Raw genomic sequence first — 142,331 nt, 5'->3', positions numbered from 1 at the left:
GCTGCTTTCCATGTCTGCCCAGAGCCGTGTGTCTGATTTTCCATCTCTTCCGCCCTTGGGAATGCAGCCATTTATCCTCCTGCTGCAGGAGGCTCCACAGCCCTTCCCTCCTGGGGAAGGAGCCCTACAGGCAGCCCCAGCCCCACAGATTCCCCTGGCCCCACACCACAGTTCCCCCCTCATCTCTCTTCCCCTCCCTTCAGCTCTGCTCCCCTTTCATCTCCCATTTCTCCTCCCTCCCGGGCTACCTTTGATTTTCAAACGCTCATATTCCAGTCCCTCCTTCTCTGGTGGAAACTTTAACAAATGCACCAACATCTGCTACAGTTAGTCATCACACTTAATGTACAGGATATTCCAGCTGGCTTCGCTCTCCTTTTATTATGTATTGGAAAGAGGTTTCATCTGTGCTCCTCTGGCTTGGCCAGACACACACCCAGACTCACCTCCACGTGGTGTGGACACAGCTGGGCTACCATGGGGTGTCCCTTGGCCACCTGCCCACGGTATCCCCCAGTCCAGCACCCCACCCGCTCTGCTGTCACCCACAGTGGGGTTGTGAGGTCCTTTTTTTGAGGAGATGTGATGTCCCATGGAGGCAGCCAGAGTTTGAGCAGCTGGTAGAGAGAGATTCCCACTTCTCAAGCAATTCCTGATGGCTGGAGATGGCACCAGGCTGTGTGGCAAGAGCTCCTGGCTTGTGATGGGTATGATGCCTGCAGGATTCCCAGACAAATCATTTAAAAGCTCACATTAACAAGAAATCAGTCTCCTTTCAAACCTGAGGGCAGAACAGCCACCCTCCACACCTGACCCAGGGAGAGTGTTCAATATCTTCATTAACGGCACCTGAAATGGTAGAAACTCCAGAGCAAAGCCCTCATTTAATGGAAAACATGAGCCAGGATGACCTCAGGCACCATCACAGGGACTTCATCCCCAGCAAACTGAGAATACAAAAGCTGCACAACTGCATTGTTGGGAGCTGGGGTTGCCTGGAGCATCAGCCGGGTAGGAGAACAAATAAATATCTTCAATTAAAAAAGAAAATAATAAAGAATTTATTAAAAATCTGGTGTTTGGGGTGAAAAACCCACATGCTCCCCTTTTCCTTCCAAGCAAGTGTTCACCAGTTTTCTCCCAGCACTGTGGTTAAGCAACAGCAGCCATGGAATGCTGTGTGAATTTAGTTCAGAAAAACACATTACAAAAGCAAGTTGCCCCGAGATAACAGCAGAAAGCAAAAACTAAAACACGAGAAGGGACTGAGGATTTAAAGACTTCAAGGTGCACATCCTGATGTGGAGGCCTGGCTGGGGAACAGGCGACTGCAGAGCTTTGAATGACGTTGGTCCCATCAGGTGTGCACTGAAGAAAAACACAACAGCAACACACCAAGGCCATGAACACCCAGAAATGGGGCTTGCAGCTGACTTCACACATGATTCCTGTCCTCAGGAGTTTCCAGCTAATTCCCTTTGCAAGACGAGAGGTTTATTTGCTTTCCTAGATAAATATGGACCCACGTCATGCACTTGTTCCCCCGACAACACTTTACAAAAGGAGCATTTTTCTCGAGTGTTTGATCGTCCTCAGAAAAGAAATAGCAGATGGTTAACACAGTCGTCGGCTTTCTCTAATTGTAGGTGAAATTCCTGGGTCAGGAGGATTTCCAGCTGCTAATGGATTTTCCTCATTTTGGTGTGAAATCCGTAAGTGTAGAAACTGTGCTGCCAAACTCCACTCCGTGCCTTGGTTTGGGGTCTCTAGATGTTATTCTGAGTAAATAAAAGCTGTGTTTTTCAGTAGATTTGGTGGCAAAACTGTACCTTCCTGCTAAAAAACTTGTTTCAGTTGTATTTCCTTTCATTGCCCAAGAATTTCCCATCTCCTTCAGAGGTTGGGAGGTTACATATTATTGATTGGGAGGCTCTGGCACAGGGTGCCCAGAGATGCTGTGGCTGCCCCTGGATCCCTGGAAGTGTCCAAGGCCAGGTTGGACAGGGCTTGGAGCAACCTGGAACAGTGGAAGGTGTCCCTGCCCATTGCAGGAGGTAGAACAAGATGGGCTTTAAAGTCCCTCCCAACCCAAACCATCCTGGGATTCCATGACATTAAAAGTCAAAGACAAAGGTGATCTAAAAGCAGCATCTTTAGTTATCAGATACAACTAAACCTGTTGAAAATGAGCAGACAAAAGACAAAATCATAGAATTGTTAAGGTTGGAAAAGGCTTTTAAGATAATCAAGTGCAGCCATCAGCGCAGCACCAACCCCACATTCACAATTAATCCATGTCCTCAAGTGCCACATCCACATGTGTTTTGAACACTTCCAGGGATGGGGACTCCAACACTGCCCAGTCTGTTTCAATGTTTTACCACTCTTTCCATTACATTTTTTTCCCTAATATCCAATCTAAACCTCCCCTGGCACAGCTTGAGGCTGTTTCCCCTTGTCCTGTCCCTGTTCCCAGGGAACACAGCCTGACTCCATACCTGGCTGTCCCCTCCTGTCAGGAGTTGTGCAGAGCCACAAGGTCCCCTTGAGCCTCCTTTTCTCCAGGTTAAAATGTGAGGTTGGGTCCCTGTGAGGTCTGGGCTTGACTCCTGGATCCATGCTGGAATTTGGGGTGCAATGCAGAGGTACAAAGGAGGAGTTTCTTGGCTGAGCTCCAGGTGAGATGTGCAGAATAAAACTGGAAGAAATCCCATTTCTTTATTCCAGAAGACTGAGACTGTGGGATAACAAAATGATGGAGCTTATCTATGTGATCGATGGGAGAGAAATCCAAGTGGAATCCATTTAAGGTTGAGCTTGGTGCTTCCCATTTGAAATATTGACAATAAGTGGAGGAGTCATTCCATTTAGAGGGAGTGACATCATCACAAATGGAGCTTGGGATGTGCTCCATAAATTTCCCTGGTTGCTGCAGGTGACAGACATTGTCTTCTAGGAAATGGAGGTTGTTCAGGGAAGCCATAAATAACTCCTGCACTGCTATAACCACAAAGTTTGACATGACAAAATATAAAAGAATCCAGAGAAAAATTGCTGGGAAATGGCTGGTTTACCCATGAAGAATTCTAGATACTCCTTCAAAAGAACAGAAAGTATTTGAAACACATCATGGCAAAGCAGATCTTCCAACACATTCCTGGAAATTCAAAAGTGAGAATCCATGTGGCTAAAAAGATATGGGAAAATAAAGATAATTCCACCAGACAAAAGATTCATCTTCTCCCAAACTCATCTGTACTATGAACACTGTCAGACACTTGAAATTTGGTAAATGTTTGCCAATCATCCAGTTTATTTTGGAAAATTCAGGATATTATTTATTCAGGTGTGCTATAGTAGTTCATCAGGTATCTTGATGTGCTTCACTTCATTTCCTGCTTTAATTTGGTGCTGAAATATGCAAATACATGCAAGGAGAGTTTTATTTTTACTTCATTGCACATTTTAAAATAGGTTGCTGACTAAATACTGTGTAACCTAAGTGGAAGTATTCTTTAAAAATAATTTTAATATGCTTAGTCTATATCACTACCTAAAGTCTGGCACGTGGTAGAGCAAATCACAAGTATATGAAGGTTTTCAATTTCTTTAAAAAATAAGGAGTTGATAAAATGCATGATAAGTGTTGATGTGAATCTGCCACTGCACAGGTTGATTTTAGCCTTGCTCCTCTCCAAAAAGAAACACTAAATCTTACATACAAGGAAACTGTGCTTATTTAAAAATTAAAATAAAAAGACTGCAAAACTTAGCACTGTATCATGACTTTCTTCTTTTAGTAAAAACAACCCAGCAAGGCCTGGAAGAGTGACAAACCCACATGGGTTTGGACCAGATGACCTCTGAAATGCCTCCCAGCCCAAACCATTCTATTCCAGGTTTGGAGGGGCAGCAGCTGAAATGGGCTCAGTCATTTGCTGGTGTAAATCAGCTGCTGATCTGCACCAGCTCCTGCCTCCTGCACTGCCATTGTCTGCATGGACACGCTGTAATTTAAGCCAGCGTGTAACTGTAATTAAAAAAATACACAAATGACAGAATCGGACTCAGACCCCACCATCCTTCATGGTTTACATTTCCTACAGAGGGAGTTAACTGGTAAGATGTACATGTTTATTGGTTTCCTTCTTTGTGCTTTTACAAGTATTTTTCTCTTTGATGATCTAAACCATATGTCGAGGTACTTTGGAGGATTATTTTATCAGTTTCTCTGCAGTATGAGAGAAATACCAGGGCAGAGCCCATAGGTTTGCACACATCCAGGCCACTAAATCATCCCTCGTTCCCGAGCAGCCCAGCTGCCATATTGATAAATAGTCCATGTCACATTAATTTAATTCTGAATCACTCTGAGACATCGTTTTGTTACAAATATAAATTTTGTGGTGTAATGGAATGTGTTAAGCCTTTAACAAATGAACATTTAATGGCCGCTCATGAAATAACATAAATAATCAGGAATAAAATTAGCAGGGTTGGTAATGAGAGGATGGAGCAGCTTGCCTGGCCCTGGGAGCAGGGACAGGTGGGAGCAGCATCCGTGTTTGCTCCTTCCCCTTGGAGGCTTTGACAGGGATATAAATGCCTAAACTTGACATACAAAGTTCTTTTAACAAACTAAAATGTAAAAGATAATCTGTCATGCCATTTTTGGTAATAACTGAAAATACCTGTCCTTCCCTTGATTCCTCTCTGCCTTTATTACGCTGTATATGTTATTCTATTCTATATTATTATGCATTATTATAATACTTTCCAATAGATGATATTATGTTATTGTATTGTTATTATATTATTACTTAGGGACATGGTTTAGTGGTGGGCTTGGCCATGCTGGGTTAATGGTTGGACTTAATGATCTGAGAGGGCTTTTCCAACTTAGATGATTCTATGATTCTACAATTCCATGTTGCCTTTCAATTATTCCCTTCCACTGAACCCCACCAATGTCTCTTACTCAGAAAGAAATTAACTTTCTCATATTATATATATAAACACATATAGAGGCATTTGCTCTTTTTTCACTGAGCAACCTATATCAATTTTTTTAATTGAGTAATTATTATTTTTTATTGAATTCCTGCAGCCAGTACTTGTTAGAGGCAGCAGCTTTCCAGGCTGCTCCAGCCTTCCTGGACTTATCCACACACCGTTTTTTGGGGAAGCCACAACCTCAGCAGGCAGGAATGGGGATCCATTGGTCCCTGGGTCAACTCGAGGGCAAGATGTTAAGCACAAAGGTGTTGCCTGATTAGTGGCAGTCACTGGAAAGAAGTTTTAGCATCTGTGACTGTAGGCAGTGTGTGGAATTCAGCCAAAAGGCTCTCTTTAAATATCAAAAAAGTATCCCTAAAATTGCAAGCCTTTGGAGACCACGGCGCTGCACAAACTGCCAAGAAAAACAACACGTAGTGCATAAATCTGGAACAATCACTTGCTCCAGCCAGGAAGGGACCCAACGACAAAACACTTACCTAAATGCTTTTTATTTGCATTAACATTTATTCAGGAATGATCCAAAAGCCTCAGTCACTTTGCCTTTATGTGTGTGAATGTTCAGGGTTCCTGCATGGCTCCTGGGTGGGGATTCCCATCTCTGGGATGGGAATTGGTCACACTTATGAGGACAGGAAAAAGGGGACAAAAAAGGGGACATTAAACCACCCCTTAGTTTCTCTGCTACTTCTCTTTCCTTCCCACCAGGGCTGGCAATTTTCGTGCGGCTAAAGCAATTTCTGGCCTCAAACCTAAACATCTGAATGGAGAAGGGACCCTTCCTGGTTTTTAATTTATAAAGATTAAAATTCACATGGGTTTGAGTTGGAAATCACCCTGGTTCTTATTCCAGCCTCTGTTTGCATGGTACCATCTTCCTCTGCATTGACCTGGCCAGAAAGCTGGTCCTGGTCCTGGTCCTGATCCTGATCCTGATCCTGATCCTGGTTCTGGTCCTGATCCTGGTCCTGGTCCTGGTCCTGGTCCTGGTCCTGGTCCTGGTCCTGGTGAATACCCCCAGCTCCTGCTCAGTTTTCCTTACTGGAAGCACAGGATGGCAATATGTTCTCAAGCTCCACTGTAAATCATCAAATCTCTCTCCCAAGGATTTGCTCACGATTTGAAAATCTGACTTGAAACAATCCCCTTTCCCCCAGGGCACCATATGCAACTTCAATATATTGGTGGCGAAGGAAAATATGCTGCGCTTGGCGTTTACAATTCCCACTCTAATTTACCAGACAGGTGTTTCTGAGGAACAGCTCATCTGGCAAGGAGAAGGAGGGTCACTGGGTTGGGGATTTTTTCCCTCCCTCTTATTTTCATTAAGGGGGAAGGCTTGCAAACAGCTGGTGGAAGGAATTGCTCTGGGGAATGCTGTCCCCCCACATGAATTGAATGGAGGGTCAGGAGAAGATGGCAGAGCTTGCTCAGAAAGGGTGTAGCCAAAATTCCTGATTTTGTATGAAACAGCTCCCTCATTATCAAAGGTGGACAGTGAACCAGGCTGGCTCTGCTGAGCACCAGGATCTTGCCCTTCCCCAAAAAACAGCCATTTCTTGAGAATTTCTCCAGGATGAGCAACAACTTGACTGGTCCTGAAACTTGTGACTTGCATTCCCTGTCAGCCTGCCAGCAATTTCTTCCTCAGAGAGAAAAAAAAACCCAGAAGAAAATAAGAAGAAGAACAAAAAATTCAGCTAAACTAAATGAATCCTGTTCTGAGAGCTAAATATGGTCAGGACATCTGTGACCTCCCCCGACTTCACCCTGGCTGAGCGAGGACAATAGCTGCCATGTGCCACCCTTTGTTGTTGAGCCTGGAAAAAGATTCCTAATCCCAGAATAACACACGCGTGCACCCATGCACGTAGGCACACACACAAACACTGCTCAAACTCGGATTTCTCATCCACCAGGGAAGAGCTGGCAGCAGGGCAGCGCTGGCGGGATGAAAGAGCCCCCCTTTTTCTCCATAAAACCCGTGTGTACACCAGGGGTTTCCTTTCGTCTACAGATGTCCATTCCTAGTGTTACAAGGTGCAAATTCCGAGGTTGGGCAGGCGCTGGGAGCTGTGTTCTCGTGTTGAAATGCCGGTATGTGGTCCGCGTGCCTCTGATCTCCAGAGTTTCCTAGCATGACATCTTTCATCATCATCATCAAGCCGGAGGACTCGGATACATGTGGCCACCAGATTCCCTTCCAGAGGGAAGACAGGCTGCGTCCTTCACCTCCCTTCTTTCCCCTATCCTTTCAAGCTGCTCTTTCCCGACTTTGCGGGATACCTGGGCTCGCAGCACTGAGCCAAAAACTCCTCTGTTGAGAGCTGAAAGGAGGTGTTTGGGGCCAGCACAGCTCTAACCTCTCCCTGCTCCTTTGAAGGGTGAGGGTCATCCCGCCATCCCCTGCTGCTCGGCTCGTCTTGTCTTGCCCCATGTCAGGAAACAGTGGCCTTTTCCTTGGTTTTTTTGGAAGGAAGTGGTTAACTCTTCCTTCACCGCCCCACGATGGGATTCATTTGCAAGTGCCCTCTTCAATCAAGAGCAAGGAGACCGCAGAGATGGTTTGTGTGGGAGGGAACCAGGCTCGCTGGGATGCCTGCGGAGAGCGGCCGTGACCTCCCGCAGTGAGGACCCCCTACCATGGGCACTCCCTGCTGAAGCCATCTCGGCCACCCCACTGCTCCTGGTCCCACAGGTGCAGGGCTCCCTGGGTGGGAGATCTCCCTCCAGGGCTATCACTTGCGTTCAGGGGATGTTTCTGATTCACATCAAAGTGAAAGCTGCAGCAAGCGTGCGTCAAGTCAGCTTTGGCAGGACTCGTGGCCCTCCCTTTTTTTTTTCCCCTTCCTTTTTCTTGTTGCTGCTCAGCCCTGCAGAATGTAATTAGAAAATGAGCCATTTATAAAACAAATGTTTCCGGGAGAAACTCCCCTGAACACCCGTGTAATAAAATCATTGAACACAGCGTCTGAGGCCGTTCAGGATCCAAAATTTCCTCGGGGCTCACCCTTATCCATTATTCTGTCACTGCTTCAGCTGGGCGGTGACATTTTACTGGCGGCACCCTGTTCCCCTCCAAAAGAATTTGGTCTTTTGGCTGTTCTGTTCAACCCTTGGTGTCCTCCTCCATCTGCTAAAACCATGGTGAGGATGCAGTGAGCCTGGGACCACCTGGTTTATCTCTCACTCCCCTCCCCAGCACATCCAAAGGGACACAGGGGGATGATGTCCCCCCTCGCCCCATACACTGGTGGCATTTTCAGGGCTGAGCAAAGCAGTGTGACTTTCCCAGCTGGGATGTCCTCTCCTTTTAAAAATGCTCATAGCTTTTGCTCAAGGTAAACACTTTGGGCTGGAACATCCCGTGTTTCACCCTCCTCCGGGACTGGTTTTGCCCAACGCCTCAGTTCCCACTGGAGCACCATATAACTCGCCAGACTTTCCAACACATTCTACAAAGTGCTTTGAGATCCCTGCCAGCTCCCTCTCTGGTCCTCTGGCGCAGTCCAAGAGGCAGATATTAATCTTAACAGCTATATGCTGGCCGGGCCCTGGTTGCCTAAGAGATTCTCCCTGAATTTATTTATTTGGATTTATTCAAAAGAGCATAAAAAGGAACACTCCTCCCAGACTCCAGGCTCACCAGCCATAAATTACAAAAACAACTACAATGAAACCACCCACAGCACCTCCTGCCCCTGACACGACTGTTTTCCTCCAACACCCAGCTCTGCAGCTTCCCTGCAAGCCTCAGCATTCCTGTCTGGAGATGTTGACTGCAGGTGGCACAAGGATTGGTGCTTTGGGAAGCCCTGTTCTCATACCTTCTTCAGAGCTGTTGGGGTAGCACTTCAGTCAGAAGTGGAAGAAGATGTTGATGTGATTTGCAGTGGATAGGATGATTGCCCGGCACTTTTAGAAGTCCCCATGGACAAAGCAAGAAGGAATTCACATGGGACAGAGAGAATCCAAGAGGTCTAATCCCTGCAGGTCTTCTCATCCACTAGTCTGTCCAGACAGATGGCTAAATAACTTGTTCTTGAAAACCTCCGGTGATGGAGTTTCCACCTCCTCCCACACCAGGAATCCTGTTTCTCGCCCTTGGAAAATGTTTCCCAAAGTCTGACCTTGGTCACCCTTGCCCTTAGCCTAATCACTTTATCTGCTAGCCCCAGCAGACACAGAGGAACTGCTTCCTATCTCCTATCCAGTGGGGAAATCCAAAATACTTGAAGGCTGTTATCATATTTTCCCTCCGTTTTCTCCTCTCTAGACTAAACAACCCCAAATTTCTCAGAGTCTCCTTGCAGGTCATGTTTTCTAGAGCTCTGTTCCTCTTTGTTCTTCCCCTCTGGATCTTCTCCAAGGACTCCGCATCTTTTCTCAAGTGTGGTGCCAAAAGCTGGATTCAATATCCAGCCGAGGTCTTCCTGGAGCTGTGTGGAGCAGATGGATAACTTTGCATCCTGCAAGCCTGATGTGTGTTTTGCTCACAAAAGGCAGAGCCCTGCTGGCTCCTCTTCAGCCCACGATACCCTCTGCCCTCTTCCAGTGCACCCCAGCCCGAGACAGGGTCTGTTCTTATCAGCAGGGTCCTCTCTGATTGAAGGGTTTTTGGCTCTTTTTGCTGCTTGTGCTGAGCTTTGGCACTTTCAGCAATGTGGGAGCAATCCCTGGAGGTTTGAGTGTCCCAGGGCAATGCTCCTACTGAGAGAAGGAAGACAGAAGCATAATGTCATGAATTCCCATCACACATTCCTTGGAGCAACCTGGTCTAGTGGAAGGTAAAACAAGGTGGTCTTCAGGTCCCTTCCCACCCAAACCATTCAAGGATTCTCTTTTGCTTCAAAACACAAACTTCAAAACTTCTTGACCCAAGAGGGTAAGAATTCTGCCAGGCCTTGTTTCCTTCCCTGGTGCAGCTGTACTCAAATCCCACAGAAATGCTATGCTGACATGATTTTTGAGGCCGTGCTCATCCAGTCCATGTTTTCCATGCCATGCCAACACATCTTAAGGGTTACCTTCAGCCCTGGGATGTGAAGCCCTTTGGATTCTGTCTGTTCTTCCCTGCAGGCCTGTCCTTGCCTTGGACAGCTGTGAATGAGGAGTGATGGGATGGCCACCAATGGATGGGAATCCTGATCTCCAGATGCCCAGGGAAGTTCCCAGCTGGGACCAGAGCACAAGATGAAGTTCATGCACTTGCTGTGCTGGACTCCACCACATTTAGGGATTGAGCTGAAGGTGTCACACAGTGCATCAACTGTAGGTGGCCACGTGGTCTGGAAAATTATGGAACCATGAAGTCTTTTAGGTTGGAAAATACATCTAAGCTCATCGAGTCCAACGTATTATCTGACAAAAACAAGTCTGCTTGGGCTGAAAGGAGCATCATCTGACCTCTGAGCTCAACCCAGACCTTTATCCACTCAGTCTCAAAAATTTCCAAGGATGGAGACTGCACAATCTCCTTGGGTCTCTTGCTCCGATGGCTGACTCTCCTCATCATGAGGAAAGTTTTCCTACATATCAAGAAATTATACTCATGGATCACAATGTATTATTCTCTGCGTGATTTATCCAGTCCTAAAACCTAGACAGTGACCTAAATCAATCCTAAGGTCTCAGTTACAGCTTTACTGACCTTTCTGCTGCCACTTTTTTCCAGAGGATAGGGACAAAGCGGGATTCAGTGACAGGTGGGGATGTGCATGATGCAGCAGGATCCAAGACACTGGGATAGAAAAAGGATGGAGCAAAGAGAAGGCACTGAAGGGAGCAGGTGAATCCCAGCTAATGCATGGCATTATCCCCAAATCCATCCACATGCCTTTGGAGCTGGAGATACCTCACTGAAAGGTGTTGGTTCCCATTCTTGCACAGCAGGGTCTGGTCCTGGAGGGGGTTTTTGGATTCTGGGGCCTCCCTAAGCAACTTGATCTAGTGGGTGGCACCCCTGAACATGGTGGGGGGATTGGAATGAGATGATCTTTATGGTCCCTTCCAAGCCAAACTGTTCTGTGATTCCATGATTTTGCTGCAATTTTGAAAACTTAAGCAGTCTCAAGCAGAGGTTCAGGCTGAAGTGGAAGCTGCAGGTGGAGTTACACCATTACAGAGACGTTGGACCCATCCCAAGCCCCAGGAGCTAGGGTCAGAAAAATCAGAATTAAATTGCAATGGGAAAGAAATCCAAACCAGTCCAGGGTGTGTTCATTCAGGATATTCTTTCTTTAACTCTGCCCTACAGTCAAGAAATAATGACGCAGTTATAATTCGAGCATGGTTGTGTTTGTAGCCCTTGATTAGATTCAACTAATTAGATTGAACAAAGATTTTTCTTTCTCTCTTCTGTTTTCCTTTATGCTCTTCTAAGTTACAGTGTCATTTTGGGTGGATGAAGGCTGCCAAGCAGTTAACAAACCAACCAGCAAATTCTCATAAAGATTGGTTTGTTCTGCCATGTGCTGCTCCCAGAGCTCTGGGGAGGTGGAGCAGGAACAACCTCCACCTTGCTGACAGCATTGTCTAAATCCCCAGGATTGTGTCTGGGCTTCATTATGGACCCAGAAAGTAAAATGGGGTTTTTTTGCTGCTTTGTGATGTTATGATCAATTTTTGGTACCAGAGTCCAAGGAGCTTAGGGCTTGAAATCCCAGCCCTGCTGGATTCAAATGCAAAAATCACCAGATTCTGTCAGATCAAGGTCTCACCTTGGTGAAATTAAAAGGCAAAACGTTGTCCATAAGGCAGGAAGGAAGGTGGTAGTGTCTCAAGAAAGCCTCTTAAACAAGCGTGGCTGTACTCTGTATTCAAGAGAAAAGCAAAGTTCAGGAGAAAATAAAAACACCTCAGTGTTTTTCATGGCTGATCAAAGACATCTGGAAGATTTAGAAGAAAACCCAGCAAGCTGCTGCAATTGATAAAAAAAGATTAGTGCAGAGCAATTTTCTTGGAGATAGCCAGGAAACAGCAGAATACCAGAGAGCAGAGAAAGGGATCCACCCTGAGGTGTCCTGTCCATATCTATGACTGACTCCAACAATTTGAGAATATCCTGGGCTGGAAGGAACTCACAAGGATCATGAGTCTGACTCATGGCCCTGCACAGGACATCTCACCATGTGCCTGAGAGCCTTGGCCAAACACTCCTTGAATTCCATCATCCATGACCATTCTTTGGGGAAACTGTTCCTGTGTCCAACACCCTCTGGGCTAAATCTGATTGCAAACTGCACCAGGAGAGATCTGGAACCCAAACACTAAGGAAAGTCAGGAGACCCCTTGGGGTTCAGAGGGTTGCTTAACACAATGAATGTCACAGCAATAAATCCGTGATTCAGCATGGATGGTCATCAGTGCAAGATAAACTAATTATGGGAGTCAGAAATAAGTTAAAGTGATGTAAATTGAGTTTTTTGATCTCACTGAAAGGTGCAACAGCCACAGGGTTTCAACTGAGGGCTCACAGGAAGAAATGTTAGATTTCCTGAAAGGCCAGTTTAGGTTTGGGAGAATGGAGCAGAGCAAGACCTCCAGAAGCAGGAGAGGGGCTGAAAGGATGAAGTCAGCAGGGACAAAACGGGAGAAAAAACAGACTTGCCAAGGAAGTTCCAGGAGCAGTGATTGTGACAGCAGCACTGGCTGCAGCTTCCTCAGCTACTTCTTTAAGTTGGGAAAGGAAGAAAAGGGAGGGAAGATATCCACAGAAGAAGGGAAGGCTTGGGGTTGTGGACTCCTCACCTGAAACTCCCTGAAACTGTGACACTCACTCAAACCCCAATATTTTTAAAAGCCTGTTTTCTGGTTTTGATTTCTTTTGAGTTTTGAAAGTGATCTCAGGTTTCACACCTTATTTGCGAAAATTTTTTAAACACACATTGAAATTCTCACTCAGTCACATGACTCCAAGAACTGGGATATAAGGGCAGGCATTGAGAACTCCTTGATTCCCCTGGATCATAGTACATCTTGTGATCAGATTAATAAATGGGAAAAGGATTTAGGTGTTGGCTTGAGACCAAAATTCATCAATGTTTGTGGATGTACATGTTGTGGCTGCCCCATCCCTGGAAATGTTCAACACCAGGCTGGATGGGCTTGGAGCAAGCTGGTCTAGTGGAAGGTGTCCCTGCTCATGGCAGGGGTATGGAATTAGATGGGCTTTAAGGTCTTTCCAACCTGCACCATTCTGGGATTCTACGATTCCATTAATATGTCCACACCCAGCCTTACCCCAAACCTGGCAAGCTGGGACAGGGGGTTGGCAGTCCCCAAAATACAGTGGGCAGGAGCAGATGAAACTGGCACTGATTAACTGAGCTCCTTTTCCCAGAAAGAGCAGCGAGGGGGATTCTCAGCCAGGAGCAGCCCCAGGGGGACACAGGGTCCTCCCTGGATGAGGGGTGAATGCAAACAAGAAGCGTCACACATTCCTCTGTGCATCCCTCACCTACAGCTGGGCCCGAGGAGGTGGCCAGCTCGCCGCAGAAGGGAAGGGTGTGTTTGTGCAGCATCCCAGCTTCCATGTGGGCCATCCCAGAGCCAAACTACCGTTTGATTAATCAATCCTTCGATCCAGCTCCCTGCCTCCCTCCGCGTGCAAGGAGCACGATGCGAACAGCACGCACTGCCGGCCTTCAAGGGCTGGCTGAGGCAGCTCCTGATAGCGCTGTTTATACAGCTTCCCGATGGAAACAATGTGGATTTTATTAAATGATCCCATTAGTGTTTCTCCATGCTGTCATTGCAGACTTCAAACGATGATTTATGTTGGCTCGTAGGTCTTTGTCCTCGCACCGCGAGCAGCATCCAAGGACAAAGTGTTCCGGGACGGGGCGGTGGGAGTCCTGCTGCTCTGGCTGCAGGGCTGTGCTGGGGTCTGAGCCCCCTGTGCCACACACCAGGGAACAAAGGGGACCGCTGGCCAGCCAAGGACAGTGACACGAGGCACATGGACACCTGGGACTGTCCTTTGTGGTGTCACTCTCCTGTATGGATGGGTTGGAGGGAGGGAGGCACAGCCCATGGAGACCCAACCACAGGCAAGTATTTGTCCTATTTGAAGTGGGACAGCTCCTTTTATCCCAGAAAAATTGCACTCGTTTGTCACCTGCTGATTTGTAGCCCTAATAATTACATTTATACAGCCAGGCTGGTTTTCCCTCTGTTTTTGCCATTTTTTCACCCCATCATTCCCTGGCTGATTTTATCCCCCAGACCAATTTTGCCCATCTTGCATGTATACTGATTTTCACCTCAGAAGTGAAGCAAATAATCCACTCAGCGGAGAAAACACAGCTATGGACTGGTGGATTGTTCCCTTTGGGACATACAAGCCACAGACTTCCACACTTGGATAAAGCAAGATGTGGCAATGCCAGGAGTGACTGAACAGTATGGATGGAGCCAGGAGTTTATTCCCCAGGGAATTCTATACATGAGCTTTGAGAGGTGTCAAAAATGCAAGGCCCACTCTTTTCAAAGCACTCTCCTGTGTGGCTCTGGTGTGTACTCAGTTTGTGCTGAGCTTGTGGGAATGAGACAATCCGAAAATGTGTCTTCCCATACTGAAAAATCCAAGTTTTTGCAGGCTAGCACCACTTCTGTTTGTGTCCAAGGGCTTTGCTCTCAAAGCTCACCCTGAAGATCCACCAGATGACTTGGTCACTTGGTCTCTCTGCCAAGTGGGCAGAGGGCTCAGGGCCATCATGCTCATCACCCCTGGGTGGGAGGGTCACAGAAACACATCCAGCAGCTCCATGGCCCCAGCTGCTGGAAAATCAGGCCAGAAGGTCTGAAGCTGCTTTTCATGCACGTGGGATGGCTGAGTGAGCCTGCTCCTCACCCTCCTGTTTAAACACAACCTCTGCCCTCGGCTGCAGGGAGAGTATTTCACCCACAGGGAGTCTCCCAGGGAAGACCTTGCTCTTTGGGGACCTGCAGATGGAGTGGATATTGTGAAGAGGTTCAAACCTCCTCTCTCTCACACATGGAAGGTCACTGTAACCACTGTAAAACAGAGCTTTCAAGTTTTTGGAGCCTAGCCTGTGACGTTCCCACTGTTTTCGTCAGCACCTGCACACACCAAATGTTTCTGTGCCCAGAACAGCACTACTGAGAGCTGCAGAGTGATGTTGTAGAGAGAATTTGGGGAGAGTGTCTGCAGAATAGCAAAAGTGCAGCTCAGTTTCTAGCATATTTAAAATTATTTATTTTGAAAATCATCACACGCTGAAAGCAAAAGTCAGAATTAAACCAAACAAAAATGCATCTTGTTATCATCCACAGGTAAACCTGAGTTCCTGCAGCATCAAAAAGCTTTTCTTGCCCAGCTTTGGAAAGATCACATCTCTGGGCTAAAAACCCTTCTTGTGCTTCTTATTTCTTCCCTTTATTTCTTTATTTCTTTTTTTAAACTCTCCTCACTTCTACCTTCCACTATCCCAGGTTGCTCCAAGCCCTGTCCAGCCTGGCCTTGGACACTTCCAGGGATCCAGGGCAGCTTTTCTAGGCACACTGTGCCAAGGACTGTATCCAAAAATGTCACAGAGGTGTCCACACACTTTTGCAGGTGAATCCCTCACTTGGGCAAGGAGATGAGCTCTTCCCCGTGGGGTTTTGCACGGAAATGTTTCCCCAAGGACAGCCTAAAGACCGCCTATATTACAACAGGTTAGACAAACCCCAAAAATAGTAAAAAACAGCTGAAGGGAAGAATATATTGGGAAGGGAATCATATGGCTGGCTGGGAAATGCAGGGCTTTGAAAGGGGATGGGGCGGGACAGGAAGAACATTCCTTTCTCACTACAAACGCCTCGAGCCGCTTGGGAAACATCCGCCGGGGCTGCTCGCTCTGAGCCCGGGGCGGCAGCGCTGCTCCTGCCGCAGCTCATCCCGGACCACCACCATGGATGGAGAGGGATGAGGTGCCCGGAAAGAGGCAGCCTGAGCCCCAGATGCTGCGGCTGGAGACCGCCGGGTGCAGGTGGCTGCAGGCAGCAGGGTCGCCTTGCCCGTGGCCACCGCTCGGAAGAGGAGGGAGGGAGGGATGTGCTCTGCCAGGGGTGTGTTTTGGAATTCCGTGCGGCGCTCACTTCCTTCTGCCCTCGGAAAATGGGGAGAGCTGCAGTTGCTATGTGCTTTCAGCTCAAACAGCCCCTTCCCCACCTTGCTGAGGGGCACAGGATTGGCACCAGCCTCAGGGTAGAGCTCCTTGCCACCACCCTGTTCCTCCTGTCCCTACATCTGCTCTGCCATGCTGTTTAATTGTCGAAATTACTGTCAAAATTGCTGAATTACTGTCAAAAGCAGGGTTTGTGGATACATGAAAGCGAAGAATTAAACCCCTCCTCTGCATCTCCAGGCTGACAAAGCCATCATTTGGGGTGTCAAGGCAAACCCAAATGACCAGATGGGAATAAGAGCTGCTGAACCAACCCCTGGCTCCCCCTTAAGCAGCACAACTCCCTACACTGACTTTTGCAGACACCCACAAGAGAATGCCACCAGATCTGGCATCAGGATAGAACCCATCCTGCAGTGGGCTGGTTTTTCTTATTATTTACAAAGAGCTGGCTCTTCCTTTTGATAATTATCAGCCACCCTTTGAAGTCGTTTGCCTCCACAGATGTTTGCTGCTGCCTGGAGACACATTACTGTCCCAAATTGCTGAGGACACCCATGAAGAGTCACGGTAGGGAATCAAACCCACTGCCTCCTCCCTGGCACAAAACCACATGGGAGAGGTCTCTGCTCCTTCCTAAACTGGGATTAAATTCCCAAGTGCCAACAGTTTGTCTCCTGCAAGTACAATATTGAACGAGCTCTTCTTGTAGAGAAACTATTAATGTCCTGAGCCCCGGGAGACCCTGAGGGGGAAAAGAGCCTGATTGCAGCATGGATGGGAGCAGGGTTTCATGGATCAACACCACCTGGGGTCCAGCATCCCCAGAGCTCAGCCTTTCCCACATCTGGAAAAAGGCACTGCAGAAGATGCAGCAGCTGCCAGTGGGGATGCAGGCAGAGCACATCTCACCCTTGGCAGGCAACAGGTAGGGAGCAGAATTTCCCCTTTTATTTTCTCATCCTGACCAGAAAGGAAGATTTTTGGAGCTGGTGGGAGAGGCGTGATAGTTTAAAACAGTTTGCTGTTAGCACTGCAGAAGCCTGCTCTGCACATTACCTGGTAAACAAACCATGCTCTGAGAAAGAAAGGCCTGTTTATAAAAGCTCCTCTTGACATTTGCCTCCTCAAACATAGCAAAACATGTGCTAGGAATAGATGCATGAATGATCGAGTCTGTTTTGAGTCTCCTCTCTTCAACAACCAAGGAAATCCCTATGTACAAACATTTAAACTGGAACATCTGGAGCACAGTAATTTTATCTTGAAGATCCACATCAAACAAACCTGCAGCTCAGCCTGAGAAGATCTACAAATACTTCCCCGAGGAGACCCCAGTCTTACAGCCCGGGTACCAGGAGACCTCTGATTTAAAAGAAAGATAATTCAGCATCTGTTTATCTACACCTGACAAGTATTCCTTAAGAGGGCATTAGCATGAAATTATCGCTCCTAGTCAAACCCGAAGTAAAAGAGATTTGTCCCAATTATTTGATGCAGGCCTTGAAATACCTGTTTCTAAATTTACAACCCAGAAAACCCTATGCATCAACTGCAGGCAGAGCTTTACCCGAGAAATCTCACTTTTTCTGTGCAGCTGAACTGCTAAAATAAGCACCCAGCCATATATAGCACAGTACGTTGGCACTCACAGCGGTGGGGAACGACTGGATTCAATTTTCCATGGAAGATGACAATTAAAATTGCTTTATTTGGTATATCCCATCCTTTCTGTTGTTTTTTCTGTTCCCTCCAAGCGCAGAGTAAATTTAGGACTCCGAGCTCCTTTTCCTTCAAAATCTCACTTCCAGTTTCCATCTTATTAAAGACATGACTTAACTTTAATGTGTGTAACATAAACGGTATCGTAAAGAGGAAGAATTAAAACAGCATGGGAACATTGGTAGTTTCAAGAGGGGGGAAATGGCACAGCTTATTTCCTTTTTGGGTTGTTGTTGTTTATCCAGTGGATAAACCTCGGCGTTCCCTCTCCTACCGAATACTTCGCCTCGCCTTGCAATAATTGGAAATTCCACGTTTTTGCAAAAGTTGTTACATTATATCCACAAATAATCCATCTTGTCAAGTCCATCTCGTCCGTCGAAGATAAAGTTGGAGCTGAGTCACTGCAGACATCTGGAGAAGGTTCATTACTTGTAATTGCGAGCCCCTCTGTTAATGCACCCCATGAGAAAGGAGCTGACAGGCTGCATATTTCTGCAAACTGTTCCCAGAAAGAACCAATTTCCTGACTTCCATGTGGTGTCAATAATATAGGCATGAGATGGAGCAGTGCTTATGAAATATTAAATCTGCTTACAGGACGCAGCTATAAGCAAATTCAGACCACCTGGGAGATGGAGGTTTGCACTGGGTATGTAGAGTTTGGCACTCACCTGGTACATGAGGTGGGCTCGGATCTACACATTTTGGCTTTTTTAACACAAAACTTCCTGACAGTAGTGCTGGGGGGAGGGAGGAAAAAAGGTGGAGGGTTGGAGGGGGTAAAACACATTTCTTCACGTTTAGGACTCAAACCTTTCAAATCACTGACATTATTAAATTTACTATCACATGCAGCCAGAGATCTTATTATTCATCGGCAAAAAAAAAAAAAAAGGGCTGATATTTCATGGCTTTTGAGTTAGATCATTTTGGTTCATGCCAATGAAAACAAAGCATTAGTGTTTTGATGTTTTAATATAATGATTTAATTCTCTCATTGATATTAGAATCCAGAAACACAACAAACACGAAGACCCCTTCAAGATCCTTGAGTCAGGGCAAAGGCTCTTAAATCACTTTAGCACTCCGACCTCCTGTTTCACAGAGTGTATTTTATGCCAGGGACTTGGGAAAGAAGGGGTCCTTCCCAAATATGGAGCATGACAGTGCTAACCTGCCTTCAGCGAGCTCTCCTGTGTAAATTGAAAAACATCTGGGCTCTTTTTGCTAGCAGAAGCGGCAGGTCCTTGACCTCAGAGCAGAGCCATCAACTTGAGCTGCAAACTGAGCATTTTCAACAATTCACCCCCAGTTTTCCACCCTCTGGGCACGACTACCCAGGAGAAAACCCAGCACCCCTTGGCTGGGAGCAGACGTGCAGATGTGGGCATGGGGAGAAAGAAATTTTAATGGCATTAGTCCACCACCTATGTTTTATTCCCCAGTGTTCAGGGATGGGGATGAAAAGTGGTCTCCATTTCCTCTAGCAGGAAATAAAAGATGGTTTTCCTCCAAGGAAGATGAAGGGAAGAAGCAGGGTAGAAATAGGGTTTCAGCAGAGCAACAGGAAGATGCCAGCAAGCCTAATGGGGATATTTTGCTGTGTGTGGCATAGAAAATCATAAAATCTTAAAATCATATTCACAGAATGATTATGGGCATGTCCCATGGTTATGTCCCCTGGGCAGGGACAGCTTCCACTAGACCAGGTTGCTGCAAGCCCCATCCAATCTGGCTTTGAACACTTCCAGGGATCCAGGGGCAGCCACAGCTTCTCTGGGCGGCTTGTGCCAGGGCATTACCACCCTCACAGGGAAGAATTTCTTCCCAAAATCTAATCTAATCCTGCCCTCTGCCAGCGTGCAGCCAAAAACACAGGTAAAACATCACATGGGACTTACTAGAAACACCTTCCAGGAGGAGAAGCTGTCTGAGATGATGGGGAAAGCCCCCAGAGCTGGTGGAAGATGGGAGATGCACGTGGTGCTGCGGGCCAAGAGCTGGGACACAGTGTGGAGATGCAGGATCAGGTCAGGCTGGCACATCCACCCCATTCCTGGGAGGCCATTGGGAGCACCTCCTTCCTGATGCTGAACTCCTCTGCTGGGGCACAGCACAGGACGTGGAGATGTGGGTGCACCCCATGGATTCATTTCATGTGCAGAAAGAGGCTATTTTTGGGTTTAGCCTCTTTGCTGCAGCCAGGATCTGTCAGCGGGACGTGACGTACAGCACCGTGGGACAGCTCTGCTCCCTGTGCTCCCCTCACACAGCAGGAATGTCTCTTGTTTTCTCTCCTCCAGACCATGTCAGAGCTGAGAGCATCCAGCCGGGATGGCTCAAGGCACAAGGAAATCAGGCAGCTGCTCAAAGCAGCCAGGGCCTCCCTGCCTGTGCCTGGAACACCGAGGGAGGGCTGGGAATGACCATCCACCTTTTCCTGAACCAGCAGCCATGAGGACAACACACAGAGATCTTCTCCCTCTCCTCCTGAGGACCAACAGGTACAGGTTGAGAAGCTCTGAGCTGGATTTGTCCCTTGCCACACTGCTTAGACCTAAAGGTCTGATGCTGCAAGGTGTTTTATTTGGTTTTTCTCGTGTGTCCATGTCCTGCATCCTCCATCCATAGATCATTTCTGGATGCAAAGCATGGAGTGTGCTTGTGATGATCAAGGCTAAAATCTCTGCCACATCACACAGGCTGAGCCTGGGGTTGAACCCTGTTCTTGACCTGTACAGCTGGGTCAGACTGAGCTGTAAGGCTGAGGTGATGAAGGACCTTGTCCAGCCCCTGCTCTGGCTGTGCACAGGGACAGGCACAGGTGAGGCTTTGCTGGGGCATTCTGGTCCCAAGGTGATACTGGAGTGAGCACCTGCAGCTTTGTAGTCACTGGGGTGCTCCTCTTGCCTCATCCCTGGGTTTCCCTGGACACTCAGTGCTGGCACCATCCAAGACCTGCAGAGAATGGCACTTGCCAGGGTTTACCTATTGAAGTCTCCAGTTTTTCCATATTGACATTTCAATCCAGATGACCGAAGAATTGCCCAAAACCGGATTTCTTTCCATACTTGCCTTCAGCCTCTTGTCACCACATTCTCCCTGCTGGAAACAGGTGATTCTCCCAGCCCTGCCTCCAGCCCTTGGCTGCCCAGCAGGGCTGTCTCTGCCCAGTCCCTCAAAACCAAACACTTCTGTTCCAAATTGCATCTGAGGAGGCAATACCTCCTGCAAAGCAGAGTTCTATCTGCTGAGGACCAGCATCAGTGCCTGAAGTCTGGAATGGGTGCAACAAAATCATGGAAACAGTCTGTCCCAGCCTGCATCAAGCTAAATATAAAACCGTGGAAGCAGGTTTTTGTCTGCTTTTGTGTTTTTAAAATCAAAGAGCAGAGTTGCTTTTACCTGGCAGGAAACTCTGGCCGTGATGTCTGTCACCTTCTGTGCCTGTACAATGCCTGTCTCCCATCTCCTGCTGGTCACTGAAGGACCTGAGCCTCTGACTTGCACATCTCCAAAAGCAGATTCAGCATTTATATCTCATTGCAAGTGCCACACTGTGGTAACACCTAACATTTCATGCTTCTCTTGTAATGGGTGTCCTGCACTACCCAAACAAGATGAATTTAAAATGCAAATAAAAAGGTCCTTTGTGTTTCTCAAAATAATAATAATAATAAAAAAACAGATTCTGTTTTAATGAAGGGTGGACTCTGTTGCTCCTTAGAGCAAAGATTCACAGTGGGAATAAGGAGTATTCAGCCCAGCTGTTTCTACTGTGAGGCCATATTTCATGCCCCTTGAAGGTCCTTCATGTCCACATTTCCACAGACAACTGTCCATGCACAGCCCAATAAATTCCATCAGCTCAGCTGGCTCAACAAACACCACAGTCAGGTGGGATCTGACCAGTGTCCAGCACACCAGTCAGCCTCAAGAGCTTCATTTTACACATCCTCTTTTCCCAGTGAATACCCAATACCACCATAACCATGGATCATCGGCCTGGCCAGCCAAAAGCTAATTTTTGCATGAGCAAGGAAGAGCTGCTCTGCCTGGCTGTCCATCTCAGCCTCAGCACTGCGACCCCAAATCCCTCCATTCTGGCCCAATCCTTCCTGGTGCTGAGAATAAAAAATTGTGCAGACAAGACCAGGCATGGAATCTCGCCAGCCATTTATCACCTCAGCAACAAGAGCTCGGTTAACAGGCTGTTATCTTTAGCAGAAAGCAGCAGCAGAAAGGAGACACCAGCTCACCAGCCCCAGGTCATGCCCCTGGCTGGTTTCCTTACCAGTTATCAGTGTCTGCAGCTCTGCAGGAGCTCAGGGAACAGGGATACTCCTCACCACCTGCGGATCATTTTACCCCTCCACCCAAACCCAGTCAGCCCTGTGCTCCTGCCCACTAGCACTTGCTGAGGCACAGGGTGGCATTCTTGGTGGGGGAATCCTGAGCAGGGCCAGGAGTTGGACGTGATGATCATAGTGGATTCCTTCCAGCCCAGGGTATTCTGTGATTTTAAGGCTTTGTCCAGCCTGGGTTTGAGCCACCTCCCTGATCCATGCTGATTTATCCCAAAACAGGCCTTCCCTCTGTCTACCCTCCCAGTGCAAGGAACATGTTGCATCAAGCCCAGTCCCCCTGCTTGTGTCTGATGGATCATGGTGACATTTTCAGCATAATTCCTGGAGTATTATAAAGCAGTATCTGAGAAAATAAAAACAAAGCAGCTCAAACGAAAGCAATTTGGGTAATGATGGCCTTTTGTTCCAGTTTATCCTGCACCATACTCCATAGATGGCAACTCTGAACATTTCCCAGACCTTCACAGTAGACCTTGGAACTGTCTCTCTGATTTATCGGTTGTTTCATGACACATGCATTTCTCCTATATAATCCCAGTGTTTTGCTTATAAACCATATTATAGCTGTGAATCAATCTTCTTTATTTGAACATTTAGGACAGATTCACACATCATTTCACCATTAACTAGGATAGATTCAGCCTTGCGAATCTTTCAGGTTTCAAGCTTGGCTGTGTTGTTTCAGTTCTTTGCTGCTGCCTGTGTTTTGTGGAAGAAAAAAAAAAGAAAAAAAAAAAAAGCAAGAGGAAAAAAATCAAAGGAAAAAAAAAAGCCAGACTTTGGGGCTTTCTGTTGCGGCTTGAAGAAGAACACAGGTTGTTTCATCACTGGTTGTGAGACATGTGTTACCCGGCTCATTAATTCACAACAGTTCTTGTTTTCTCTGCCTTTTTCATGCTGATGTGATACATTTGTGAAGTCCAGGGTTGTACTGCAAGTGATTAATGCTGTAGTGAAGTCTAATAAACTGAGATTCCAACAAAAAAGTGTGAAAAATGTAATCTCTAAAGTTCTGAAAGCTCACATATGACAAAACCCATAAATCACCCCAGAAGCAGTCATTATGGTGAGTTACTAACTAGATTATACAGCTGCATTTGTCATAATTTCCCATTACGTAGAGAATAAACCTATCAGGCTGATTTATGGCAGAGAGCTCTACAATATGGGAACTGGGACCTGTGCTGTTCTGTGGAAAACGATGAGAAATGTTGTGTCTACTCAAGTGCCGAATGGAAAAGGAAGGAGGGAAGATAACTGTCATTTGAAGGCACTGATTCAGGGACAAAGACTTCACAGAGGGGTCAGGCTTAGACCTATGGGATGGCAGGAAGAATATCCACCAACCTGTCCCAGCAACAGCAGCAGCACCAAAATGCACCCTCTATGGGTGGGGGGACGAAAGGAGATAGGAGGTCTTTGTGGGGAGCAAAGCCAGTCATGGGGAAATCATAGAATCCCATAATGGTTTGGGTCGGAAAGAATCATGAAATTCCAGCTAGTTCCAACCCCTGCCATGGACAGGGAAAAGCTGGAGAGCTGAATGCCTGACTTCTCAGGGGAGACTCAAGGGTTTGGATTGTGTGACTGTGGATCTACCTTGGAGCAGCTGGGTCTGTTGGGAGCAGATGGCATTCATCTGACCTCAGACCACAGGCAAAAAGATAGGCAGATGTGGGACTCAGCAAGGCAAGGGACATCCCTGCACAGCAGTACTCTGACAAGAGCAGCAGTGTCCTTCTTTCAATGGCCTCCCTGGTGCAGCAGCCACTGAAGACCACGATGGCTACACCAATGCTTTTTGCCCTGCAATCCCTTCACACTCAAAGGCCAAGCTGGGCATTTCACCTGGGCTGTGAAACCCCCTGAAAAGCTCTGGCTGGGCAGGGAACAGGCAAGGAGCATTGCTGTTGTGGTCTCCATGTGTTCACTGTTCATCCCAGACACATCCCAGGGCTCTGCAAAACTGAACTTGTTAGACACGCAGGAGACTCTGTTGGCAATAGGAGTTGCCTACTGGGAAATTCCCACCTGCAGCTGCTCATCACCCCTAGGAAATGTCTCTTTGGAATCAATGGGATAGGAAAAATGGGGACAAGGCAGGAAGCTCTCTTCGGGGAAAACCAGATATCCCCAGGGGCCCTGACAGAACGCAGAGGCTGAGGCTCTGCAAGAGGGACCCAAGGAGGAGGAGGATGCTGAGCTTACATCAGCCCACACATCTGCCACCCTCACCCACCCCACTTCTAGAAAAACCAGCGCCATCGCAAAGGCATCTCTGGTGCTTTCATAGTGGATATTATTGATTATAATTGACAGAATTGATTATATTTGTTTCTCTTTTGCAAGAGGTCAGAATAGGGTGGGTGGCCTTCTGCCTGCTTTGTGAAGGGAGCCCCTGGGGTTCATTCCCTCCCAGAAGGGCTGCACTTGCTGGCTGCCTGGGCTTTCATTGCTGGGCCCACTCGGAGTCGCTCAGCTGGGGTCCTGGGGACGAAGGGCGGGGCTGGCCTGGCTGTGATGCCCGTGGCACAGGTGACACCAGGGGGGACATGTCACAATGGGGGCAGCTATAAAAGGCCCCCGCAGGCAGCGCTGCCCCAGCAGAGCCTCGGCAAGAAACGGTGAGTGTGCAGGTGGTGGGGCTGGGCTGGGCCAGGGCCAGGGCAGAGGTGTCACACCCTGCATTGTCCCCCTTGCCGCCTCCAGGGCCAGCCCCTGGTGCCAGCGCCTTGGGCAGGGCACGGGGCTGCTGCTGCTGCTGCTGCTGCTGCTGCTGGGCCACTGGGACAGGCCTTGCTGCCTGCCAGGTCTCTGGGGCCCTGTGCTTCCTGCCCTCCCTGCCTGCGCCTCCTGTGCTCACTGCAGCCACCACAAGCTCCCACCACAAGTAGCCCCACTGAAACCCTTGTCTCTCTCCTCCTGCAGACCATGCTGACCAAATCGGTCGTGGCTCTGTTTCTGCTGCTCCTCTTCTGCTTCCCACAGCCCGCCGTGAACAGCTTTGACGAGGAGGCATGGCGGCAGCACGTGGGGGAGCTGGAGGAGGCGACGCCGGAGCCGAGTGACCCTGGCTGGGGAACCCTGCTCTGGGCCGCCGTGCTGCAGCAGTGGCCCTTCTGGGTGGCTGCTCATGTGCTGCTCCTGCCTTTGTGTCTCTGCCTTTGGCGCAGAAGAGCAGCCAGGATGCAGAGAGCAAAGGCCAGGAGAGCTCGAGCAGAGGCTGTGAGGCGCAGGTTGGAAATCGAGCAACGAAGGCTTCGCTTGCAGCAGGGATTCAGGGAGATCAAGCAGATGTGGAGGACCATGAAAGTGGCAAAGAACAAAGTGTCCCTATGGATTCAAATCTATAATAGGAAGAAAAGGATGAGGGAGGTGAGCTGGGCAGCTTTTAGGCTGTGTGAAGCAAAGCTTGCTGCTGGAGATGCTCTCTGGGCTGGCCAAGGCGAGCTGCACATCTCTGTGAGCAGCCAGCACAGAGCTCCACTTGCTGCCGAGCACAGAGCTGCGCCGTGGCAGAGGCTCAGGGCTCCTGCCAGACCCTGCACCTCTTCCCTGTACCTCTTCATTGGATTGACATTAACTGTATCTATTAACAGTTGTCCCTGCGGAAGCCTTCCATTCGCTCGAGGATGGTGCCTCTTGGAGGAGGATTGGGCCACACAGATGCAGATTGATTTAAATTCTTGAATATTTTAGGAATAATTTAAATATTCTAATTATTCTATTTAAACAAAACCAACTTTTACTAATACTATTGTACAATATAATAATAATTCTAAGAAAAACAAATAGTAATTCTATTACAACAAAAATTATATATTGTATTGTATAATAGAATTATCATTAATAGTAATAATTATTTCAAATTATATTAAGGGACCCCACTAGAAGTAGGTTGTATTTTTATCATAACCAAATAGTTTTACCTACTCCTCTATAGAAAAATAAACATTGTCCTTTTAATAATAGATAATATAAAATATTATAGAAAGGAACTGGAAATGTAGGAATTACTATAACTATAATTTGTTCATTGAAAATTTTAAAATTTGGTATTGTTTTTTCATAATGACACTGACTGCCCTCCTGCCTTGACAGAGTCTGTTCCCTCTGGGAGCTGCAGTCAGTGCCAAGTTGCAATAAAGATGGTACTTGAACAAATGCTGTGTCTGTCAGTGTCCACAACGACCTCCAACACCATCCAGTTCTTCCCCGGTGCCATGGGCTGGGACAGCTCTGGCTAGGCCAGGTTGCTCCAAGGCCCATCCAGCGTGGACTGCAACACTTGCAGGGATCCAGGGATGGCCAGAGCTGCTCTGGGCAACCCATGCCAGGGCCTCACACCCCTCACAGCCAAAACTTCCTTGCCAATAGCCCATCTAAGCCTGCCCTCTGGCAGTGAAAAGCCATTGTCCCTGGTGCTGTCCCTCCAGGCCCTTGAAAACAGCTGTTCTGCAGGTGTCTGGTGGGCCTTGTGCAGGGCCTGGAAGGCTGCAGGAAGATGTCCCCAGAGAAGCCCTTGGAGAGCACTGGGACCAGGATTGCCACCATGAAGGCAGCAAGCAGGGCCTGGCTTGTTCGTCAGAGCAGGAGGGCACAGGGTGGGTGTTGAGGCCCTGCAGGGAGCTCTGGTGTGTGGCCAGCAGAGAGCCATGGGCTCTGCAGCTCTGCATCCCACTCAGCTGAGGCAGCTGCCCATGCACAGCCAGCTGGGGACACACAGCCACCCAGGGCCAACCACAGTGGGGACCCTGCTCTGGGGCCAGGCCAGACTTCAGCAGGGAGCACTCCACGGGGCTGTGCCTGGGGAGGGAATGGCTCTGCCCAGGGACAAGGCTCTGGGAGCAGGATGGCAGGCCAGCAGGGCCAGGGGCACACAGGACTGGAATCACAGCCGGGCTGCCCTGGGACAGGCCCGACAGGCAGGCAGGATGCAGGGCAGGCAGGAGTCCCCATCCATCCTCTCTGCACCCACCTGAACACAGGGACTGAAGGGGGAATGGGGACAAGGCAGGAAACTCTCCTCTGGGAATATCCCACCTCCCCAGGGGCCATGACAGAATGCAGGGGCTGAGGCTCTGCAAGGGGAACCCAAGGAGGAGGAGGACACCAAGGTTACATTGGCCCACACTCTGCATCCAAACTGCTTCATGGAGGAGAAAACCAGAGGGCTCTTTGCCATCAAGATCCCTTCTGATGGAAAGGTGTTTAGTCCTGCACACGTGTGTCCCATGCAACATGGAGCACCTGGATGCAGATTGACAGGACGTTCTTACCCCTTGCTCAAGCGTTCTGGTACAACACGAGTAGCCAAGCCCTGCTAACACACAGGTACTACTGTTGTGCAAAGCAGCTCAAAGTCTCTGCTGGAACCACCCATGTGCTGAATATTGATCTAAAGGAGCCTGGAGGATATCTGGGTACCATTGTTATCTATGATGTCCAATAATGGGTGGTTTTCAGGGAGGTCTTAGATGGGCAGAATCGCGAATAATCAAGCAGGAAAAACTGATCCACCCTCACCCACTCCACTCATAGAAAAACCAGCGCCATGGGGAAAGCAACACAGGCACTTCCATAGTTGATACCACGTATCATGTTACAATTTATATAACATATTTGTTTCTCTTTTGCAAGAGGTCAGAAGGGAGGGCCTTCTGCCTGCTTTGTGAAGGGAGCCCCTGGGGTTCATTCCCTCCCAGAAGGGCTGCACTTGGTGGCTGCCTGGGCTTTCATTGCTGGGCCCACTCAGAGTCGCTCAGCTGGGTTCCCGGGGACGAAGGGCAGGGCTGGCCTGGCTGTGATGCCCGTGGCACAGGTGACACCAGGGGGGACATGTCACAATGGGGGCAGCTATAAAAGGCCCCTGCAGGCAGCGCTGCCCCAGCAGAGCCTCGGCAAGAAGCGGTGAGTGTGCAGGTGGTGGGGCTGGGCTGGGCCAGGGCCGGGGCAGAGGTGTCACACCTGGGGCTGCATTGTCCCCCTTGCTGCCTCCAGGGCCAGCCCCTGGTGCCAGCACCTTGGGCAGGGCACGGGGCTGCTGCTGCTGCTGCTGCTGCTGCTGCTGCTGGGCCACTGGGACAGGCCTTGCTGCCTGCCAGGTGTCTGGGGCCCTGTGCTTCCTGCCCTCCCTGCCTGCGCCTCCTGTGCTCACTGCAGCCACCACAAGCTCCCACCACAAGTAGCCCCACTGAAACCCTTGTCTCTCTCCTCCTGCAGACCATGGTGACCAAATCGGTCGTGGCTCTGTTTCTGCTGCTCCTCTTCTGCTTCCCACAGCCCGCCGTGAACGGCTTTGACGAGGAGGCATGGCGGCAGCACGTGGGGGAGCTGGAGGAGGCGACGCCGGAGCCGAGTGACCCTGGCTGGGGAACCCTGCTCTGGGCCGCCGTGCTGCAGCAGTTGCCCTTCTGGGTGGCTGCTCATGTGCTGCTCCTGCCTTTGTGTCTCTGCCTTTGGCGCAGAAGAGCAGCCAGGATGCAGAGAGCAAAGGCCAGGAGAGCTCGAGCAGAGGCTGTGAGGCGCAGGTTGGAAATCGAGCAACGAAGGCTTCGCTTACAGCAGGGATTCAGGGAGATCAAGCAGATGTGGAGGACCATGAAAGTGGCAAAGAACAAAGTGTCCTTATGGATTCAAATCTATAATAGGAAGAAAAGGATGAGGGAGGTGAGCTGGGCAGCTTTTAGGCTGTGTGAAGCAAAGCTTGCTGCTGGAGATGCTCTCTGGGCTGGCCAAGGCGAGCTGCACATCTCTGTGAGCAGCCAGCACAGAGCTCCACTTGCTGCCGAGCACAGAGCTGCGCCGTGGCAGAGGCTCAGGGCTTCTGCCAGACCCTGCACCTCTTCACTCTACCTCTTCATTGGATGGATATTAACTGTATCTATTAACAGTTGTCCCTGCAGAGGCCTTCCATTCGCTCGAGGATGGTGCCAGTTGGAGGAGGATCGGGCCACACAGATGCAGCTTGATTTAAATTCTCCATTAGTTTAGGAATAATTTAAATATTCTAATTATTCTATTTGAAAATCACTTTCTTATACAGTATTATTCAAAATTGAATAACTTTAATGTAAAATAATCCTCTTGTGTAATATCATTGCAGTTATAATGATAGCATGAAATAATTATATTACAAGTATACTATATGCTATATAAAAATTATCATTCATGGTAGATAAAATGAATTACATTAAGAAACCTCAATTTAAAAGTTATATTTTTTAATAACTGATGCATTTTATATATTCTCCATGATTAACATAACGTTTATTAATGTATTAATAGGGCCTCTATAGCAGTACATATGAGTTGGTATTATAAGAATGATGATAATTATAATGTTATATTTCAAATGTGTAAATTCCTTGATTGTTATTTGAAAATGACACTGACTGCCCTCCTGTCTCAGGAGAGTCCATTCCCTCTGGGAGCTGCAGTCAGTGCCAAGTTCCAATAAAGGTGGTGTTTGCACAAACGCTGTGTCTCTGAGTGTCCCTGGTGTGTCACTTGGTGGGGATGGCAGGCAGAGGGTGAGGCTGCACAGCTGCTGCTGCTGCTGCAGAGCTGAGGAGAATTTGGCAGCAGAACTGATGCTCTGCTGGGCTCTGCTTTCTGCAGTGCTGCAGCTGAGGCTCCCCAGCGTGGCTGTGCTCCTGCCTTGGGGCAAGTGGAGAAGCTGGTCATGCCCAGAACTGTGCACAAGTCATGGGGAATCATCTTGGAGACAACATGGAGCAGAGAGCAGCCCAAAACCACTCTGCATCCAAACTGCTCCATGGAGGAGAAAACCAGAGGGCTCCTTGTCACCGAGATCCTTTCTGATGGAAAGCTGTTCTTTAGTCCTGCACACACATTTCCATTCTGCACTGCTACTGAAGTGCTGCTCCTGCTCTCTGGGCCGTGAAATATCTACCCAACAGAAGCCTTGAGCCAGTGAGCAGAGGCCAGGAGAGCTCAAGTGGATTCCAGATTTGAAACACAGGACATGAGGAGTCAAGAAGAGGCTTACAAGAGGTGGTGTGAAAAAGTTGCAGGAGGGATATTACTAAATAATAAGTAACTAAACAGGTTATAAGTGTGCAGGTATAGGCCAAAAATTAGGCAGAAGGCAGCGATGTTGAGGCAAATGATCAAGAAGAAGGCCACAAACAAGACGCAAATCAGCTTTACTGTTCTTTCAATAAAATGTGCTCTTCCAGATTGTAGATTGTGCAAGTTCTTCTTGAACTCAGCCAGACCCACAGTGCTGAATTGGTTCTGATCTGAAATTAAGCCAATTTGCACCCAGCTCTTCTGCTCCCTGAAGAGCTGAAAAATAATTGGGCAAAGGGAGGTGGAAGTGAGACCATGCTGCCACCCTCCTGAAAACTAGGAGAAGGTCTTTGAAGAGCAATCCCTGAAATGATCACACGCTGTTTGTGCTCACTCTAGTGACAGCAAGACCAGCGACAGGCAAGTGTAACCTGAGCAAAGCACCTTATCTCTGTGACACCTGGAAGGCGACTTGCGATACGTTATCTCTGAGCAATACTTTGATCTAGCAGGTGGGAGCAAAATGAAGTGATGCCACTTGTTTCTCAGGAGACTTCTTCACTCCAAGCTCTCCTACGTGAGCCCACCTGCAACATCCAGCTTTGTCTCAGATTCCCTCCCGAGCAAAGCAGCTACGGAGCTGAAAGCTACCTTGAAATACAACTGAAAAAAATCAAGCAGAAGGAGAAACTTTCTTTTGTGGCAGACAGAGAGGTTTGGCCAGACAGCAGAGCCCTCTTCAGTCCAGTGATGGGTAGTGAAGAGCTGCTTGAACCAACGTGACCTCTCAGGCACTGGCAGGCTCCCAGTTGGGCCAAACTGGGATTTATCTGGTGCTTGGGTATAGCATAAATGCACCAGTCGTTGCAGCTCTCACTGTAATGACTGAAAATCAGACAAAACCAGAGGGTGGGAAATGCATCATGTCATTACAGATAACAATTCTTGGAAGAAGGATTTTTTGCATGGAGAAATCTTGGGGTGGAGAAGGAAAAAAGAGGGAGGAACGGGAGGGAACTCACACTCTAAACCTAATAAATAAAAAATTTTTAAAAGTGATTTGGAAAAACATGTCATCATGTGACAAGGTAGTTTTTCTTGCAAACAGGTGCACCGCAGTTTTAGAAATATTAAATCTTAAGAGGTTTGCATTGCACAATAGATGGCAGCCAGAAAGCATGTTGATGTTTTTTGGCAGTGTTTCAGATGTCATGGTATTTTTTTTTTTTTCTTTAAAGCTTCCATCAGCGGGAGGGAAAGCTGTGCCAAGGAAAAGGAATCAAATCTGGATGCAGCAAGTCTCACATTCAGACACAGGCTCCCTGCCAGATGCTGAGGGGCCAAATCGGAAACAACCACACTGAGTTCATTATGAAAACTGCATAATCAAAAGCCTGCAAAAAGGCAAAAAAAAAAAAATTAATCTATTTAATACTTAGCTAAATTCTCAACTGTTGAAATAGATTTGAAGAAAAATTCATCATAATCCCCTCTTCCTTTTGAGGAATTCCTCCCTGTTCATGAGATGTCCATGAGGTGGCAGGAGTGCTCTGTGCTCCAGAGGTCGAAGGATCATCACAATGGTGACTTTTTCACACTCTGGCTATGGGCACTGCAGACAGAACACTGATTTATCTTCCTATTTATTGCTCATGGAAAGAGATAAGAAAGTGGCATAAAAGGGCATATCTTCAGAGAAAAAATCAACTGGTCTGGTTTCCCAAGAGGGGAAATGACTCTGTTTCACAGAAAGCTTTGGATATTAGAAGGGACTTTAAAGTTAACCTCATTCCAAATGGAAGGGACACCTTCCACCAGCCCAGGTTGCTCCAAGCCCCATCCAGCCCGGCCTTTTACTCCTCTTGCTTTCAGCAGCCTCTTGCTTTGCTTGACAGAGCCCTGCTCACTGCAGACCCTGGATCTACAAACTCATCCCATGCCATGCACAGGAATTTGTGACCAGGCACCCCAAAACTGAAAGAGTGCAATGAGAAAAACAACCAGACATCTACCAGAAAGAAATCTGGAGAATGGGGTTTATAAATTACAGCTCTTGTTTTTATGGCTGGGGATGACTATGGAAACAAACCCTCAGGGTGTCCCAGTTTTCAGCTCATTTTATGATCCCGAGTTCTCCACACAACTGGGGCACAGCTGTGAGCCTGTCCCTGGTCTGACAGGATCCATGGCAGCCCAAGTTCCATGCACTGGGCCAAGGGATGGGCTGGCAAGTTGTGCAAGTGCTTCCCTGAGCCAGGCTGCATTAGCAACATCCCAACAAGATGGATGTTTGTGTCTGAAGAGAACTCAGCTGCCTCAACAGCTGCAAGAGAGCAGGTTTCATGAAGGAGCCACTCATGGCATGCTCCTGGTCTTGAAACAGGGAGATCTTCCACGTTTTTGTCCACTGGTCTGGCAAATCCATGCTGCCAGGATGGGAAAGCAAAAAGAATCATAGAATGGTTTGGGTTGGAAGGGATGTTAAAGATCACCTAGTTCTAGCCCTGCTTCCCTGAAGAACTCCAGCAGTCTCTCACTGGATCTTCTCTAGCAGAGGTTGTATTTGGGGTGTTACAGCCCACAGATCCTCTCACTGCATCTGCCCTGGTGGAGCAGAACTGGAACAGTTTTGCAGTGCTGGGAGCTTGCTGTGGACCTGTGAGCTCAAACCTACAGGCACTGCTGTGATGGAACAGGTCTGCCTGGTAGCTGCTGAGGGAGACCTGACAGTGTCAGAAAATCTGTCTGTTTTAGCAGAGCAAAGGCCCATTCCCTTTCCAGTGTCCCATCCCACAGCAAGCTGGACATTCCCTGGGCAGTTAACTTGATGGTTATGGACAATGCACCGAAAACAGTGGGACTGGAACAAGGTGAATCCATCAGAGTGAGACCTGATTAGGAAAAAATTCTTCCCTGTGATGGTGCTGAGGCCCTGGCACAGGTCATCCAGAGAAGCTGTGGCTGCCCTGTCCCTGGAAGTGTTCAAGGCCAGGTGGGAGGAGCCTGGGATAGTGGAAGGTGTCCCTGCACATGGCAGAGAGTTGGAATGAGAACATCTTCAAGGTCCCTTCCAACTCAAACCATCCCATGATTCTGTGATCTGGCTCCTGAGAGTCCACAGAGCCCCGGGGACAGCAAGGGGAAGTCATTGGGATACAAAAGCTTTGAAGATAAGGTGAGAATGAGGTGAGAATTGTCCCTTAATTGTGCCTTCCTCATGAGGACTGTACCCTTCCCAAGGTTAGTGCCCCATTTCTAAACAACACACAAACCCACAAGCCTTGGCACTCTTCTTGAGCTCTGATCTTGAACTTTCACCCTGACTTGGATCACTGCTGCTCTCTCCGGTGTTTAAATAAATTATTAGAAAACCTCTCCCAAATGCATAAATCCCACCCTAATGCCCCCCTGATGTCAGAGGGAAGGTGCCTGGTAATGTTGCTGGTCCTTGGATCAAGCCTCAGAAAAGCAGCTGCAAAATATTAACCCACAGGCTCCAAAATTCATCTTTGCTTTAACTTGGTCTAAACTTTTGTAAATGGCTCAGGGAAAAGAGAAGTGAACAGCTCTGATCTGGCTGTGTTCTCCCATCCTATAAAATCAGCTTAGGTCCTTTGGAAAGAGGAAACCTCACTAAAATTCACCCAGAGCAGTGACCTCTGCCATCCCACAAACCAAACTGCCTAAGAAGTGCAGAAATCATTGTGATGTTTCTTCACCTTTTTCCATGGCCCATAACAATCTCCTCCATGTTCTGCTCAGCATTCCCACTGCAACTCCTTCCTAGCACCTCCCAATTGCCAAGAAATCCCTCCTGCTGCTGTGAGAAATGTGAGAGTTCCTAGGAAATGTTTCATGGCATGAGAAAGCAAGGTGGGAGAGGAGCAGGGGTGTTTTCTTCTAGCAGGAGATATCATGGGCAACGTGGTCATCTTGGGGTGTACCAGGGTTTAGGGGTTGGGTCTGTCCTAGCCTGGGATGTGGGTGAATCATTCCATCCTCCTCTAGCTCCAGTTGTGTCAACCAGCACAATAACAGGAATTACAAAGTGAATGCTATTTTCCTTTGTTCTTCAAAGTGGTTCTGAAGTGGCAGGTGCTGTTACCTGGCTCAGCTGAGAAATTTCTCAGCTTCTGTCGTGGTTACCAACTCCTCAGGTGGGAGAAAATAGCTCAGCATGGAATTCCAGAGCTGGAAGGGAGTGAAGATGGGCAGCGATGGCTGAACACCACGTGAAGATCTCCCACAGGCAGAAATATGGAAATTTTAGCATGCTTTCCATTATGCAAAGGGCAGGATTCCTGTGCAGCATTGGCATATGCAGAACAGCTGGGGAAGGTGGGGATGGAGTGTACCAAGCTGTCACTTCTGGGCAAAGCAGCCAAGTGCATTGACATTTCTCATGTAGGCTGGCTCCAAACCAAATGGCTTCACAGCAGGACTTCCAATTTACTACTTTGACCACTGCATGTGCTTCTTCCACAGTCTTAAAATCCATCTATGTAAGCGATCATTCCTTCCTTCTTCCAGGATAATTAATTTCTGCCCTAAGGCACCACTTTGCAGTCCACATTTCTCTGGTCCCTGAGAGGATCTCAACAAGGCTGAGAAAACTCAGGCCTCACACTGCCTTCATCAAGGTGTTGTTCAACTTCTTGTGAATGCTCTCCCAAATCTTGGTGGGGGCATCTCCTCATGCCAGAGCTTTGCAGAACCCAGAGATCAACCAAATTGCATTGCAGGGATGAAGGGCATCCAGGGGCCTGCTTAAACTGCTGCTGAAATGTGGTCTGCTCTGCAGTGAAGCACAATCATTGATGAACAGCACACATAATCAGCCATTTAAAGCCCAGCTCCAGAAGAAATTGCAGACAGGAGTGGTGGTGGCATGAGGTGGGCAGAGAGTCTGGCTCCAGGTCTCTGTTGAACTAGGTGTTGGAGCAGCCTGGATCCTAACAGTGCTGTTAGACCAGATGCACTGCTGTTTTCCTATCAACAGGGATTACGTTGCTTAAAACCATTTATTTGATACTGACTAATGGAGGAATGCTCAGAGGAGCTGGGAAATGAAAGGAGTAATCAGATATTCCGGAGCTGGGAGAGCACAGGCAAAATGTTCAAAGCCAACCCGGTGCAGGTGCATATTCCCAACTGTGGATTGGGTTGGCAAATGACTCTGTTTTCCAAAGGAGCTACTGTGGCTGCAGAGAACTTCCCAGGCTCCAACTGCCATCTCGTGGCCATACAAGACATCTGCCCTATTTAATTTTTTTTCCCCCTCTGATTACCACCATTCATGGCTCAAGCAGTACTTTTCCAAGATTGGTAACGTTCAAAAATTTCTGGGAAATGTTTTCCCCAGGAATGCTCTGGTCGGAAGCATTATACTCCCAAATGGCAGTGGATTTGACCTTTTCACCACACATTAGAGACAATACTTTCTTTTTCATCGTGTGGGAAATAGTGACACTTGGAAAAGGTGGACTTCAAGCTGGGGGTGGTGTTAACATCCCTCATCATCCTAGAAATCTCCAGGGAATTTCAAGCAGTGCTCAGCAACACTCTCAGGTTTGAACTTCGCTGCTGTCTTCCCCTGCTTCCTGGTGGATCTTGCCCACACTCCAGGCAGGGAGGCTCTGGAGGGATGCAGGATCTGCAAAGCCAGTGGACAGCCACAGAAATCCCTCCGAGCTGGAGTGGCTGTTTTTTGGCTCCTTCCTCGAGCACTTGCTCCAGCCCTGCTCCAGCAACAGATCCCAGAGCCATCTGCAGCCCCAGGAAAACCAGCAGAGCTTTGAGGAAGATCAGAGATGCATCTGCATGGAGCAGTTTGCTGTACAGAGTCCCAGGGTAACATCCTGGCTCTGGGGAAGATGATGGGAGTTTGGCTGGGTTTGCAGAAGAATCAAGGATTTTTTTTTCCCAGCCTTGGTCAGTGTGACTCAGAGTGTCAGCAGGACCTGCAGCTGCTCTGGGCATAAAATAATGCATGTTCCCAGAGCTGCTCTGGTCCAGCTATTACCTGGTGTGAGTAAACACCATGTGATACTCTGCTCCCTTTTCACAGAATCCCAGAATGGCTTGGATTGGAAGGAACCTTTAAAGCTCATCCAGTTCCACCTCTGCCATGGGCAGGGACACCTCCCACTAGCCCAGGCTGCTCCAAGCCCCATCCAACCTGGCCTGGAACACTTCCAGGGATGCAGGGGCAGCCACAGCTTCTCTGGGCACCCTGTGCCAGAGCCTCCCAGGGAAGAATTCCTTCTCAAAAGCCAAGCCAGGATCATGTCCTGGCAGGACCCCTGGACCAGCTGTTTTTACAAAATATTCACTGCTTGTTGTGCAAGGTCCTTGGACTAGAAAAGGCCACTTTCTTTTTCTACAGTGTTCTTGTTTAGAGTAGATTTTGGGTCAAATCTTCACAGCATATGATAACAATAAAATCCAAACATTTTCCCCTGTAAAACTGGGATCTGGAAACAATAAGATTAATGGGACCTAACTGGCTGAAATAGGGCAGTAAATGTTGTAAGGATAGAAGAGGTCACTTCAACTGACTTCTAATGTCCCAGAGAGCTGGACTGGGTCACATGTCTTCAGAATTGGGTCAGATTTCTTCACACAGAGGGTGGTTGGGCCCTGAACAGCTCCCCAGTGAATGGTCAGAGCCCTGAGGCTGCCAGAGCTCCAGGAAGATTTGGACACTGCTCTCACTGGGATTGTTGAGCTGTTCTGTGCAGGGCCAGGAGTTGGACTCAATGATCCTCGTGTGTCACTTCCATCACAGGACATTCTGTAGTTCTAGGAAATTTCATTGTGCAGCTCCTGGGGGCTGGAGTAGGTGAGCTAATGTAAAAATTTACATATCATCAGGCCTACTCTGTAGATCCACATTGATTCCATGGAGAACCACCAAAAAAATACCTGCTTTTTGCTGCAGGAGCAGGATCCCCTCAGCTGATCAGACCAGCCCAGGGTGAGCATGTATGAGCAGAAAACACATGGCAGTACCTGGGTGAATGCTGGAGGAAGGATGGGCAGGGATCTGTGCCAAAGTTCATAAACACTTTTGGGAGTTTTGGAGTATTTTTTGTTTGATTTTATTTTGGTAATTTGTGTATAAAGAAACTATGCATCAAAAAAAAAAAATTGCCAGAGGTTTAGTCCCATCAAAATGCACATCAGGTGCACCAAATATTCTGGGAGTGACCCCTGATCATTGCTTCTCACAGGCTCCATCAGCCACCTCATTGTTTGTGCAGGACTGATGCAAATTTGCTGTAATCCCCTTCACATCTCACACTGGCCAACCAGTTCCTTCTTATCTCTTCTTATCCTTCTTCCCTTCTTCCCCAGCAGATGAAAGCATATTTCATGGGCTTTGCTCAACTCAGAGATAAGAATCACCAGTCAGAAAGGAGGTCAGGTGCCAGGTAAGCAAGGTTTGCTGCAGAAATGGCTGAAGAAATCCTCATGACAAAGCCAGTGAATTTGGCTTCAGGAAAATACCTGAAGGGATGAACTTCAAAAATATCAGCAAAAAGGTTTTGCAGGGTATTTCTGCCCTTTGGTTTTTCTGTTCTGCTGTTGGTCTTGGCCATGAGACCTCATCATCTTCTGGTGATTTCCATCCACTAGAACAGCTCCAGCAATTCCTGAGCTACCCTCCAGCAGAGCTGAGGGGCTGGTGAGCTGTGAGGGATCTCTAGCAAGATAGAATCATGGAATTACCAAGGTTGGAAAGGCCTTCTAAGATCATCAAGTCCAACCATCCCCCAGCAATGCCAAGGCCACCACTGACCCATGTCCCCAGGTGACCCACATGGCTTTTAAATCCCTCCAGGGATGGGGACTACAACACTGCCCTGTGTCAGCAGCAGTGTCAGGGCTAGACAACCATTATCATGAGGAAATTTTCCCTGATATCCAATCTAAACCTCCCCTTGGGCAATTTGGGGCCGTTTTCCCTTGTCCTGTCCCTGTTCCCTTGGAGCACAGCCTAACCCCATCCCTGGCTGTCCCCTCCTGTCAGGAGTTGTACAGAGCCACAAGGTTCCCCCTGAGCCTACTTTGCTCCAAGCTGAGCTCCTTTCCCAGCTCTCTCAGCCATTCTTGGTGCTCCAGTCCCTTCCCTGGACACACTCCAGCCCCTCAGTGTCTTGTCATGAGGAGCCCAAAACTCCCCCCAACACTGGAGGTCCCTGAGTAGTGCCAGTACAGGGGGAATATATGGGTGCACATCTCATCAGCATGTTTGGCTTTGTTTATCTTGACTTTGCAGCTTAAACAGGTGGCAGAGGGAAAATCTGCCTTTTTCCATCCTCTGTCCAGACTTGGAGTGAAGGTTTAACCAAGTTCAATCCTCTTGCAGCTTTCTCCAAGTCAGTGCCAAGCCTGGGCACTGGCTCAGAGCTGCTGGGAGCCTCTGCCTGTTTCCCAGCAGGATTGTGCAACAAAGCTGATGTTTTTCAGCACCACTGGTGAGGAATCTCCTCCTTTCCCCGGGCAAAATCGACTTTACTGACACATGCCCCAAGATTTTATTGTAAAACCATGGAAGAGTGAGCCATGTGATCGGGGCTGTATGAATGAAATTCCAGCCTGTAAATATCTGGGCTGCACACTCCCCATCCTGCTTTATGAGCTTACCTACACCGTGATCCCTCTGCCGGCTCGTGCTGGCTGAGTTTACCACCCCAAGCCCTGGAATGCAAATCCCATCCTTTCCAAAGAGGTTTTTACAGCAAGCTGGGTCCTGCCAGGTGCCACACACTCCCAGTTCCCATGCATTGCAGAGGGAGCTCTTGGCAGCCTGCAGGGCTTGGCTCATGCCGTATGAAGGAATGTTTCAGCATCTGTGGCACTTGGATTAACAAGTGCCAAGCAGAGCCAAAGCCAGCTCCTCACACCTTTGATTAGACCAGCCTCCATCTGATTCATGTTGCCTAATGAAATGATTTCTACCTGTGGTCACTGACCTTCAAGAAATTCTGATTTTTGCGCTGGAATTAAGATGTGTGCCATTTGCAGTGTAAGGATTCAGGTGTAATTCCAATTCATCAGGACTACAATGTATTTCTCATTATTTTATGCTGCACATGATGTCTTTAGGCCGTGGATTGTTTTAGGAAGAAAACACTCCACAAAAAGAAGGGTTCTAATTTCTTGTGTATTTCTTTCCTTTCATTTAGAATCAGACCCCTGCAGAGACAAAAAACACATCTAAAAAGCACTGATTTTGTGTGTGAGGCCCTGATAAGTGGCAATTTTTTATAATTAGCCCTACTACTACCTTTTCTATAAGGATTTCTAAAGGCTGTAATATTTCCTGTTTCATAGAAGCCTCACAGCATGAAAAAAATCAGCATTTTACCAACAGTGATGCAGGACTGTCTTTCCATGGGCAGTTCTTTCTGCCAAAGGGTAAATCTGGAAATGAAAACGTGGAGATTGGATAGGAAAAATGCAATGTCTCATCATCACAGGATAAGTTTGAAAAGTCTGCTTTTAATGACTCTTGTAAGGAGCCACAGGGGAGAGGAAGTTTAAATCTCTGACCTCTCCATCAAGTCCTTTTGGACAATGTTGGATGTGCAGTCCTTGCAGATAGATTCCAAATGCTTGGGATGGTCTTGCTGCAGAAAAACTAGCAAACTCCAATACAAAAAAAAAAAAAAAAATACAACAAACCACAAACAAACCTCCTTTGGCAGTTATTTAAACAGTTGGCAGCTTTTTATCGATCAGTATTTATCTCCCATGGAAGTGCAGCCAGCTCAGCTGTACTGCCACACGTCTGAGCTTGCTTTTTGTGCAGCATGGACACAATTCCAACCAAAACCAACCAAACTTCCAGCCTGAGCTGCTTGGAAGGTCTGTGCATCGATCTGCTCTCTCCCCAGCATGAATGTTCTCCTCCTGCCAAGAGGGGAGAGGACAGGGCAGGAGCAGAGCTGCAGGAGACATGAGTTCTTTCCCTCAGCTTTTTCTTGTAGTGGTGTTTTCATCACGGTGATTTTTCCCTAATCCTTCTCTAAGAGGGGCCCTGAAGATGTGAGAGAGGGAGGAGCTGTTGTTTGGCTTGGGGATACCTCTGATGTGGATTGACATCCAGACTCTGCCAGAGCCCCCTGTGCCCTCCCACAGCCCATGGGATCATTCAGTGTTTCACTTCACTCTCTGCCAATATGGTTAAACACTTCCTTTTGCTTGATTTTTCAGTTTCTCCTTGGAGTTTGCACGTTTTGGGGAGCGAACATGGTTTCACAGCTGTTTTTGGCACCACACCCAGGCCAGTGATCTCCTATCTTGGTTAAGACCTTTAAATTACACATAATCATATTTATTGAGAGCTATTAAAGCCTCCTGAACATTCTAGATATGTTATCATTTGAGCAGGTATTTCTGGATCACCAGCTATGTAGTTGCCAAAAAGGGGGAAAGAATGATCTGAAATAAACAAACATCATCTGTGCAAATCAAATTGGGACACAAAAGCCATTTCAGATGTTAAAGTACAGCTAATCCAGGCTGAAATCAAACCCAGGAGGAAGTTTAATTTCCAAAATTTACTTCCTTGAGACGTCTTTCTAACACTCCACTGTAGCTGTGGTGTGTAGCTGTGATGTGTTGCTGTGGGGCTAAGGAGGAGCAGGCTGTATGGAGATGGTTCTGCTCAGCTGTGCTGCTCTGCAGCATCACAGGGTTCATTTTCATGGTGGATTTGTTTGTTCTTTGCATTTCCCTGTCCAGCTGCTCCCTGGCTCCAAGGACCAGGGGATCACCTCTCTCCTTCCTGCAGGAGTGGAGGCAGGGAGAGGGCTGGGTGCTTGTGGGGCAATCCTTCCTCCCCCAGTTTCATGCCTCCAGGGCACTGGATGGGCGATGGCTGCAAAGGGGCAGCTCTGATTTTGGCTGTGGGGGTGAAGGAAAACCCACAGCAAGGTTGAGAGAAAAGACCTCATGTCATCTTCCCATCCCTGGAAGTGTTCCAGGCCAGGTTGGACAGGGTTTGGAGCAACCTGGGATAGTGGGAGGTGTCCTTGTCCATGGTAGGGGGTTGGAATGAGATGGTTTTTAAGGTCCCTTCAAACCCAAACCATTCTGTGGTTCTGTAATTTTGTAATTCTAGGATTCTGTAATTCCAGGATTCTGTGATTCTCTCTTTAGCTGCCAGAGGTGCCTCAGGTACCAGCAGCTGAGGCAAATAACATAAAACAAGAGCCCACAGAAGCTCCTGGAGAGGCTTCCTTGACTGAATCAAACCCTCAGAGAAGCTCATTAATGAATTCACCTCAAGCCAAAGGATTTTCCACTCGAGTGCTGTGGACTGATTTGTAACAGGCACAGGTGATAACAAGGAGCTTCTCCTGTCTGCTGTGAGCAAAATGTTTTCAAACTGAGCTGGTGGAGTGATCCCACAGAGGGGATGAGCTTCCTGAGGCCACCCCCAAAAACCAGGAGCAGTAGAGCAGTGTGGGGAGCATTTTGGTGATGCTGACAATGGACACAGAGATGGATTTTGCTCACCAGCACATCCATGAGCTGGAGCATCCACAAGCCATAGAAAGAGGAAAAGCTGGATGTGAGGGAAAAGGGAGGCAGCACAGCCCTTGGAGAAAGTCACAAGGCAGAAGGATGTTTTCCCTAAGCATATTGTTTAATTTGGATGGAATAAATGAGTCCAAATAAGTGCTTGAGCAGATCAAGAAAATGAAGAAAAATTGCTAGACAAAGGCCTTTTGCACCAGTGTTTTCCATGAAGTGGCCAATAAAGGAGGAGGGATGATGTGTCTGCAGCATCTCTGTTTCCTTTTTAACTGACAGAGCATCCATGGAAAAAAGCCCAGATCCCTGCCTTTCCCCAGGCAGTGCTTGCAATAGGCTCTTCCTTTCTTTCTACAGAAAAAGATTTGGTGAAAGCAAGGCAAAGTATAGAGAAAAGATGAATAAAAATAGAAATCACTGCTTGATTTTAACTGTCATTTATTATTTGGCTTCCAGGGAAACAGATACTTTCCCCATCTTATCAGGAGTCCTGAAACCTGACACATTTTTGCTAGCTTTGGCCTCTTTCCTCGGGCATCCAAAACACTTACAAAAGTTACAACCATTACAAAATGTGGATTCTTGGCTGCTTTGCCCAGGCATTGAGAAAGGAGAGAAGGGAAGCATATGGAATTGATGGAGAGCTAAAAAAATCTCACAAGCCTAGTAGCAATCATAGAATTTAAGAATGGTTTGGGCTGGAAGGGACCTTAAAGCCTGGGCAGGGACACCTTCCACTGTCCCAGGTTGCTCCAAGCCCTGTCCAGCCTGGCCTTGGACGCTTCCAGGGATCCAGGGGCAGACACAGCTTCTCTGGGCACTCTGTGCCAGAGCCTCACCACCCTCACAGGGAAGAATTTCATCCCAATATCCCATCTCTCCCTGCCCTCTGGCACTGGGAAGCCATTCCCTGTCTCCTGTCCCTCCATCCCTTGTCCCCAGTCCCTCTCCAGCTCTCCTGGAGCCCCTTTAGGCCCTGGCAGGAGCTCTGAGCTCTCCCTGGAGCTTCTCTTCTCCAGGCTGAACAATCCCAATTCTCTCAGCCTTTCCTTGGAGACTTCATCCCTTTGATCCTCCTTGGTGGATTTGCTCCAGCAGCTCCATGTCCTTCCAGAGCTCCAGGTGAGGAGTGGAGGAATTCTCTGGCAGCAAGAGGGGAAGTTGTGCATCTCATTTTGAGCCATGTTCAGGTCCCAGGAAAGGCAGCAGAAAGGACAGAACCTTTTGCTGGGTGAGATTTATTGGGGACTGTCTCATGTATGAGGCAGTCCAATCTTCTCCCCATTTTCTTGAGGAGCTGAACAGAAAGTGTTTGACAAACAGACCCTCAGCTTGGGGATTTCTCTGCCCAGAGGGGTCTAACTGCAGCATATCCACCTTGTCTGACTGTGCTTTGCTTCTCCAGTCCACAAACTGGGATTCTGGCTGCCCAGTCAGGCTGGGAGGGGTGGGAATACAACATGGTTCTGGTTTTATTCTCCCCCCATCAGGAGATGGCTGGCTGGCTTAAAATCAGTGTGAAAAGAGAATGAGGCAAAGAACACCATGGCCTGGATAGTGATCTTCACTCCACTAAGCTGTCATTGCCCGTGCTGCTCAGCAGGCTGGTGGCAGTGCTGACACCAGCTCTGCATGTGGCACTGTGTCACCAGAACCTCCCTGGTGAAACACAAATCCCAGGTAACAAACAAACCCTCCGATCAGGGCGTGAGATCAGCCGCAGTGACAGTGACACCAAACACGTGCTCCTCCCTCACCCACCTGAAATTCCACGCCTGTTCTGAGCCAATCTGAGAGGGCAGGTGCCTGTTTTCCAGAGCCAGCACCTCTCTGGGGAGCGGGGAAATGATCATTAAAGACACCGCCAGTTTGCAGATCCACCCTGCTCTACAAACGTGAAAGCTGAAAGCTTCTAGCTCACACATTGCCCCTGGGGGGAGAGGGTACTGTGACCTGGGGCTTAAATGAACAACCAGCATTTCCCTAGGAAGCCTTTGGATCCTTTGGGGGATGATTCAACCCACTAAAAAAGGGAAAATACTCTGAAATGTTTTGTTTTCTGCATTTATGGCAGGCCAGGGACAAAAGCAGGAGGAATCAAGTCCCCTGAGCATCCACACATCCCAGTCCCTGGCACTCAGACAGGACGAGTTGGAAACTCTCTTACATGTCACTATTCACTATATAAATGGGAAATTTTGGGGCTGTACATGGATGGAAGTACAAACATCAGCAAACGGATGGGAAACAAAAGGCTTGTTTCATGGTTAGTCTGCCTCTGCAGAGAAACAGGGAGGAAATTTCCTCAAGTGGCCTTTTCTATAATCCAAGTCCTTGGAAGACTTCCACTGCAGTCATGTTTCCTACCAGAGTCAGATTTTCTACCACAGGAGGATTTTCCACATCAGATGCTTGTTCTTTCTCTCTCTCTTTTTTTTTTTTTTACTTCTTTTTTTGATCCCTCTGCACCATATGAGCACAGACTGCCTCAATTCAGCCCCAGGATCTTGGAAAATGTGGAAGTTAAATAAGTTTAACTGGAGGAGCTCGCCTCTCCTGACTTTCCTTGCCAGGCTCTTCACTACTTGCTAAAATAGAGCTTCCTCTATAAATAGAAAGGAGATCTCCTGCCTGCCCCACTGGCCTGGCTGAAGGCACAGTTGGCTCTCAGTCCCTCTCCATTCTACAGCTCAATCCATCTTCCAGCTATGACATAAAAGAGGAGACCTTTTAACAGTGAAGGAGAAGCAAATAAATTGGCACTGGAGGCAGAACAAAGCAGGTGGAATATCCATCAGAGAGCAAAACTGGAGTGTCCTGTAGGAGTTGGAGGCTTTTGATGGAAGCTCTTCCATGTAACGAGTGAAATGTGGTGTATTTATAGCTGGAGTGTAGTCCCAGGTGGCACCTGACTGTCCAGCAGCCCTGGACAAATGACAGCACAGTGGCTTTGGCTGCCCAACCCTCCTGCAGAGTGACACTGCAGCCCCAAGCAGCAAAGATCCCCCTTTACCCACTGCAGTCACGAGGCCATTCCCTCGGGGCAGTGTGACAGTGTGACAGTGTCAGATGACCCACGGGCACTCACCTGCTATCAGGTGACACCTCACACACACTGTAATGTCTTCAGCTCTGCAGATTCCTGCAGGCTGAAAGGGCTTCTCAATCAGGGATTGTTTCAGTCGGTATTTAAGTCATACCTGGCTCTCCCAGTGCTGGGCTCGTGCTGGGAGATTGTGGTGTTAAACACAGAATTTCCATCATGGTACGGCAAAGACACTTTATTGCAAAAATCAAAAATCCAGGGTTTTTAGACTGTTAGCTTGTTATGAGTTTACATACTTGTGAGGCACAACAAATGTGCTTAACTAACCACCACAGACCATGATAGGAACAGCATCAGGTGTAACCTGTTGCTATTTCCAGATGGGTATGACAGGCAAAAAGCAGAGCTCCAGGCCAGGAAAAAGGCAGAAGAGCCATTTATTGCTACAAAGTCTCTTCTATACAATTTTCTAACATTTGTGCCATATGGCCATTGGCTCTGACTTGTTTTCTACACAATTCTATTGCTCAGTTTATTCATAGAACACAATTTATGAGTAAAACAGCCTCCCCACTGCAGGTGTGAATTCCTCAGTGTTTTTCTATTTTGTTGACAACGCTTTGTTTTGCCTCTTACTTCTGTCCACTCTAAGGTTCTCAGGGGTATGAAATTGCTGTTCACATCTTGGTTTTGCTTCTTGCTTCTGTTCTTGCTAGGATTCTCACAGATATGGTCAGTGTCTGTGAGCTTAAGACAGGTCTGCTGTCAATTCCCACAGCAACCAACCTCAAGCCCCACAGTGTGAGCACTTATTGGCTCTAAGAATTGTTTTGCAATAATGCAACTTGGTTTTCACCTCTGGTTTAGCTGAGTCACTCCCAGAATGCTTTTCTAGTTAGCCAAAGTAACAGAAGTGAGCAAGGATTTTACAAGGGCAGCAAGGCACTCATTTTGCAAGTCCTTTCTGCTCCACAACCAGGAGATATTTCCCTCAGTGCTTCCATCAAGGATGGGATGATGAGCATTGCTGCCATGCTTTCCCAGAACAGAGTGTACCACGAGGGCTGGGGAATACATTTAATATCTCTCATGATTCATTGTGCATAACAGTCGTGGCAGGTTGGAGCCAGAAATACACCCAGTGGATTGGGATCAATTGACAATAATACATGTTTGGGAGGGGAAAGGATGAACCCCAGAGAAGAGGTGAATTTTTAACCCTGCTGGAATCAATGGCAATTCTCACACCAGGGTCAGCAAAGCCAGGATTTCACACATGATCACACTGACAGTGACCTCAAAGGCACTTTTAATGCCAAGTGTCCCCAGAGCCCTGCAACTCCAGCACTGCTTTTGGGTGTTACTTTGAGACAAAACACTTGTGTGTAACCCTCCAGGCCTTGTGACTGTGACCTTGAGGGCATTAAAATGTCATTTTTCCTCACCTGACCCCACTCTCGAGATCCTCAGCTGTGAACCTTGGCACAGCCCCACACTTCTACAAAACCCTCCTCACCCTGGCCCTGAGTATTCCAACCCTCTCCCAAGGGAATGAGGGAGTAATTTGAGTTTGTTCCTTTTAAATCTCGGCGTGCAGGACCTTTCCACAGCTTGTAACCACGTCTTGTTCTTGGCTTCTCAGCCCCTCGCCAGGCAGAGGGTTTTGTGCAGAATAAAAGGGGTTTTATTTTCCCTTGTGGTGCTTCCAGCTCTTGCTGTGTGTGTTGTGTCCTTTCAGATGCCTGACAAGCAACGTGTGTGGGAGAGGCAGTGACCTCTTACTCTTCACTTTGGCAGCTACAGAACAGAGCCAGCTTCCCATTTTCCCAAAATTCTGTGGTGGTTTGCTCTGGAGGGTCTCGGTGCTTTGTCTCCTGGCTTAGTGGTTGGCCCAGTGAGAATACAGAGTCCTTGTTTCCAGCCTTGATCCCCTCAAGTCCACGGGCAGCACTGTCCAGAACGTTACACAACACCTCTCCCTTTGTCCCTAAAAAATATCTGTGTCAACTTCACGTATTGTTCTTGGACCTACAAAACTAATTATTTGCTCCCTTTGTGCCCACACTCTCAGTATTCTCTGTGGAAATTAAAAAAAAACAAAAACAAAGAAAACAAAAAAACCCAACAAACCCAAAAAACCCCACCATTACAAAAAATCCCACAAAAAAACAAAACAAAACAAAAAAAAAACCTCCACCTTTGCAAATGAATAAGTTTACTCTCAGATTATATTTTAAGGGCTTTGGCTAAATGAAAGACCAGAAGAAAGTGAAGCTTTGAGGAATTTCTGCACACTCTTTCAACTGGTTGAAAACACCAGAACCACCTTTTCTCCATTATTTTCATTCATCCATTCACCATCTCTAGCAAGGCAAATAAACCAGTGATAACAACCCCTCTGACACTGGCAACTGCCCCAATCCCAAGAGCCAAGTGACAAAGCTCCCTTGGAAAAGCAATTTGGAAGGAATTGAGGAATTTCAATTCCTCAGGAATTGAAGCAGAGAAGTTCCTGGGTTTGGAGGATTTTAAGGAGCTGAAGGAGGGGAACAGAGATGGACCAGGCTCTTCTCAGAGGTGCTGAACAACAGGACAAGAGGCAACAGGCAGAGAATGGAACACAGGAAATTCAACCTGAATATGGGGAAGAATTTAATTGTGCAGTGGAGTGTCCCCCACTGGAGATATCCAAGAACCACCTGGACACAATCCTGAGTAAGAGGCATGGAGGGTTGGAGCAGGTGATCTCCCATGGCTCCTCCCAGCCTAAACCATTCTGGGATTCTGTGATTCCATGGTGCAGGACATGCCTCTGGCTGGCAATCACATTTATGGGAGAGGTGTTTTAAACACCAGCCTACCCTGCAAGTAACTTTCACACTGCTCAGAAGAATGCTGAAGGGGTCTTGGCTGGAGGATTGAGTGCAGCCCCCACATTTGATGCTTTTATACCTTTCCCATCTTTGCCCCTTTTTTTCCAGGGGGACAGTGCAGGGCCACTTTTTTAGAAAAAGATGGAGCAATAATTCATGTCCCACATCTCACTGACAATATTATTTTCCAGGCTCATGGTCAGAAACCCTTCCTTAACCCCATCAACTTTGTCATGTTGACCAGGTTACTCTGTTCTCATTCACCACTCCAAGGACAAAATCCACAGCCCTGGAGATACAGAATGAGACAAAGAGTAACCCAGAGTGCTGGCTGAGTCCACACCAGCAGCACAGCCCCATTTCCTTTGCCAGGAATCTCCCTGTGCCTGCATTTCCATGAGCTTCACCTGCACAAAGGTGAGCACTTAACGCCAGGACTTCAGCAGATCAAAGCCTGAAAGGGTAAATATTTCTGTCAGGGATCATTGCTTTCTTCCTTTGTTTGCCCTGGAACAATGTGGGGGGAAAAAAGAAGGGAGAAAAAGCCTCTACAGTTTAACAATGCTGCATTGTGAGAGAGAGGATCTGATATCCCAGGAATATCCTCTCCTTGTCCCCTAATCTGTGTCTGAAGAGTGAGGAGGATATTCTGCTGCTGCTTGCAGCAGGGTAAAGGAATGTGGATCTGTGGCTTTGGAAGAACATTTTAGATGTAGTGAAAGGCACTTTGACCTTGGCACAAGAGCTGTGCCAATAGGGCTGGTGTTCAAGGAAAAGAAAAACATAAACAAACAGACAAGCCTCACATGTCTGACAGCAGGGAAAACACTTACAAAGGGGATTTTTAAACCAGTTGACCAACATCCCTGCTAAACCAGCCACACAGTTAATGCTCCCTGTGCAGAAATTACCACATTGTATGCAAAGACTTTTTGGAACCCTGCTTAATTTGGTGAACAATATTTTAGCAGAGTCCAACTACCAATACTCTGTGTGTACCCAAATGTATTTGGATAGCTGTGAAACAAAATAAAACAAAACAAAAAAAAAAAAAGCAGAAGTGTTTGATAAACATTTCCTGCCTGAATTTGGGACAAAGTTGAATGCCATTTCCACGTTATATAATGGTGATGAAATGCTTCCTACCCAAGCAACCTACAAAAGAACATCAAAAGCACAACTAACATTTGAAAGCCGGTGAGTCTGGAGGACATGTGTGTCATCATCTGCAGAGCTGGCTCTTCAGATGGCTGTTCTCAGAGCAGGTGGGGATGGGAGAGTTTATAAACATCCCAGGAGACCATTTCCAAGAAGAAAAACAGCAGTGTGTCAATATTTGAAGAGTGTGACTAAGGTAAATCTACAAAGTTTCAGGCTGGCTCATCCAGCATTGCTCCTGACCCTGGGATGGTGAAGTGGTTTGTAGCAGTTAAGAAGGAGATGCAGAGTGGGGATAGAATGGAACAGCAATCAGCAGCTTTCCTGTCACAGAACAAACTTCATCCTGTTCTTTAATAAAATCACAAGTACAGTTGTTATCAGGGATGGTGTTGGCTCAGTGCTGTGCAATACCCAGATTTGAGGAAAAAAGCAAAACAAAATCAATGTGAGTGCATAACGAATGGTTTAAAAATAGCTAATGGAAAGATCTTAAAGTGGCTTGGAAATAAAGGATTCATCAATGAATAAAGGCTGTTTCTAATGGACTCTTGCAAGCACTTGTGCTTTTCATTGTGCTTCTTGTAGGAACTGCAAGAAAATAAAAGATGATCACATCACAAGAGAGTTTCCACGCTGTAAATAGTCTCACTGCTTAAAATTGCAGTGATGGGAGCAGTGTATTTGTAAACAAAATGCTGGGATGAGGAAAAACTAGAAGAATGTGGTAAAATGAGTTCAGAATCATGGAATCATTAAGATTGGAAAAGCCCTCTGGGATCAGTGTCCAACCATTCCCCCAGCACTGCCAAGGCCACCACTGACCCATGTCCCCAAGTGCCACATCCACATGGCTTTTAAACCCCTCCAGGGAGGATTTCATTTCTTGTAAACATTTTTTTTTAAGTAACATTAAAAACTGGTGGATATTGATATTCAGAAATTATTTGCAGTGCATTATTCTTTCAGTTAAAAGCATTCTTACTACTTTTCCTCTTGGACAAAGGGAGATCCTTAGGAGCTCCTTATGGATCTCCTTACCTCTTTCCCAGGAAATTCCCAAGTGTATTAATGCTACAGAAAGAAAACATGGTTACAGATAGAGATAGAGATATATAGATATAGATAGATATAGATAGATAGATAGATATAGATATAGATATAGATATAGATATAGATATAGATAGACAGATATAGATATAGATATAGATATAGATGATATAGATATAGATATAGATATAGATATAGATATAGATATAGATATAGATATAGATATATGATAGATAGATAGATGATAGATAGATAGATAGATAGATAGATTAGATAGATAGATAGATAGATAGATAGATAGCTATGGAAGTCTTCTGTGAAGGTCTCATGATAGAAGGATCACAGTATCTACCACTCTTAATCATTGGATAAAATATCCTGAGTTGGGAGAGACCTTTATGGAAATTCACAGTGCTCTATACAAATAACATTTCAAAATGAAGGTAACTTGGCTTAAAACTTTTGCATTTTTTTCCACTGTAAGGAAACTTTCCTCCTCTGATGGCAAATGAAGTTTATACTTTTGAACTTATTTTTTATTTCAGATAACTCTGTGCTGATGGAACTTGAGTCCCATGTTATGCCAGAAACTTTCAAGCTCCTCCACATCTGTGAGCTCAGAGCTGCCAACAGTAAAAATGGGGAAATAGTCCATTTTTGGGCTGAAATGAGAGAAAGCTCTCAACATCATTCATACCAGCCCACCTCAGCAGAGACCTCACAAAATGAAAGTGAAGTTGGAAATCCTTCAGGAGTGGCTCCAGGCTCTGGAGTTCCCTTCATTTTGCCTTTCATAAACTGGATTATTTGAGGCCATGTGTCTCTGTAGGTCTCCAAGCAAGAACAGTCACATCACAACTCTCCGTGCTGTGGTTCAGCTTGGTGATTGATGATGATGATGATGATGATGATGAACCACTAGTGCTCAGTTAAGTCTCAGGGTGTTCAGCCTGGAGAAGAGAAGGCTCCAGGGAGAGCTCAGAGCTCCTGCCAGGGCCTAAAGGGACTCCAGGAGAGCTGGAGAGGGACTGGGGACAAGGGATGGAGGGACAGGACACAGGGAATGGCTTCCCACTGCCAGAGGGCAGGGAGAGATGGGATATTGGGATGAAATCCTTCCCTATGAGGGAGGTGAGACCCTGGCACAGGGTGTCCAGAGAAGCTGTGGCTGCCCCTGGATCCCTGGAATTGTCCAAGGCCAGGTTGGACAGAGCTTGGAGCAACCTGGAATAGTGGAAGGTGCCCCTGCCCATGGCAGGGGTGGAAAAAGCTGATCTTCGGGGTTCTTTCCACCCCAAACCATTCTATGATCTGAAAGAACACATAAGATAGGTAAAGAACATTTGGAGTTCCCCTTGCACATTTGGAAAATCTTCCCTTGATCTCAGGCAAGGAGGAAAAGGAGGGAGAATTTGAGTAGGATGACATGAAGGGTGAAACACTTGTCAAAGGAGAAAAGATGGTGGAGTCACCCTGGCATTGATGGAAATGGGGATAAAAAGTGAGAATCCTACAATCTGTGTCTATAAATCAATCTGCAACTTAACAAACATTCCCTTCTTCTCTTCTCCCACTGTGGAGAAAAATCTGGGACAAGGTTTCAGGGTGAGGTTACCTTGTGCAGCTCATTAGGAATGCAAAAGATAAGTTAAACAAACAGCTCATGGCCCTGTTGCTAAAACAATGGGGCCAAACACCCTGGCACAGCCTCCTCCCCTGGCTTCTTGCTTGTTCCTTGTTTGTCTCCTCTCTTCCCTCTCTTTCTCCGTTTGAAAAGGTAGAACAAGCATGCACAAAGCTCCTTCGGTTGAATTCACAATGTTCTTGGAGCTTTCAGGACTGAAAAGCGCCGCTGATGCATCCAAGGATCCATGTGCAGCACTTCGGCAGGATTTTAATGACTCAGGGAAACACCACGCCAGCAGTGAACATTTTTAAAAGCTTCACCTCCCCTTCCAGCCTGAACTCAATCTGGCCTCTCTCTGGGTTTTAACACACTCCATTAACAGGATTCCCCGGCTGAAAGTGAATGTAGGAGGTGGAGCACGAGCCTATTTTTGGACATCCAACACCATGCAATGCACAGAAGTCCCCTTGTCACTGCAGACTGTGGGATGGAGATGAGCAGGATGTGTGGGAGAAGGGGGAATTAGGGAACACATGCTCTGTACCCTGGTTTTTTTCCCCCACAGTGGGGCTGTGAGAGGGGTTTTGCTGTAAATCCAAAAGGAAAATGTCACACACAGACTTTTAGAGGTGAGGGCACAGGGATGTGTATGGCACTCACACACACAGCAGTGCCAGCACAGGGTAAGTGTTGGGGTAGAAGATACCACCTCAGGAACTGCTGAGGAGCTGAGGGGTTCCAACACAGCAGCAGAGGCCAACGACCTCCCCGAGGCAGAGATGCCTCGAGGGCGAAGGCCTCACATGCTCAGCACATGTGGAGCATAAACACACGTGGAGCATAGACCCTCCTCGCCTCCTTTATCACCGCCGGTTGTGGAAACAGACGAACCAGAGCTAGCTTTATGGCTCCCCGGCCGGTGAGAGCGCAGTGTCCAGCCCTGGGACAGAGGGTTTGGAGCACTGAGGCGCTAAACCAAGCTGGGTAGAGAAGCTCTAGGGTAAAATCTGCTGCACCATCCTTCAAACCGCAACAGGTAAGTCCCAGGCAGGGGTGACATCCAGCCATCCCCTCTGCCCTGTTCTGACCCAGACAAGGTGTGCAGGGCTGTGTGAAGGTGAGGCTGGGGGCACAGTGAGCACACAGTTACAGCCCCTGCCAGGCTGTGGGTCACAACAACCCCATGGAGCTCTCCAGGCTGGGCAGAGCAGCTGGAAAACCACCCTGTGGGAAAGGATTGGGAGTGCTGGTTGAACATGAGCCAGCAGGTGCCCAGGTGGGCAAGAAGGCCAAGGGCAGCTGGCTTGGAGCAGCCACAGTGTGGCCACAGGAGCAGGGCAGTGACTGTCCCCTGTGCTGGCACTGCTGAGGCACCTCCAGTGCTGGGGACAGTTTTGGTTCCTCAGAATAAAACACTGAGGGGCTGGAGTGTGTCCAGAGCTGGGAATGGAGCTGGGAAGGGTCTGGAGCACCAGGAGAGGCTGAGGGAGCTGGAAAGGAGCTCAGCCTGGAGCAAAGGAGGCTCAGGGGACCTTGTGGCTCTGCACAGCTGCTGACAGGAGGGGACAGCCAGGGGATCAGGCTGTGCTCCAGGGAACAGGGACAGGACAAGGGGAAATGGCCACAAGCTGTGCCAGGGGAAGGTCAGGCTGGACATCAGGAACACTGTCTTCATTGAAAGGGTTGTCAGACATTGGAAGGAGCTGTCCAGGGAGGTGGTGGAGTTCTCATCCCTGGAGGATGAGAAGGAAGGAAGGCCTGGATGTGGCACTCAGTGCTCTGGGCTGGTGACAAGGTGGGGATGTGTGACAGGTTGGACTCAATGACCTTGGAGGTCTTTTCCAACCTACATAATTCCATAATTCTGTCAGGTGTATGTGGCTCGTGGACTCAGAGCAGCACCCTGGCCTGGCCTGGGATGTGTGTGGGGACATTGCACACACAGAGGGGACATTGCACACACAGAGGTGACACCGCAGCAGGGATCAGCTCCCTGCCCATCCAGATGTCCCTGGGACAGCAGTATCACTCTGCCCTCCTCCCTCCTGGCCTGTTGCAAAAGGTGGGGGAGTCTCATAAACAGCCGACCCCACCCCAGTAAGCCAGGGTGTGTTCCTGGGAGTCTCCTTCCCACACCAACCTCATCCCATGGGAAAGGGCGCTGGGGGGAAACTGGAACCCTGGAAGTGATCCACGGCTGCCCCTGGTCGGCTGTGGGGTGTGTGTTGGGACGGGAATTGTCCCACACAGCTGTAAATCCCAGGCACCCTCCCTCCTCCTCTGGGGCTGCCAGGTCCTTTATCACACAGATAAGGATTTCAACACCTCCTCCTGCTGATTACCAGGTGTGCACTGGGGCTGGAAGCAACTTTCACACACAAACAAGAACAGGGGAACCCCACCTTCTCAGTTGTGGGGGGCAGAGGAGTGGGGTTTTTCTCACTCAAGGGTGACTGCAGGTTGTTGACCCTCTGTTCGTGGGCAGAGTGACAGCAGGATGGGTGTTGGGGTGCCAGGAACCCCCTTGGCATCAGGAGGAGTGCTGGGGATGTTTGGTATCCCCACAAGGCAGAGGGTGAGCACTGGGGGTGTCAGGTAACCCCATAAGGCAGCAGGATGGGTTTTGGGGTGTCTCACACACCCCAGTCCCCTGTGGGGCTGCAGGATGTGGTCCCTTACACACACACAGGGGCACAACGTGTGCTCTAAGAGCATCTGTCACCCTCATGGGGGCACCCCTGTGTCCTGGGGTTGTTGGCCACATCGCAGAGGGTTGTGCCAGCAGCCATAAACACCCCAATCCCCTAGTGGGTTGTGTTTTAGGGTGCCCATCACACACACACTGGGCTGCAGGGTGTGTGCCAGGGGGTCTGGCCTGCCTGTGAGGGTCCTGGGGTGTGTGACACACTCAGGGCCTCAGGCTGTCCTCAGTGTGTCACCCACACAGGGTTTGGGGCCATCAGCACAGCCAGGAGGCAGTGGGGTGGGATTTAGGGGTGTCACACACACACACAGGGTCACAGGCTGTGGCTCAGTGTGTGTCACACAGATTAACACCATCTGAGCATGTCCCGCTGTCACACTGAGCATATTAAAGAGTTTCTGAGTGTGTCACACAGTTGACAGTCTGACTGTGTCACACACTCAGTGTCACTCTCTGAGGATTTCACACTCAGTGTCACACATTGTGTTACACACTGTCAGTGTCACATGCTGTCTGTCACAGACTCAGAGTCGCCGTGTCACTCTCAGTGTCACACTGTGTCTGAGCATGTCGCACACTCACAATGTCACATGCTATGTCACACACTTGCAGTGTTACACTGTCACACATCGTGTCACACGCTGTCTATGTAACAGTGTCACATGTCTCTGTTACACACTCAATGTCACACGCTGTCACATAGTGTCACACTGTCACACATGCACAGTGTCACACACTCAGTGTCACCCTGTGTCACATTCTCAGTATCACACATTCTCTGTCACACTCACAGTGTCACACTCTGTCACACATACTCTGTATAACACTCTCAGTGTCACACTGTGTCCCACACTTACAGTGACCCAGTCTGTGTCAAACTCTCATTGTAACACGTCTCTGTCACACTCATGGTGTGCCACACTCACAGAGTCACATTCTGTCACACACTCATGGTGTCACACACGCTGTCACACAGTGTCACACACTCACAGTGTCACCCTCTATCACATACTCATGGTGACACACACAGTGTTGCACTCTGTGTCACGCAGAGTGTCGCACTCACAGTGTTGCACTGCCACACTCAGGGTGTCACACAGTGTCATACAATCTGTCACACACTCAGTGTCACATGCTGTATCACACACAGTGTCACACACAGTATCTCACACTGTGTCACACACTCATGGTATCCCACAGTGTCACACTCTGTGTCACACTCACAGTGTCACACACCTCATGGTGTCACATGCTGTGTCAGTGTCACACTGTCACACTCTGTGTCACACTCTCAGTGTCACACTCTCAGTGTCACACTGTGTCACACCCTCCATGTCCCACACTCAGTGTCACACGTAGTGTCCCACACTCACAGTGTCCCACACTCTCAGTGTCATACTGTCACACTGTGTCACACTCTTTGTGTCCCAGACAGTGTCCTGCACTCCCAGTGTCACACGCTGTCAGTGTCCCACACTCTCAGTGTCACTCTCGCTATCCCACCCGCTGTCCCGCACTCCGCTGTCCCCGCCGTGTCCCCGCGCCGTTCCCGCCCCGCCCCGCCCGCGTCGCGCGGCGCGTGACGAAGCGGCTCCGCCCCTCCCGCGGAGCTCGGAGCTGCGGCAGCGGGGCGGCCGGGCGGCAGGGAGCGGGGCGGGCCGGGGCGGCGCGGGGGCGGGCGGGCGGGGCGAGGCCAGGCGGCCCCGCCGGGCAGGGCGCGCTGCGGCATGGATTACCCCGAGCCCGGCTCGCCGCAGGGCGCTTGGAACCTGCCCGGCCAAGCCGGCGGCTACGAGCGGCCGAGCCGCGGCGAGGAGGAGGAAGCGGCGGCGGCGGAGCAGGACGAGGAGGAGGAGGAGGCGGCCGCCCGAGCCCGCCCGCCCCGCCGCCCGCAGCCGCCGCCGCTCCGCGCCGCGCTCTCCACCTCCTCCTCCGAGGGCGACCCCGAGCCGGCGCCGCCGCCGCGGGAGCGCAGCCTCAGCGACGAGGCCGCCGCCGGCGACTTCGACTCGGCCGAGTCCGGCGCGTCGCTGCGGTACTCGACGGGCACGGGCGGCGAGGGCAGCGAGGGCGAGGGCGCCGGGCTGGGCAGCAGCGACAGCGGCGGCAGCGGCTTCTCGCTGGCGGCCAGCGCGCTGCCCGAGAGGCGGCGGCCGGGCGGCGGCCGGCCCCGCTATGAGGTGGTGCGGGAGCTGGGCGCCGAGGAGGTGCGCTGGTTCTACCGCGAGGACCGCAAGACCTGGAAGCCTTTCATCGGCTACGACTCGCTGCGCATCGAGCTGGCGTTCCGCGCCCTGGGCAGCGCGGCGGGCGAGCCGGCGGCCGTGGAGCCGGTGTGCGTGCGGAGCGGGCTCTACGAGGTGGATGTGGCCAGCGCCGAGAGCTACCCCGTCTACTGGAACCGTGAGTGCCGCCGGGGGTCCCGCGGGGGTACCGGCAGGGATGCCGGGCATCCCCGGAGCCTGCGCTGGGTGACCTCGCCGCGGGGACAGCGGGTGGCCCTTCGTGACCCGGCACTTGCTGCTGGTGTGTTCCCGTGTGAGCGACACGGGACGAGTTACCCAGGGAGGGAGGGATGACCCGCGGTGCAGCACATCCCTGAGCGAGCAGGGACTGGGAATTCCCCTTGCTGGTCTCAGGGATGTGGCGCTGAGCATCTCACCTTCCAGGGCACACAGGAGGGAAGGGACTTGGGCATCCCTGAGGGTGTGTTGGAGAGAGGGGACACTGTACCACCGTCCTTCCCCTGGAGGATGAGAGGTACCCCCATCACATCAGCCACTGCCAGCTGCAGGGGGAACTGAGCATCTTTCCCTCTCTCACCTCCCTGTGCACACAGACATGAGGTAGATGATCTGGGCATGCACACCTGGCTCCTAGAGACATGGAAAAGGGAGCTCTGGGCATCTCATTTCTTGGTGTGTGTGGAGGGAAGGTGGCTGAGAAGCTTCTTATGCTTTGCTTTTGCTGAGCAGAGGGTGAGGGAGGGTGGATATTTGCCTTCAGCACTCCCCCAGTTCCCTCCCTGCACACCTTTCCTTCAGAAGGAGCAGAGTAGAAACATCAGGTGTTTGTTCACTGCCTCCTCCCCACAGACACACTGCTGATCCCTCATCTTCAGTAAGGAATTAGGGAACACAGGGTTGTCCCTGGCTTCCCCTTTGTGACCCCTGTCCTCTCCACTGGGGAAATGATGATCTTGTGCTTCGTATTTCCTTCCTCATCACCTGCCCACTGGGAGGGGGGCATGAAGTGGGATTTCTCTTCCTTTCTCTTGGAGGGCTTGCAACAGGCATCTCACACATACATCATCCTTAATTCCTACCCTTCCAGTAGAGAGAAATTTGCTTCACCCCCTCAACTTCCAAAAGAGGTGGGAATACAGCCCCTTTTCCACCCTTCCCCTTGCATTTGTGTGTCCTTTGCTGGAGGAGAAGAGACCTTGGGGAGCAGGAGTGAAAGAGGGGTGAACACCCCATCTCCCTGCACTTTTCCTTTTGGGAATGGCTCCAGGGTCTTGCTGGGCAAGGGAGCCCCTGCTTTCCTGAGGCTGCCAAGCTGTGCCACTGCTCACCTGCAGCTCCTGAGGACTTGATTCCAGCTGTGTTCCCTCAAGGACAAGGGAGATGGCATGGAGTAGAGAGAGCTGCAGAGTAGCTGAGCAAATCCTGGCTTGGCAGAGGGGCAGGCAGGTTTCTCTCATCTCAAGACTCAGGTGGGAGTCACAGGGGAGCAGCAGAGCTGTTTCAGAGATAACCAGGGCTTTTGGCTGTTTTCCCTCTTTGTTTATCACCATCTTGACAGGAGGGAGGCCCATAAATGACAATATTGTACAGTTCACCTGTGTGACAATCTGTCTTTCAAACCATCCCCCCAGCAGACACACACTGAGCTCCAGGAGCGAGCAGAGGTCTCAGTGCACACGAGTTCTGAGCTAGAGGAGCCTGGGCACAGCTTCTGGAGCAGAAACTGGAGCTGCTTCTCCCTGTCACCACCCTGAAGGTGCTGTTGGCACTGCACATGGTTCCTGGGAAGAGAAGCTGCAGGACACCCAGGGGAGGAGGAAGCTGCTGCCATCCCTTAACTGTGCCCTAGGGAGAGAGGGGAAGGAGGCAGAGCTGGCAGGTGAGGCAGGATTGCTCCTGGTAATGGAGACTGCACTCGTCAGCAGCTTAAAGGTTTAATTTCTTGACACTGTGCCTTGTCCATTTTGGAAGCTGATTCAGGCTCATTAAGCTCGAGGAGCAGATGTTTCAGTTGACAGCATAGGCTGTGCAGAGACAATCTCTGGTGCTGGGAAGGAGAGATTCCCAGAGGTTAGCACCAGAGGCAGGGGAGAAATAAACTCCTGGGCCTGAGAAGACTAATGACGGGGATGATTTCAGAAAGCTGATTAAGGGGAGTGCTCAAGTCTTTTCTTATTAGCAGGTCCAGGCCTTTGCAAGGCTGAGATCAACTTTTGGTTTTTCAAGGGTCTTGTGGTGCTTTCTGGTTTAACTTCTTCACTTCATATTTCCTTGCCTCTCTTCTCTATTGAGTGCCTTTCTCCCATTCTTCCCCACTGCTGCATCCAGAACTGAGGAAACAGCAAGGTCAAACCCAGGATTCAGCCTCACCTGTGCCTCTGAAGGCCTTGGTGTAGCCATTATTCCCAGATTATTCCCATTTGGTGTCTTGTGTGTAATTCTGGACCCAAAGAGTGGCTGCTGCCCTGACATGGATGTGCCAACAGGCTCTGACACCCATGGGTGAGGCAGGAGAATCCTCCTCTCTGACCACACAAGCCTGAAGTATGCTGAGCACAACTGCCTTAAAACCTGCTGAGGTGCCTGTTGAAGAGTACAGAAAGTGCTGGCTGGATTTGCTGATTCATGGTTCAGCTCAGAGCAAAGGTCAAAAGCTTTTCCCTTTGTTATTTTGCCCTTTTTCATGGCTGTGCTGGACTCCCAGAGAGGCTGCTGCCCCACAGCCACAACACTGAGCAGTTGTTTCCTCAGCTGACAATTCCTGGGGCATCACAGCACCAGGGAAATGTTGCTTACAGCTTGGCAGGTGCTGAAATTTTTATTTCACTCTGCATCTGAACTCGCTGCAGGATTCATTGGCAACATCAGGAATATCAGCCTGAGTTACAATTTGAGGAGATTAATTACTGCGAATTTTATCCTTACCTTGTGACCTCTGGGATTTATTTAATTAGTGCTGGAAAACCAGCAAGAAATGGTGCAGGAGGATGAAAATCATCAGTGTAGGCTTTCAGATATCTAAGTCAGTAATTTGGAGCAGGGCTGCTTCTTGTTTTCTGTGCAGATGACAATCAGTGATATTTTATACAAGGGTCTTCTGTTTAAATGTTAAATTATCCTTTTTTTACCCTCCCAGTTGAAGAGGGCTGCTTTACAACCATTTTTCTGTGGAGTTTCTCAGTTTAGTTTTTAAAGTCCTGTGTGAGTCTGTTAAGTCCAAGGCCTGTGAACTTTTGGGTTCAGAAAACGGGATTTTCTCCTGTTTTCTGGCTTGTGGGTTTGTCCTGTGCAACTGTTGTCCTGTCAGGTATTGGCTTTTTCTTGGCCTTTTTTCATGGATACATTGTCAAGTTGCCTGTATTTGTTTAAATTACTCCACTCCCAGACACAGGTTTAGTAAGCTTGGGGGTTTTCATGTTTGTTTGTTTGTTTTTAATGTATATTATTTTTCTACCTAATAGTTGCTGAAGTCTATTGAGTAAAAAATCAATTTCTGTGGTTTTTTTTGAAAAGTCTGTTTACTAGATCCATCCCTGAGTGAAGATGTACTGATATAACAGATATTTTACTGACTTTAACCTGGAAATACCAGTGCATACAGAGTGGACCACTGGGTCTTAAAATAAGATCTGTCTGCTCAGGTTGTAATTGGACTGCTTTAAAAAAAACATTTTAGCTGCCTTCTTGAGCAAGATGAAAATTAGGGGTGTGGAATCAAGAGTTTATCATTGTTTGTGACTTTCAGGTGTTTTAGTCTGCTTTTGGCAGTGCTTTTAGCTGTTTTGCAGCAATCTGAGAGTGTTGGTTTTGGTGTGTCAGACAGCCTTTGAACTTGGTTGATATAACTTCCTTTATATAAAGGACTTTTTGATTGAAGGCTGAATTCCTGAATACTATTTTATGAGTTTATCTCCAGGTGTGTTATTCTTTTGCAGATAAAACACTGAGTGTTTACTTGGTAAAGGTGAAGCGTAACTTTCACTGCCCAAAATCTTTCTGTTTCACTTTTTTGCTTCTTGTTCTTACTGAACCAGCCCTTCAAAAATACCTTGTAACTTAGTTTTGGCCAATTTCTTCCTGTCCAAAAGGCCTGAAAGTCTCCAAGGCCAGGCTGGACAGAGCTTGGAGCAACCTGGGATAGTGGAAGGTGTCCCTAAACATGGCAGGGGTTGAAATGGGATGAGCTTTAAGGTCCCTTAATCATCCCAGAATCCCAAATCATTCTGGGATTCTATGACCTAACACACACAGATGAAATAACTTTCAGATTTGCAGTGTTCCATGGATTAAATCACATTTGTTTGTGTCTGTGTTCTGCTTTTGTTTGTGGCCTGTCAGTAGAGAGAACTTGGGACATTTGGGATGCTTTCACTAGACCAGGAGGGAGGTGGCAGCCCTTGGGATGTGTCTCTGAGGGCAACTTTCTTCCCTGTCCTCAGCTTTTGGTGGTGATTCCCAAGCATTATTTAAGCCAAATAAATCTGTTGTCTCTCTCCTGTAAAAGGACCAGAATCACAGAACTGTTCTCCAGTGGATGGGACATGGCTTAGAAAGTTGTGTTTGTCCTTTCGTGTGGTCCAGCAGTTTTCCTGCTGCATTTGGCCATCCAGGACAAAGGCAGAGCTGTAGGGAATACTTGGATTACAATTGTGGGTGAGAGGGGTGTTTTCTGCTGTAACTGTGGGAGCAGGAAATGTTTGTGAGATGGAAAGGATCAGGAGTTCTGCTCTGACTTCATTCAGGCTCTGATACAGATTGGCCAGTGGTGAGATCAAAGGAATAGGATGGGATTTAATTTGGAGGGGACAGAATTGGATTAAAGACCAATGACAGGTGAATTTGTGTGTGTGTGGTACCTTTTAGGGAACAACAACACTGAAGGCAAAGAGAGACCTTGTCCAGAGCTCCTGGAGGAGCACAAGGATCTCTAAGAGCTCACACTGTGCCAGTTAGTGAGCAGAAGGCTTAGATGGAAGAAAAACCTGCAAAAGAGCAAGAGGTTCAAATAAGAAGCATGAGCAGTTCTCTCAGAGAGATCTGCAAGGTTGGAAACAGTGAGGCTGAAGGAGTGGTTTGAGTGTTGGCCAGAGGAAAAAAGGTCACTGGTGTGATGGGATCTGTTGGAGTGGCTGCAAGTGGAGCTGCAGAGGGGAAACTGTGCAGATAAAAGGTGGTGTAATTAGCAGGATTAATGAGATGAATGGAGCACAAGGTGCCAGTGGGATCCCAGGCAGTGAAATTTACAGTGAAAGAAACCAAAATTATTGCTCAGACAAGCTGTGGCTGCCCCTGGAAGTATCCAAGGCCAGGCTGGACAGAGCTTGGAGCAACCTGGGATACTGGAAGGTGTCTCTGCCCACAGCAAAGTGTGGAACTGGGTGCTCTTTTAACCCAAACCATTCTGGGTTTCTGGGAAAATCATGCTGTTTTTCTGGTAAGGGAAACCCTGTAGGGTTAGAAAAAATGGAAGGGAAATTAAACATGGGGGATGAAGGGGTAGGGAATTCTGGAGTTGGTGTGGAGCAGACAGGAGAAGGAAGTGAGTTCAGGAGGAGAGCACAGAAAAACAATCCCTGTGGAGGTGAAGGAAGGAGTTGAAGCCATCCAAGGGCATAACATTTCTGTAATCTTACTCATTAGTGGCACTTCTGAGGTGTGCACAGGGACAGCCTTGCTGCTCTTTATTTTGGAAGACATTCCAGGAACCTGTTGTTCCAGCTATTGATCCATGCTGGTGGAGCTGGGAAACAAAGCAGGGATTTTTTTCAGGAAAGCACCTATGGGGTGTGAGGGGGGAATTGTGCAAAACCCCGTGACTGTGGATGGGTTTGGAGCACACACTCACCTTTGGCAGGTGCTCACATGTTGGTCATGTGGCACATGAGTTGTTCTTCTGTGGTTTGGAAAAATGCAGATCTCCCTGGGAGGGGAAAAAAAAAAAGAACTGATAAGGGACAAATTCAGTGATTCCAGCACGGAATGCCAGTGGTGGAAGTGCTTCAGACCACTAGGGGTGAAGTTTAGTGAACTATTTCAATGCAGAAGAGTTCAATAAAGATGTAATTCTGAATTTAAAACTGCAGCCCATTTCATGTTTCAATAGTTCAAGGGATTTTTTTGAGTATTTCCTGCTTGACACAACCTGTAAGGTGAGCTTTAGGATTTTGGCTTGAACCATCAGGATTGGGTCTGTGGGAAGAGCACTTGGGAATATATTAATTAAACTGTTCCCTTAAACCAGGAAAATCCTTCATGAAAAACATGTCCTGGAGCCAGGCTGGGAGAGCTGGAGGTGTTCACCTGGAGAAAAGGAGCTCCAGGGAGACCTTGGAGCTCCTTCCAGAGCCTAAAGGGACTCCAGGAGAGCTGGAGAGGGACTTTGGAGTGACAGGACAAGGAGGAATGGATTAAAACTAACAAAGAACAGGGACAGATGGGATATTGGAGAGGAATTTCTGGCTGTGAGGGTGAGGAGGCCCTGGCACAGAGTGCCCAGAGAAGCTGTGGCTGCCCCTGGATCCCTGGAAGTGTCCAAGGCCAGGCTGGACAGGGCTTGGAGCAACCTGGGATGGTGGAAGGTGTCCCTGCTATGGCAGGGAACAAAATGATCTTGAATTTCCCTTCCAGCCCAAACCATTTTGTGATTCTGTAGTTTGGGATGATAGATAGCACTGATGACTTGGAGGACATTCATCTCCTTTTGGGGGTTGCTTCTGTGTTTGACATTGGAACAGATCCCAAAGTTCAGCCTTTTGTTCCTGTTTGGGATTGCTCAATTCGTAGCACAAATGGATTAAAAACAATTCAGGGAAAAACAGGTTTAGGCTGTTGCTGGAATACTTCAGACAGTCTTGGTAAATCAGAGGCAATTCCATGTTTGCAGCAGAGCAAAATATCTATTCCTGCCTTTGGGATCCAGCATTGGAGCAAACATGAAGGATCACAGGTTTAGCTGCTCTGGGAAGAAAATCCCACCTGTGCCAGTTGGATTGCTGTCAATGTGCTCAGTTCTCCATGAAACTCAAAAACTTCCACCTGAAATTTAGGAATTGCTTCAGTGAAGCAATTGATGAACCAACTAGATGAACCAACAAAATAAAGATTTTTACTGCTCAGGGAATGAAATCTCTTTTCAGCCCAGTTTCTGGCTCTAAATTCCTGTAGCTCTGAAGTTTTCTGAGGTTGAGGTTCCACCCTTGAACCCTGCAGGGCTCATTCATTTCAGAAGAGCAGGACAGGTCACAGGTGTTTGTGGTTGAACAAAGGGAGGTCACCAGGCTGGGATCAAAGGATTGGCTCCATTTATTTAAAAGTCAGTCACCTGCTGTGTTCTGAAATAATGTGAGGGGATAGCTAGAAAGGTGTACAATGTTGAGCTTTAAAAAAAAAAGGGAAAAAAGTTTTAAAGTGTGCTATGTTACACAGCAAACATGAAATAATGGAGTTTTAGTTTTGGGCTAAAACCAAAACTCCATCTTCAGCTCACCAAAACTCCCCATCTTCACAAACAAGAATTTCGTCCACATATCTAAACTAAATTCCAATTTTTTCAGTTTGAACCCCTTACTTCATGTTCTATCATTCTATCACTACAGTTCCTGATGAAATACACCCAGAACATGATTTTAGGCTCGATACAAGCCTAAAATTCCAATTAGGAATTGATAACAATTTTTTTTAAAGTCTCTGTCAGCATCCTTGATATTCTTCTGGAATATATTTTTATATATTTATTTATTTATTCATATTTCTATAGATAGGCACTGCCACAGGTTGCCCAGAGAAGCTGTGGCTGCCCCTGGATCCCTGGAAGTGTTTCAGGCCAGGTCCTTGGGAGATGCATGAGCATTAAATTAACTGACTTTCAGCTTAAAATGTCACATTTGTAGCCTCAAAGTTACTTTCAGCTTGTACAGGTATTATTCTCACATCCTGCAAATTGTTTGCCACCGTAGTAAGAAGAAAATCAAATTTAAGGAGATGTTACAACACCAAAAAGCAGGAATCTGAAATTGCTGCACTGAAAAGCATCTCGAGCTGGTAGTGCTTGATGAGCTCATGTTTCTTGCCTGACTTCTTGGCTTTGGGCTTGGAGAGCTGGGAATTGAGCAAAACACCAGCTTTAATTTAAATTTCTGAGCCTCTGAATATTCTATTAACCTCTTAGATCTCATTTGTGGGTAAATCATGATAAGTGCCTGGGGACTGATGGCTGCAGAGTGCCAGGAGTGCCTGGGCTTGGCCAGCAGGACTTGAGTTCTTATTTCTGGTTTTTTTCTTAGTTTTCTAACAGTTTCATGGTCCTGAATCGAGGCAGGTGACAAAGGGTTTGTTTGAGCTGTGAAATACTGAAATTTAGGTCTGTGTGGTGGCAGGAAATGAATGATAGAATTGATGTGTCAGAAGGGAAATTCTGCTCTGTTATGACTCTGTCTAGATGGATTAGCCAGGTTTTTATTCCAGTTTTTATTGGATTTGGTCACTCAGCTTAAAGATCTTCATAGAGGAGGAGTAGCTGGGTTATACACATAGGAGTTTCTATGTTGCATACAGTTTTTCTTTTAACATAATTCTGATTATTCAGAGGGTTTGCGTGATTATTGTAATGCAAATCACTCGTGTTCTTATCACACCATTAATTACAGCACTTGTATTCTTTTATTCTTTGGATTTTCAGGGGGATAAAAAGGCCCATTTGTGTAAAAATAAATAAATCCTTTGTTGCTGAATAAATCCCTTAAACTGATTTCCTCTAAAAGTGGCAAAACTCGTGTGACTAATTAAAATAAAGTGGTTTTCATCTACTTTTAATCTCCCCCATTCAGATTTCTTTGGAAATTCTTTTCTAAATAAACCATGGAAGTGTATAACCAGTCAAATATGTTGATATCTTGCAGTCTGAAGCACTGCCAACTGCAGATTATATGGTGTAAGTCTTAAGGCAGCAAAGAAATGAAGGCAAATCCTGTCCTAGGGATGGTGATTGCAGGGATAAGGATAAATAACACTTCACGTTATAGATTTGGAATTCTGTAGTGACAAAAAAAATAAACTAAATGACAATATGATGTGAAGGCAGTGTGTTGTGAGAGCCAAACTGTGCTGCTGGTGGCAGGAAATGGCATTTTCTTGCTTCCTCTTCCTTCCAGGTGGTTTTCTCTTGAGGTTTCCTAGTAGTTCAGTGTTCAAACCTCTGCTTGTGATGGGAAATAGAAGCAGTTTGTGGTTCAGGCTGCTTTGGCTGCACTGAGAGTGTGCAACTGTTTGAAAGAGGGAATGGGGAAGAAAAAAAAGGCAATTCCGTGGTCTTCCCTAAATCCCACAGAGCTGGAAAATGGAATTGCCTCACTCAGGTTTTTCAAACCTCCACAATTGTCTTTGGATCTGAAAATAATTTGTATTTGTGTATGAACACCCATTCCAGAGCCAGATATATTAGTTTATTCCCAAACTCAACTGTTGTACAGAGATTTTACGTTAAAATTTTTCATATTTCAAACAGTTTTTCCTGGCTGAGCCTTTCTGGGAAAGGCTCAAGTTATGTTTGAGAGCTGCTGTTGAGTGCTAGAGACTGCTCTTGCAAAGAACCACTCTGGGAAAGTTTCTCTGGGGCAAAAAGAGCCTGAAAATGTTTATTTTAATACTTAATGGTTAGAATTTTAGAAATCTGTAGGTGGGAATTCCCATGTGAGAAACTTGAAGCCGTTCAAAACCGAAAAAGAGGTGTCTTGTATTCATTTAGTTTGGAGTACAAAATAGCATTCATATGATTATTATTTTAAAAAAACCCCATATTTCTGTCTGTGGATTCAGTGAATGGAGCCTCATCAGACTGCTTAGTCAAGAATTAAGGAACTGCTCCCAGCTTTTCCCAGTGAGGATTAACATCTGACGTAGCCTTGTCACTGCTGCCACCACAATGGGAGCTTTTCTCTCCCCTCACTTTTAATGTGCTTTTCTTTGCTTCCTACAGACAGAGCTTTGTTTTGTGAGGGCAGCCTGGCTGGAGCTGTGTGCACTGGATGGGCTGGAAAATGTGGATATCTGGCAGGTGTAAAATGTCTGGGAATTCAGCAGAGGTTGAGGGAAGAGGCTGCAGTGTGGTGACACTGCTGTGGTTAACTCCCAGTTCATGGGAACTCAATATTCCTCCTTCGCCCTCCATTGATGGGATGGAGTTGGTCTAAATTTTAAGTTAGTCTAAATTTTCATGCAGTATTGAATTTTCTGTGTGATTTGCAGGTGCTGTTAACTTCTGCTTTTTAAAGCCACTCAGAACTTTTGTTTTTCTGCTGATTTTTGAGGATTAATTCCCACTAAACAGCCATGCCCTTAGAACACTCCAACCTCTTTATTCCAGCTGATCATGATCCTGAACATCCCCACCATCAGGAATTCAGCACAGAACAACTGACTCCTACCTGGAGCAGCTATTTTGGGAGGGCAAGCAGCAGCTGAGTGGCAGAACTGGGTCTTGCACTACTTTTGTGTTTTTGGCCTGACCACACCACCTGAGCTGTCTGTGCTCCACTCAGGCACAGCTGAGGGTGAAGAGGGATGGAAGAGCTTCAAAAAGGGGATTGGGAGGGGTGAACCAGCAAATCCAGTGGCTGAGGAAGAAATTGGGATCATTGGAAGCTGGGATGAGGGAGCTGGTGATGCTCTGAGCTGTTGTTTTGGGAACAAAACCATACCTCATGTGTTCTGTAGGATTCCCACTCAGGAGAGCCAAGTGAGGCAAATTCAGTGGGAATCTCCTTGCTCTTCATTATCTGCTTTGTTCCCTGCCATCCCATTTCCTGTTCTTCACCTTTCCTTGCCAATATAAAGGTGCAAACACCCACCCTCCCTCTGCCAAAAATGTCACTGCTAGGACTGTGGAAAGAGTGTTTTCCCACTGTAAATCTCACAGCAAAGCTTTCAAAATTGGCTTTGGAACGTTCAGAGTGTTACTTGCCCCGCAGGGAGGTTAATACAAGGTGATTTTCCTTTTATTTTTGTGGCTTGTACGATCAGTGGTCTGAGGGATGGAAAATTCAGAGTAGTTCGGAGGTTCCATATAAACTGTGGAGGTGTTTGCAATTCTCACCTGCCAGCAGTTGGTGTGGAAGTCACTTTTGGGCACAGCAAGCCCTCGTGGTGTGGTTGTAGTGGAGGGCAGTGCAGAACCAGAGGTTTTTGGGACCCTGGTTGTGCTCACAGGGCATTGGCACCAGGCTAAAAACCACTGCCCATGGCTGGGTCACCTCACCCAGCTCTGGTGACAGATCAGAGATCCCTTCTGTGCTCAGGAGCTCTGAATTCTATTGTTTCATGTTTGATTTGTACCTGATTTTCATTTCCTGCTTCTTTGCATCTATTGTTTCTTTTGCAATTTGTCCTTACCAGCATTTATTTCCACCCTGCAGGTCAGAACAGATCTTTGAGCAGTGAAGCTTATTTTTTTTCCCCTCATCTCCTCATTCTTCCTCCTTTTTTAAACCTTTTTTTGTAGTTGAGTTCTTATTTGCTTTGTAGAGCTAAACGTTTGTGGTCAGTATAACACACATAGAATATTTGCATTTGGCTGAGTCAGTCTATACATATATTGATAAATATATATATATACAACATATACAAGCCCAGTGTGCACTGGAGGTCATTATTCCCACTGTTCTGTGTTCTCAGGGGACCCAAATCTGTGTTAATCCCATGAAAACTTGGAATTGGGATCTTTGAGGCTTGTGGAGCACAGGCACACACTGTATTTCTCCTTGATTTTCCAGATGTAGGAGGGGAAATTCAAAGCTGAGCTACAATGGATGTTATTGTCCCAGCTTGCTTGCAGGGATGGGTATAAAAGGGGAATTTCTGCTCCCAGTAGTTAGTGTGGGCAACAATTAAGCACAGTTTGATGTAGAATAAGCACCAAGATATGTTTTTCTGAGAGATTTCTCTTTTGCCTCTTGCACAGCAAATGCTGAGCCTCCTCTTTCCTCTTCTAGAGAACCGAAACCGAAAGGAGAACAACTAACCAAAACCAGCCTCGACTAAAACATTGATGTGAATTAAAAAAAACCCAAAAAATTTGCTTTTTTCAATATCACCATTTATGCTAATTGCCGTGCATTTTGGGCTGTTGAGAGATGGACTGTGTTGCCCAGAAGTTGTCAATTCCCCATCCTTGGAAGTGTCCAAGGCCAGGCTGGACAGGGTTGGAGCAACCTGGGATAGAGGGAGGTGTCAGGGAATTGGATATTATTTAAGGTCCCTTCCAACCCAAACCATCCTGGGATTCTGTTTTTCTCTCCATCCCTCACATCCTCACACACAATTGGAAAATCTCAGGTTTGCAGACTAACACTGCATTCACTACTCATTGCACAGGAAAAGGTTGGGGTGGTTTTGGAGGCTTTTGGGGTTCCCTCGTTAGGGATCCCCTCAACAGACCCAGCAGAATTCCCTTTCCCTCCTCCCTGCTCTCAGTTTGTGATTGTGGCATTAAAAAACCCTTTTTTTTTGGTTTTGTTTTGTTTTTAGAAACGGAAAAGATCCCTGTAATGCGTGGACAGTGGTTTATTGATGGGACTTGGCAGCCTCTGGAAGAGGAGGAAAGTAATTTAATAGAACAGGAGCATCTCAACCGCTTCAAAGGCCAGCAGCTGCAGGAGAGCTTTGACATGGAAATATCCAAACCTGTGGATGGCAAGGAGGGTAAGATTGTTTTGATCACTATAATGCATTTTTTTTGGCATTTAAGGTCTGATTTTCCTAAGTAAGAATGTGATCTGTGTTGGTTTTTCACCCTGCAGAGTGGGGAACATCAGTTTGCCCTCCTGTTTGCCAGTGTAGGATTTCCTGCTGCAGCACATTTGTAAAAATTATATTCGTGGATAAACATCTTGTTCCCATTCTGTTTTCTGTCTTTTAATTGTGTTTGAAATCTCACTTCAAACTCAAATCTCTTGATGGGACAAGAAGAGTTCAGAGTCCAAATGCAAACTGGCTGATAGCTCTCTGGCCAGCATCCCTAATTCTGCCCTAAAGGGAGTAGGATCAGTTTTACAAATCACATTTCATTTTCCATTTTTATTCAGTCTGAATTTATGAGTTTTCAGCTGTAGTAAATCCTGGGCATTCATTCTGTTAGGGAAGCCTTTTACATTTTAATGAGCAGGCTGAGGATGTTCAGTTGGTGTTGTTGGAGTCTTGGTCTAATGCATGGAACATTTTTAAAAATAGATTTCTGAAATTACTGGTCTATTATTAAATGCATACAGTTGAATTGATTGCTCAGAGCAGGTATTGCACAGCAAAAATTCAGTATTTTTGCCTTTCACCCTTTTGAGGGAACAACCTACAAACCACAAGCTGCAAATACAGAAGGCCCTTAATATATTTGAGTAGGGATTTGGCTGTGTTATTCCTCATAAAGAAATACAATTTTATAAATTTCTTTTTTTTTTTAAACTGCAGCTTTGAACAAAGCAGTTCCACCGGGTAGGAATGGCTGTGTTTTGGCCATGAGTTCTTAGGTGTGAACTGCACGACCACCCAATAATAAATTGGTAATAAATTGGATGCACAGCAATACTCTGGGTAATTCTGTAATTGCTGTAAGAAAAACCAGCTTGTCATCTGTTGATTTAGGGAGTTTTTAGAGTTTCTAACTCTCCTTTAAAACTAGTGAGGACTTTATGAATATTTTTTTTCCTATTTGTGCTGCTTTGAAAGATCCTTTCATCTGGCCAAGGCTGCAGAACAATCTCCTGCTTCAACAACTCTGTCAAAAAGGTACAAGAGGTGGTGTGACCCCTGAGCCCCAGCTCTGTGCCTGTACAAAAACCCTGCTGGAAGGCACTTTTACCTGAATTTCTGTGTGTCTGCACTGGTTTATTGTCCCACAGGCACAAAGCTCAGTGGTGTTGGTGGCAGGGATTTCTGTTTTTACGTGGAAAGCAAAATCTTTGTGGTTCCTGATTGCTCCCAGCCTTTGGTAGCTTCATTTTGGATGGAAGGAAGGGTGGCTTCAGTGGTACTGGGATTTTCCTTATAGATTATATAAGAGAAATCAGGGTTGGGATTTCTTTAGATAAAATTTGGACCATGGAACAGAAATTTTCAGATTTGATGGTGGATGGATTGGGGAGAGTGATGGGAAAGATATGATCACTGGTATTTATGAAAAAATAAAAGATCAGAAAAAGAAACTCCAAATTCAGGCATCAATGCCTTTTCTAAAACTAAAATTAAGAAAGAAAAAGGCAAAAAAAAAGAAAAACCAGGTTATGTATGGCATCACTTCAAATGGAATATATGTCAAGTCACCAATAAGTTTCAATAGGTTTTTTTGGTAATTATAGGAGAATTGCAGGAAAAGCTATCAGTGTGTGGAAAGTGGTTTTGTCATTCTAATGTGCCTCTCAATATCTCTTAGACCTTCTTGCATCCACAATTCCCAATTGCAGTGGCACTGGGAGAAACTTTGCAACTTGCTTTATTGCTGGTGAAGCCAACATAATTAAAAGAATTCAGTTGATAAATCCCTCAAATGCTCCAATTTGTGGTAATTGCATCCTGTGTGAAACAGATTCTGGTGCCATCAAGGTCTGCAGGTACCTGTTATTGAAAACCAGTGAAACTTGAAATAAATCTGGAAATATTCATTGGGAAGCAAAGTGACTGTTCCCAGTGCTGTGATCAAGCATTGTGAGGGATCAAAAACTGGCCATGTCCTCTGATTCCTCAGCAAAATTAATATAAGCTGCTGTAACAATCTCTTTGTCCTCAGAATTACTCCAGTGATTAGATTTATTAATTCTGCTCCTGGATTGCAGCTTGTTAACAAGGAAATCACCAAGCTTCAGCCAGGGCTTTTGTTGGTGATGGGATGAATAAATGCTCCATTATTCAAGTCTTAATCCAAGCAAACCTTCCTCTGAAAGGGCAAAATTATTCAGGAAAAGGGGTTTCCAACCTCCAGCCTACTAATAATGGCCATGCTGACTTCCAGTGGTTTTTTGGGAGCACAATGAGCTTTAAATGCAGAAGTTAACTAAGAAAAAGCACAGATAAGGAATGATTTCCTAAGCTGTGTTTGCCATGGGGCAGCCTGGAGATCACTCCTTTTCCCAGCAAACTGTAGTTGTATTTTGAATTTCATCCTTGCAGGATAGAACAAGACCAGTTCAGTTCCTATCATCCATGATTTTTTTTCAGGTTTATTCATTTAATGATGATGAAGTGAAGCTGAAAGCTTTATTTATGTGATAGGAAGGTAGGAATAGATAGAGTTCTTTGTTATTTGCACAGGGAGATGCTCAAAATTCAGCTGGAAATCCCCCAAGCAACCTGATTGGAACCTGAAATTGGATCTGACCTTAAAGTTGATCTGTGAGGAGGATTGGAACAGATGAACCACAGCAGTCCCTCTGCCAGGAATTATTCTGTGATCAAGTCTGTGATTCCATGATAGCTGATAAGAAATGCAGGAAAAAAAATCCTGTCAGTCAGAGTCTGAATTAATATTTCAATGCATTGATTCTGAGGCAGCATAACTCTATTGGGTTTTTTTCTTACAGGATTTCAGCATGTGGTTAATGCCACAAAACCTCTTAAAAATGTATTTGGAAGAGCTGATTTTTTTTTTTTTTTGTCTTAGCTTTCAAACAGTATTTTCTCTGCAGATAAAAAGTTTATATAGATTTTTGTCACAGCTAAGTTAACCTTTAATGGGAAAGACCCATTTATAGCATCTTAGAGTTGTGCAGATCAGGAGGAATCTCTGGGGATGCTAAAGTCCAACCTCCCTGCTCGGAGTTGATGACAGCAGGTAGCTCAGGATATTTCCTGTGGGATTTTCAGAGTCTCCACAACCTCTCTCAGCAGCCTGTTCAGTATTTTACCACCCTCACCATGCAAAGCAATTTTTCTTCTATTTTTCTGGAGCTTCCTGTGTTCATTCTTCCTGAGGGTTGCATTCCCACAGCCAGTAAAATATTGTAGACTAAATTATTCTGTGGAATCCCAAGTGCTGTAGCTCTGAGCCTGATTTTCCTCTCCTCCAGAGAGGTGATGTGCAACAATAAATACACTTAATTTGCACCTGTATTGAGGCATCCTGGACCAGGATAACAGTGACACAAATATGGAATGTCACTCACTCCACTGGTGCTCCTTGCAGAACAGGGCAACAGGAGGATGTTTTGTCTAATCTAACTTTTAATCATCCTCTTACACTCTTGGGGGGGAAAAAAAAGCAGAGCTGTGCTTAAAACTGAGTTGTTTAGCATATATTTAGGAAGGATCAGTGTGTTGGACCAGGGAGGAGATGATGCTTCATTTGTGTGACTCTGATTTCACCATGTCCCAGCTGTCTCTGACTGATGCCTTCAGCTCTGTTGTGATATCATAACTGCTTATGAGGAGTGAAGAAATTGAATTTGGGATCTCACACTTTCTGCTACAAAACCTGTTTTTTTAAGTATATACTTTTTAGTGCTTTCCAGGAAATGTATCTTTTTGGGTTTTTTCCTGTAAAAAGTGATACTAATGAAAAAAAAAAAAAAAATGACACCCCTTTTAAAAATTTTACTTTGAAGCTCAGTGTTTTTACTTTTAGTTCTCTACTACCTCCCTCCCTTCTCCCTCCCTTCTTTGTTCAAATGGAGAGGATATAAGGAGAAATCAGATGCTGCATGTCTTAAGAGAAAGCATTCCCAAGGTACAGTAATTGGAGATTTCTTTTTTTTTTTTTTTTTTTGTAGTGCTCCTGCCTTAGGAAGCTTTGAATTCTAGTTTGCTTGTCTCAGTTAAATGTTAGATTTACATGCTTCAGGTTTTTTTTTTTTTGAGCTGTAATCATGCCATTTCCTTCCAAGGGGAAGGAAAAAGCATCCTAAACCTTAGATGAAAAGTAGAAGTGTTGTGAGTGCTAGAGAAAAGTAGATGCTCACAGTGTCACGCAGTAATTCTTATTATTATTGTTTGTGGCTGGTGAAATATGTAAACATTTGTTTCTTGCACCCTTTTTGTGTGGTTTGGTTTTTTTCAATAAAATAAAAGCAAGTTTTATTTTAGAATTGCAGCAAGTCTGGTATGAGAGAAATTTGTGAAAGAAGGAACGGAGGTTTTCTGCCACATCGTTTTGTTTGCCGCTTTCTTTTGGATAATAATCTTTAAATTCCGTGTTGTCATTTATTTTTGCTGCAGCTTTGGAATGAAATGAGCCTCTGGACGTGGGGAGCTGTGTGGAATAGAGCTAAAGGCTGCTGTGCTGCAGAAAACAGCCCTGACCTTTGCAGCAGCTGATGGCATGCAAATTTATTTCAGAAAGTGGGGGGAGAGATCTTAGAGGAGCCATTAATGATTGCAGGAGCTCCAAAGTTCTCATCACTGGGCTCTCTCTGCCACCATTAAAGCCAGCAGTGATTAAACTTTCACTGACTGCAGTGATTATGGAGCTAGACTTTTAAAACCTTTAATTTGAAATGGAAATGCCTGTGGGAGGTTTGGAGTTATTCTTGTCATACCTTGTATTCTTGTGGCTCCTGGGGATGTTGTGAACTCTGAGAATTTATTTTGACATGCCCAAATGTTTGCCTTTTGACTTCCCTTGATTATTGTTTTACATTCTTGGGTCCACATGAAAATGCCTGAAATCAAAATGTTTTGTGGTAAACTTTTTCCTGCCTCTTCTCACACAAGGAGCTCAAGTCTGATAAAGGTGAATGAGTGTAGCTCAAGCAGGAAGAAAGGATTTCTGCCTTTTCTACTGTAAATTGCAGCTTTGAAATCATGTTGTGCATTTTTTTCCCCTCAAATGATGTTCAGTTGTGGTGATGAATGTGCTTGAATTCTAAAAAATTGAAATTAAGTGGTTGTGTAACAGCTAGTGGCACTGATGAATTGAGAGGTGGTGAAGTGCAATATAAAAATGACAGCAGTGTCAGACATTTTTAATTAAGACCAATGGCCTTTTTAATGTGGGTTGTTGGTTTTGGTTTTTTTTTCAGTAAGTAAGAAAAGGTTTTTAAATCTACAGGTTCATATCCCAGAGCCTCAGAGTTGTTTAGGAAGCAACAACAGCAGCCAAATTATGCTCTCAGCTCCCTGTACCATGTGTCAGTCTTTTGTGGAGCACCTGCTGCTTGCAAGACAGATTAATTTAAAAATCCTCAGAGAAAGAAAAAAAAAAAAGGCAGGAAAGGTTTTGAGACAGTCTGTATCCTCCTCCAGTCTTTATCCTGCCTGGAATGACAGTGCCTTTGTCACTGGAGGCAGTGGCAGCTCTGAGCACTTCAAAGATGCTTTTCCCTGGATTGATTTTGACTCGAGCACCGTCAGACTGTGGGAGAAAAGATCTCACCCCGTGCTTTGCTCTTGGCAGGTGGGTGAAGGCATCAAGTAGGAAAGCAGGTGCTTAGCTGGAAAAGGTGTTTAATTGTGAGCAGTTGGCCCCAGGAGGTGTTCAGCTCCTCCAGATGGGAGCTGGGGATGTTTTCATGTTCACATCCACCATAAACACAGGGCAGGATTTCTGTTCTTCAGTTATTCTCCATTTCTTTGACTCAGGATGAGTCAGAAGCCTAAGTAAGATCAGGTTCTGCAAGGCTTTAGGAATATCTGTTCTGTGTTTTATGGTTACCTCTTCATTTTTTTTATATTTAAATCTTTTAGGTTTTTTTTTTTTTTCCCTCAGTGTTCATCTGTCTTGGTGAAACTGGAGGTTTGTGTGATAGAAACCACTGATTTCTTCAGCTGAAAGAAATCCTTTCTCAGTCCTATCTTGCATCTCCAGTGGGGTTGAGCCTTCCCTGTGCTCACACTGTAGGTGTCTGTCTTGGTTGGTATTCCTGAAAAATGTTTCATTTCTAATTTCTGGCTACAAAGGAACCCAAATCTGGCCTCATTTCCAAGGACTTGGCCTTCAATCCCAAACTAATATCCTAGAAAGGCTTGGGTGGGAAGGGACCTTAAATCCCATCTCATTCCAGGGGGCAGGGACATCTTCCACTATCCCAGGTTGCTCCAAGCCCTGTCCAGCCTGGCCTTGGACACTTCCAGGGATCCAGGGGCAGCACAGCTTCTGTGGGCACTCTGTGCCAAAGCCTCACCACTCTGAGCAAGGAATTTCTTCCTTATATTTCATCTAAATCTCTCTTCCCTTAGTTTTAAAACCCTCCCCTCTTGTCCTATCACCATGTCCCCACATTAAAAGTTGCTCCCTCTCTTTTAAAAGCTCTCTCCAGGTTCTGGAAGGCTGCTAAAAGGCCTCCCTTGGGCCTTCTCTTCTCTTCTCTTCTCTTCTCTGCAGAAAAGTGTGCAGAATAGCTGGAGTTTTCTGCACCTGGGGAAGATGCACCTCCAGAGATGTCTGCAGGAATGCTGTCAGTGTCAGGGAAGTGCCATGTGGAAACAAATCCATGAGAAGTCTGGTCCAGAGGGACATTTCTGTCCCCATGGTTTGATGGGAGAGGTGTCCTGGACAGTCAGAGCTCAGTGAAGCTCAGCAGCATCCCAGCCTGGTGCCCTGGAGAGACTCCTTGTGTTGGTTTGAAAACAAACCAGTGGGAGATCACAAGTCAAGATTGAAATTAAAAATAAGTGAAATAATACAAGGAAAAGCACTGACAAAGTCAGGTACAACCTAACACCCTGTTAGGGTGGTAGTAGCAGTCCAACTGAAGTAGTCCAGTTGAAGTGGTGATCCTGTGAAGGTCTAGTCTCCAGCTGAAGATCCAGTGGTAGCTCTGGTCCTCTGGGAACCCAGTAGACAGGGCTAGCTCAGGCAGTTCCAGGGCCAGGTTATATCCAGGTGGGAACACCTGGCTCCTCCCTCCTCGGCAGAGCATCTCACAATGGGATGAGATAAGTCCATGAGTCACACGGTGGGTCCCTGATGGCTCATTGCCTGTCATGCGGGGTGGGTCATTAGCAAGTGATAATAGCTAACGGATGGCCCATTGCCTGTCATCCGGAGTGGGTGATAGCAGCTAATGGCCCACAGCTGGTGGTAATAGAATACTTAACTACATCAATATTGCAACCTAGGACATTATCCACCCCTTATTCTATTACCATCTACACAGTTCTCACTTAAGATAAGGTCTCCTTGTGGGACACAACGGGTTTCCCCATCTGCCTGCATCACCCACCAAGTATAACCAGGTCCTTGGGCAAAAACCACTCCACGGATGGGTTTGCCTTTGCCTGAGGTGGGACTAATCCAAACAGTCTTTCCTAAAAAAACCTCTTATGTGTACCACAGGGACTTTATCTCCATCCACTGTGTGCAAAGGTTCGGACTCGGCAGGACCGGCTCGATTGATAGAACCCCTTGTGTTAACCATCCAGGTGGCCTTTGCTAAGTTCAGTTCCCAATTTTTGAAGGTTCCCCCGCCAAGTGCCTTCAAAGTTGTCTTAAGTAGTCAGTTGCACCGTTCAACTTTCCCGGCAGCTGGTGCATGATAGGGGATGTGGTATATCCATTCAATTCCGTGTTCTCTAGCCCAGGTGCTTATGAGGCCATTCTTGAAATGGGTTCCATTGTCAGACTCGATTCTCTCAGGGGTACCATGTCTCCACAGGACTTGCTTTTCCAGACCCAAGATGGTGTTCCGGGCAGTAGCATGAGGCACAGAGTAGGTCTCTAACCATCCCGTGGTTGCTTCCACCATGGTCAACACGTAGCGCTTTCCTTGGCGGGTTTGGGGAAGTGTGATGTAGTCAACTTGCCATACTTCCCCATACCTGTACTTTGACCATCGTCCACCGTACCACAGAGGCTTCACCCGCTTGGCCTGTTTGATTGCAGCGCAAGTCTCACAGCTGTGGATGACCTGTGAGATGTTGTCCATGGTCAAGTCCACCCCTCGGTCACGAGCCCACCTGTATGTCGCATCTCTTCCTTGATGACCAGAGGCATCATGGGCCCAACGAGCTAGAAATAATTCTCCTTTGTGCTGCCAGTCCAGATCCACCTGTGACACTTCCACCTTGGCAGCTCGGTCCACCTGCTCGTTGTTACGATGCTCTTCATTAGCCCGACTCTTAGGTACATGTGCATCCACATGTCGAACTTTCACGGTCAGCTTTTCTGCCCGGGCGGCGATGTCCTGCCAAATCTCAGCGGCCCAGATGGGTTTTCCTCTGCGCTGCCAGTTAGCCTTTCTCCAGCGATCTAACCATCCCCATAGCGCGTTGGCTACCATCCAGGAGTCAGTGTAGAGATAGAGCCTTGGCCATTTCTCTCGTTCGGCAATATCCACAGCCAGTTGGATGGCTTTAAGCTCTGCGACCTGACTCGATCCACCTTGTCCCTCGGTAGCCTGTACAGCTTGTCGTGTGGGGCTCCATACTGCAGCTTTCCATTTCCGATCTGCGCCTACAATTCGGCAGGAACCATCGGTGAAGAGGGCATAGCGTCTTTCACTCTCCGGCAGCTCGTTCTACGGGGGTGCTTCCTCGGCACGTGCTACTTGCTCCTCTGCATCTTCTGAAGATAATTTAAAAATCTCACCTTCAGGCCAGTTTGTTATAATTTCCAGAATCCCAGGGCGATTTGGGTTTCCAATACGGGCGCGCTGTGTGATGAGGGCAATCCATTTGCTCCACGTGGCATCAGTGGCATGGTGGGTAGAGGGAACCCTTCCCTTGAACATCCACCCCAGCACTGGCAGTCGGGGTGCAAGGAGAAGTTGTGTTTCTGTGCCGATCACCTCTGAGGCGGCTTGGACTCCTTCGTAGGCTGCCAAGATTTCTTTCTCGGTGGGAGTGTAGTTGACTTCAGACCCTCTGTAACTTCGGCTCCAGAATCCCAGTGGTCGACCTCGGGTCTCACCAGGCACCTTCTGCCAAAGGCTCCAGGACAGACCATGGCTCCCAGCTGCAGAGTAAAGCACATTCTTTACCTCTGGTCTTGTCCTGACTGGTCCCAGGGCTACCGCATGAGCGATCTCCTGTTTGATCTGGGTGAAGGCTTGCTGCTGTTCAGGGCCCCAGTGGAAATCGTTCTTCTTGCGGGTTATGAGGTAGAGAGGACTCACAATCTGGCTGTACTCAGGGATGTGCATTCTCCAAAAGCCTATGGCGCCTAGGAAAGCTTGTGTCTCCTTCTTGTTGGTTGGTGGAGACATCGCAATGATCTTATTGATGACCTCAGAAGGAATCTGACGCCGTCCATCTTGCCACTTTACTCCCAGGAACTGGATCTCTCGGGCAGGTCCCTTGACTTTGCTCTTCTTGATGGCGAAACCAGCTTCCAGGAGAATTTTGATGATTTTCTCTCCTTTCCCAAATACTTCCGTTGCTGTGTCCCCCCACACAATGATGTCATCAATATACTGCAGATGTTCTGGAGCCTCACCCTTTTCCAGTGCAGCCTGGATCAGTCCCTGGCAGATGGTGGGACTGTGCTTCCACCCCTGGGGCAGTCGGTTCCACGTGTACTGCACACCTCTCCAGGTGAAAGCAAACTGAGGCCTGCACTCTGCTGCCAGAGGAATGGAGAAAAAGGCATTGGCAATATCAGTGGTCGCATACCACTTTGCTGCCTTGGATTCCAGCTCATACTGAAGTTCCAGCATGTCCGGTACAGCAGCACTCAGTGGTGGTGTGACTTCATTCAGGCCACGGTAATCCACTGTCAGTCTCCATTCTTCACTGGACTTACGCACCGGCCATATAGGGCTGTTAAAGGGTGAGTGAGCCTTGCTGACCACCCCTTGGCTCTACAGATCCCGAATCATCTTATGGATGGGGGCCACAGAGTCTCTGTCAGTGCGGTATTGCCGGCGATGCACTGTTGCTGTAGCAATTGGTACCCGCTGTTCTTCAATTCTCAGTAGTCCTACAGCAGACGGGTTATCTGAGAGACCGGGCAGGGTACTCAGTTGTCTTATGTCTTCCGTCTCTACGGCTGCTATCCCAAAAGCCCAGCGATGTCCCTTTGGGTCTTTGAAATATCCACTCCTGAGATAATCTATGCCGAGGATGCATGGGGCGTCTGGACCGGTCACAATGGGGTGTTTCTGCCACTCGTTCCCAGTTAAACTCACTTCAGCTTTCAGTACAGTCAGCTGCTGGGATCCTCCTGTCACCCCAGAAATAGAAATGGATTCAGTCCCCACATACCTGGATGGCATCAGGGTGCACTGAGCGCCGGTGTCAACCAAAGCCGTGTATCTTTGTGGGTCAGACGTGCCAGGCCATCGGATCCACACAGTCCAATAGATCCGGTTATCCCTTTCCTCTACCTGGCTAGAGGCAGGGTTCCTCTAATCCTGTTTTTGGTGCACGATGTTCTTCTCCTGTAAATGTGTTCCTGAGGTTCCTTCAAGAGGATCAGTCATATTATCATTTCCATTCTGTCGGGGGTTCTGTCCACAAGAGACTGGGGCAGTGTTGTACCTAGATGAGCCTCCTGAAGTGGATGTTTCTGTTTTCAATTCACGTACCCGGGCTGCTAAGGTGGAGGTGGGTTTCCTATCCCACTTCCTCATGTCTTCCCCATGCTCTTGAAGGAAAAACCAGAGGTCACGTCGTGGAGTTTGTTTTCTTTCCCTGACTGGAGTACGTCTGCTCCTGATGGCAGAGACTCGGGTTGGTTTTGGTGTGACATGGAAAAATCCTTCTTTGAACTCTTTCCTTAGTTTCTGGAGGCTCTCTTCAATCAAGCTCCGGACTTGCTCGGCCAGGTTTGTTTCTACTGATGAGACCTGAGTGCGTAGTGGAGCAGTGACAGTGTCCTCATAAATTCTCAGTTTGTTTGTTAACACGCCCACCTGGTCTTCGCCTTCCCTCCACTGCAGTGTTGCCAGGTAACGAGAGTATATCTCTGGTCCGAGCCGTGCGAATCTTAGCCACATTTGTGAAGTGCACCGGACGTTATCTGGGCTCTTGGGGAATCTCTCGTTGTCTGAGAAAATGATCTCTAGCACGGCCAATTCCCTCAGGCATCGGATACCTTGTTCTATGGTGTTCCATTTTCTTTGGTGCATCTGGAGGTCTTCTTTGCACAGGTATCTGTCCCGTACACTCAGCAGCAATCGCCGCCAGAGGCTGAGAGTTTCCTGGGTTTTCCCAATCCCCTGGTCAATGACCACATCCTGAGACAGGGATCCCAGGTGTCTGGCCTCACTTCCATCCAGAATAGTGTCATTAGCTGCGGCGTCCCAGATACGGAGCAGCCAGGTCAAGATGGACTCATTCGCCTGCCGGGTGAATTCCCTCCGTAGGTCCCGCAGCTCCCCCAGGGATAGAGAGCGAGTGATGATCTCCGGCTCTGTCTCTTCTGCTTGGTGAGATGGTCCTGCCGCATCCTCATCAGTCGCTGTGCGGACTGACTTGCTCTTGGATTTCTTTTTCTGGACGGGGGCAACCGCTACTGGCTTTGGCTGTTCTGATTCGGCAATGGTCTGTGTTGAGACATTGACTGCTCCTTTGGTTCTTTTCCTCTTGCCTGCTGACTTGCTTCGTTTCTCCTCCTCAAGAAGACAAAGTATTGTTCTGTTCTTCAGCATGAGGTAAACGGTGCTGGTCAAAGAAAACAGAACTAACAAAAAGATTATGCCATCCCTAGCATCCAGAGAGAACTCAATATTGTCAAGGACGGCTGTGCCTGACCTGAAATGTTGGAAGAAACCGCTCTCTCTTCCTAGCCCCAGAGGGTGGGTGCGATTGCTGAGCAGGTCCCAGACGAAGCAGCTCAGGTTAGGCCAGGCAGACAAAGTCGAGTATATATAACGAATGGTGTTCATTGCCTCACAGGTAACCATGCCATAGGCATAATAAACCAATAGAGCAATTCTCATGCCATTCCCTGGTCGCAACAGGAGCAATATGACGGGCAGATAGTATCCCATTTGAGGAAAAATATAGAGAGCGAGATAAAGCACCCATATAGATAAGCTGAGCATCATGGTGATAGGATTTTTGAGTTTCCCCAGGTCGTGCCCCACGTTGGGCGCCAAAATATGTGTTGGTTTGAAAACAAACCAGTGGGAGATCACAAGTCAAGATTGAAATTAAAAATAAGTGAAATAATACAAGGAAAAGCACTGACAAAGTCAGATACAGCCTAACACCCTGTTAGGGTGGTAGTAGCAGTCCAACTGAAGTAGTCCAGTTGAAGCGGTGATCCTGTGAAGGTCTAGTCTCCAGCTGAAGATCCAGTGGTAGCTCTCGTCCTCTGGGAACCCAGTAGACAGGGCTAGCTCAGGCAGTTCCAGGGCCAGGTTATATCCAGGTGGGAACACCTGGCTCCTCCCTCCTTGGCAGAGCATCTCACAATGGGATGAGATAAGTCCATGAGTCACACGGTGGGTCCCTGATGGCCCATTGCCTGTCTTGCGGGGTGGGTCGTTAGCAAGTGATAATAGCTAACGGATGGCCCATTGCCTGTCATCCGGAGTGGGTGATAGCAGCTAATGGCCCACAGCTGGTGGTAATAGAATACTTAACTACATCAATATTGCAACCTAGGACACTCCTCAAGTGTGGAATTTGTGCTCCTGGAGGAGCCAGCAGGCAGAGGGATGAGCACAGAGAGATTCCCCTGTGTCTGATCTGAATTCTGTGCTGTGGCTCTCTCAGCCAGGCAGGGACATGCCGTGGTGGCTTCGTGCCATGCTGTGACAGCTGCTGGCATGCACAGCCCCTGAGCTGTCAGTGTGAGCCCCTCGAGGTTCCCAGGACAGGCACTGCTCCTTCTGCACTGGCAATGTCAATCCTGTTATCTCCTCATCCTCAGGAAATATCACTTTCCCTTCCTCAGGTTCAGTTTCAAAGCAGGAGGGGCAGCCTGTGAAATCCTATACCTGCAAAGCACAGTTTGGCTATTTTTCTTTTTTTTTTTTTTTTTTTTTTTTTTTAGGGTGTTTCTTCTCAGACTGCTGTCAAATCCTCTCCAAAAATGCATTTTCGTGTTCCCTGTCTCACTGTTAACACTCCCCAGGGCTGTCAGCAGCAGAAGCTCATTTTGGTTGAACTCTCAAAGGTCTTCATCATCTCTTCACTGTCAAATAATCACAGAATCGAATCCCAGAATGGTTTGGGTTGGAAGAGACCTTAAAGCTCATCTCATTCCACCCTTGCCATGGACAGGGACACTTCCCACTATCCCAGGTGACTCCAAGCCCTGTCCAGCCTGGGGCAGAAGGTTTGTGGACATCACATCCAGGGCTTGAGGATAAAGAGACATCCCAATATTTATATCAATTAAAAAGGGAAGATGAAAATCTGTGACACTGATCCCCAAGCAGTGCAGCCTGTGGGATTTTAACAGTGCATCCCAAGGAATTTCAGAACAGAGTGCCAAGGTGGACCACCCAGCTTAGTTTGTTTGCTCCAGGAGATTCCTTAACTTTTAAAGAAATATGCCTATTCCTGGTTGGGAGGATAGACACCCTGGAAATGTTGTCCCAAATCCTGCCCTGGAGTGTGTGGTGCCTTTGGAATGTCCTGCAGCCACTGGTTTTTCAGGGACTGGGGCTCTCTGCTGGTGGTTTGGACTTTGTGCATGGACAGGCACTGCAAAGCAAAGCAGGGAATGTGTCTGCAAACAAAACTTACTGAGACGATCAAAATGAAATGTAAATATGTCAGTTAAAATTGCAACATTTATTACCTTACTGGCAAATTGGTAGATCCTCTGGAAAGCATTGTCCATATGCCTCTCCTGGATCCTGCCACTTACCTAAAAACTCCTGATATTTTGTGGCTGAAGGAAAACTGAAAAGCAAAGACCAACACGTGATTTGTGGTTTTGTTTTGTTTTGCTCTGTGTGGTGGGTAGAAAGGAAGAGTTTATAGTCCAAGTGCTGCGAGAAATTTATCTGAGCTTGAAGGCAATGAGGATATGAATAACACATCTCAGAGAGGTCACTGTGCTGTCAAGGGACAAGTTTGGTCTTACTGAAGGTCCCTGGCAGTGTCAGGTGGTGGTGTGTTAACAGTAGGCCACATTTTTAAGGTTCTCTTCTGAAAGCATTACTAAATATGCAGAGAAATAGTGCTGACGATTCCCTGGAATCCCAGAATGGTTTGAGTTGAGAAGGACCTAAAAGAACATCCAGTGCCACCCCTGCCATGGGCAGGGACACCTTCCACCATCCCAGGTTGCTCCAAGCTCCATCCAACCTGGCCTTGGACACTTCCAGGGATCCAGGGGCAACCACAGCCTCTCTGGGCAACCTGTGCCAGGGCCTCACCACCCTCACAGCCAGGAATTCCTTCCCTATATCCCATCTAACTCTGCCCTCTGGCAGTGGGAAGCCATTCCCTGTGTCCTGTCCCTCCACCCCTTGTCCCCAGTCCCTCTCCAGCTCTCCTGGAGCTCCTTTAGGCACTGGCAGGAGCTCTGAGCTCTCCCTGAAGCTTCTCTTCCCCGCCCAGCTCTCTGCTGGTCCCATTTCTGTGGATGCAGCCCAGGACACATTTGGGCTGCAAACACACCTGGCTGGGTCATGTTGATCTTCTCATTCCCCAACACCCCAAAATCCTTCTCCTTGGGCTGCTCTCAATGCATTCTCCCTCCAGCCTGGATTTGTGCTTGGGATTGCCCTGCCCCAGGTGCAGGACCTTGCACTTGGCCCTGCTGAACTTCATTTGCAATTCCTCAGTCCTTCCACATCTTGTAGTTGATGCTGATGTTCCCTCAATGTCCATGTTCAGGAAGAACAACACAAAAGTCAGGAATTTGTTCTTCCCAAGTGAGAATAATTAATGCAGAGCAGGGAAAAGCTGCTTCTTCCTGTATGTTCTTTCCAGCAGAGAGTCTGGACTTGATTCCAGAAGGAATTGAAGGATCACTGCTCCCCAAACTGCTGTTTTTCCAGTGGTAATAAGAGATCCAACCATGTCTCTTCTTTTTTTTTTTACATTGAACATAACTTCCCCCAAAGGCATCAAACTTCCATCCCTCCTCTGCCAGCTTCCCTAGGATCATTCTCTGAGAGGGATCTTGCAGAATGCAGATGGAACAATTCTTGAGGACCTCCTGGACAGGCCATTTCTGCTCCTCAAAGTCAGGCTTATTTCCCTTCCTCTCCTCGCTCTGTCAGTGTAAAACAACTCTGTAATTCCAGTTATTTTGGTGAGTCAGTTGTTTACCACAACACAAGGGCTAATCCTCTCCTAATCCCCTTGTTCCTTACAGATTTCATTCGGGTTTTCATCAGTCTATGTCAAGTCTGTCTGCTTTGGCAAAGAAACAAAAAATCTTACAGGAGAAAGGTCACAACATCTGGCTGAGCATGGCTGGTCTGTGCCTCAGCAGAGTTAAAACTGGGAATTGTGATGGCTCAGGCTTTCTCAGAATGTTTGTAGAAGAATATCAAAAATCCATTTGGGTGGTTCAAGTAGGAGACAGGTTAGAGCTCTGCTTGCTGTGGAAAAAAACAACCTCAAAACAACCCCTCTGGGTGTTTTCCATGACTTTGGACTCCTCAGCAAGGGCAGTGCCAGTTAAATCACCATTTCTTTGGGCACAGGGCTATTGCTGCTGTCAGCTCTCCAAATGCTGTGCACCCCACGTTCCAGGAGACCTCAGCATTGAATTTTGGTGAAATCCAAACTGCTGTAAATCAGCTCCTGCAAGCCCCAAGCCTGAGATGATCTTGATTTGCATCACAACATGCCTGTTGTTTAATCCTGACAGTCAGGCTGTGTGTCATGAGGTCGCCCAGAGCTCAGGCAGTTCCAAATCTGGAAAACACAATCAGCGCGCAGAAAAAAAACATCCAACCGCTGGAGCTCTTGGTGGCTTTTGAAAGAGCTGAATTCTCTTCTGTGCCAGAAATTGCTCATTCAGAGGCTCATTGAGCTGCATTTCCAGCTCTGAGATATTTCTGAAAGGGAAGACATGGAGCCTTCTAGCAAGAGAGCCTTGAAAGGCTCTGTGTTTGAGCAGAGCAGCTCTCCTGGGAGGGAAGGCTGAAATTCCAATATTTTTTTAGTGGTGAAAATACCTGATCATCACACCCACCTCTAGTACTTCAGGATCCATCTCCCTGCACCCTTGAAGGGAGTATTTTGGGAACCTGCCACCCCAAAATGAGGGTGGGAGGGGAATATGTGAAACATCCTCACAGGTGGTCTCCAAAACTGCTGCTCGTCCTGCTCAGGTTAATCCTAAATGCCAAAATTTCTCCAGGTAAGATATAACAGGAATTTTGGCATCATGGAGCTCTAGTGTGTAAATCCCCTTTTTTCTCTCTCTCTGTATTTAAAGAGGTTTTTTTTCCCTCTTACCCACCTAACTCCAGTGTTGTTCCTTTTTGCTGCAGCTATTCACAGTCTAAAGTTGAGTCGCAACCACGTGGATTGGCACAGTGTGGATGAAGTGTATCTGTACAGTGATGCCACCACATCCAAAATTGCAAGGACTGTTACACAAAAGTTGGGCTTTTCCAAAGGTAATGTTTCCCAAGGTTTGTGAAGGAATATTGGAAATGCCAGCATTTTAAGTTTGTTGCTTTGACTCCAGAAGGAAATGTGGAGTTTTAATGCAGGTAGCCCATTTTGGCCATTGTGGTTTTTTATTTTAAATAAAAATTCATTTTATATATTCATATTTTATTCGGAGTCCTTAGGTTGTGTATCTAATTGTAACTAGATGTAAATCTTAATTTTTTAAAATTTTATTTCTATTACATGTTTGATTTATCATATTTTAATTTTATTCCCTATTTTGATGGGTTTGGATGCAGCAGTTAGCACTATATGACAAATACATGAAAATGTTACAGTGGCAGAGTTCAGCAGCTACTGTAAAGTTAAAATTAGATTTATTACGGTACTAATATAAATATTACAGTTCCTTCTGCAGCCTTAACTTTGCTGCTGGGTACTTACACATTATGATGCATTCCGTAAATACATGACCATACCTTCCTACTCTCCCCACCTCCATCCAGCCCTTTTTCTCTGTTCATGAAACAGAAGTCTGAACTGACAGGAAAGGGCATTTAGACAGAAAATATTTCCAGAAGGAACTCAGGCTCGTTCAAGCTCAAAACTCCCAGAAAGGCAGCAAGGCTGAGATGGTTGGGAGACAATGTGGTGTCTCTCAAGGAAAAATCAGATTATTGCCAACCTAGAAAATGGGAATTTGTCCTGTGCAGGACACCAAAACAAGAACTTACAGTGTGGTTTGTTACTTGAAGAGGCAAGGTCAGGTAATAGGTCTGACTTTGATCTCCATCCCTCTGCCCTGTAATTAATGCCCTCTTACCCTGCAGGGCTCCTGGGTGGATACTTAATTCATGTTTCCTAAAAAAATAATATCATTCAGAGCTGCAGTTCCAGAAGAAATGAAGTAATTTATCCAGAACATCAGTGGGATAATGTGTAATAAATAATAAGATCTGCCCTAAAGAGTTTGGGAGGGGAAGTATCAAATAGAAGTTCACTTGGTAAACAAAACCTGTCTTGGGTCAAAAATGCTCTTGGTGGGTTTGGGGTGTTTTCCTGCTCTTTGAAGCCCAAATAAGTTGTTAGTTGCAGGTTTTGAGGCCAGCACTGGTGCCTGGCGTGGTCCCCTGAGTGTCACTAGAGGGGGATGGAGGCACATGGTGCCCCTGGGTGTGTCAGTCCATCAGCACCGCTGGGAGAAAATGTCCACATTTACCCGGGGGAATCGACTTTTGGTTTGGCCACCAAGCTGGAGAACGAGCTGGGGAAATTTGAGGTTGGAGCAGCTCAAAACAAAGCAGGTTTTCCCCATCAAAATCCAAAACAGTGGAGGTTTTCAACCAGCTCTCTCAACTGGGGTGGCTAAAGTGACAACACTTAATCCCTTCCATGGCCAGGTCATTTCCATGATCCTTCCATGCTGTGGGAGTAAGGTGGAGACAGAAGGAAGTTTGATGGTTGAGACACCAGGAGAAGGGTATTGTGTTATAAAACTGGGTGCACAGTTTCACAGCTGTTTTCTGAAGAGCTGTTTGCCAAAACATCCCCAAAATGAGTTCCCTTTGCAGTGGAAATGGGTATTGATATCACCTGGGTGCTCAAATCTTTCAGGGGTTTACAAGTGCATATATTTAAAAATAGATGCTAATCCTTTAATTTTGTGATTATGCATTATATAATCTGATTTTCAGCGTGTTGGTCTGGGAAAAGCCAAGCTTCTGTCAGCAGATGAGACCCCAGAATGTCACTGATGGGGGATAATGTTCTTTTTTCAGCCTCCAGCAGTGGGACAAGGCTACATAGAGGCTATGTAGAAGAAGCCACGTTAGAAGACAAGCCACCACAGACCAGTCACATTGTGTTTGTGGTGCATGGGATTGGGCAGAAAATGGACCAAGGAAGGATCATCAAGAACACAGCCATGTGAGTGCTTTGGAATGCTTGGAGTGGCCTCAGTGTGAGGCTGTTGAGTGACAGCAGAGCCTTTGGTTTGGGCTGAATCTTCCCCTGTTTCCTTCTGCTCCTCTTCCCCTTTGTCATTAACCTGTACATTGTGGGTACACTATTTATGTTAATTGGGATGTATGGGCTTAGGAAAAACCAGAAGAGCAAAGATTTATTCTGATTTTTATCAGCAGCACTTGTGACTTTCAGAGAGGACATAACTTCAAGCTGCACCAGGAGAGGCTCAGGTTGGACATCAGGAGGAATTTCTTCATGGAGAGAGTTGTTAAGCATTGGAAGTGGCTGCCCAGGGAGGTTTGGAGTCCCAATCCATGGAGGTGTCCAGGGAAGGACAGGATGTGGCACTCAGTGCTGTGGGGATTTGGCACAGCTTGGACCTTGGAGGTTTTTCCAGCCTGAAGGATTCCATGTGAAATTCTGGTACTTGTGGTCAGTGACTCTCCTGAGCAGGGAGAAGTTTTTCATTTGGTCAGAATCGAGGGAGATGTTGTTTCTAAGTAGTACATGGCTGAATTCACTGGGTTAGGAATAGGAAGTGAGTAACTGAGCAGAAAATTTTTGATGAAGTGGTGTGGGAAAGTTAATGTCAGAGTGGAATCTCTCAGAGCTGGGACAGTGGGCAAGCAAACTGCATCCTGTAAAAGAGGGGGAATGGGGAGAATACAGGAATATTGTCATTCCTAACGGGACAGAAGCCCTTGATGGAGCTGGGAGCTGTCACTGTGGCACTGCTCATGGAGTTCTGTGCCCAGAGCCCAGCTGAAATGAGATCAAAAGGCTGTGAAATCTCTTCAGTGAGTGTCTCTTGTGCAGAGTGGTTTGCTAATGGCTGTTGGGAATGATGTTTCCCAGAGCTGTGGCTGCCATTCCCCATTCCTGGCAATGTTCCAGACCAGGCTGGACCCATGTCTGTTGAGAGCCATCCCTGCTCATGCCAGGGCTTGGAACTTTGTGATCTCTAAGTCCTTTCCAACCCAAAGCAGTCTGGGATTTTTGGCACCTGCAATGATGGTTTTGATTCTTAGAAAAATAAAGTCCACCTGACAGATTTGTGGAGGATGAGGTGGCCCTGAGGAATCCCTCATTAGCTGAAAGAGGAGGCTGAAAAGGTGTTAATTACAGATTTAAAGGGTGTTAATTACAGACCTGTGTTGCACAGGTGGTTCAATAGGTGTGTCCCACATAGCTCCAGTTCCATCAGACTGACAGAAACATTGCAAAACCCAGTGGTTCCTGTGCTGTGGGCTTTTACAAATAAGTGTACAAACTTCCATTTTATAGGATGGAATTACACTGGGAATACAAATAGCCTCGATATAAACTGCTTTTTTAACAGTGACCAGAAATAAAACTTCAGCCTTGGAATCATTAATAATTTTTTCTGCATTATCTTTCTCCCTGCTCCATTTTCCATAGTTACAGGGGTTATATGGGTGGATTAACTTCAGCTCAGGTCACAGGGCAGAGATGTTCATTCCCTAAGTCCTGCTCTAATTGGCAGCCCAGTGTATGAAATATTTTCTCCAAAAAGGAAAGAAGACTTTAAGTGCTTCAGTAAATCTCACTCCTCACATCTTCAAGAAATACCAGACAGCATTGCACAGCCTTTTAAAATGCTAATTATTGGCATAAATTGTGCATTCTGTTCAAAATTTGCAAATTAAGGCATCATTTTAGACTGAAGTATCTTTTTTTTTTCGCTCTTTTTTTTTTTTTTTTAAGTAACAACTTAAAACTTATCAGTGAGGAACATCCCATATGTTCTAGGGAGAGATTTCAGAAGGAAATGTCTGCCAAGCTCTCACAAGCCTTGCTGGCACTTTCTGTTAGCACCTTCATCCATGACATGTGTGTGATGTTTGGGGTTTGGGGTGGTTTTTTACATGCTTTTTCCTTAGGGACACAGTGGTGCCTGTTGAAAAATGACTAAGGAAAAGTATTTTTTGACCATTCATACTTTGAAGTATAAACTAAAGAGAGAAGATGTCAGTGGGGGTGGTTTTTTTTCCTTTTAAATGCACTTTCTTTAGTAGGAAACCTGTGGCTGGAGCCCACCAGAGCACATTTGACACGTTCTGTCCTCAGGTTACCACCTTGAGAAGAAGCTGCTGCAGCTCACATGATGCTGCTGCATCATTAGGCACATCCTGCTGCTTGCAGAGGTGAAAACAGAACCCTCGTCCAGGGAAATTCCCAATTATCTCTGCTAATTTCATTAAGGACTGCAGCTCAGTCCCCTCATTAACGTGGCTGGATGCTGTGGTTGCAGGGTATCCTGTGAGTAGGTGCATGGGAAAAGCTGCATTTCAGGGATGCTTGGATGAGCAGGTCCGTGGTGGATGTGACACAATTTTGTTTCTCCTCTGTGTAGTTAAACACATTTATTATCTAAATGTAGCATGGCAGCTGGTGCAACAAGCTGCTCCTGTCAGCTCTGAGATTCACTGGGAGCTCGTCTGGGGAGAGACAGTCCCTCCTCCAGGCTGGAGCTGGGATTCAGCTGCCCCAGTGTGAGCAGAATAATGTGCTCTTAGCTGTGTTGGTACCACAGAGATGGTTATTGAAGGGAGAAGGCTTTGTAGTCTACATTCTGCCGTAATATTTGGGTTTATATTCAGCAGAAATAAAATTAACTGGAGGGGGTTTTATTTGCCATCAGGTGCAGAATGCTGGAATTCCTTGATTTGTGATAAGGTGCAGTGTCAGCTTGAAAATAAATGCCTTTGGGATGTCTTTTTGCTGTACACACTCACATATTCGTATTTGGAATGTGTTTTTGTCGCAGAAGCTGATTTCTGGTTTTGTAGAATTTGTGGGTGAATGGGAGAGATGTTGTTACACATATTGAGAATAATTTAGAATCATGGAATGGTTTGGGCTGGAAGGGACCTTAAAGCTCATCTCATTCCATGAACAGAGACAACTTCCACTATCCCAGGTTGCTCCAAGCCCTTTCTAACCTGGCCTTGGACACTGCCAGGGATCCAGGGGCAGCCACAGCTTCTCTGGGCAACCTGTGCCAGGACCTCCCCACCCTCACAGGGAACAATTCCTTCCCAAATTCCCATCCAACCCTGCCCTCTGGCAGTGAGAAGCCATTCCCTGTGTCCTGTCCCTCCATCCCTTGGAGTCCCTTCCCAGTTCTCTTCTAGGTTCCCTTCAAAGCCACACTTAGGTCACCCCAGAGCTTCTCTTTTCCAGGCTGAACAATCCCAGCTCCCCCAGCCTTTCCTCACAGGAGAGCTGCTCCATCCCTCTGATCATCTCAGTGCCTCCTCTGGACATTTGGGAATGTTATTATCCACATTTCCAACCTCCTTTTCAAAGCTCCTGCTGTTTTACCTGACACAGGTAAAGCTCAGACCTTTCACCTGAGCCAGGCAGGGCTCAGACCTTTAGGCTGAACTCAATTTCATCAGCTCCTGTGCTTCAGGAATGAGTGAAACAACTCTCCTGTGTTTTTCCCAAACAGCTGGAATGTTGTGTCACTTCTGGGCTGCTCTCACCCCAGAGCTGGGCTCTGCCTCTGTCTGCATCTCCTGCTTGGATTCAAAAATCACATTTGTCTGTGCTGCTGTTCATGGCACAAAAATTGCTGTCTGCACAAGCACCAGCATCTTGGCCTAGTCACCAATTACATTTTTATTGCAAGTCCCATTAGAAAGCATTTTAATTGTGGATTATCATTAGGATAATTACTTCGGAATAGCTATTTTGGTGCATTTCCATTGATATGCAAGCCTGTGCAGAGCCTCTCAGAAGCCTTTCACTGCATTAATATGTGCTGCTGGAATCTCAAATGAAGATTTTCCTGTAAAATCTTTTCTGTAATTTTAGCTCTTCAGGTATTTGTTAGCTTCATGTTCCATTTAAATGCTTGCATTGCATTAAATACATATCAGATGCTTGTTTTTCATCCTTTGGTGGAGCTATTAATTCCAAATAAAGCATCCAGATGGTAAATATTAGCTTACAGGTTTCAGCTTGATCTTGCCTTGAAAGAGAAGTTCAGCCCAAGAGGTAAAAGGTGATAGTTAGGGCATGAAATACTTCTGTAAGAGCTTGTTTGGTGTCTGTTTATTACCTAACACATGGCTGGCTGTTTATTATCTAACACGTGGACAGGAGCTGGAACAGCCTGTTCAGGACTTGGGTGGATCCCCAGGGCTGTCCCCATTCCCAGCCTCTCCCCATCCCTTTTTCTGCCCTTTCCCTTCCCACACCATCCCTGCTGTCTGTGTGATCTCCCTGTAAACTGTCGGTCTGAAATTTTGGGATTCCACGTGGAAGATGGGAGTGAGTGGTGTGGAGTCTGGAGGTGACAATGGGGACAGGGAATGCCTGCTGTGCTGTGTGCCAGCATCTCCCTGCAGGGCAAGGAGTGCTGGGAGGAAGTCTGGAGCACCTGGATCTCCCAGGATTGTCCCAGGATTGTCCCAGGATTGTCCCAGGATCCTGTGATCCGCCAACAAAGCAGCTTCAGTTCCTCTGATGGTGCAAAATCCCTTCAAAAGGATGAAGTGTGAATCGCAGCCGTGCTTCCTTTGTTTGCATCCCAGAATTTCTGTGTCTCTCCTCTGAAGTGAGATGAGTCTGTGTGTGTCACAGAGCAGCGATTTTCACAGCAAATTTCTGAGAGCAGCAGAGGCAGAACATGACTTGTGTCTCGCAGTTGCTCTTTGAGATGCGCCCGGAGCGAGGCTGGAGTTGGCATTTCTGCAGCTCAGCTTTGGGAAACAGCCACCCTCCCATTTCCTCTGGCTGCAGCACATCTCCATTTTTATTACTCATGGCTGCTGCTCTCACTTCAGCTCAGCAAATTCAGCCCAAGCCAGCCCTGAGTTTCCTGAGTGACTCGTGGGATGATTTCCTCAAAGAGGCAGTGAGCTCTGCTCTGTGTTTGAGGGAACTCCAGTGGGGTGAGAGCAGTTGGGGAATGATTTAGAACATGATTTACCAGTTCTGGGACCAAAATCCAGGAATGGATCCACATGGCCTTGCAGGGAATAGTGAGAATTGAGATGTTTTTTTTCTGGGGACATCCCATTGCCCTGTCTCAGAATGAGAGTGATGGGATGAGGGGTTATGACTTTAAACTGACAGAGGGCAACTTTAGAGGAGATATTGGGAAGAAATTCCTCACTGTGAGGGTGGTGAGGCACTGGAACTGAGGAACAGAATATCCAGGTGGCTGCCCCTGGATCCCTGGAACATTCCAGGCCAGGCTGGACAGGGCTTGGAGCAACCTGGGACAGTGGAAGGTGTCCCTGCCCATGGCAGGGGGTTGGAACTGGATGAGCTTTAAGGTCCTTTCCAACCCAAACCATTGCAGGACTCTATGATTTTTTGAAATCAAGAGTTCACAGTAAGAAGTTCTCAGGTTTAAGGTTTAAATTCAAGACCATTCCCTATTTCTTGCTCATGCATCATCTGACTGAAGAGAGTCTGCAAAGACAACTTTAAAATGAAAATTAAAAGGAATAGTTTCATCAAGCTTTCAGGCATTTTGCTCTGTTACCATCAGCATCATTCTGTAAAATATGGGAAGTAGCTGGAGATAACTCGAGTTTGTAGCTCCCCAGTTTTTAATGCAGGATTTGTAAATCCTACACAAGCATAAAACTCGTAGCATGAGATTAAAAACACCCACTGTAATAATTCTAAATATGTTAACATATCTCTGGCATACACTCACTTAAGCAAGGATGTATATATGTGAAAATACAGATTGGTTATTTATTATTTTAATCAGGGAAAGGCATCCAGGCACATTTTATTCAGGGTGAATCTCCAACTAGCTATTTTCAGGCCATTACTTCTTGCATGGGAAATAGCAATGTGTGAGAATTCTTTCTAAGATGTGCATTGCATCTGTTCATGAGTGGGTTTTTCCTTTAGAAAAATCATAAATTAGAGTTGTTTCCTTGTGTTTCAATGCATAGATTCAAGTAATTGTTTGCTCTGGGGTCAGTATTTCAACATGCATTTGTACCAGGTGGATTCTCTGCCTGCTTAGATGAGGATTTATGACTTCAGTTGGTGTTGATTTAGCAGGTGAGTAGAAGGATTTGCCATCTAATAAAATTGAAAAAAAAGGAATTTATTTTTAAGAGCCAGAAGAAAAAAAAAAAAAACAAACCCCAAAACAAATCATCTTCATAGCAGAACAGATAAGCAGGTGTGTGTGCTGGGGGTTTGCATGTGGCTGTAGCTACATTGCCTGGAAATTACAGCCAATTTTCTTCAGAGTTTCTATCAAGCTGCCGATGAGAATCAGTGGGGGATGTGGTGCAGTGCCATTGGATGTGGCTGGGATGTGTTGCACTGGGAATTTCAATGATTCCTGGGAGCAGGAGATGGATGTGCCTTTGCTGCTGGGAGATAATGAGAGGGTGAAGTGCTCCTCTGACAGCCTGTGACATCAGGGAGGTGACAGGTGACAAAAATGGGATGGAACAGAGTTTCTGTGCACTTCTAGCAGGATGTGTTCTGCAAGGCTTGAGGGAGATGTGCACAGAGCTGGGGTTTGGGGTTTGATTGTCAGTGTTTGTTCAGGATCATCCCAGCAGGAGAGAAGGATGCAGGGAGAGCTCAGAGCACTTCCAGGGCCTAAAGGGGCTCCAGGAGAGCTGGAGAGGGACTGGGGACAAGGGATGGAGGGACAGGACACAGGGAATGGCTTCCCACTGCCAGAGGGCAGGGAGAGATGGGATATTGGGAAGAAATTCCTGGCTGTGAGGGTGGTGAGGCCCTGGCAGAGTTCCCAGAGAAGCTGTGGCTGCCCCTGGATCCCTCAAAGTGTCCAAGGCCAGGTTGGACAGGGCTTGGAGCAGCCTGGGATAGTGGAAGGTGTGGAACTGGATGGGCTTTAAGGTCCTTCCAACCCAAACCATTCTGGAATTTTACAAATTTGGACCATTCTGTTGGAGGCAGAACTCCCTCTGGACAACTATAACTGCCCCGTGGTGAACCCACATCTGAGTAAAATCAAGTTTTACATCTCCAAAATTTTGGATGAGGACACAAAACCCACACAATTTTTAGGAGGGGAGACCTGAAGCTTTTCCCAAAAGCTTTGGCAGAATTGCAATACCACACGATTTTCTCCAAATTCCTGTGACTTTTATTTAAAAAAACCCTCTGAGTCAGTTTGTTTGTGAGCAGCTTCAGTAAGACCTGGACCCTTTCAGTCTGTAGGAAGCCCTGCAATTATTGTATTTAAAGATGGGGATGTCTAATATCTACTCATCCATAATATTTCCAGCTGTTAATGATGTGTAAATAATTTGGATTTTTTTTCCTGCTCTGTTAGGTTATTTACCATTTCCTTCACTTAAAGTAATTGTTGCTGTGTACAGTTCTGTGCTTTTTTCATGCAACATTTCTGTGCTTTTAAGCTGAGCAGCTTTAATTTGCTGCTTGGCTAATTTCCTGCTGAATTTAACTCTTGCTGAATACCTCTTTGCTGGTGTCATGCTTTAACCCCAGCCTGCAGCTGTAGTGGGGTGGGGAGGAGAGCTGGGGAAAGGTAAAACCTGTGGGTTGAGATAAGAACAGTTTAATAATGATAATAATAATAATACTATTAGTAATAGTAATAGTAATAGTAATGGTGGTGGTAAGAATAAGGATAAGAATGAGAATGAGAATATGTAAGAAAAATAATAAGAATAAGTGAGAATTAGTAAGAATAAGAATAAGAATGTGAATAAGTAAGAATAAGAATGAGAGAGACTAAGAATAAGAGAGAATAAGAGAGAATGAGAATGTGAATAAGAATAAGCAGCTCCTCACTGGCAGAGCATGAGACACTGAAAAGTCCCTGATTTAGGGTAAACACAACCCAAACAACCAAAATATCAGTGTGTTATCAACATTATGCTCATCCTGACTCCAAAACGTGCTGTACCAGCAGGAAAATTCACTTTATCCCAGCCAAAACCACCTCCTTCATGCAGAGAGAGAGAAGCTGTCTTGGCAATACCAATGTGAGCATTTCCAAAGATCTCTATTTTGCTGACTCAGGGACTCCAGGAATGTTAATATATCCACTGAATTTTTATCTTCTTCATAATCTAGGAATTCTATGTGGGGGTGGCAGGGAGGGTTTTGTGCTTGGCAGGAATGGATCTTAAATTAGGACTTAAATCATCCCTGATTTAAGCAGATCCTCTTGCTGAAATTTTTTCCCCCCCTTACCATGGGAAGGATATTCTGCTTTATTTAAACCTTTGCCATCTCGTTGGACGAGAATCCAGGAGATTAGGACTGCAATCACTCCAGGCTTTAAAAATAAAGATGCTGAGCAGTTGCATTTCTTGGCTTTTTGCACAGCCCTTCAGTGACTGCTTGGGAAAAATGGATGGGAAGGATGCTACTTCCCTTTCCCCATTTTTTTTCTCACTTTCCCCTTTTTCTCCCTTTCCCCCTTTTATTTTCCTTTCTCTGCTTTTTTCCCCTTACCTCTCTTTTTTACCCTCCTCTCATTTTCCCTTCCTCCCTTTTTTCCTTTTACCCCCTTTTTCCCTTCCTCCTTTTTTTCTTTCCCCCTTTTTTTTATTTTCCCCTTTTTTCTTTCCCCCTTTTTCTTCTTTTCCCCTTTTTTCTTCCCCCTTTTTTCCTTTATCCCTTTTTTTCCTTACCCCCTTTTTTCCTTTATCTCTTTTTTTCCTGTGCCCCCTTCTTCCCCTTCCCCTTTCTATTACTTTTCCAATTTTCCTTCCCCTTCCCCCCACTTTTTCCATCTCCCCATTTGATTTCCCCTCCTCCTTTTTTTCCCCCTTTTTCCTTTTTTTCATCAGCAGGTAAGTGTCAATGATGGCAAAAAATGTTTTCACTGCCTTCCTCAAAAATGTGGCACATGAATTATCTGCTTTTTTAGTAGCATAATTCACTTTTCCTGGAGAAAACAACAACAACAACAAGGAAAAAAAGCCATAGAGAAGAAGAAATAATTGTTATTGTAGAAAATCCTACCCCATCCCTTCTCCTTTTCAAGACAGGATTTTGGCAGAGTTATCCCTGTAGGATTTTTGGGTAATGCTGGTGCAGGAATGCCAAACACTTGGAGCAGCTGAAGCAATTCCTGCCCCAGGTGTTGGTAGTGATTTCTCCTGAACTCTCATTTCTCCTGAGGAACAGAGGAGCTTTAATATATCCAAGGAAAGTGCCTCAGCTCAGGGATTAAACTCACTAAACAGCATTTGGACAAGTGGAAGTGCAGGTGGAGATTAATGTCATTGTGCCTTTGGACGTAGAATTAATTAAAAGGGGGTTGCTTTGAAAATTGGGGGAAAAGACCATTGAAACACTGAAATAAAATAAAAAAATAAAAAAACCAACTTGATGCTTGGAACTGGGAGCTTCTGGAACCCCAGCACTGGGGTTGGATTTGGTTTGTTGTGCTCATCTTCAAAAATGGGAATACTGTTGGGGTCAGGATTCAGGTAAAGGGAAGAAAGGGAAATAAAACACTTCCTCATTTGGATGATGAATGATGTGGATAGAATGCCTGGATTTTTAGTATCTTGTATGATTTCATGCTGGTTTTCCTTCTTTACTGATGGATTTTTCACACAACACAAAGTCCCATTTTTAAAAGAATATAACAAACCATTATTCCCCTTTTCCCCCAAACAACAGAGAGGGTCAGATATACTTTGGGGTTTAGGTATTTTAAATTTTTTCTAATTCCTTGAGAGAGGTGCATCGTTGTTCAGATATGCTGTAAAAATTAAGTCTTTTAAAAGCCTCTCCATCTGCAAGTTAAAACAATCCTAAGTGATCCTGTTTCTCAGCCTCGGAGTTCTCAAGCCTTCCAATTCAGTATGTAAAATTAAAATCAATTTCTGCTCTTTCAAACCATATTATAAATAATTTTCTTGGGGTTTAAAAGCACTGAATTGTCTTCCTTCTATACTGGTCAAGTTGATTGCAGTGGATTCTAGATTTCAAGGCAGAGATGAAATCCTTAATTTTCTATTTTCTGATTTTTCTAATTCTTTTCTAATTTTCTAATCCTTAACTTCCACATTCAGCTCCAAACCCACCAGAGTTAACAGATACCTTTGAATTGAATTTAGGTGGATTATGTTAAGCTGATAGTGTGATACATTTAAACTCTCTGGAGCATGCAATGCACAGAATTTTTTCATTACAGGAGAGTTTAGGCAATTTATAGCCAAAGCTTGAGGTTGAGGGAATTACATGTTTTAATAGGGATGGAAAAGCAGAAATTCAGGAAATGTGCTGTACCAAGAGGAGTCTTTACAGGAGCATGTTCCTTTGTTTTTTACAGGATGAGAGATACTGCAAGGAAAGTGGAAGAGAAGTATTTTTCCAATCTTGCAACACACGTGGAATTCCTTCCAGTGGAGTGGAGATCCAAGCTGACCCTCGATGGAGGTACAGCACTCAATTCTTTTGCAGTCTCAAAATTGCCCCCAAAATTTCCACCTGTGCTCTCTGCTGGTGCCTTGCTTGGATTTTTGTTTGGTTTTCTTTGCACAGCTTTGCACATTTCCATCCCTGGAAATGTCCAAGGCCAGGCTGGATGAGGCTTGGAACAACCTGGCATAGTGGAAAGTATCCCTGAATGACTTTTAAAGTCCCTTCCAACCCAAACCAGTCTGGGATTCGATTTTATCCTTCTCCTGGATGTAATTAAATCTCTTTTTTTTTGAATTTCCCAGACACTGTGGACTCCATCACTCCGGATAAGGTGCGAGGCTTGCGGGATATGCTCAACAGCAGCGCCATGGACATCATGTACTACACCAGCCCTCTCTACAGGGATGAGGTGAGTGTGGGGAGCAGGTTTTGGTGGAAGTTTTACTGGAGAAGGGCTTGGAGGCTGAAGCAATCCGGGTTTGGGAATGGCAGGAAGGTTTCCTTCTAAGGAAAAGCTGCAGGGAGGATGTTAACACTTCACGGTCACCTGTAGTAGGCGAATTTTGAAGACTGGGAGGAGAAAATGAAAGCAAAAAGTACAATCCGTGTGATTTATTTAGAGCAGAAATATCTGTCTGAAACAGCTAAGAAATGGGAAGGGCTTTAACAGCATTTTTTAAAATGTATTCATATTTAGAGCAATAGGAGTCCATAGAGCTGAGATGCTTTTTGCCTCTCTGACAATATCCACGGACATTTGTCACTTCATTTTTGCCAGTTCTGAAGACAGATGGGGTGGCAGCACTTTGGAGTGTGTTTGTGTGCATTTGCCTTGCAGGGAAACCAAAATGATCCCCAGTTCCTCAGTTTATATGGGGACTGTTGGTATCCTGGATGCTCCCATCCTGCTTTGTCTCATCTGTGTAGCTGTTGACTGACCCCATGAATCAGAGGAGAAAAGTCATAAATATGATAAGAAATCATAGTGGCTTGTAATAATGATAAGCCTTAAATAAATGATAATAACCTGAAAAAATTACAATAATCTGAATAAATGTAAAACATGCACAGTGCTTCACCCCAGCAGCACCCCTTGTGTATCACACTTACTGAAAAACCCCTCTGGGGCTGTTTTAGGATTGATTTCTGTAGAAATTGCAGGTTTTTTCTGTGCTGGCAGTGTTATTTATGGAGTGGTGTTAATTCTTTTGCAGCCTTGGCACCCTGAGCATGGTTAGGCTGGGGCAAGGTGAGACCCTCAAAGCTCACCTGGGAATTTGATGCTACCTTTCAGTCAAATTATATTAAGTCTTTTAATAATTTTAAAACTGACATCTGTCCCTCTCTTGCTGCTCTGTAATGCAGAATTCACTGATCAGGGCTCTCCACTCTGTCTCAGGTTTCTCTGTCTGTTGTGTACCTGAAGCCAACATGAACTTTTGTGGCAAGTGATGAAAATTTCAAAGGCAGCTTGCAAACAGATGTTTTTAAAACTGCATTAGAGGCTTGGCATGTCTGTGGACATCTTATGGGAAATGGATTAGTGAGTAGAAAAAAGTTCAGGTGTGCAGACCAGCAGTGCATGAAAATTTAATTAATTGCTCAGTGGAACTGCAGTTTTACAGGTTTATCACCATCCCTGGGTGTGAGAATTGACACAGAATGAGTGTGCTTAGATCTGATTGCAAAATCCTAAGTTGTTTTTTTCCATCAAATGAATTTCCTTGAAATATTTGCAACAGTGCACACAAGTTACTCTTTCTTATCCCCTTTTGTTTGCTGTGACCTAACTTTGCAGAGTTTAACACAGCAGTGGCAAGTGGAACTTTATTCTGGAGGATTTTCCCATCTTCAGAGGGTTTTTCTTGAGGCACTTTGCTCACTCCAGCTGAGGAATGAGTTTTGTCTGTGAGCAGAAGTGTCACACATTGCTCAGAGCTGATGTCCCTGCTCACTGCTTTGTCACCCCAACATGATTCTTTGTGGATTCTGCTCACTTCCAGTGCTTTCCATCCAGAAATCCTCAAAGGATCTCAAAAGGAGCTTATTAAACTTCCCTTTGCCCCTGGGAAATAAATTTCCCAAAGCTTTGGCAGAATTGCAAGGCCACTCTTATTTTCTCCAAACTCCTATTTTCTTGCTGCGACTTTTATTTAAAAAAAACCCTCTGAGGTTGTTTTTTGTGTCAGTTTGTTTGTGAACAGTTTCAGCAAGACCTGAACCCTGTGGCAGGAGAATATCCAAAAGGGTGCCTCTGACTTCTGGCATGTGAATTGATACCAGACTGGCATTAATAATTCAGCACAGCCCTGTGAACATCCCAGTCTGGTCTCAGACTGCAGCCAACAGATTCAGCTGGGAGGGAACTGTGCTGCCTTCTCATCTGGACCAAATCCCTCTTCAAACATTACCCAGATGTAAGAAAAAAAAGCAATAAATTGATGTTTTGATGCACCTCAGGCTTATTTCTAAATGAGCAGTCATTGCACATTGTGCCTCTGACCTTGCTGGTCCATCTGGGGTAATGCAATCCTGGGTTTTAGTGTCATCTGTGTCACTGTAGCTTCATATTTCTTTAATAATAAATGGCTGCAGCAGAGATTAAAAAGACTAATTGTTGCACAGTAAATTCAGAGTTGTCACCTTCGTTATACTGTTAATTGCCTTTTTTTTTACTGAGCTTCACTGTACTTACTTGTGGGCTAATTCTAATTCTGTAAATCATTGATATGTATCTTGGCAGAAAATGCTTTTAGTGCAGCATAAATATTATTTATATCCCTTATCCCAAGATCTCTAAAGATTTGGTGCAAATATTGCACTATAAAAGTGGGGAAACTTCACCATCCACCTAGAATCATGGAATAATTCCAGTTGGAAGGGACCTTAGGGATTATTTCATTCCAACCCCTTCCACTAGACCAGGTTGCTCCGAGTCCTGACCTTGGAATGGCTCCATGGTTTGCCATTTTGCACGTGTTAAAAGGGATAATTAATGACCAGCCTCTTGAAATTTGGGACAAGAATTAACTTTTGCTAGAGCTTTCATCCCTCTTGGATACAAGGTTTTCATGGAAACACCATTCTGTCATGCACTCCTTTCCACAGTAAAAGGCAGCTGGTTCAGGTGTGTTTGAAAACAAGATGTAAAGCAGGAAATTTTAAACTGAGATTATTTCAGCACTGGTGTTTTGCATATTCTGTTGAAGTTAGTAGTGAAAGAGCTGCTTGGCCGCATTTCCATGGCTGGCTTAATTAATTTGATTGCCCTTGAATGAATTCTCAGCTTTATCAAGGGATTGGTTGCTGGCTCTGCCTGAACCTAAACTTCACCCTGAGCACAGTGCCTTGTGAGCAATGGGTTGGACTCAGCTTTTCAGCAGCAAGAAGGGTCCTGAGAGAGACTCAGACTCATCCCCAGATCCTTTCCTGCATCATCCCTAAGCACTCAACCCTTCCCATCTGTTCCTGGCCTGTTGTTGTGACACTCCTCTGGCATCCATCAGTGATTCCATCAGGGAGTGTGACAGCTCTTGTCTCCTGGAGGGTCAGCAGCCTCACCAGCTCTGCTGGCACCATCTCCTGGGCCACGTGGAGTAAAAACTCCTCAGCTTTGCTTTCCCAGTCCTTCCCAACCCACCCTTGAGCTGCAGCCCTTCCCTTGGCTCTCAAGGACCCTCTTCCCCCTCCCTCTGGCTCACACTCCCTGTTGCCTCCTGGCTGAGTTTGAAACAAGTTTGCACTTTCTCCTCAAGCTCTCTTGACACTTGGGAAGAGCTGCTTGCAGAACTCACCGTTCCTCAGATCTCCTTCACATTCCTTCCCCACAGAGCCTGCAGGAGCAGCCCTGCTCTTCAGGCTGGAGAGGGTGCACAGGTCAGGCTTCCTGCGCTCCTTTTCTGTGGGTAGCTGCCTGATATTTTATTTTTCATGCTTTTCAAACTGTTCATGTGGGAAGCTTGCACAGCGGGTGAGGATCCTGTGGAGACAGCAAGGGGAAAGGAGCAGCACTCCAGCTCTGCATTCCTGCTGTGCTCAGGTGCCAGCAGGGCTTCTGTGCTCCTTGTTTTCTTGGATATTGAGAGGAAAATGTCATTTTCTACACTGGTAATTCTGGTGTGCACTGAAAAACTCCTTCAACACCAGAAATCTGCCCACAAAGTGGTCCAGGGGGTGCAGTTCTTCCTCCTGCATGGGTCTGCTTGGTGTGGATCCAGGATGTGTTTGTCCTCCACACACATCCCAATTTCCTTCTGCTTTGCCAGGAATGTGCTATCCAGGCTTATTTATGCTGCTGTGTTCAAGGCTGCTGTGCCTCAGAGGAGGGTGAACAGCTGTTTGGGATGCTGCTGCTGGAATTTAGGGATTTTCCAGCCGGGCAGGAGATGTTGTGAATGTTCTGCACAAAAGGCCAGCAGCTCTGGATGTCTCATTCCTTTCACAGGTTCTTTTTCCCATCACGAAGCAGCGGTTCAGGTTTGCCCAACACCCAGGAGGTGATAAAAGACATCATCCTGCTGCCCTTTTTATCAGCCTTCTTCAGCCTGAGGTGACAGGGATGTGTCACCCAGCTCACCCTCCCTGCCAGGCCTGTGCCACCAGCATTCCTGAATGGATGGGGTTGGCTGTTATTTGTTGATTTCCTGGAAGCCATGTGCCAGGCAGCCACGTCACTGGGAAAAAAGCAAAGGGCATTTTTGGCCTCATCAAGTCCAGCATCCTGCTCTTTGGTTGGTACTCTGGGTTTTGGCTTCCTGGCTCTGCCTTTAATTTGGTTTCTGAAGGGCAGAGAGCTTTTAACCTCAGTTTGTCTGAATATGAGCTGCTGCTTTCTGAGCAACTTGATCCTGCAGGCTTGAGTTTCCTGCATGGGAGATTTATTGGCAAAACTTCAACTGATAAAGAGAGATAATAGTCCCAGAATGGTTTGAGTTGGAAGGGACCTTAAAGCCCATTTCATTCCAATTTCCTGCCATGGGCAGGGACACCTTTCACCATCCCAGGTTGCTCCAAGGCCTGTCCAGCCTGGCCTTGGGCACTGCCAGGGATCCAAGGGCAGCCACAGCTTCTCTAGGAATTCCATCCCAGCCCTTCCCCACCCTCACAGCCAGGAATTCCTTCCCAATATCCCATCTCTCCCTGCCCTCTGGCAGTGGGAAGCCATTCCCTGTGTCCTGTCCCTCCATCCCTTGTCCCCAGTCCCTCTCCAGCTCTCCTGGAGCTCCTTTAGGCCCTGGCAGGATTTTCTCTGGACGTCTATTTGCAACAAGACTTACAGCATTTTAATCCATTCAGTTTCCTGCTGAAACAGTTGGTCTGCAAAAGGTGCTTTGGAAACCTTTCCCTCCAAATCAGAACAGGGAGGAAGGACTTTTCTAGGAGAGAACAGGAACACTGAAAGATTTTTTTTTTTTTCCTGCCTTTCTTTGAAATATTTCAGTGTCCTCAGGCTGATGCTAAATGAACTCTGAGGTAGGAAGGCCAGCTGGGAGGATGGGATTTGATATGGTTTTTTTCTGGAAGAAATAGGAATTGTTCCCTTTGTTCCAGGGTTTGTTTTGCTCAGTAAAACTGCATTCCCCTGCTCCCTCTGGAAGAGCTGAGGCTGATGGAGCAGAGCAGCCTTGGATGTCCTGGGTTTGGGAGGCTGAGGAGTTACTATTTTATGGTTTGGATGTTTTTTTAATTTAATATTGAGTCTTAATTAAGATCCGTTAGAGGGGGTAGAAAGACAAGCTGTGCATTAAAAAAAAAAAAATCAGCTCTTAAAAAATGTATTATAGTGATGCCATTTAGGAGAGGAAATTTGTTAGGCAGTTATATTTTTCATGTTTTGAATCCAACAAAAAAATTCACTGATTTTAGGCAATATAAAGCCATTTAGTGTTTTTAGAAGGTATTTTTATATGGATTGTTAGGATATATCAATCTGTAACTACAAAAGATTTCCAAGCAGTTCATGTTGCAATTACTGGACTAAAACCCTGTTTTAGAAACCAAAGCTTTCTTTCACAAGTTGGAATATTTTATGCTTTTTAAGACTTAAATAGCAAATCAGGATTAAATCATGGAATGGAATCAGAGAATGGCTTGAACTAAAAGGGACATTAAGGATCATCTAGTTTCACACCCCAATAAATATCCTAACTTCTTACACTGCTCAAACAGGTTTTAAGCTGGGACTTTAAATGAATATACTTATTTTCCTTTTTTTCCCCTTTTTTTCCTTACTCTGCACCAAAAAGGTTCAGTTTCTAATTTTAGGAGTGGCACAGGGCTGTTGGCAGAACACCAACATCCCTAAGTGCTCTGGGCAGGTGGAAGGCTCCTGGTTTTGGCAGAGCAGCAAACCAGACCATTCACAGTGCCTGGAAATCTGGAGATCTTCCCACAGCAGAGCTTCTACTCCACAATTCCCTTGGGGATTTGGAGTTTAGGAATTATCTCCAGCAGATGGTTTGGTTGAATTCAGTGCTTGGACTCTGGTCTGCAAAATTACTGTTTGGAAATCCATGAACCATTTCTTAGTTATGTCCACTTTTGGGCTTAACTTCCCAGTAACAGCAAGATTTTGAGGAGAAGGAGAGTTAAAAACAGGGTTGGACTCAGTGTCCAACCAGGATTTTCCAAGTAGATTCTGTTTTATGCCCCCACATTGCAAGAAAAGAGGATCTTTATAATAGAAATGTCATGATCCCAAAAGATTATTTACCCTCTCTCTGCCTGTGGGGGAGACTGATATAATACCATTTTTCCTGGAAGAGATCTGCTTTTCCAGGGAAATAGACTGTGAGAAATGGACTGCAGCAGAGTGGGATTCAGTGCTGCTGGGCAGGAAATTGGGAGTGATGGCTTTTCTGGAATGAGAACCCAGGGGAAGGGGAGGAGTTGTGCATCTTCCTGTGCCCACCAGAGGAGAAGCTGGGGGACATTGAGGTACCTTGACACAGCTGATTTAGGATTTTTTCTTAGGATTTTTTCTAACAGGCTGGTATTACCCATCACCCTGATGCACTGACAGGGATGCTGGAAGCAGGGATGAGTCCAGCACTTGCTTGTTTGGCATTTTTCACACTCTGAACCCCAAAGCCAGCACTCCATCCAGGGGCTATGGAAGGCTGGGGGTGCTGTGCTCCCTGCTGAGGTCCCTGATGGCAGGAGGGTGGATGTGGGGTCTTTTGGAGGGACAGGGGAACTGCTGGGGTGCTGTGTCCAGCTCTGGGGTCTCCAACATCAGGAGGATGTGGAGCTGCTGGAAAGAGTCCAGAGGAGCCATGGAGATGCTCTGAAGGCTGGAGCTCCTCTGGGATCTTCTGGGAGAGCTGGGAGTGTTCATCTGGAGAAGAGAAGCTCCAGAGAGACCTTAGAGCTCCTGCCAGGGCCTAAAGGGGCTCCAGGAGAGCTGGAGAGGGACTGGGGACAAGGGATGGAGGGACAGGACACAGGGAATGGCTTCCCACTGCCAGAGGGCAGGGAGAGATGGGATATTGGGAAGGAATTCCTGGCTGGGAGGGTGGGGAGGCCCTGGCACAGAGTGTCCAGAGAAGCTGTGGCTGCCCCTGGATCCCTGGAAGTGTCCAAGGCCAGGCTGGACAGGGCTTGGAGCAATCTGGGACAGTGGAAGGTGTCACTGCCATGGCAGGGGTGGCACTGGATGATTTTTAAGATCCTTTCAACCCAAACTACTCCAGAATTTTGTGTCAGAGTTCCCACATTTCAGTGATCTCCTGGCAGGAATCCCCAAACACTTTGATTTCAACTGATTCTTGCTATTTTGTTCTGAGTTTTAATCAAAACCTTTTTTAAATGGAGAAAATACCAGCCAGCCACAGCTTGTCCTGACTGATATTTTCAGCTCCATCTCTTGTTGAAACTTCTGCCTGTTGGTTCACCTGTGAAACTTTGTGCCCACAGACCCAAATGCAAGAAGAGCCAGCATCACAGTGAAAAAGACTTGAAAATAGGTGTTCTGATACTCATTCCTCCAAGCCTGCTGCAAGGCTCTGTTAAATCATTTCCCAGAGCTTCAGGCAGCGGGTTTGTTGTGTGGATTCTCACTCAGTAAAATGTGTATCAAACACTGCCACTTCTGGTGCCATTCATATTTATATTCAGTAATGACTCAAGCTCTTGAAAAATCATGTCGAAATTATATGTTCCCTAGCTTTAATTTCCCGTTGCTAACAAGGGAATGATTTGCACTCTCTTGTTTGTCCTCCTCCCTGCCACAGCCTGGAAGCTTTGCTCAGTTTCCATGCTGAGTTTCACAGGCAAAGCTGTGGTTTTTTGGGGTTTTTTTTTTGGTGTACTGGCCAGTTCCCAAATTTCATGGTTTCCAGGGTTTCTCCCTAAAATACTTTCTGGGAAGCTGTACCTTTTTATTCTGTAGTGTAGGGTTTGAAGCTGTTAAGCTTCTCAGAGACTCCATGAACACAGGACCCATATTTATTGATTTATTGCTGTAGCACTGTGGGGTTAGTCTGTGATGTTTAAGAACCATGTTGCATTCCTGCTTTTCCCCAGAAATCCCTCCTAGAAACCTGTAACCAGAAAACTGTTTTTTCAGAGCATTGCTTATATCAGATGTTAAAATTCTGGCTCTGTTTGCCTCATTTTTGCCTTTTCCCCTCCCATATCATCCTTTTACTTGAGATGAGGCTTTTTATTCCTTGGCAGCACCATTTCATTCTGATTCCTTGGGAAGAATTTCCAGCAGGTTGAGGTGTAGGAAGGGAAGGAGGACAAAAAGCTGCACCTCCTTTTATCCAGGTAGTGGGGAGGAGAATGAAAGGCTCAGTGAGTTCAAGATTTACTGAGATCCAAAAGCAATTTGAGGATGTTTTCCCAGAGCCCATCCAGGCTCTCACTGCAGTGTCTGAGCACATCTATTTTAGTGGATTTCTCTCTTCCCTGTCCCCTGGCTCAAGGGAAAGGAGGGTAGGACTGGTTTAGTAGGGTGATGCCAAGATGATGGAGTTGATTCCAGGTCATGTGTGGCTCAGGCTCCTTCCATCCTCCTCAAATTAAAAAAGGAGCCAAACTTCTTGACACAGGGGGAATGTTCAGTGCTGTGGAGAAAATGGGAGAGAATCCAGCGAGAAGGGAAATCCCACTGTGCCAACAGTCACTGCTGTGCCAGTGAAAACCAGGAATTGCTCACCTCAGAGGGGGTGATCAGTGTTTTAAGCACAGCTGGCACTGTTTGTTTCAATGGGATGCCCTGGGCTGTGCAGTGCAGCTGTTTTGGGGTCACCACGTGTCCTGTGGGGTGGCAGCTGGTGGCTCTGGAGGGGAGGGATGAACCTCTGGGCTCAGTGACCATCAGCCAAGCAGTTTTGGAGATTTTGCTCATCCTCCCAGCCTGAGGGAGCAGGAATGGCTCAGTGTGGGTTGGCAACATCCCTGAACGTGCTGACCCCATTAAGATGCTGATCCTAAACTCTGTTTTCTCCCCCCCAGCTGGTGAAGGGGCTGCAGCAGGAGCTGAACCGACTCTACTCCCTGTTCTGCTCCCGGAACCCAGAGTTTGAGGAGAAGGGAGGGAAGGTGTCCATCGTGTCCCACTCGCTGGGCTGTGTCATCACCTACGACATCATGACTGGCTGGAATCCAGTGCGGCTCTACGAGCAGCTGCTGCAGAAGGAGGAGGAGGAGGAGCTGGAGGATCGCTGGATGAGCTACGAGGAGCAGCGTTTGCTCGAGGAGCTTTACATAACCAAACAACGGTAATGTTTCCCCTGCCGGGGGCTGGAGGAGATAACCACATCCCTGGAAAACGCCCTCTGGGTGTTTGCAGAGCCCAGCAGGGCTGTTATCTTGGGTGGCTGATGGTGTTCTGCTGGGGCTGGGGGGGAAATGATGAACACAGGGCTGGGCAGGCACAGGGAGCTCTGAATCCACGCAATTTTGGAATGGTTTGGGTTGGAGACCTTCAAGATCGTCCAGTTCCACCCCCTGCCATGGGCAGGGACACCTTCCACTGTCCCAGGTTCCTCCAAGCCTCATCCAACCTGGCCTGGAACACTTCCAGGGATGGGGATTACTGTGGTGCTGTGAGACACCCGTTAGAGAACCCAAAAATAGCAACCTCAGTCCTTCAAGTGAGACATGACAAATCATGAATCACAGTTTCTGGTTCCTTCCTGAAACCAGCCTGAGTATTGGTGCTACTTGGGAAGCATTAATTTAACACAGCCACAGCTCTGCCATGCTGGGAATCAGGATGTGTCCCACTAGGGATGGATGCAGGATGACTCTGGCAGCTGCAGGGCTGGCCAAAGAGCAAGATTTCTGACAGAAAGGCAGTTAAAAAACCTAATGAAGTGTTGCAGGGATAAAATGACCCTTCAGGCACATCACAAACATATGATCAGGGGGAAGTGGCCATTTTCCCACTCCAGGATCCTCTGAAGTGCTTCCACAGAAATCCCAAGTGTCATTTGACACTCTGCATAGGAAGAGTGGCTCTCCCTTTTGTGAGCAATTCAGTCTGAAATGGTGGAAAATCAACTGTAATCTGTGGAATTCTGCTGGGATGGGAGCAGTTTTACCCATCCAGATAGGTGCTTTACATTGTAGCTGCATTTTTTAATTCAGGCTAATAAGAAAAGCAGGTGAACAACCTTTTTTTTCATGGTGGGTGGGACATCATCCTCCAGACATTCCACCTCCATACAGAACTCCATAAGGCCCAGACCAGTTCCTGTGGCTGTGTTGTTGTTTGGGGGGTTAAAAACAAAATAAAACAGGTGATTTGGCTGCAAAAATCACCAAGGAAACGGGAGGTGAGTCAGCTGCTCCTGAGCTGGGAGGGTGGGCAGATGCTTGGGGTGATCAGGGGAATTATCATGTCTTGGTTGATTCCTCCTGTGGCCAGAGAAACAGGATTTGACAGACTTTGATTCTTAACCAGCTGAGCTGCTCCAGGAAATACTGACACCCTGACTCTCTCTTCCCAGCAGACAAAACTGTTGGACCCCACAGGAATGCCTGTTTGGATCAGAGAGGTTAAAGCTGCATTTTTTCTTGGATCTCAGAAAGATCTCTATTTTCCAGGTTGAGAGAGATAGAAGAGAGGTTACATGAGTTAAAGGCATCCACCATATCAAAACCACCTGTCTTAAAATTTAAGGTATGTATGTTGAAGAGGTTCCTGCTGAATGTTTCTGCTTGCTGGAAAGACACACCTGCAGTTTGAGTCATTCTGCTTACTTTTGGTTTTTTCCCCATGTCCTTAGACATGATTTTGGTAGAGTAATTTGGATGTGCTATGTGTAAACATGTTGCTGTATTCATAGATCATTGTTATTTATTGTAATTATGTATTTGTAATCAATTTTGAGCAGCCTGGTCCAGTGGAAGATGTCCCTGCCCATGGCAGGGGGTTGGAATGAGCTGAGCTTTAAGGTCCCTTCCAACCCAAACCAGTCTGTGATTCTATATGTTGACATGAAATGATATGTAAACATATATCTAAATATATTTTAAAATATAAATTATAAATACATTGAATACATAAACCTAGTTATACACACACACACAGAGAATTCTGTGGGAAGGCAAAAAACCACTTGGCAAATTGCATCAATCACATATTTTAAACAGTTTCACTTCTACCCCATTGAATAATCCATCTTCCTTGGGGACTCCTTCTAACATGTCACATCTCTGAGCAAATCTGATTGAATTTCCTCCAGGAATGGATTTCCCTTCCAAATGATTCTGCTCTGACAGCTAGCACACTTTCAATTTCATGGAGCAGATTGCTTGCTAATCAGCTCTACAAATTGCTAGAATTCCTTATCTTTGGGAAAAGACATTTTCCAGCTCCTGGGTGGGATGTGCAACACTTCCTCGTTGCTCAACTCCATCCTGAAGAATTAAACCATAAAAATGTGACATGAGAGATGAGAATAAAATGGATTATTGTTCCTTAACTTGCCATTTTTCTTTCCTTCTGAGTTCAGAAGGGCTCCTGGAAGCCAAGGTCAATGTTGAGCCATAAAAAAAAAGAGGAAACCAACCATAATTCATGTTGTCACTGCTTTCTTTTCATCACTGCTTGAAAGCATGTGTCAGGCTATTATCTCTGCCATCAAGGAAGCTGGAGTCAGGCTGGTCCTCCCCCAGCTCTGGGAAAGATAATTCTTCCCTCAGTTGTGTTTAAACTGAAGGGTTTTTGAACAGTTGCTTCTTAGACGGAGAGAAGAAAGGGGGGAAAAAAGAGGATTTTATCCACCTAAATAGATGAGATAGAGCTGTAATCTCCAGGTAACATTTCCACTGCAGTGCTTCCTTTTTCTTGCCCTCACTGTCAGGGAGATGTTTTGTTTCTGGGAAGCTTCACCCTGGTGACTCCCATTGCTTGCAAAAGAGCTCCAGAGGGAGAAGCTTTCCATGGAAATGATGAAAGGGAGGGAGGATTTCAGGATTTTCAGACTGAAATAGGATTGCTCATCAGCAAACCAGTCCAGCTCACCCAGGGTCACTGGTTTGTTGGAAGAACAGCCTTGTAGGTACCAACCACCCAGCCCTTGGCTCTTCATGGCAGCTCTTTTATGGACTAAAAAACAAATAAGGCTTCCCAGGATGAGACAGAATCACTGGTCCCACAGAAGGAGAGTTGGGCTTGTTCTGAGCAAGCACAAAGGTTGCTTTTGGCAAGACAAATTCCAGAAGAAACACAGCAGTTTGCTTGGTTTGTGTTTAATATTAGAGGAAATGAAATTATTGACTCTATGGGGAGGAAAAAACCCACAAAACATGAAGATATGGGGAGTGTTGTACTCTAATAAAACACACTCTGATAAAAATACTGGACAAGCCTCCTCAGTAGGATCTTGAGGGGATCCTGAGTAGGATCTTTGTCTCTCTGCTTCTCCTCAGCTGGGATAATGGAATTACCTCCTGTTCCAAGAGGAGCTGGGTGAGTTCAAAGCAGAAGACAACACCCTCTTGTAAATGTAAAGCTTTAGAATCACAGCTTTCTCCCCACCAGCCTTGGGAGAGGAGCTGGAGTTCAAGGATGAGGAGCTGAAGAATATGGGAATTTGGGAATGGTGTGATAGCAACCCCTTTGTGCCTCTGGTGTATGAAAATAGGATATTTTTCATTATAGGATGATTTTCAGCCATAGTAGGGAGGAGGAGAGCAGGATGTGCCTCAGTTGCTCCTTAGTACTGACATGGAAATCCATTTAAATCTGGACTTGGAATGTGTTATCCCAAAGGATAACTTCAGGATTCCTTAGCACTTCCCACTTAGCCAAGGTTACAGAAACTCTTCTGCAAGAAGGTCCAGCCTGTACTTGCCATTCCTCTGTGCCAAACATGTACTGATGCACAAAAGGACTCTGCTGCCTCACTTCTGTTGGCTCATTCAGCTTTTTTTTTTTTTTTACTTAATTATGAAAATACTGCAGTGGTAAGTTGAATGGATGGCTACTTGGCTCAGCTCCTGCTTAAAATACAAATAAATTCATTAAGTCTTCTGTTTCTGAATCATAACCAAGAGAGAAGTGCTGCACTGAAAGGTCATTTCATAAACATGTCTCCTTGTGTTGTTGAACATTTCCAGGAATAGATGTGAAATGTCCCACTCCTGCTTCCAGGAGAAAGTCCAAAATTAATAAATATTTTCTGGAAAGGTTTTGGTCTTCTGTTCCCAGTAGGTTTTATCATGCAGCAATCTGATCTTCAGCTACTTTGGAACAGCACTGACACTCTGATAGCTGCAGTTTAAAGGACTTTGGGTTTAGAATCATAGAATTAAGGTTGGAAAAGACCTGTCCACCACTAAACCATGTCCCCAAGTGCCACATCCACGTAGCTTTTAGATCCCTGCAGGGATGGGGACTCCCAACACTGTTTATCAAAAGAAATGATGGGATAACAGTGGAACAAAAGCTACACACCACACAGAAGTTACACACAACCACTGAAAAGAGTTCCCTTTTGGGGTTTTTCCCAGTCTCTTTTGGGCATCTGCTCAGTGGAAGCTGGCAGGCACTGCCTGATTCCTCCCTAGAGCAGAAAAACCATAATTGTGCCCTTCAGATGCTCCAGAAGGGAATTTCAGATGGGCAGAGTCAGAGGTCACTTACTCACTTTAAAGGATTGCACTGGGAATGTCTGTTAGTGTTGTGTTTGAAGATGAGAAAGCTTTCTCTCCAAACTGCCAAAAGCTGAGGTCTGTGTAAAGCTTGGGTTGAAAAAGGAAAGCAGCTTTGCACCAAGGGACACTTTCAATGACAGAGCAATGCTTTGCTATTCCATGTGACATGAAATAGCCATGCTGAACACCAAGATTTTCCTTTTTCCATCGAGTTGGGACTTCTCTTGGAAGGAAGAGGAGAGGTGCCAATGCCAAGGCAGAGGAGGAGGATGGAATGTTTTGTGCAGCACTGGAATCCAGTAGATGAAAAGGACCATTATTCCTCATTGCATGCTGACATACAGGGAAGGCACATGGCATTCCAAGGATCCTCCACATGCACTTAGCTGGAATTCAGCCATTTCTCTTGCTGGTCAAGCAACTGGTGATGGTAAAATTAATTTTTCAAAGAAGAAAATAAACGTTAAAAGGTAATTTTGACTTAGGGAAATACTTTTTACCACCAGGTTTTCCATTTGATGGTTTTGGGAGGCTAGTGGGGGGATCAGCGTTGAATTCCAACCCTGAGTTGGTGGTAATGACCCCAAAATGCAGGTTCAGTGACCTCTGACAGATGTGGCAGCTCAGGTTTGCTCAGTTGGCGTTGGTGTTGTAATTTTGGGGAGCTCCAGCAGCAATCAGACTCATTTCCTTAGTGTCTCCAAACTCTTCTCCAGCCTTCCCAGTGCTGGTGGACCTCTCTGAGTTCAAACACCCAGCTTGATTTTTAGGTTTTCCAAGTGTGCAGCATCCCAGCATGCAGCCAAGGCAAATTTAACCCTCATTTATGGATCTTCTGGTGCTTCTTCCCTGTTTGGACTGACCAAGACTTTGAACACCTCTGTCGAAACCGAGAAATCAAATCCAACCAAACGATCAGAAATCAAATCCAAACGATGTGTTAAGAAGCCTCATTTCCATCCTCATTAACATGGATGAAATCTCTCCTCAGAAACATCACTTCCATCCTTGTTAACACATGAAATCTCTCCTCAGGTAGAGAATTTCTTCTGCATGGGCTCTCCCCTGGCCGTGTTCCTGGCGTTGCGCGGGATTCGCCCCGGCACCAGCGGCAGCCAGGACCACATCCTGCCCAGAACCATTTGCAATCGGTTATTAAACATTTTTCATCCAACAGATCCAGTGGTGAGTCTTTTAATTGCAGTGTCAAGTTTTTACCTGGGCTGTTTTGAAGCTCTGGGATAATGTGGGATCTTCAAAGTGTGTGAGTCAACACATGTTCCAGCAGGGGATTATTTGTTAATTGGTTTTAGACAATGTCTTGGGGTTTGGAATTGTGGAATAATGTTTCATACAAATAATTGCCTTAAATAACATATATTTTGCTTCTCTTTTCATAGTAATAAGCGTAAGATCTGAGATTATTCTGATTTTTTTTTTGGCAAAGAAATAATCCCTTTTCAGACAAGGATTTTGTGTTTAACTTCCTGACTTGCATTAAAACATCATCTGTCCAAAGACATTGCTGCTGTTGAAAAAAGGCTTCACAAGCAGTTTACAAGATACTTCAGAAAAGCAAACACTTTTTTATTTCCCCTAGAGGAACCTCAGTAACAGTTTATTGATAGTATTTGGGAAAATATTATTGGTGTAGCTTTGCCTTGTCCTTATTCCACAGGCAGCCAGTGTTGGCTGTTACCAAATCAGCATGCTGGACCTTGGATCTGCATCCCTTTGGTGATTTCTTTGATGCAAATCTCATTTGGAATTCCATGTAGAACAGCAATTTGGGGATACTTTCCTATTTGAATTTAAGTATACCTGAATTTAAGTATATTCAGACTTCAATCCAAACATGCTCATCTCAAGGTCACGTTCAGCTCCAGCCACTCCAGAATTTTCCTGGGATGTCTTCATTTAAAACTTCCATTAAAACTTCACTTAGTTTTAAGATAAAGAAGTGCAGGATGCTTTTCTACATCTAAGTAAACAGTAAGAAATAAATACTCAATAGGATATAATTTTTTAATTAAAAGTAATTTGCGGTTTGCAGAGGGATCAATGAAGAGTCATCAGACAAAACATTTAGAGCTTTTACAGCCAATTTGTTTATTCATTTACGTCCCTCTTTGTTGTGTTGGATGAGATTAACTTTTTATGAAATTTGGTCTCTCAGTATAACTATCTGTTAGTAACCTGTGTGTTCCTAACCAGGTGTTGCAGAGATGTGCAAAAGTGAATTCACAAGCAACTGGGCAAAATCTGATAAATCTTCCAGGCTTTGAAGCTAAAAGTGAATCAAACCATAACACCACCACTGTGTCACCTTCTAGGCTTTGCTTGTTGCAGATATTCTGAATTTGAGCTTGGGGAGGACTGTGGATGGGAAGGCAAAGCGATTTTTTTCCAGTCTGGATTGATTTTTGCTCCAAATTCCCCTTGCAGGCCTACAGACTAGAACCCTTAATCCTGAAACACTACAGCAACATCTCGCCCGTGCAGATCCACTGGTACAACACAGCCAACCCTCTGCCCTACGAGCACATGAAGCCAAGTTTCCTCAACCCCAGCAAAGAGCCTACCTCAGCCCCTGACCCCGAGAGCGCCTCGGCAGCTCCCAGCCCCACCACCTCCCCCGTGATGGTGCGGCGCCACTACGGCGAGTCCATCACCAACATCGGCAAAGCCAGCATCCTGGGTAATGTCCCTCTGTCCCTGCCGGGGCTGGGAGAGCCTCTGGGGGTGGCACTGCTCGCTGGGGTGGAGCTACAGCCTCTGGAGGTGGGGTGGGAGAGCTGGGGGTGGTCATGTGGGGAGAGGAGGATACAGGGAGAGCTTAAAGCGCCTTCCATGAGAGCTGGAGAGGGACTGGGGACAAGGGATGGAGGGACAGACACAGGGAATGGCTTCCCACTGCCAGAGGGTAGGGATGGATAAATCAATATCCCTATTGGGAAGGAATTCTTGGCTGTGAGAGTGGGGAGGCCCTGAGGTTTCCCAGAGAAGCTGTGGCTGCCCCTGGATCCCTGGAAGTGTTCCAGGCCAGCCTGGACAAGCTGGGATAATGGAAAATATCCCTGTCCATGGCAGAGATTGGAACTGGAGGAGTTTTAAGGTTCCTTCCAACCCAAACCATTCCATGATTCTATTCCTGTCCATTTTACAGAAGCAGAGAGTGGTTGAGGTTGGAATTGACCTCTGGAGATCATCAATTCCAACCCCCAAAATCCCTGCTGGCAGAGGATGCTTTCAGTGTGTTCTGTAGGTGTCTGGCTTGGTTTAATCCCAGCTGACATTTCCTTTGAAATAAAAACCAGTTTACGTGCACTGGAGTCAAAGCTTGGGGGAGATGATGCAGTTTATTCTATTGCAGCCTTATTTTTGTCTGCCTTATTGAAGTAACATCCCAGTGATTTAATAGTTTCCACTCTGCTTCATGGGGAAAAAATCAAATTAAAGCTTGTTTTCTGACTCCATTTTCTGCTATTGGCAAATAGGAGAAAAATCACACCATGTAACCCATTACAGTTACCTTTAACTCGTGATTCTACAATAGGAAATTCAGGCTGGTTTAATATAAAAGTCTGTTTCCTTCTGGCTTTCTGAGTCAAAATAAGCCCTGGTTTAAGTGAGCTTAAATTCCCTTCACTGGAGCTTATACTTGAGCATGCACTTGCAGTTTTTGTTGACTCAAGGCTTTTCTTGAGCTCTCTGTGTGGGGTTTGGGAGAAGCCTAGTGCCAGGAATCTTCCCAATCAAATAACTATATAAAAGCAGTTTTTCCTCGAGTGGAAATATGTGGTATTTCAGAGCAGAGTGGCTTCTCTGTCTTTTTGGGTTTCTATAGTAACTTTAATGTCTTGTCCATGAGGTGGCAGCAGAGTCGGGATAAAACAGAACTGCTCCTAACTTTTATATCCCTCTTCCTGAGCAGCCAAAATAGTCCTTTTAAAGGGTGATATAACATCTTTAAGTGTCTGGCAGGGCAGTGCCAAGGTAAGGATCCCTAATAAGAGGAATATCTTAAATATCCTAATGGGATTCTTAAGCACAGAATTCACCAACATTGTTAGAAAGCATTTTTGTCTTAGTCTTAGACTTTTTATGAAAGAGGAATCACAACATATCCTTAAAAGTACCAGATTTCTCTCTGCAGATGTATTTCATGGTTTGTTGTTTTGTTTTTTTTCCCTACATACAGCTTCCAAATGACAGCTTTTGCTTGTAGACTAGATGAATCTGGGGATAAACAGCACAGCCCAGTCAGATATTCCCACCCTGGGAAAGCACCAAAAAGTGTTTTCCACACTCAGCTCCCATTACCAGCTGCTGCAGTGACATTCATTTGCACTTTGATGCATCTTGGGTTGTTTTTTCCCCTCTGCTGGGTGCAGGAGCCGCAAGCATCGGGAAGGGCCTCGGTGGGATGCTCTTCTCCAGGTTTGGCCGGTCCAGCAGCACCTCCCAGAGCATGGAAACAGGAAAAGATGGACCTGAGGGGGATGAGAAGAAAGCCACGACTGTTGGGACACCACCTCTGCCACACAGCAGCTCGGGATTCCTCGAACCCACAGGTGAGTGATGCCCCTTGGCCCTGGGGATCCAGGGAAACATTTGCCCTAAAGTGAGAAATGTTGAATATCAAGGCCAGGTTGGACAGGGGTTGGGGAAACCTGGGCTGGTAGAAGGTGTTCCTGCCCATGGCAGGGGTGGAATGAGACAATTTTTTAAGTCCCAACCCAAACCATTCTGGGATCCTGTGAATCTTTTCCTGGGTTGGATTGGAAACCTTAAATCCCATCTCATTCCACCCCATGCAGGGACACCTTCCACTGTCCCAGGTTGCTCCAAGCCCCATCCAACCTGGCCTTGGACACTTCCAAGGATCCAGGGGCAGCCACAGCATCTCTAGGAGTTCCATCCCAGCCCCTCCCCACCCTCACAGCCAGGAATTCCTTCCTAATATCCCATCTAACCCTTCCCTCTGACACTTTAAACCCTTTTTCCCCACATAAACTCCCAACTCCCCCATACATTTCCTATTCTGAAGCAATCTGGATTTTAGGACACGTATGACTGGAAACAGAAGCTGCCCTTGTCCTGAGCTGAACTGCTCAGAACAGAAAGTGCAATTTTAGCAGCTGGGCTTTTTGAAAAGCATAGGTACTTCCTCTAAGGAAATTCATCCTTGGATTTATTTCTGAACTCTCCCTTGGCACTGCTGCAGCACACAGGGTATTTTGCAATCGAGGGAGTCACAAGTGTCCTGTGACAGCATCCACATGATGGATTGCTGTCTGTTCATCACCAATTTCAACAGATAACCTGTCTGAGTCAGTGGTGGAGAGCAGGAAACCTCGGGTTAGACGGGAGGGAAGTAGAGATGCAGGATGGGGAACACCAAGAGCTGCCAAGGAGGTCCTTTCAGGGGCTTTGGCACATCGAGGGCTTCCTGCATGGATCCCACATCCCCCCAGGGCTGGAAACCCAGCCCTGCTGCACAGAAGGAGAAGGTGGAGCAGGGGCCAGCAGGGCTGGGAGCTGAATGATGCAATCCCCAGGCAGAGGCTGTGCTCACCCAGGGCTGTGCTGGCCTCTGGCTCCTGCCCAAGCTCCTCTCAGAGCCGCCCAGGGCGTCCTTCCTGCACAGCCACGGGGGTTTTTTGGGATAAATGCTCCTTCTTGGAAATGACTGTGGTTGTCTGCTGGTGTTCCAAGGCTCTGGCTGCCTCTCCTTGCTGCCAAGTGGGTGATGCTCCTGGAGGAACGGGGAGATGTGTGCTGTGTCTGCCGATGCTCCTTCCTGTGCTCCTCCAGCCAAGAATTCAAATTCCTTCAAACTGGCTTTGATAAATGGCTGCATTTTGGACTCAGTCTGGGGCTTTGGCTTCGGTAGCTCAGCAGGCTTTTCGGTTTTTTTGTCCTTTTTATTTTATTGCTCCTCGTAGAGATTTTCTGCCTGCTGGAGTGCCTTAGCAATAGGCTAACGTTGGCCCAGTTCAGATGCAGTGGTAATTGCTTTGAGTGGGGCATTCATCAAAGCAGCCATTGAAATAAAAGGGTGACTGCTGAAATATACTTGGAATAATCAGGATTTTAAAAGGGCAGAGCTATGGAGGGACGACTTTGCAGGAAGGGCTTGTAGTACTGGGTATAGCCTCTTTGTGTACACACCAAAAAATGCAAGAAATCCATTTATTTCAGAAAGTTTCCTAGTGGGGCCTCAGCATTTGCTGGATATTTCTCTGTAGTTATCATAACAAATATAAATAAGTGTATTTATAGAGTTGCTATAAGGAAAACAGCTGCTTGAAAAAAAGTTGTCTTTTCCCAAATTTTAGAATCACAGAATTATTCAGGTCAGAAAAGACCTCTGAGATCACCTTTAGTTTCCTTTTTTTTTTTTTTTTGCTATTTTTTAACCGAACTCAGCACCACTCTGAGGTTTGTGCAAAACGCACGACGTGCATGAAAACATATTTATACATTATTAAAATCAGATTGAGTCGAGTGCCCTGTGAAATGCAAACACACAGACACCACGTGTGGTGTTTGTACAACAACAGGATCAGAGCCCACAGCTGATGGCAAAACACTGCGGTGTTTTTGCAGCTCTAACATCATCCCTCTCGTTCCTTTTCCAGTGGAACTGGAGCACAGGATCGACTTTGAGCTCAGGGAAGGTCTGGTGGAGAGCAGATATTGGTCTGCAGTCACATCCCACACTGCTTACTGGTCATCTCTGGATATTGCCCTCTTCCTCCTCACCTTCATGTACAAACAAGACCAAGAAGAGACTGACAAATCCAATTTAGACACTCTTTGAATTTTTTGGCTGGGGAGAGAAGAGGGAAGCGTTCAAAACCAACGGCACAAAGTGGATGTTTCGCTGCAGAGCTGCAGGAGCTGTGGCACGGAGGTTTCAGGTTTAAGTGCATGTTTGGGGGTTTTTCCTATTTCTAAAGAGGAGAGGTTATTTGTATTTCAAAGCACTTTATAGTTTTCAACGTTTTGCAGTGCTTAATTAGACCTGAAAGGATTCCAAATTCCTGTCAAGGTGGACTGTGCAAAGAGCCAAGACAGCGTTGTAGCATCCCGTGAGCAGTTGTGCTTGGGTGACATCCTTGTTAATGACCATCATTGCTGTTTAGTTCATTAAACTATTAAAAAAAAAAAAAATTAGTGGGTTAAAAAAAAAAAAAAAGAAGACAAACCAAACCGAAATTAATTTCCATTAACAAAAAAAAAAAAAAAAAAAAAATACATGTTCAATACAAACCTAAACCTGCCATGTTCTGGTGTTTTATGTACCCATGAATAACAAGCAGTGGTGTGATTTTTCCAGGACTTTATTCAGCTCCACATCCAATTATCCCCACTTTGGAAGCCCATTCTGACTGCTGGCTTCGGAGGGCCAATCCTACGTGACACATTTAGAAATTAATGCTGAAGAGGAGGAAAAAAAAAAAAGCATGAAGCAAATATTTGAAATACTGTAATTATAATTTATTATCCTCTCTAATCGTTTCATTTTATTCCAGTGTATAAAACATTACTTTTTTACTGGTTTCTTTTGACATAATTTAAGAACCACATTTATTTTCTACAGTGTGAAGACTTTTTCTCAGAAATACATATCTTTGTACTACTATTCAAATGAATATATGGACACTGTGGCACACTTTAAGTATTTTTTCATTAAAAATAAATATTTGTGGTTTCACACAAATGACATCAGTCACGTTCTTCTCAGAGGTAAGTCAGTGCTTTTGCTTTTCCAGGTTCCAAGTGTTTCTCAGGCACATTTAGATTGGTTTGCAGAGGATCCAGCTGTCCTCTGTTTACCATCATTAAATCCATACATGTGTGTGTTTGTATAAAAACATATGGATGTGTGTATTTGTGTGCAGGGATCCCATCAAGGGGAGAGACAGCACCAGAAAATAAACTTGGTGAGGCCTGAGAACACCAACATTTAGATTAGGTTTGGAGCTGAAACTAATTCAGGAGTCAAGAGGGAAGTGTTGGGATGAAAGGGAATAATCTCCAAATAAAACACCGCAGGGTCATTGCTGAGATTTGAAAACAATGTGGAAGGCTCTGCAGCAGAAGTGTTGGATATTTGCCCTCTGCCTGAGGTATTTATGATCTGCATGGCACATGTGGGAGCTGCAGAGCCTAAAGTTCAGCTAAAATAACAAGAATTCAGGTTGGTGTTGGTGGATCTTTGTGTTCTCAGCGTAAGCAGATGTGGCAACATCAGCCTGCAGCAGCTGGATCCCTCTGAGAGGGAGAGGGTGGCTCTTCTCCCAAATTGTATTTATTTGGGCTGCTGCTTCTGTGGAGGAATTGGGAGTTAGGACTCTCTGCTGGTGTTAGGGATTTAGGAGTAATTCTGAAAGGGGAGAAACAAAGGAAAGGGGAAGGGAGGAGTGGAGGGGAATTGGAAGGGAAAATCCACCATTCAGCTGGTGGAAAGGACCCTGCTTCAGTGTGGATCTGTGAAAAATTCCATCTGGCCTCGGAGAATTGGAGCTCTCCTGCCTGACCTGTTTACCTTGGTGGATGAGCAATCCTATGAAAGGAAAATAAAATAAAATAAAATAACCCCCTGAGAGGAGGAAGCCTCTGCTCCAGCAAACAACCTCGTGTTTACAGGACTGGACTCTCCAGATAAGTTGTTTAATCAGCTCCTCCTAATTAGGACAACTTGAACACAAAAAAAAAAAAAGGAGAATCTCCTTTTATATTTAGAACGTGCAAAACATTTCCAAATGTGCCTGGCTGGTGTTTCAGGGCTTTGAGCTGGGTTGTGGCTCTGCCTCCTTCTCCCTCTGCACCGCTGGATCCACTCTGGATCCCTTTTTTAGGGCTGTAAACAAAAGGGGTTAATTCCTGCCATTCCTGTGGTCTGTGCAAAGCCTGCTGTTGTCCAGAACGTGGTTCAGATTTATGGGATGGCTGTTCCCCTGGCCTCAGAACATGCTGGTACTTGCTGCCTGCTCTCCATATAAGGGAGGAGATCCTCCTTTTAGGTCTGTGCCCCTTGGAAAATCAGGGAGAAGGCAGAGCTGAGGAGTAAATCATCTTGCTGGGAGGAGAAGGGATAATGAGGGCCAATACCTGTTCATGCCTTTGTGTTTTTCCTGAGTTGATGGGCGTGTTTATTTATGATTCTGTGCTAATTAGCAGCTCCCTGGACCACCTACTAATCTCCCAAGCTAAATTGTGAATATAAAACACACCTTGAAAGAATCAATGGGGATTTATTCTAAAGTGTATACAGGGATGTTAAGCACACTGTGGGCAGGCTTTCATCTTTTTAATCCCCAAAAAATATCTTCTGCAAAGGTGAAATCCTTTTTGCAAAGAAGGTGTTGAAGGTGGTGGAAGGATTGCCCCATTTCTGTTGGATTCAAGGAGGGTCACATCTGCTGCTTCAAACTTCCTGCTCAGGTGGTCTGTGGCATCAAATGGAGCTGGAATGTCTTGGCTTCCAATGACTGCCTTGTTTTCTTCTGCAAGGACCATGTTGAGCTTTCCAAGCTGTGTTGACTTGGTGGTTTTTCTCGAGAAACCAAGATAAGGGGAATGTTCCTCACTGCTGTCAGTCTCCTGCCTGATACAGACCTGTTTGCCAAACTTGGCCTTGAGCTCTTTGCCCAGCTCTGTTGCTTGCAATGGTTTCACTGCAAGGTCATCTCTGCAGATAATGAGCTCGAATTTTATTATTTTTCCTAATTCTGTCCCTTTCCTCCTAATTACTGTCATGGTTTTGCTGCAGCTTCCTCTCCATTTGCATTCACTCACTCCCTGCTTCAGTGCCAGAGTTGCCTTTGCTTTATTTCACCATGGACAGTCTGGCTGGCTAACTTCAATTATTTTATCTCCTTTCCTAATTAGTATTATCAGGCTGAGCTGGGACATGTTTTACATTCCCATGCATATATTTTGCCCTCTTCATCCCCTTTTCCTTCTGTCCTGCTGCTCCTTTCCCAAGAGCTTGGCTGTTGAGCTGACTCTGCCCATACCTGAATCGCTGGGAATTGATTTTTTTTCGAGTTGAGTTCATGAACAACTGTGTCAACTGTTTGCACTGAGATAGTGAATGTGTATTTGTGTGCCTTCTGCCAGGAGAGTTTATTTGGAATGCCTTGTTCCCCATTTTTCTGTTATTACTTGGAGATGAGATTTCTGCTTCCACACATCTTCATTTTCTGCTGAATTTGGACTGCAGGTGATTGACCTGTTCAGGGTCACCTCCCTGTCAAACATCTTCAGTCACCATCAGAAACCTTTTACACACCATGGCTCAATCCAATCTGCATTTAATAATCATTTTTCTCCGAAGAAACCTCACCATTTCTCTCAGTTTGGCTTTTCCCTCCCTCTTCCACAGGTGGTTTTTAGAGCTCTTGTCTCTTCCCCACTGCACTCCAACCTGTCCTGAAGCACTGGGTTTTCATTTCTGCTGGAATGATTTGTTTTGTGCTTGTCTGAGCATCCTCAACACTTTTACAGGAAACCTTGGAATTTGTTTGAATCCCAAAAGGCAAATCCCACTGTTGTGATCCCCGAGCCTTCTGCTGAAAGCTCAGCATCAGCAAATCCCATCTGGATGTGTTCAGCCTGCAGGCTGGCTTTGCAATGTTCTCTCTCCCTGTATTCATGTCGCTCTGCCTGCTGCTGTCAGCTCAGCCCTGGCACTGACAAAGCACTTTCTGTCCTTGTCAGTGAATTTTGGCACTTCAGCCAGCAGTGGGGCTGGGCTGGGCTCTCCCAAGGCTGATTCCTTGCTCCTTGTGTTTCTCCTGCATCCCTGGGGGCCCATTTGACCCCCACTTTGCTATAGAAATCCAATGTTCTGTGTTTCCCTGCGTGCCATTGCAGAAGCTCCAAAGCTGGCAGCACAGCTCAGAGTGTGTCAACGCTTCTCCTCTTCCAAGAGAAATCCCAATCCACGGGGAGAAATACCTGACTGTGGAGTTTCAGGTCACCCTGGGGGTCAGTGCTCTCTGGTGCCACTGGAAAGCAAATTCCAGCCTTTTTCCCTGTTTTCCCTCTGCAGCTCTCAGCAAACCTTGGCCAGTCCTCCAGGGGTGAGAAGCTCCCTGCAAACACGAGCTCTCCCAGGAGTCATCTCTTGTGGTTTTGAAATCCTCGATGATTTCTCCAAAGAGGGGGTTGGCATTTGATCATTCTGTGAGCATCTGCCACGGATTAACTCCTCTCTTTGTTTCCTCAATAAAATACCAGTTCTTGCAGCTACGCTGCCCATTCCCTGGGGCCTCATTGATTGTGGGCATGGACTGAGAGTCCCAGAATGGTTTGGGAAGGGACCTTAAAGAAGATCTGATTCCAACCCCAGTGGGGCTGAGAGGGGAGAGGGGAAGTCCAAACTTCTCTGGCACACTCGAGCTCCAAGGACCCCACAGCCAGTTCGTTGTTCTTGCTCATTTTATGGCTCTTCCAGTATCTCCAGGAAGTCAGGATCTGATCTCAGACTGGTCCCAGACTGGGCACTTAAAAGGGCAGCTCTGTCTCACCATTCCATTGCTCCATTCTGGTTTTCTGTTTGTATTCCTCTGCCTGCAAAGCCCAGACTGGAAACCAAAGCCAGGGGAAAGGGGAACAGCTCTGCTGACTTTGGATTTGTGGTGTCTTCCACCTACTAGTGTCTCTCCCACCTTCCCAAAGCTGAAAATGAGGCTGTGCTGCCACCAGAGAATCCCAGAATGGATTGGGTTGGAATGAACCTTAAAAGTCATCTCGTTCCACCCCTGCCATGGGCAGGGACACCTTCCACTATCCCAGGCTGCTCCAAGCCCTGTCCAGCCTGGCCTTGGACACTGCCAGAGATCCAGGGGCAGCCACAGCTTCTGTGGGCAACCTGTGCCAGGGCCTCACCTCCCTCACAGCTGACAATTCCTTCCAAAATACCCAAACTAAACCTCCTCTTGTGACACCTCGCCATGGTTTGGAGCAGGGCTGCCCCAACGCCTGCCCTTTGTCAGTGAGTGCAGCTGGGCAGGAACAGCCCCCCCAGCTCCCAGGACAGAGGTTTCCTGTTGGAAATGCAAAATGGCAAAAACCTCTGAAAGATGAGCCAAAACATGCACAGATGTTTTATCTTCCCACCTTTCCATCCCACTTCTGCTGTGTTAAGCTGAAAGTCCAAATCAAGAACATCCATACTTTGAGCCTTATAATGCCAATATCCTGCTCTGATAACTTTCCAGGATGTTTATTACTGCAGGATTTGTCAGAAATTTTCACATCCATAATAACTTTGAAGTGACCAATACAGAAGTTTAAAAATACCTTCGTGTACTTTCAGCTTTGCTAGAAGCACTTTCAGTATGGAAATTTAAGTTAGACTGATTTGCAAAGAGGGACAGAGCAGTTCCAAAACAAACTCCACTTTCTAGGACAAGGGGAAGGGTTTTAAACTAGAGAGGAGAGATTTAGATGGGATATTGGGAAGGAATTCTTCCCTGTGAGGGTGATGAGGCCCTGGCACAGAGTGCCCAGAGAAGCTCTGGCTGCCCCTGGATCCCTGGAAGTGTCCAAGGCCAGGCTGGACAGGGCTTGGAGCAATCTGGGATAGTGGAAGGTGTCCCTGCCCATGGCAGGGGGTGGAATGGATGAGCTTTAAGGTCCCTTCCAACCCAAACCATTCCAGGATTTTAGATTTCCATCTTCCAATTGCTTTCTTACAGCCGTTTGCTCCAGCAATCCCACCCCTACATTCCAGCAGTACTTTCCCAAATAGTTTCACAGCTTCTGGGCTCCGTGCTTTGGACAAGGTGAGATCCTGTTGGAAAAGCAATCCTTAAAGATCTGGGCTGTGGTGCTGCTGTGCAGCCCTGAGTGCTCTGCAGGGAGAGCTCCCACTGAGACAGCAGCTGAACATTCTGTGTTTACAAAGCCTCTTCGGATGGGACAGCTCTGCCTCTTGGCAAACTCCTCGGGAATTCTCCTCTATGCCTTCCAGGCTGCCCCTCCTCGCATGCCATGAGTGCAGGGGGCTCATTTTCCTATAGAACTGGAGTATTAAAAACCAGCAGGAGCTGGGGAGAGAGGTGCTTTGTGGTGGCTGCAGGAAAGGGAAGAGGGCAGAACTGTTCTCCCAGCGCTGCGTGTTGTGCTGTCACAGATCCACCTTCGCCTTGGACACACCACATCTGCCTGCTGGGGGGAGGAGGGGGAGACAGCCCGGGCAGGAGAGCAGCTGATTAAATCAAGGAGAAGTTTGGCAGGGCTGGGGAACAGCCCCATGTGATGGGGAGCAGCCAGCACGTGTGCAGCACATGTTGGAGCTTGATGTTCCCAGCCGGAGATGTGGGCAGGGAGCAGGATGGGAGCCCAGGAGCTGCCTGACTCCCACCAGGGGCTCAGTCCTGCCCACAGCACCCTCTGGATCGTGGAATCTGGGATGGTTTGGGTTGTAAGGGACCTTAAAGCTCATCTTGTTGCACTCCCCACCCTGCCATGGGCAGGGATATCTTCCACTAGCCCAGATTGCTCCAACCTGGCCTTGGACACTTCCAGGGATCCAGAGATCCACAGCTTCTCTGGGCACCCTGTGCCAGGGCCTCCCCACCCTCACAGCCAAGAATTTATTCCTAATATCTAATCTAAACTTCTCCCTTTTTGTGCAAAACCATCAACCTTTGTCCTACCAATTATACTTCAGGATTCGGTGATCCCTTTTTATGAGCCCACCTGAGCTAAGGATCTCACCCAAATCACAGCTATCTCCAGGCTTGTCCTGGTGGGATTGAACTCCCCCAGTGACCACACTGAGCCCAGGACAGTCCTGCAAGGCATCTCATGTCCTGTGTGCTCAGATGGGATCTCCACAGCACAGTCTGTGTGCAGGGAACTGCTGGTCTCTGCTCCCAGGGAACAAGTGACAGGAAACAGCCTCAAGTTGCACCAGGGGAGGTTTAGATTGGACATTAGGGAAAATTTCTACATGAAGAGGTTTGTCCAGCCCTGGCACAGCTGCCCAGGGCAGTGGTGAAGTCCCCATCCCTGGAGGGATGTAAAAAAAAGGCATGTGGCACTTGCGGACAAGGGGCAGTGGTGGCCTTGGCAGTGCTGGGGGACAGTTGGACTTGATAACTTTCTAAAGAAGGCTTTTCCAACCCAAACAATTCCCTCATTCTGTGATTCTGAGCTTGTCCCAGCCCTGGTGGTCACCTGGTGACCACCTCCAGCCCATTTTCAGTGGGCAGCCTCAAAGCAGCAGCTGATTCCTGCCCCAGAGCCACCTACACTCAGGCACTGCTGGATGGCTTCAGTCAGGAGGGATGATGTTGCAGCTCCCACCCAGCATCTCCAGGCTGCTTTCTAGGGATTCTTCACTTTCCCATGTCCTGGGACTCCCTGAGAGTTACAGCTTTGACATCTGCAACCACAGAGCCTTGGGAAGAAAAAAAAGTTGAGGTTTCACTTCTCCTCCCTGCAGTGAATTCTGACTGTCAGTGGCCTCAGTGAGTGACAGTGGCTGGAAAAGCCTGGGAATGTCTGCAGACTCTGTCAGTCCCTGCAATGCGTCCCCAAAGCAAAGCAGAGTCATATGGATTTTCGCAGCAAACGTTTTGCCAATTTCTAGTTCTGCTTCATAATCCTGATGGCATTCTTGGCCTCCTTGGGTTGAGGATTTATGGGGACATATTCCCAGCCTCCTGGGGGAAGCAGGAGCTCTGGCTGCAAGCTGTTCCTGGGGAAGGCCCAGGCTGCTCCTGGGTTTATGCTGTGCTTTCAGGGGAAGCTGTGCGTGGATCTGAGCAGGGCTGGATTTATTTTGTGCATCAGTTACATCTGCTGGGTTTAAATCAAGCCTTTTAAAGCCTAAAACCTGCTGTAAAATTTCCCCCTCTCCAAACAATTTAGTTAATTAGCCAGCTAACTCAGCTCTGGCTGGCTCTCCCTGAAGATACCCCATCCTGAACGAGATTTTTCCTTAGATTTGGATGAAATGCAATGATTGAGTCATGATTTTTTCTTTTTCCCTGGCTCGGCTGCCGGAGCAGGGAATGTTGCTCACAATTCTGGCTGTTGCCATATGCTTTTTTCATCAAGTCAAAGGGTGCAACTTTCTTTTTTGCTTCCCCCTCCACTGACTCACTCCCCAAATATGTTTCTGGTTAGGATGCCTTGTGACTTCTTCCTGACATAAGGTTTTCTAGTTTGCAGGCAGCTTTGGGAATCATCTCTGTGAGCTCTAAAACATCCCAAGTCCTGGGAGGAATGTCCTGGAAAAAAGGAGCAGCAGGATGCTTACCTGGGGTTTGGGTGCTGCCTTTGGGAGATCTCCTGCTCCAGAAATGGTTTTCCAGAAGCCTGGAAGTCCCATTCCGATGAGGATTGCTGTGCCTGGGATGTCTGGGAAATGCCCAAGGGAATTTTGAAGAGCTCTCCCTGCTGGATGCTGTGCAGAGCCAGGAGTTGGGCTGGATGATCCTCGTGGGTCCCTTCCAGCTCAGGGTATTCTGTGATTAGGTGAACTTGGCCTTTTATCTGTTTGTTTTCAGGAATGCTGTGAGTGAAGGACTTTGGAGGGACAAACAGCCAGACTTGTCCCTCCTGGAATTCCTTTAAGGCCTTTCCATCAGGCCACCTTTTGCTGCCACCCAGAGCTCCACCACTGATGCCAAATTCCCTTGGAAAAGGTGAGGGAGGAGCCATCCCAGTGCTCCCAACATCCCAGTGGGCAGCTCCCAGCACGAGGCCGAGGGAAGGGAACAGCTCCCCAAAAAAAGCTGGCTACAAATCATTCCAGTGGTGCTTCCTTCCACCATGGCTGTGTGAACAGCAGCATCCCCCACACTGGTGCATGTGCACCCCATCCTCACTTCCCAAAGTCATCACAGCCCAGATGCCAGAGGCTGGGAAGAAAATCCTGTCTCTCCCACAGCTGCAGGAAGTGAGATGCTGAGAGTTAAGTGACTGGCCTGAAGCCAGAGCAGCTGGAAAGGAGCCCAAACCTTCTCTGTATTAGCTGGGATGTGACCCTGCAGCGTTCCTTGCCCTGCTGGAAATGTCACCCATGATCCCTGGAGCAGCTATCCTGCAAAGAACATCTCCTGCTTTTTTTTTTTTTGCCTCCTTGAAATTGCTTTTCCTTTCAGGACAACTCCATCTGTTTGATCCTGTGGGATGCAGGAGGGCAGGAACACGCCAGCCTTTGTGATCTCCCTCGCAGCACTTCTCATTTCCTACAACCTTGCCTGGAAAGTTGACTCTGGGAATGTTCATTCCACACTGGGAATGTTCCAGAGAAAGTTATTCCAGCTGAGTGGCTCTCCAGCAGTGCATCCCTGCGTGGTGGGTTGGTGGCAGATGACACATGAGGACAGAGCAGAGTGGCCCTGCCTGATCCTGGCACCTCTCCCAGGGAGAAGAAATTTGGATTCTTACTCTCCCTGCCCCTCCCCAAAGCACAGGAGCCACCTGGGATGTCACCTGCCAGGACCACAAGCAGTTTGGGAACGGAAGGTGGCAGCTGTGGTGTCACCTGCCAAAGCCACCTGAGATGCCAGTGCTGCTCCCAGGAGTTGGGCTCTCCTAAGAAAGGGTTTGTTTTGTTGGACAGCACATCCCACCTTTCCACTGGGGTCTCTTCCAGCCAGCCCTCCACATGCTGACCTCTCCTTGGAGATCCAGGAGGGAATCCTGCAAGATGCTGCCTAATTTCCATGAGATTTGATGGAACTTGGAGGAGGTTACTGTGGATTTTTTTCTTTATTCTTTCCAGTGCTGCTACCACTGTTGTTTTCTTGTCCTGGCTCTGTCACCATCTGGTGTCATCACTTGGGAGATGGAAGAGGAGGAGGCAGAGGTGTTTCCTTGCAAGGAACAAATGTTGGAATAACCCATCCTTGCTCAGCTGGCAGCATCTCCAAAGTCCCAAACACACTGGAGAACTGGAAGCAAAGCCTGGACTCTCCACAACCCTGCAGGGGAGAACAGGGGAACAGAGGCTTGGAAAAAATACCCTGGCAGCACAACCTCATGGATTTTCCCTTTAAGAAAAAAAAATCCAGATGTGTCAGGATTTTGGCTTTTGCGTAGGGATGGGGTTTCCCTAAAGCAGCCAGTGCTTGGTGCAGAGAGCTTTGGGGAGCCAAGCAAGGTGATAAATCCCTGACTGTTCATCACTTGATATCCCAAGATGGGAGAGCAGCAGGAGCCTGGGTTGGGATCCCAAACCTGCCTAGTGCCATCCACCCATCCATGAGAAGATCCCAAACCTGCCTAGTGCCACCCACACATCCATGAGAAGGTGAACCTCCTGCTTGTTCCTTCAGTTCCTGGGCTGGTCCCCAGGGCTCTCACTTCCAGATCCCTGCTGAAAGAAGGACATCCATCGTGGGGAATAAACACCCCCTAACCTCACAGGACAAGGGCTGATGGTTTCACAGTGCCAGAGGGAAGGATGAGATGGGATATTGGGAAGGAATTCTTCCCTGTGAGGGTGGGGAGGGCCTGGAATGGAATTCCCAGAGAAGCTGTGGCTGCCCCTGGATCCCTGGAAGTGTCCAAGGCCAGGTTGGACAGGTCTTGGAGCAACCTGGGACAGTGGCAGGTGTCCCTGCCTGTGGCATGGGTTTGACTAAATGATCTTTAAGATCTCTTCCAACCCAAACCATTCCAGGATCCTACAATTCCGCAATCTCTGCCACGGTGACCTCTTCTCACCTGACACAACTCCCCCCATTCCAGTCCCCTTCCCAAGAGCTTCCCAATGGCCTGTTAAGCCACTTCAGAACATTGACCTGATTTTCTCCTCGTCCCCAGGATGTTTCCTATCCTGCTGCCACGGGCCTTGGCTTCTCCTCCCACCCTCCCACGGCTGCATGGCCGCGGCTCACAGCGCATTCCTCCGCGTCGGAATCTCGGCCTCGCTATCTAAGGAGCTGAAGGATATTTCCAACCCAGCCCTGCCAGAAAATACTGGCATCCACCTCCATCTCCCGTCCTCCCGTGCACACATCCAGCTCCTCAAGCGCTCTGATTCTCTGCCATGTTTAAACAACCATCACTGACAGGCAGCTCTCGATCCAGCAGGTTATTTTCTTTCCTGGCTGGAGTTTTTTTCCCCCCTTTTCCAAGCCCCCAGCTGGTTCCTGCAGTTTCCTCTCCTAGGGACTGGGTTGGACTCTTCCTGATGAGTGTCCATGATGAGATTTACCTGCAAGGCTGTGTCTGGCAGTAACTTCAACCCCATCTTCAGGGACAATCGTGGAATCACAGAATGGTTTGGAAGGGACTTTAAAGATCATCTGGTTCCAACCCTGCTGCCATGGACAGGGACGTCACACGAAGCTGGAATGAAGGTGGAATGAAGTTGTTGCAGCTCCAGCATCCTCCAGTTCAGGCAATGAGCTGCCAAAAGTTTTTTCTGGCTAGGGAAGGTGGGAGAGCCCTGCTGGCACAGGGTGGGCACAGTGACCAGCTGGGATTCCTGTTTCTGGCTCAGCTTTAAAACCCTCCCATGGTGGGGTCACTCCTTCCCTCCCTCACATCTGAACAGTCCCCCCAAAGAGCCAATCTGAGTCCTTCTCCAGGTGATTTGTGCGTTGCTTTTTTGCCCATCCCTTGTGGAAAGGGAGAAAAGTGCATTTCCTTGCTCTTCCATCCCTCCCTCTCTAGATAAACCCTCTTTTATCTACCTGAAGATGTTATCACCGTTCTTTCTTTCTCTAGGGTAAACAGCCTGAATTCTTTCACCCTTTCCTCATGTGTCACCCTCCTGTCTCACTAGGATCTGCTGAGGAACTAGGACTGGGGGTTCCCAGTGGGGCTCTCCATGAGCCCAGCTGTCCCCATTTTGCAGGGAATGTGGGGCTGCACCAGGAACACCACAGGACCCTCAGCTACACACACTGTGTCTTCCAGCAGCTCACAAACCACCTCCATTCCATGGGATTTGGGGAATCACCCATTCCTTGCCAGCTGAAAGCCCACCTGCCCTTCTTAGGGGAGCTGCTGATGGCTTCAGAGCTCTCTGCTCGGAGAGGGAGTTCATCCCACCCTGCTGATTCAATAACATCGACCTGATTAAACCACTCTGCCCTGCTCTGGCTCTATTTTTCCAGCACTAACTGCATTACCATCCCTCTCACATCAAATCTTTCCGGTGAAGGCTGGAGCTGGAAAAGCACAAAGCCATCCAGCTGTCTGGGCATCATCCGTCTGCAGCTTCCCCCAGCACAACAGGTTCCTGAATGTCCTGCAGCTTCTCAGGGCATCTTGGGTGTCTGAGGGGAAATGGGAAGGTATCAACCCTTCAGTAGATGGATGTGTTTTCTGATCAACCCCTTCAATAGATGGATTTGTTTCCTGATTTGTTTCCTGGTTTGTTTTCTGATTATGTTCCCCAAATCTCTTTATTCAGCTCTGAACGTTTCAGCCCAGCGCTGAGAGCCGAAGAAATGCACAGAAAAGAGATGTGGATGTGACCAGGAAATCTGAGCTGGTGTCCATCAGGGCACAACCCCCCTGTTTCCCTGCAGCCTCACAGTGTTAATTTCCCCTCAAAAGGAAGCAATTTAGGGTTATTTTTTAATCAGTGCTGCACACAGGGCCTGTTGTGCTTTTCTACAAAGCAAACCCCACCAGCCATCCTGGGCGGTGGGATCCCAGCTCCGGTCAGGATCTGCATCCTCAGGGGCTGTCAGGCACTGCCATGTGTCTAATCTGGACGTCTCCATCTGGAAAATGGGGAGAAAATGGCTGTTATTTCCTTGGCTGCAGCCATTTGTAGCAGGATATGATCAGGGAATTTGGGTGACCTGTGCTCACACACACCCCCAACCCTGCAAGAAGAGCCAGGATATCAAATCCCAAAATCCCAGAATGGTTTGGGCTGGAAGGGACCTTGAAGACCATCTCATTTTACCCCCTGCTGCGGGCAGATATCCTTAGTTTTGGTTTAAAACAGACAGCAGAGGTTTTGGGAAGCTGGAGAGCTCCATGGACACCCCAATGAAGAGGTTGTAGGGGACGATGCTGAGTCGCTCCCCCTGGACCTGTGAATTGGGGTCTGGGGCAAATTTGGGGCTGAGGAAATTTGGGGAACAGGGTGGAAGTGTCCTTCTCCATCAGGGCTGTGCCCCCAAACACCCCACAGTGCCCCATGGTGTGGGTGCTTTGCTCAGGGATCTGTTATCACCCAGCTCTCACAAAGCTCTGACGTGGAAATCGATAAAAACTCTCTTTCAGTGCTTTTTGGTTTCTGGCAGCACAAGAGCAAAGGCAGCCAAAGCCCAGCAGCTCTGTCCTTGGCACCCTCCTCCTCCTCTTCTTTCTCTCCTCCTCTCCTCCTCCTCCTCTCCTCCTCTCCTCCTCCTCCTCCAGCCTCACAGCTCCCCACAGCAGGGGTGGGATTTCTCAGGAAGGTGTGATTTATAGGACAGGTGTGATTTATGGGGCTGCTGCTACACTCGCTGGGGTTTTGCAGCCTTGGAGAACTCCCTGCATGGCTTGCTTTTCAAGTCCCTTATTGCCGAGGTTTTGGATGTTTCTGGGATCAGACAATGGGAACATAGAGGTGGTGGTTTTGCTGCCAGCCTCTCCTTCCTTCTGGCTGGGCTTGGGGGCAGTGGAGCCCTCTGTGGAGCTCGAGACCACATGGGTCCTTCTCAGGATGCCACAGGAAGGGGAGGAGTGGGATTTTGGGGGACAATTGGTCCACAAGTGTGTCCCAGCTGCTCTCCACATCTGGGTGTTCCCATTCCCCTCCCTGAGCTGCTGCTGTCCTACCTCTGGTCACGGGGATGAAGAATAAACACCCCTCAGAGTATTTTTGGGAGCTGTGGGGTGGGACAGGAGCCTGGCATCCAAGTGGGTTGGTGGTGGAGCCAGCATGGAACATCCCAGTGCCATCCAGAGGGGATGGGTGGCCCAGGCTGGGGCTTCTGGAGGTTCCACAGCAGGAAAATCCCTCCCCATCCTCATGGGACAGCCTCATCCCCAGGGCTGGATTTCCTTCTTCATCCCACAATTTGGGGATTTTTGCCATGCTCCAGAGCAACTCCAGAGTGCATCCATGGAGTGGGAGTGGCCCAGCATATCTCAGGGATGCCCCAGGCCTCAGTTTCCTAAAAAAGCCTGACAGACCAGCTCCACCTCCCCCTCAAAGAGGGAAAACTGATGGGCCAGGAGCCAATTTCCCGAGCCGTTGAGGAGGGAAGAGCTGGGGCTGGAGAGATAACGGGATGTGCCAGGGCTGGGCTGAGGCTGCAGCATTTGGTGCTGGGTGTGGGGCTGCCCCTCTGGAATCACACAGGATGGGACTCCACAGGGTGCTGGGGACAGTTTTTCTCCCTTCCTTCACAACCTGGGAGACCTGCAGGGTGCTGGGTGCCAGCACAGGGTGAGTTCCCACAGCTCTAATTCCCATCAAGTGGCTTCCCCCAAAAATTCAGCAGCTGTGAATAATTGATGGTGGAATTTGGGGATTTTTTTGCCCTCCACTGTTTCCCAGTAAATCGCTCCCAAAGAGATGTTTCCCACTTTCTGGCCAGCTCTGCAGATAAATGTCAGATCCACTGGATGAATTATTTGGGATTTTTGGTGTTTCTTCTTGCTGACTAACAGCGGATAAATTATTCTGGGTGTTTCTTCTGACACCCCAGAGTCACCAGCCCCAGGGATGGTGATTGAGTGTTGCCTGACATTTGGATTTTCTTTGAGCCCCAGCTCCATGGGAGAAATCCAGCCTTCCAGCCTGGACTTGGTATTTGTAAAGGCAGAAGAATAGGAGGCCTTCTGGAGGTGGAGAAAAGCCAGAACGGGAGTGGGAAAGGCTCAAAAAATCTGATGGACAATAGAAAGTGGTTTAATACGTTGCATATTGTGGGAGAAAAGGGGGTGTGGGAGGTGTTGGAGCCTCTGGGCAGGAAGGGAGTGATGGTCCAACATCCCTGGGGGTTCTGGAGATGTTTGAAACATAAATGTGGACAGCAGCACCTGAGAGGGACAAATTCCTGCATCCCTGTGTGGAATTTCCCATGGGAAGTCCCAAGGTGAGGATGATGAGTGGTATCAGACCCATCACTCAGGCACAGGAAGGACCAGGGATGGGAGGAATTCCTGGGCATGGATCTTGGGAGACACTCAGGCACCAGGCAAGCAGCTGGAAGGATATTTTTCAGCCCTGGGGATGAATCAGCTTTTAGGAGAATCTACCTGGGATTTATCCAAATTTTCCATCACATGGATTCAAGTGTTCAGCTAACAGCTCTTTTTGGCTAAAAGTCATGTTTTAGGATGCTCTAGGACCTGCCAGCCCTTCCAGAAGGACACAAAATTCAAGGACACTTCTGACACTGGGGGGGCATTTTGCCTCCTGTGTGGGCCAAAGCAAGAGCCACACTTGGTGGAGGTCACTCCTGGCTGGAAACTGAGCTGGAAACCTCAGAAGGGCATAGAGAAAAGCTACAAGATAAATGACAGCAAAGGAATTAATGTCAGCAGGAAACCAGTGCCTGACAGGCCCAGCCAGAGAACAGTGGAGTGATGCGTTATGAAGAGCTGATTGCAGAGGAAAAAACTCCCAGCCTGAGGCTAAAAGAGCTTAATTGACCCAAATTCCTGGAAAGAAGGTGAAGAGGGGACAGAGAAGAGCCCTGCAGGGGGGTTTGTCCTGCAGCACAAGCCTGGCAAGCTCCAGGGCGCTGTGGCTGATTTCAGGAACCGGCAGCAGGAAAATGAGAGGGGAATTTGTAGCTGTAGGGCCCTGAAACCTCAGCTTGACTTGCCAAGGAGGAGGTACCTTTTGTGTCTCTTATCTGAGCACAGCTATCTCTTGCAGGCTAGGATTTATTCCAAGTGCTGCCAGGAGAAGTTGTGGATGACCTGGAAGTGTCCAAGGCCAGGCTGGACAGGGCTTGAAGCAACCTAATCACTATCACAACTTAAAAAGACTAAACCTCCCCATCTCCAGTGCCTTTTCAAGATCCTCATCACAAATATTCATCCTTTCATTACAAGGACACTGGATCAAATCCATGCATGACCCAGGTGGTGGCACATGTGTAGGACACATAGCCATGACAGCATCGTTACTCTGCATTTAAATCTAGAAAATAAGAAAGATGTCATGTGGACGTTTCTGAAATGACAAAATCAGGGAAGAACGCATGTGGCCAGGAATAAACAAGGAAGCAGAGTTACCCAGCACGTTTCCTTTGCCAGGAGAGTGACCTTGTCCCTGCTGGGAAATGGTCATTTGTGAAAAGGGAGCCTTGGCTGCATCCACAAGACACGTGGAGGTGGATTGGAATGAGATGGTTTTAAGGTCTCTTGCAACCCAAACCATGCTGTGATTCCATGATTTTGTGAACTAAAGAGCTTACAAACCCCGTGTGAAGAGTGGTACCGGAAGAGTATTTTGAATGGGAGTATATGGGCTGGGAAGTGTTGGAGACACAGAAAGTGCTGGAGGGAATAATATCTGCATCTCTCCTTTTTGGTTTTTTAGTTGATTTTTTTTTTCCCTGAAATTTCCCCCTTTTTAAGAAAGAAGCTGCAGACAGGGAATATGAAGACCCAGGTGAAGTGGAAGGGTGACAGAGGCTGAGCAGGGGCTGCTCACCACCAGGTCAGAGCATGTCGTGCTTGAAGCATTTGAGGAAACAAAACCTTTGTTCACATGGAGATCTGGGGAATTTCTCTGCCTCTGTGTGTGGAGATAGGCTCAGTCCCACTGCTTTCCCAGCTCCAGTCACCCAGAGAAGGCACCCACAAGCACAGGGCACAGTTCCATGGCTGGTGACCCTGGAAAGAGCCAGTCTGACCGGCTTGCCCGGAGCAGCCAAGCAGGAACATCAGCAGAACGCCAGCTGCTTTCAACAACTGCCCACAACACTTTAAAAACCAAAACAGAGGTCATGAACTGAAAAAAAAAAAAAAAGGGATGAAACAAACTGGGGACAGGGAAATTGCGGCTCAGCTTCACCGCTGGTTTCCCAAGGATGCCCATGGAGTCATTTCACTGGAAAAGTCTCCTGGTTTCCACGAAAAGGGGCAGATGGGCTGCGAGCTGCGCCGCGGGCAGGTCTGGTAGGTATCATCCCAACCCCGATGGAAGCTGCCCTGCGTTTCGGCACCTTATTTGGCTATTGCTGCTCGCAGGGAACGAGGACTTGTTGCAAACAGTGGGAAGAGCCCTGGGGATGCTTGGCTGGCTCTGACGCAAGAGCTGCGCCGGTGCATTTTTGACCTTGCTTTGCCTCTCGGCCGAGCGCTGGAGCTCAGGGAGTCTCTCCCTCCACATGGGAAAGGAGCCCCAGGGATGGAGAGGGCAGGGAGAGCAGCTTCCTCAGGGGAAAAAGAAACTCTGCGAGTGGGTTTGGGAGCAGAAGGCGCCGGCAGCCTTTCCTCAGCGTGCAGTCAGCTGTGCTAAAAGGTTACCAGCTCCGCGGGGCCGTATCCAATTGCATCAGCTGGGAACCTCGTCCAACACGCCGGGGCCGAGAGTAACCCTTTCTATTTATTGCCCTATTGTTTGAGGCTGGAGGAACACGGAGATACCATCTGGGAAAGCTTTGTTGTTACAGAGCGGCTTTCGCCTGCGCTCCAGAGTCACCCTCTAAATCACGCTCCTGCTTCCACATTTGGGGGGATGGAATGGGGGTTACTCTGACCACGGATTGAGGTCCCAGGAGGATTTTGGGGTGAGGTCACCTGCTGCAGCGTCCAGCAATTTCCCTCTGGCAGCATCAGCCACATTAGCAAAAGCCCTTGGATGAAACCTGGCTAAGTCTGCCCAGAGCGAGCTCAGGAAAGGTTTTATTAGCGCTTATGATAAAGCAGAGGAACAGCCTTTATAAATATCTCCGTTATAATGATAAAGTGAAAAGCGGGAAAATTTTGCCATCCCATTGAGAGGGTTTTGCTGCCTCCGTGGTGCCAAAACAACCTGGTCTAGTGGAAGTTGCCCCTGGTGGGGACACTAGGTAGGGAGCTGGAATTTAATGGTCTTTAAGATCCCTTCCAACTCAAATCATCCCACGATCCCATGGTCCTGAAGCTCACCAGGAATGTGGGAATGGTGCTCATGGAGAGTGTGCTGAGCTGGCAGAGCATCCCTGAGGTGCCAGGGAGGGCATGGCTTTGCTGGGATGTGACTTCCCATCACCTGGCGCGGGTCAGGACACATCCCCAGCGCTGGACCTCAAACCACAGCCCCTTCCGCGAGCTGGATTGTCAGGAAGCGTGGTTGCTTGGCGGGATGTGTGTATCACTGGGTGGAGGAGCTACAGGAAGCGGATAATATTTTTTTTTCCTCCATTTGTGCCGGTTCAGACCCTTTTATTTAAAGACAGTTCCCATTTCCCAGATTCACACAGATGATGAGGATGGAGGGAACCAGCCCGTCTCTCGGCCTCAATGGGGGCACGGACTACTATGTTAAGGTAGGGCTTTGCCGGACGGGAAGGATTTTTCCTATTAATTTGGGGCCAAAAAACACCCCAAAGGGCACAGAGTGGGCACGGCTGCCACAAAACCCACGTGTGTTTGGGATACCGAAGTTCTGCCAGCCCTAATGGATGTGCTCCGGGCTGCTCCCGGATTTTCCGCATGTCCTGGGACCACTGGCCGCGAGGCGAGCCGGGCAGGGCTGAGAAAAGCCGGGCACAGCCGGGCCGGGCTGGGATAAGCTGAGGCGGGCTGAGGCGAGCCGGGCTGGGATGAGCTGAGGTGGGCCGGGCTGAGCCAGGCCGGGCTGGGCAGAACCAGCGGGAATAAGCCGAGCCGGGCTGGGCAGAGCTCAGCCGGGATAAGCCGAACAGGGACGAGCCGGGCCGAGCCGAGCCGGGCCGAGCCGAAGCAGGCCGGGCCGAACCGGGACAATCCCCCGCCGGGCCGGGCCGATCCCAGCCGGGCCGCCCCCCGGCGATTCCCGGATGTTGGAGCGGCCCCCACTTGCTCCGTCCTTCGCTTCCATAAAAGGCCAAGGGGCCCGGCAGCCACAGGCGCGTTTTTCCTTTAATTATTATCCCCCTCCTCCTCCTCCTCCTCCCTCCCCGCGCTCCCTCCGCCTCCCGCTCTGCCCGCCCGCGCTGCTCTTCCCGGCGGCCCCTCAGGAGCGGCGGGCAGCGCTGCGGCCCGATCCCGCCCCACCGCGCCCCCAGCCCTGCCCCGGGGCGCGGAGCGGGCACAGCCGGGCCCATCCCGCCGCTGATCCCGCTCCGCTCCGTGCCGGGCGCGGCCGGCGGCGCAGGAGGCCGGGGCCATGGCGCTGGACGGGATCCGCATGCCGGACGGCTGCTACGCCGACGGGACGTGGGAGCTGAGCGTCCATGTCACCGACCTGGGCCGCGACGTCACCCTGCGGGTCACCGGCGAGATCCACATCGGCGGCGTCATGCTGCGCCTCGTCGAGAAGCTCGGTGAGTGCCCCGGGACCCCCCGAGCAGCCCGGCATCCTCCCGGTGCTCAGCACCGTGCTCCAGTGCTGGGCTTCGACTCCCAGCGCCCTGCCCAGTGCAGTGCCCAGCTCCCAGCACTCTGCTCCAGTGTTGTAATCCAGTTTCCAGCGCTGTGCTCCAGTAATGTGCTTCAGCTCCCAGCATTCTGCTCCAGTAGTGTGCTACAACTCCCAACACCCTGTCCCAGTATTGTACTCCAGCTCCCAGCACCCTGCCCAGTGCAGTGCCCAGCTCCCAGTACTGTGCTCCAGTTCCTAGCACTCTGCTCCAGCACTGTGCTTCAGCTCCCAGCACGCAGTTCCAGCTCTGTTTTAACTCCCAGCACCCTGTCCAGTGCAGTGCCCAGCTCCCAGCACCCTGCTCCAGCTCTATGTTTAACTCCCAGCACCCTTGTCCCAGTGCAGTGCCTGACTATCCCAGTTTAGCCCCCAGCGCTCTGCTCCAGTGCTTTGCTCCAGCTCGCAGCACCCTGACCCAGTACCCTGACCCAGTACCCTGCTTTAGCTCCCAGCACTCCAGTACAGTGCTCCAGCACCCTGTTCCGGTACTGTACTTTTGTCTCCCAGTACTGTGCTTTAGCTCCCAACATTCTGCCCCAGTACAGTGCCTGAGCACCCAGTGCTGTGCTCCAGCACCCAACAGCCTGCTCCAGTATTGTGCTTTAGCTCGCAGCACCCTATCCCAGTACTGTGCTCCAGCACCATCTCCCAGTACCTTGCTTTGGCTCACAGCACCTAACACTCTGCTCCAGTATTGCGATTTAGCTCCCAGCACCCTCTCCCAGTACTCTGCCTTGGCTCCCAGCACCAGGAAGCACCCCAGCTCCCCACAACCTGCCCTAGCCCCCCATCCCAGCCCCCAGCAGCCCCTCTCTCCCTGCACCCTTCCAGTACCAGCCAAACTTTACCACCCCGGGGCCTCAGCCCCATCCACCGGCTGCTTCACAGCCAGGATTTTACAGAGAGTTAGGAAACAGCTCCATTTTCGGGATGGGGGTTGGGGGTTTGCGTGCGCTCCGGTTTACAGCAAAACTTCACCATGAACTCGCGGCCGGTTCCGTGCGAGGAAAGCGCTGCCGAGAGCCCGTGGGGTGATCGGTGGGGTGACGTGGGCGTGGGGACCTTGGGGACACGGTGGCTTTGGGTGCACACCTGGACAAAGAGCCCGCTTGTCCCGGACGCGTGGGAACGGGCAGGGCTCGATCCGCGCCGAAAGCGGGGAGCTCAGCCCCGCCGAACCTCCTCCCCCTCGTCTCTTTATCGGCTCTTTATGGCTCGGCTGTGTTTACTCAGCGGTGCAGCCCGGGCTGATGGCTGTAATTGCTCAAATAAAATATTAATTGCGAGGTCCCGCGCGTGCCTGCGGCTGTGGGAGTAGCGGAGCTGTCAGCTGCAGGTCCCGCTCCGCTGCGGAACCCTCGTGTGCCTTTAAAAAGCCCTTCGTTCCCCCTCCCGTGCTTAGGTTTTGATTTATTAATTATCTGGAGTCGCAGGAAGGAAGAGACGGATATAAATACGCTGGGGTTTCGAGAGGAAGCGAGCGCTCGCATCAAAGGGTCTCATGTTGGAAGGAGCCTGAACTCCCCGAAAACTTGGGTTTATTCTGTTTTTTTAGTTTAACTCTGGAGCTGCAGAAAGTTTTGCTGAAGTGGAGCGCTCTGTGGCTGGGGAAACGGCAAACCGGCTTTCTAGGGGTGATAAAAAATCCTCTCATGAGTGGAGGGGCGATGCTCCCCTCGGCGCTGGGTGTCGGGAGGCACCGCAGCACATCCAGCGCCGAAGCGTGTGTGCAAAGCCAGGCATGTGCACGGGGCCGGAGCCCAGCGAGGACCTAAATTAGCTCCTGACGTAATCCATCCCCCCCCCCAAATGTTTGCCCGGATCCTCTCCACTTGTTAAATTAGGGATTGTATGAGAGGGAAGGAATGCGGCGTGGGGAGAGGGGATGGAGCTCCCCGGTGGGCTCAGCCCCACTGCCTCCCTCCCCAGGATGGTCAGATCCACGGGTTTCTCCGGCTGTTGCCTTCCCTTTCCCCTTGGCTTTTGTCGCCCAGCCAAGCTATACGTATTTAGTTCTTTTTTATCTTCCTGCGTGTCAGCTCTTCCAGCCCTCTCATTATTTTTATGGCTCTTCTTTGAGCTCCTGCCAGTTGAGCGGGGTCGGGTTGAGCGGAGCGGGGTGGGATGGGGCTCATTCCTCATCCTCCCGTGCTCCTCAATGCCTTCCTTCATCCAGCCTCTGCGCTGCTTCGTCTGCACAGAAATGCATTTTGCAATTTTTCCACGTTGAAACCCTTTCCCTGCATTTTTAACCTTTTCCTCCCTGTCATTCCTCTGTCCCTGCTGCCGTTTTTTTCCTTATTGCAACAGCTTTCTGTGTTAAAAAAAATTTTCTTCTCTTGCCAAGCAGATTTTCTGCTGTGAGTTTTAAGGAAATTCCCTAAAAATAAAGTTTCCTTGCAGTTGTGGGTTTCCCTGTGGGATCCCCCATGGCCTGTTCTGCTTGCACACTGCAGGGGGAGGAAGGAAGGCGTGTCAGTGCCTCGGGCTGGGGTTTGCCTGCTGCATCCTTTGGGACAAATCCTGCAGCTTTGGAAAGGAGATTTCTGTGGCCTGCCCGGAGTTCTAGTGAAGTTCAGGACATCAGTGGGAATTTGCAGCAGGTCAGCCACACTCTGGTTGTTGGGTGCTGGTAGGAGTTCTTCACCATTAGTGAACAGGGGGGAAAAATGCCTTCCTTCCTTCCAGCAGCGAGGAGAGCTTGAAAAATGGAAAAATCTCGATTTACATTAGTATTTATCAATGCTTATAGGACAAAGATTGCAGTAAATATCATGTTGGGATGAAGCAGGAATCCAGCAAAGTCTCTCCTTAACTGCAAGGCTGCAGGTATCCATAAATCCTGAGGACTCAGTCCCTGCCTGTGCAGAGTGTTTGGGAACAAGCAATTAAAATCCATGCCTAATGCAGGCACGGATTGGAGAAAGCCCAAGCAGCAGATAGGGATTCTGGTAACTCAAGTGAATTGCAATGACCTGTTGGCTCCCCTGTTATTCATCACCCGCTGGATTAAGCCACTCTGTTAATTGAGCCGTGCCAAGTTCTTGGCAAAGTCATCCCTGAAAAATAAGAAAAAAGTGCTGAGGTTTTAAGAGCAGCAGCGTTTTGTTGCTTTGTGAGGGTTAGGGTCTGTGCTGGAAACTCCTGGTGCTCACTCAGGGTTTTTTAGGAATTTTGCCACTATTGACTTACAAACAAAAAAAAAAATAAGGCTTAAAATCACTGGGAGTAGAGGAAGGAAGGAAGTGAACGCAAGTTATTGTTGTTGTCAACTTGAGGCTGTTTTAAACACATGGAATTTAAAAAATCCTGCTTTTTTTGAAATGTACTTGGGAGGAGCTCTGTGGGGTTTATGGAATTCTGTGGGATACATGGGGGATGCTCTGCCTGGTCGTGGGAATAAAGGAATAACTGACAGAAACAGGGCAAGGGGGACAAAT

At 47.4% G+C, this 142,331-nt stretch overlaps 2 protein-coding genes and 2 long non-coding RNA genes across 6 annotated transcripts in view; all 4 read left to right on the top strand.

Annotated features, from left to right (window-relative positions):
* The first annotated feature begins 24,731 nt into the window (after nt 1-24,731).
* On the top strand, nt 24,732-26,389 carry LOC146435774 (uncharacterized). Its single transcript, XR_014852845.1, has 3 exons — nt 24,732-24,912; nt 25,169-25,615; nt 25,840-26,389. It is a non-coding gene; the product is annotated as an uncharacterized LOC146435774 (long non-coding RNA).
* A 1,646-nt stretch (nt 26,390-28,035) lies between these two features.
* LOC146435773 (uncharacterized) lies at nt 28,036-29,293 on the top strand. The gene is made up of 3 exons (XR_014852846.1): nt 28,036-28,150; nt 28,463-28,909; nt 29,134-29,293. It is a non-coding gene; the product is annotated as an uncharacterized LOC146435773 (long non-coding RNA).
* A 26,643-nt stretch (nt 29,294-55,936) lies between these two features.
* DDHD1 (DDHD domain containing 1) lies at nt 55,937-120,111 on the top strand. 2 transcript variants are annotated; one of them, XM_085060978.1, is made up of 13 exons: nt 55,937-56,682; nt 69,045-69,218; nt 73,126-73,227; nt 85,790-85,918; nt 87,692-87,839; nt 98,179-98,285; nt 98,573-98,679; nt 107,730-107,995; nt 109,326-109,401; nt 113,418-113,567; nt 114,828-115,080; nt 116,777-116,956; nt 119,027-120,111. In XM_085060978.1, the coding sequence occupies exons 1-13, from the start codon at nt 56,007-56,009 to the stop codon at nt 119,206-119,208; spliced, it is 2,550 nt and encodes an 849-aa protein (XP_084917104.1). In that variant the 5' UTR covers nt 55,937-56,006; the 3' UTR covers nt 119,209-120,111. The 2 variants fall into 2 exon arrangements, with proteins under 2 accessions (XP_084917104.1, XP_084917103.1); XM_085060977.1 differs by lacking the exon at nt 73,126-73,227 and having other exon boundaries at nt 55,938-56,682.
* Nucleotides 120,112-137,665: 17,554 nt separating this feature from the next.
* The window catches only part of LOC146435771 (fermitin family homolog 2-like), a 19,149-nt gene continuing 14,483 nt past the window's right edge, over nt 137,666-142,331 (top strand). Inside the window, exons 1-2 of one of the 2 annotated variants that reach the window (XM_085060986.1) lie at nt 137,666-137,815; nt 138,625-138,793. In XM_085060986.1, coding sequence (XP_084917112.1) covers nt 137,750-137,815; nt 138,625-138,793 — 235 coding nt within the window. In that variant the 5' untranslated portion in view covers nt 137,666-137,749. Of the gene's footprint in view, nt 137,816-138,462; nt 138,794-142,331 lie in introns of those variants that run through there. The other variant, XM_085060987.1, reaches the window with a different exon arrangement.

Source organism: Lichenostomus cassidix, chromosome 5 (genome assembly GCF_008360975.1).
Source record: "Lichenostomus cassidix isolate B80296 chromosome 5, HeHo_3.0, whole genome shotgun sequence".
NCBI classification, from domain to species: domain Eukaryota; kingdom Metazoa; phylum Chordata; class Aves; order Passeriformes; family Meliphagidae; genus Lichenostomus; species Lichenostomus cassidix.
Note: the sequence above shows the minus strand (reverse complement) of the source record. Positions and strands in the feature narration are given on the sequence as shown.

Excerpts from the sequence above, each read along its gene's own strand:
- DDHD1 (XM_085060978.1), top strand. The coding sequence starts at position 56,007 with ATGGATTACCCCGAGCCCGGCTCGCCGCAGGGCGCTTGGAACCTGCCC. Across the intron at positions 85,919-87,691 it reads AAAGTTGGGCTTTTCCAAAG|CCTCCAGCAGTGGGACAAGG; the intron begins GTAATGTTTCCC and ends TTCTTTTTTCAG. Across the intron at positions 98,286-98,572 it reads CAAGCTGACCCTCGATGGAG|ACACTGTGGACTCCATCACT; the intron begins GTACAGCACTCA and ends TGAATTTCCCAG.